The 116,648-nt window shown below is 38.3% G+C and overlaps 2 long non-coding RNA genes across 3 annotated transcripts in view; both read left to right on the forward strand.

Moving 5' to 3' along the window:
- Window positions 1–6,859, forward strand: part of LOC148116806 (uncharacterized) — a 7,600-nt gene extending 741 nt beyond the window's left edge. Inside the window, exons 2-3 of the long non-coding RNA XR_015731374.1 lie at window positions 2,294–2,342; window positions 5,678–6,859. This is a non-coding gene — a long non-coding RNA (uncharacterized LOC148116806). The remainder of the gene's footprint in view (window positions 1–2,293; window positions 2,343–5,677) is intronic.
- Window positions 6,860–56,336: 49,477 nt separating this feature from the next.
- On the forward strand, window positions 56,337–111,268 carry LOC148116807 (uncharacterized). Of its 2 annotated transcripts, XR_015731375.1 has the most exons (3): window positions 90,019–90,192; window positions 90,352–90,434; window positions 111,136–111,268. It is a non-coding gene; the product is annotated as an uncharacterized LOC148116807 (long non-coding RNA). The 2 variants fall into 2 exon arrangements; XR_015731376.1 differs by lacking the exons at window positions 90,019–90,192; window positions 90,352–90,434 and adding an exon at window positions 56,337–56,755.
- Window positions 111,269–116,648: the final 5,380 nt, after the last annotated feature.

Here is a 116,648-nt window from a genome sequence, read left to right on the forward strand (position 1 = left end):
CAGTGGCTTTCCCAAATGAGGCTTGATCTCCTTCATTGCAAGAAAGGAAGCTTAAATAGGAATCATGGGAAGGGTGCCCATTTTACACATTTGTGTTCTCCATGCTTTATTATGCCAGTGACCATGATCAGTGGGCAGCCACTCTTGATTTAAATAAACAGGCTAGCTGGCTAAATCCTAGGGTCCCTAGGGAGTTGGGCGGCATAGAAATATGATTAATTAAATAAATTAAATAAATTAAATAGTTTGCACTTGCATTTTATTTTTACACATACAAATATAAAAATAATCCAGGCGGGATATAAACAAACAAACAAACAAATATATAAATAAATATCCCTCACACTCACCTGTCCGCATATTCATTGTGGACCTCACTAATAAACGCTAGAGCACTGATACTTTAGTCATATCACCCTGCTGCATCTTGGTATCTAATGACTATAGGCCGTCACAATTTAAGGATTAATATTATATTATAGTTTAGGCCATGTTTTGTTTATGTGCAACAGATACATAGGATGCCAAATTACGAGTTTAACATAGATTTTATTATTTGATATTGTTTTATCATAGAACATTTATTTATTTATTTATTTATTTATTTATTTATTTATTTATCGTATTTCTATGCCTCCCACTCTCCGAGGACTCTGGGCAGCTTACACCAAAGACATTATACTAAATAGCATATTGCCCCCAACAATCTGGGTCCTCATTTTACCCACCTCAGAAGGATGGAAGGCTGAGTCAACCTTGAGCCGGTGAGATTTCATCCACTGATCTGCTGAACTAGCAGTCAGCTGAAGTAGCTGCAGTACTGCACTCTAACCACTGCGCCACCTCGGCTCCTTAACTAGATACTCTTTGAGCATTTTTAATTGTACTGGTCTTTGATTGTAATAAATATTTAATTTTATTTTATTTCATACCTCAGTCTCTGCCTGTCCAAATAGCACCGCCTGGTTTTTCTGCTGCCAATTTAGGAAGCTCCATAGTGATGTTGGAAGGTAAAAGCTTCCCTGAGAGCTCTGTTAGCCAGTCCACACATCAACCACAACCACCCCTGACCCACAGGTGAACTCAAAGAAATCACTTAAACTTTTCTGCCCAATTTCTGACAATTGACATAAGGAAATAAACCGATATCAGCAACACTAAAAAGTCGAATATGTTCTACCTTGACTTCAAGCAGGTGTCCTGTGCTCATTTACCTGGCTGTAGAACAGGCCAGAATTGTCTTCTAACAATGATGTTTTTATTTTATTTGTTCTGTCTTATTTAGGTGATAGACCAGCATAAAACTAATAAGATTGTGCTGTTGCAATTTCAACAGACAAAAAGGGACAGGGAGCCATGGTTTTTCTATATTCCATGTTGTAGAATGATATGGCTGATTAAAAACAAAATTATGTCCTCAGCCTTGCAAAGCCCCAAACCATCAACTATCAAGCTGTGGAATTCTAATACACAGAAGAGCAAATTAAATCATTTTTAAAATGTCTTGGATGTATTAGGAGTCCTGGTGGTGCAATGGTTAAAGTGCATTATTGCAGGCAAACAATCTGGAGTTAGAACTGATGGGGCTCAAGGTTGACTCATCCTTCCATCCTTCCGAGATTGGTAAAAGGAGAATCTAGATTGTTGGGGGCAGGGGTGAAATCCAGCAGGTTCTGACAGGTTCTGGAGAACTGGTAGTAGAAATATTGAGCAGTTTGGAGAATTGGCAACGGAAATTCAGAGAACCTGCACTTACCACCTCTGGCTGGCCCCAGAGTGGGGAGGGAATGGGGATTTTGCAGTATCCTTCCCCTGCCACTCCCACCAAGCCATGCCCACCAAGCTACACCACGCCCACCAAGCCATGCCCACAGAACCGATAGTAAAAAAAATTGGATTTCACCACTGGTTGGGGGCAATATGCAAGTAATGCTTTGACACTGTAAACCATCCAGAGAATGCTGTAAAGCACTGTGGGGGCAGTATATATACCTAAATGTTATTGCTCTTTCCCTCTGTATTTGCATGATACACCAAAGATTAAAGGGAGGCTAAAATGTGATTGGCTAGTTTATAACGGATGTGCAAATATTGTCCATCTAGATGTTTAATCTCAGTCAAATTTAAAATTGGTCTGGGGTTTTCTTGAATTGTCTTATGATTAACCCACCATTTATGCAAGTCTTGTACTCCTTGTTAAGGCACCCATTGAATTTTATACCTTTAATCAAATAAATAAATTGAATTCCTTGTCTAATGTATTGGTTTTGCTTGGTCTTCCTCATGTCTTCAGTGGCTAGCCAATCTTGGCTGATTTCAAAAAAGCTAAAAAGACTCAAAAGGTCTGTTAGGGTGTGTGTAAAAGCATTTGTTGCTTGCGCAACGAGCAGAGCAGAAAACACACAGGGAAGTAGATAAACGTACGGCTCTTGTGAGAAAAATACTTTATAGATAACAAGCAGTCTCGGTGTCAGTAAAACAGTCCAAGGTCATAAACAGTAATATCAGTCCAATAAGTATCTTCCCTTACCAAAGCAAACAGACTTTAGTAACTCTTGGTATACAGTACCATATAACAGACGCAGTAAGCAACAGTCAGGTATCAATCCGGTAGAACCAGAAAGACTCAGGAATACTCAGTAACACACAGGAAGACTCAGTAACACACAGGAAGAACGAACGCTTCTCTGTGCTGCTTATTTATGCACTGTAGCCTAATTACAGGGTTCAGCAAACCCTGATTACGTGGCTCAGTTGTTTCTTAAAGAAACAGATATATTGCCTGACCAACAAGTTAGGAGTAAGCTGCAAGCTGAACCTAACATTCTCCCCATTGGGCAGGACAATAAACACAATAGATATAGAAACAAAAACACACATCCAAATCATACATTGTACAGTGGTATCATTACATTTCAGATTCTTAATCCAAATCTTTCGCAACAATTGGTGTGTTTAATGGCACCTTGCGCCTTAGTAAAGTTATCGGCAATATTGTCCTCCGATGCGCAATATTCCAATATAATCATATTATCCTTAACACATTGCCGAACATTCAGATAACGTATATCAGTGTATTTAGTCCTTGTCTTTACTGCAAGATTCGTTGCCATTTTAATGGCTGCCTGGTTATCCTCATAAACCGTAATAGGATAGTCCATTTTGAATCCAATATCTTCCATCAACTGTTTATAATAAATCAGTTCAGTACATGTAAGTGATAGACAAGAAAATTCCGCTTCCATGGTAGACAAACTGATATGTTTCTGGCGAATTGATCTCCATCCAATCAGACAGTTATCCAACATGATTGCAATTCCAGACGTAGATTTTCTGGCAAAACTGGCATCAGCATATGCCTTTAACATCATATTGGCATTTGGTTCTAAATACATAGCAAAATGCAGTGTTCTCTTAAGATATCTAAGAACACGTTTAGCAGCCTGCCAATGCCTATCAGTAGGATCTGAACTATATTGTGCTAGTTGATTAACACTAAAAGCTATATCAGGCCGTGTCCAGTTGCTCAAATACGACAAACTGCCTATCAATGATTGATACAGTTCTTTACTAAACTGTGGACTCTGCACACTATCCTGTTGGAATTCTTGTGCCATAGGAGTCTTGGCAGGTTTACATAATTCCATCCCATATTTTTGTAACAATTTGCAGATCTTGTTGTATTGTGATAGTTTAAATCCTCTAGATGTTTTCAGGATATCCAGCCCTAGATAATGCCGTATATGTCCTAGATTTCTAAGTTTAAATTTTGTTTGCAACTGACCAATAATCTCTCTGGCCTCAGCGTCAGTTCTGGTAATTATGGCAATGTCGTCTGTAAAGAGTAACAAGAATGAAACACATCCATCCTGTTCTTTTTTAAACAGACATTTATCTGCTACGCCCTCATAGAACCCAATGTTATGTAATTCCTGCACTATACATTGGTTCCACTCGTAACCCGATTGCCTTAAACCGTATAGACTTTTTTGTAGCCTCCAACACTCAGTTCTATCCTGTGTATCATAACCAAGAGGTTTCTTCATATATATTGTATGCCTCAACGGAGCGTTCAAGTAAGCTGTTTCAACATCTAAATGAGTAATTGAGCATTTATGTCTAGCTGCCCAAACAAGCATCGTTCTCAAAGTGCTTGCTCGTAGACTTGGAGCAAAAACCTCATCATAGTCTCTATCTGTCTGTGAGAACCCTTGTGCAACAAGCCGAGCTTTATGGGTTACTACCCCATCAACACTTTTCTTTACCTTATAGACCCACCTACAGCCTATAAGTTTCTCATTTGGTGGTATCCTTACAACATCATAGACACCAAGCCTCTTCAATGAATCAATTTCTCTATCCATTGCCCCTTGCCAGGCTTTTTGCTCTTTTTCTGGATATAATGTTATATCATGATAACTGGATGGTTCGATATCTACTTGGCAAACCACTGGTGGATGCCAGTCCCTGGAAGATCGTCTAGGCATAACAGGACTAACATCAGGTATATTGGGTTCATCCTCCCCTAACCCTAATTCCTGTTCCTGTTCCTCAACTTTAATAGATGGTTTATCATCCATCTCAGATAAACTATCATCAGGAATATGGTCTACCTTAACATCAATATCTGTAAAACCATAGTCTGCTTTTTCTAACCTGTCCCAGCCTTCATGTTCTAGGAATTTAGCACTAGCGCTACACAAAACTTTTGTTGTTCCTTTTTCCCAGAACCTATAGGACCTATGGTTAGCCTCATAACCAACAAAAATCATTTTCTTTGCTCTCTGTTGGTCCTTCCTTCTCTGACTAACTGGTATATGCACCCAGGCTGGTGCACCAAAAGTATGAATATAACTTAAATCAGGCTTCCTGCCGTGCCATAAAGTAAAAGGTATTTCTCCTGTAGAGGAGTGCACCACATTATTCAAAATATGATTGGCACATAGTATTGCTTCTCCCCACAATTTATCAGGTAAACAAGCATCAACCAGCATAGTCCTGGTCATAGCCTGTAGGATCTGGCCTCTTCTTTCAATAAATGCATTATGTTCTGGCCGAAAAGGAGCAGAACGTTTATGCTGTATCCCAGCTTCCTTCAAAAACCTAGCCAACTGATGGTTAGTAAACTCAGTTCCATTATCAGTAACAATGCATTTCACCTTAAACTTCTGCTTCCGTTCAACAAAACGAAGCCAATTTGTGATACATTGGAACGTATCACTTTTGGACTTCATAAGGTAGCAAAAACCATATCTAGTAAAGTGATCAACTATACTCAAAATATAGCATGCTCCCCCTAAACTGGGTTTCTTTGGCCCTATTAAGTCTAAAAAGACTACCTCCAAAGGTTTAGTTGTTTTAAACCCATTGCAGCGGTTTGCAGGTGAAACTTTACTTTTATGCTGGTTACAAGTATTACAGTTTAGGTATTTGCTGCAAGCCCTTAACTTTATGCCTGTAGACTGCTTAACAGTCGAATGTAACAACCTGAAATTCAGATGACCAAGCCTTCTATGTAATAAATGTACGCATTCATCATGCGGCTTTACATTTCCAAATTTAGCTTTTGACTGAACTAACAGTAATGATTTATCCCTAATAACAAATAAGTCGTTTTCTAATTCTGCAGTAATTACAGTGCCATCACATTCCAGCAAACATTTGTTGTTTTTAAAAGGTCCATGGAAAATTACTGGAAAAAAATCCCAGAGATTATGGACTGAACTGGAAAACATCCTGAAAGTAAGCAGTGACAAAACACTTCCATATTATAATTAAGAAAATAATATCGATGTATTTGTGAGTTGAATTGGAATTGAAGGAGACTTTATTTTCACCTGTATAACCATTAAATACAATTTAACACAGTAGAGCCAATTTGGTCTAATAGACTATGGCTATAGAAAAGGAATTCCAGTTTTCTTGTCTTAGCAGAAGCACATATGATTTTTGTTGTTATTTCTTTACCTAGTAAATGTACTCTGAAACTAGGATTACTACTTGTTATATATACAATATATTTGGCTAAACGGAATCAAATAAATTTCCCGCTTTCTTTCCCTATCAAAGCAAGAATTCCAAAATTATATATTTTAAAAGATATAATTCAAAAGCTTAGATTTTCTACCAAAGGCCTGGGAGGTTGAGGGTTCAGCACAATATTTTAGCTGTTCCTAGCACAGCACTCTTCTGGATAAAGAGTTGTGATGTTGTTGCTGGGAATCTGTTGAAGCTACTCTCCCAGCTTAGGAGTCACAGCCCCGAGTTCTCTTACCATTAGCGGATCCACTTTGGCCTTTACTTTCCACTAGTTTTCTTCTTTCAGGCCTTGGTATTTCTCTAGTTTTTCATACTCCTTCCTGATGTTGCTGTCATTTGGCACCACTATATCTATCACCATCTCTGTTTTCTTATCCTTGTCTACTACCACAATATCTGGATTGGCCAATACCCATCTCTCTGTCTGTCTGCCTGGATCTGAAAGTCCTACAGAATCTTTGCCCTCTTATTCTCCACTATCTTCTGCTTGACCTTCTTCCTGTCACAGGCATTCTTTCAGCAGCTGATTTTTGGGTGCCATCTTACTGATGTACACTTGAATGCTTTAGGTGTCATCCAAGACAGGAGCTTTGACCCTCACCAACCCCATCATCCTCTTTCTGATTGGTGCACAGTCTCCAGATAGTGTGCTAAAGGGGTGGCAGTGATGTTCCAGCTTCAAGTGTTGGCTCTACATCCAGTTGTTCTTCCAGATCTTCTTGGGTCCAAGATGTAATGTAGGTCTATCTCAAATTGAAAGAGAGCAGCTTGCTCTTCACTGTGTTGAAGCATTGAGTAAACTACCTGTTTCTTAGTGTGGCTTCGGTCCAGTCAAAGTTTCCTTCATATGTTTCATATGTCATTAGTTCTTACTGTGGTAATAGCATTCCATCCATTCAAGGTTCTCATGTCTGTTCCAGTAGCCCAATTGTCAGTTTGTCCTGGTTCCCCAACATGCGATGCAGACTTCCCAAAGATACTTTTTCAAAAGGCAACTGGACTTCCTTTGTTTTTCCTTGAAGGCGTTTCGCTTTTCATCCAAGAAGCTTCTTCAGTTCTTGGATGAGAAGCGAAACGTCTTCAAGGAAAAACAAAGAAAGTCCAGTTGCCTTTTGAAAAAGCACTTTTGGGACAACTGTGACCTGGATGACTGAGATTTTTCATAGATATCTGGTGCAGACCTTATTTATTTATTTATTTATTTTATTTTATTTTGTCGTGTATGTATTAGATAATATATATAAGTATACGCATGAATTGAATACATAAAATGAATACAGTTAAAGGGAATATTAGGACAGGGACAGTAGGCACATTGGTGCTCTTATGCACGCCCCTTACAGATCTCTTAGGAATGGGGTGAGGTTGTTAGAGAAAATTTATTTCTCTATAGCTGTGCCTATTAATGGATTTTGGAATGGACAGATACATAAGCCAATCAGAGGGCAGCTAATATGTTTGAATCTCCAGGGTCCTACCCTAACTGTCATAGTTAGCAGTATAAAAGGAGATGCTTGTCAGAAACTCTTTGCTCTTCGATCTTCGCTCGTCTTAGCTATTTGTTCTTAGGTCTTATGTCTTAACTCTTCTAGTATCTTCCATTAAACAACTGTGAGCAGTTTGGAAGTCTGTTAGAAGAGCAGTTCTGGTGGTTTATAATAATATTTCTTCTGAGGAAGAATAGCCATAGATAACATAGCTTAGAGAGAATAGATATAGATATAGATATATAGCTGACAGGATAATTAATCATAGTAACTAAGTGCTGTTTATTAATTGTATAGATATTGTTATGTTTTTATTATGTAAATAAAAACATTTACTGTTAAATGATTTAAAGGCTCATTTGTTAAAGTAGAAATTCATAGAGACAAAGGTTCACGGTTCATTGATTTTATTAATCTCCACAACAGAGGTCAACAGTAGCCAGTCTAAGGTTAAAATTTTGGGGGTTTTGGGATGAAACCACAGAGTCAGGTAGTGCATTCCTGGCATTGACTACTCTGTTGCTGAAGTCATATTTTCTGCAATTGAGTTTGGAGCGATTCACTTTAAATTTGTATCTATTGTGTGCTTGTGTATTGTTGTGGTTGAAGCTGAAGCAGTCAGCTACTGAAGCAGTAGCCAGTCTAAGGTTAAAATTTTGGGGGGGGTTGGGATGTTAATCCAGGTGACATCTGAGCTGGCATGACTTGCTTTGTGTACCCCTCGTATTTGAGGTAGGCAGGCAAAGTGTGAGGTTCTTTGCACAAGGACCCCTACTAGTAAGGTAGGTAGTGACTAGGATTAGAACTCCAGTCTCCCACATCTTTAAGCACTATGCTTATATATAACAGGGTTTCTATTTTTTTCTCCATCGGCACATTGACATTGATGGAAGTTATGCATATGTGTTAAAGGAAGAAAAGAGCTTGAGATTCTTTTATCAACATTTACTTAAGATCAAAGAAAGGCTCTTAAAAGACAAGCCAGATGGCACTTTGTTTGTGTTTTATCCAATGGGACAATGAGAATAGGGACAGATATTTGGCAGCATTGAATTGGGCACCTAAGCAAGCAAATTATCTTTCAAGAAGAAAATGTAGCCTCTCTTCTCTGTCGTTAGAAGCGTACAGTAGTATGGCTCTTGGATGCATTGCTTACTTTGGTTTTGGAAGAAAAGCATTCCAGACTGTGAAATACAAGGACTGTTTAGTTTTATGCAAACGTTGTGTATGTCTGTGTAAGGGTGTGTGGGTGTAGAGAGACAGAGAGAAAAGAAGAAAGAGAGAATGCGAATGTATCAGCAAGTGCTACAGTTTTTCGATAGAACATGAAAATATGCAAAAAAAATTCCCCACAATCTCAAGTAGCATCTGATGGATTAACCTCTGCATAATAAAGCCAAAGAATCTTTGATCTTCCTGTAACTGGTTTGATATGTTATGATATAAAGAACCCAGATATGTTGGAGGTGCTTCCTGCTTTTGAACAATGACCATTTGTGAGCATTTGAGGCAGGAGTGCACAACTTGAAGGTTCAGGCTTGAGGGGCAGTTTTCAGAGTCACTTTTCCTTGTTTGTAATATTTAAAAGTAACAACCTGGGGGAGGGGTATTATTAAGTTTGCGGGGTATAATATGAACAGTACTTAGTTGAATTTTAATTAAATGTAGATAAATTCACATTTTATTTGTGTCTCAACCCTGACTCAGATTTGTCTTGATCTCACCATTGACTTCTTGGAGCGTTGCTTTTGTAAGTCACTCAACAAGACTAAGTGCAGCCTCAGCTTATAAAAAGTTGTGAACCCCAGTCGAAAGACTGTTGGTCACTTCATTGTTTGCTTCACCTTCCTTTAAAAGGCAGCCGAGCATCATTAATGGGCATGCATTGAATTCCATTGCAAAGCCTACCTGTATTTCTTTTCCTTTCCTCCCCGCTCCCTTCTATGCTCCCACAATAATTTCTACCTTCTGGATAAGTTAAAATCGGCAAACCAATTTTATTCAACAATTTCTTTCCTTTAAGGAAATACTCTGAACATGTGTAGAAGCAATCAATTTTTTGTCTGTATGTATGTGAAGTTATAATTAAAAGTTATATTTGTCAGTATAGTTATTTAGAAAGTAATAATAGCAGTAAACAACTTGTAGGTACATGTTTATATAAGTAGTTGTATTTGAAGGCGTATAGAAAATCTATCTATCTATCTATCTATCTATCTAAATACCTACCTACCTACCGTGTTTCCCCAAAAATAAGACCCTGTCTTATATTTTTTTGAACCCTGAAATAAGCACTTGGCCTTATTGCCATGCACTCAAAAGCCCAGTTGGGCTTATTATTAGGGGATGTCTTATTTTGGGGGAAACAGGATTATCTATCTATCTATCTATCTATCTATCTATCTATCTATCTATCTATCATCTATCTATTTTCTGTACACCTTCACATTTTAACAATAGAGGAAGCTATTCTGTGAAAATCAATTACCGTAGTTCATGTACTCAATTTTTTTTGGATGAATGAAATAAATGAAGAATCACATTCTTCCTATTCTCTATGAACACTTTCAAAAACTAATCCTGTCATACCTGAACTTGAATGAATGTTTGCTTTTTGTCCAAAAACCTTTAGATGAGCGCTAGCATAGCATAATGTGTTTCTAATGATATCCAGGAATCATGATATTTTATTTCTCACTTTCAACAAGTAACTAACTAATATAAACATCTGGATTAACTTCTTGAGGAGATGGGCTGCATTTGCCTTCTCCAAACGGATGCCCTCAGAATGCATTGACATTACATAGTTCCCAGTTACGGGCTTGTAATTTCAACATAACTGGAAGGCAACACAATGGTAAAGAAGAGTTTGTAGAGTTAATTAATTAGATGTGCACTTTTCAGTTAGTTTTCTACCCGGACTTCATATAACTGCAGCGTTTGGATATATAGGCAAATAATGCTTTGAAACTCACCAGTCTAAGTTTAGCATCTGGGCGTTTTCCTTCATGCCTTTGTATGCTAAAGCTGGTTTACAACTTTTCATTGAACCACTGCACAGTCTCTTAGTGGCTCTTTTTTTCAGCATTACAAACATCTGGAAAACTCAATACTCCCGAATGAAGAACAACCAGAACACAAGAATAAATGGCACAGAACAGCAAATTTCAGTTCCAAATCAAAACAATACCTAGCATCCATTGTCTTCCCAGGGGACCTCAGTAGGTCTGAAACTAATATGGAGACTAATACATCATCCTAGGATATTTGCCACTTTTAAAATAATCCTCTGCAAAGAACAGATCATTTAACTTGCAAATAAGTCACACCAAGAATAACTGGTTTGAATGAAGACCTATTCAAGTTGTTTACAGAAAGAAAATGTTTTTGTCCAACAAACACAATAGATGAAAGTTTCCTACATTGCAACTGGAGGCCTTCAAATTGATGTGTGTCTTCAGCTGGTGACCTCTGAGAAGAAAAGGGAGTAGGGGGGGAAAAGGGTTACTTTAAACAAGACTTTTTTTCCTTATTGCTTCAAGTAAGCCTGGGTTTTTCCTGTATTTTTTGTTTATAATAAATCTGTGATTATTAAATCTCTCTCACACATACACTCTCACTATCCCTAAGGGAAACTGAATTTCTCCTTGTGACTCAGAGAAGATTGAAATCCATACTTATGATGCGTGTATTGCTTATTTTACTGAGATGTTTGTGTCTCTATTTTTTAATAGCCTACATAGATCCGATATGTTTTATTCCTCTTTTTGTTGGCAAATAGAACTGTTATTCTTAGCACAGTGAAATTAGCTGTAGCCTGTCAAGTCAATTAAATAACTTGTAGGGAATTAGGCTAGTGATAAGGGAAACATATTTTTCATGCCAATATTTTGTTGGGTTTTGTTGGCTATGTATTTATTTTGAGCTGGTCAGTGTCTGTATGAAGAAATGATTGATAGTGTATAATATATGAAGCCTTTAGCAATTCTTAGCTCTTCACACTCTTCAGATTGTGTCTATGAAAAATCTTTTCCTGTTTACATATCTGTGTATATATATTTCCCTCTTTTGTTCAATTGGGTCTGATTCATGGAGACTGCCTGGAGAAGTCCCTGAAGTTTTCTTACATGGTTTTTCAGAAGTGGTTTGCCATTGCTTCCTTCCTAGGGCTGGAAGAAAGTGACTGCCCCAAGGCCACCCAGCTGGCTTAGTGCCTAAGGTGAGACTAGAACTCATGTTCTCCTGGTTTGTGTCCTTATGTGTTAATCACACACAATTCATCATCTGTCTTTTCTACATGCATACACACATAGGTATATATGTGTGTGTGTGCGTATATACTGTATAGAAGAGATAGATGATGAATTGTGTAGCATATTAAGCAAGGAAGATAGAAAATCCAACAAAACTTAGAGCAGTGTGATTCTCCACATTGTGGCAATTAGTTTTCAGAAAAGTTCCAATGTTTTCTGAGTGGGAAACTTTCATGAGCATTAAAATAATAATAATAATAATAATAATAATAATAATAATAATAATAATAATAACAACAACTACTACTACTACTACTACTACTACTACTACTACTACTACTACTTTATTGTCATATGACCATTCCAATATATGACCATTCCATTCACACCTCTGGGGCAATAAGACTTTGGGAAGAGGAAGCTGAGTTTGGCCTTAATGGGAGTTTCATTCCTAAAAATTGTTTGCATTTGGAAGAAACATAAGACAAACAGAACTTAGGAACTGAAAAGGGAAAGAATGAGAGAGAGAGAGAGAAAGAGGGAGGCAGAGAGAGAGAGAGGGAGGGAGGGAGGGAGGGAGGAATGATGGGGAGGAAGTGAAAGAAAGGGAAATCAGCAAAAAGAGAGAAATGGCTGGCTGTAGGATTTCATCATTGGAGTTCAATGATCAGGGTTCTCTGAATATGTATAAACATTTCTGAATGCACTGGCATGGGATATGATTTAGTGATTCACGATCTTGGGAAGGTAGGAATTTATTCCTCCACTCCACTCCTATTTTAAAAAGGGATCTTACACTCATGGGAGGAGGGCAAGGAAAGATTGCTGCATCTGGCCTTGGCTTGGGGACCTACCAAATTCCTGCCTAGAAACTGAATCTTATTTACGGTGCTTCCTTAGGTGGAAAAATCTAGCGAGCAACCTTGCAGAGACACGACAAAAATTTAGTTTTCAAGTCTTGGATGCATTGAGAACTTCAGTTAATTAGCAATGATGTCATGGTCATATTTATTGCCCATGGGCAATTTAGTGCTCGCTTTTAATATCAAGCACGAGAGAAATGCCACCGCTGTTGTCAGAAAGGATTCCAAATTCACATTTATGATGGCATCAAAATGCTTGGCTTTTGCTCTTTTGAACTCTAATCGTTATTTAAGTAGTATGATGATCATTCAGAATGATGGCATCAGGTGTTTTTATTACTTTCATGCAAACTGACCAACTCCTTCCTGGCTGACATAAAGGAGAACCAGGTTTGGCTGCAGGCCTGTGAGAGAGCTACATAATTTCTCTATATTTTTCTGTCTTTTTTTTCCCCAGCAGCCTAAGCTGTGTAGCCCAGTGAAGCCAAATGACTTGGATGGGGAATAACCTAGCTTTACCAAAAAGAAATGGGGAAAAAAATGCATATTACATCCAAGGGATAGGTTTTAGACAGGAATGTTCTGGCTACTCCCCAAAATAAAACAAGCAAAGAAACAAATGAGAATAAAACTCCAAATATATCTTCATCCATAGTGCTAAAGCAATGGTGGTCTGACTCTTCTATTTGTAGTTGGGATTACGAGAATTTCTGTACTCAGTTCTGCACTTATTTCAAATGCATCATTCGTGGTATATCTATTAATAGCAATAGCATTTAGACTTATATACCGCTTCATAGTGCTTTACAGCCTTCTCTAGGCCGTTTACAGAGTCAGCATATTGCCCCCCAACAATCTGGGTCGTCATTTTACCCGCCTCGGAAGGATGGAAGGCTGAGTCAACCTTGAGCCTCCTGAGATTCAAACTGCCAAATTGCAGGCAGCTGGAAGTCAGCAGAAGTAGCTTGCAGTACTGCATTCTAACCACTGCGCCACCACGGCTCTTGCAACACGACATTTTAGTTACATGATCTATTATTGCTATATATGTTTGGTACCGATGTATTGTGGTTGATTTGTTCTTTGACTTTTATCTTATTGTGCTTTGGTGGTAGTGGTGGTGGTGGTTGTACAGGTGACCTACAACAGTTCATTTAGTGACTGTTCAAAGTTACAACAGCACTGAAAAAAGTGACTTATGACCATTTTTCACACTTATTAACTGTTACAGCATCCCCATGGTCACATAATCAAAATTCAGATGCTTGGCAATGGACTCATATTTAGGAGAGTTGCAGCATCCTGGGATCATGTGATCACCTTCTGCGACCTTCTTACAAGCAACGTTAATGGGGAAGCCAGATTCACTTAATAACCGTGTTATTAACTTAATAACTGCAGTGATTTACTTAACAAGTGTGGCAAGAAAGGTCGTAAAATAGGGCAAAATTCACTATAAACAAATGTTTCACTTAGCAACAGATACTTCAGGCTCAATTGTGATCGTAAGTGGAGGACTACCTGTAGTTGTGATCAGTGGCTTACTCTTGAGGTAGGTCTAATTCTGACAGCTCTTACACTGTTGAAAGCCTTTGGAAGAAAAATGATTGCCTAATTTATTTATCCCAAGTGCCCTTAGAATGTTATAAGGTGTGGGATAATCTTAGAAAATCAACTGACAGCTGCTAACATTTGCAGAAGATATATATAGCTGCAGCAGCCAAAACTAAAAAAGAAAAGTGGCTCTCAAAATGGGTAAATTGCTCCTGAGGAGCAGAAAGCTTGCTACTGTTCTTCAAGCATCACCAGCTTGGAGAAAACAGACTTTAACATAACTCACAGAGAGCTGAGTTTGGGTATTGGTCTGATTCTGAGATTCTGCAGGATTCTGTTGCTCTGTCAGGGAGATGGGCAGTTTCTAAATTTGATTTAGCAATAAGCATAGTACACAAAATTGTCTGCTACAATGTCTTATCTGTCAACAGCTTCTTCGGCTTCAACCACAATAATACATGGACAAACAATCAATACAAACTCAAGGCAAACTGCTCCAAACTCGATTGCAGAAAATACGACTTCATTAACAGAGTGGTCAATGCCTAGAATGCTCTACCTGACTCCGTTGTTACAGCATCAAACCCTCATAGCTTCAACCTCAAACTGTCTACTGTGGACCTCATCCCATTCCTAAGAGGGGATGTGCATAAGCGCACCAGCATGCCTACCATCCCTGTCCTACTGTCCCCATTTATCTGTACTTACTTCCTTTGTTTATGTTTATACCTATACCTGCTATCTTGTACATGTTTGACAAACAAATTAAATAAATAAAAAATACATGTATTAAAAATATATCAACAATTCTTTAGAGCAGAGGTCTCCAACCGGTGGGGTTTGTAACTGGGCTGTGGAAACGGACGGCGTGCGTGGGGTTCCTCACTTGTGTAAGCAATAGATGTTCATTTTTTTTAAATAAGTAAATATTCCAGTTGATGTTCCATTTGACCAATAGGATGAGCAAGAAAGAAACAGGAAACTATTTTAAATAATGTGTCTATAATTTTAAAAAAAATGTGCAGTAATTTTTAAAAAGAAATGTTGCTAAACTGAAATATAGGGTATCCTTAATAAGTCTGATCTCTGGAACATAGTGTAAGTTATTTTTCTGCAACAATACATTAATTACTTACTAGAACTATTTAGTGGTGTAAAAATATATAGCAGGAAATAGAAGAAAGGTTTGAAATAAAGCTGTATATTTACTCTGGGAGAGATAGATTCCATTATCGTTCTTTTAACTTGGCTGTTCAAATCAGATCATTATTAGATACACCAAAGTAAGCTGCAGTTCATGAAAGCTTATGCTGTTTAATAATTTAAAAAAAATCCTCAGAAAAGATGCTGCCAGACTCCTAATTTTTTTGCCCCCGTGACTGACACAGCACTCCTTCTTCCAAGGGTATTCAGTGAATAGACTGCCATCTGCTGGAGCAAATGGTTAGCTCACTATGCAGGAGTAGATCAGAGTAGTAATTTAAAAGCACCATGATAGATAACGCTAGAGATTTTACCAAAGGCAGCGCTTATTCTAGCATTCATACTTTTCTATAAATAAACCATCAAGCCAAATGAAAACCACCATGGCATTCTTGAGGCTTGCTCTAACTTCCCTCTGTGGATGGGTATTACAGTGACGAGCAGCCAGTGAAATGAGAGGCTTACAGAGCATTCATAAAAGTATTTTCAACTTGGTTACTCATTCGGTAGTTTCAATAATTGCATACACAGTCTTTCTATTTTCATAATGAGAACTGACAGTACCTGCTGCAACCTGGATAGCATTGGATATCCATGGTGTCGAGTAAAAAAACCAAAAGCTTAGATTTTGTTATGAGTCAACCAGGAAAAGCATTTTGAGAGATTTGTGGGATTTAATATATAGCCTCCTAGAGATCAGATAATATCTGAGAAGACTTTTATGGTAACTGTGTGAATATAATTGCTCACATCCATTTCATCTTAGGAATCTTCCAGTCAGCTCTTGATATCACTCTCTTTCCTTCTGCTGAAGTTCAAAGGTCCTTCCTGAGGTTTTGTGGGATGAGGGTGAATGAGGAGGAGGGCAATTGAAAAATCATCTGGCTGATCAATGAAGGGGTGGGAAAATTGGTATCTCAACAAACCCCTTCCTCTTTTCTCTGTTGTCTTTCTTTTTAAAGTAAGAGGCAGGAAAACACTTGATGGTTCTGAAAAGAATGTTCAGGTTCCCAGTATCTGTGTCAAACATAATTTTGTCCAAGAATACATAATGCAGTAAGAAATCACACAGCATGGGGTTGGCATGCTACCTCTCTTCCTTTGTTGTGGATCTAAAATAATTCAATGTCTTTTCAACTGAATTTAGTCTAATCTAAAAGAATCCACTTCTCTTCCTTTTTCTTTTCTTCCATTTCAAACTGTGACAGTGCTGAAGTTCTGAGAACTCCATTGTTGGAGATTTTTTTTTAGGACAAAATAAATTGGAGAGCTATTTGCCTGGGATGGTATGAGGATTCCTGCTTTGGGTGAAAAGTTGTATTAATAACTTTTAAGTCCCATTCCAATTCTATGATTCTATTGTTCCAATATTCCATGGTTCTCTATGATGCTATGTGATCCTATGATTCTAGAGTCTATGATTCTATGATTCTAGAGTCTATGAGACTATGATTTTTGGGAATGTGGGACAAAAACACATACTAATTCTGATTATAGGCCTTTTCCCTTTTCCAGAATGAGGACTTCTCTTTACATGCACAGGGACGCCTGCACGTGGGTTTCTGCAGCATGAAGGGAGACATAGCTGGGTAACTCAGAGGCTTCCACCTACAAAGCTCCTGACATGTGTAAGAATGGGACACATGAACTACACATAAGATCTTTGTCTCCAGACTGCCAGTCCTAAAAAAAATTAAAAACCATAGGCATTATAATATATTTTCTGTACATTTAAATCTACCTGGAAAGACAAGAAACACATTATAAAAAGTTTATATTTGAAAGATAGGATAATAAGTATTGTATGAATTCTACCTGCAATGGTACTTTATTTCTGCCTATAATGAACCTATCCTCTGCCCCTATCCTGTTCCCTTCTATGAAAGACAAGCAAATAGTACCAAAAAAGAAAAAAAGAAAAGAAAAGAAAAGAAAAAAAGAAAAGAAAAGAAAGAAAGAAAGAAAGAAAGAAAGAAAGAAAGAAAGAAAGAAAGAAAGAAAGAAAAAGCCAAAGTGCCCTCTGGGTTGACTCCATTTACAATTTCTAACTGTACACATTGCAATGGACACAATTTTAGCCTTTCCATTTCCATGTAGAAAAGAACATCCATCCTTAAAAGCAGCCCTTATTTCCTTATTTGATTTACACCCTACCTTTCATTTCAAGAGCCCCAAGTTCCTTACAGAGTGCTGTCTTCTCCTATTCTCCTTCACAACAAATCTGTGAGGTTGGTTTGGTTTGGTTTGGTTGTGTTGGAAGAAATGTCCATCTGGGTTCAGTTCCAAGTGGGGAAAAAGACACTGGAAACATGGAGGCTGCTTGGAAGGATAGCTTAATGGTAAAGCATAACCACCAAGCACATGTGATTTTGGGTAGCTGACCACATGGAGTGGAGAGTGAGTGTTATTTATACCATCTCTTGGGTGTTGAACTTGAGCCTCCTGATCCTGTAGCAAGGACATGTATCCTATTGGTTGCTGAATCCCATGTGGAGTCATATTTGTCTGAATCGAGTTTGGTTGAACCTTGCTGGGTAATATAATGAAGGAGCTTGGTTGTGCCATGTAGTGAGCTTTGCTGATAGATAATCCTATTATGACCTGGAAGGTCATGTCTTAATCCCATCACCCTGGAGCCGAGGTCTTTTGTTTTGTAGATAGGCTGGCCCAGTCTTAATATGCACCAAATATCTGCTGGGGCAGGGAGCTGCTCTTTGTCTTTAAAAACTTGTTTTTCCTTTTCTCATCCAGGGAAATATAATATTCTGCCTTTTTAATATTTCCTAAAATATTTCATTCTTCTAGGAGGGGTGGGTGCTAACTTTCTTCAGTTGAAAGAAAGAGAGTCTACTGTGGCTTGTATGGCTGATTGTGGGCAGGAGCCCGAGGCCCTTCATCATTTTAACGTGTCTACCACACTGGTTCTCATACGGGGATAATTATTGCAAGTATTTTGCAGTGTTGTAAAATAATTATTTTGTTCAGCATTTTTGCCTGCAATATTTATATTCAACATAGCCATCCTCAACTGTTCTTAGAAAGACTAGGGATTGGTAAAGAGGAATTTGCTGTGTCTTCTAATGAAAAGCTTTACTATGCCATGATGTTACCAAGGATTTTATTTGACATGCAATGGAAGCCTTCACGCATATTAACTAGCTTCAGATTCTTGGCTACCATAAGGAAGTATAGAGAACAAGCTCCGAGCATAGCTGATTCTTGCTTTTCAATTGCCATACTTGTAAAATGCATGGAAGTCATGTGAATTTAATAGCCCAGTACACAGGCAATGGCCTGTAAAAAGGTCAGTGAATAAAGCAAGAAAACAAACAAAGCAATTTAAGGAATCCAATTCTGGACATATGAAGATCAGTGAATGTGAAACTGCTCTGGACCAGATACTGGACATTGATGAAAACTGCACATGAGGTAGTAACATGTATCCAGTACAACAATGAAAGCAACCAATGAGAGCATGGCTGAGACAAATAGTAAAAAGCAAAGCCAGGCAAGGACTTAGTTGGAAGATACAACATGCAAGCATCTGAATTGGAATCTGTCCTCTTCACTCCTGTAAGGTTTATTGATCCATTATTCTGATAGGATTTGTTGAGCAAGTAAGAATGACAGATATGTGTCCAATCCACCATAGCTATTTTATATAACAAAAGTGGCAAACCCGATGCACTGCTTATTATTTTTCCTTTTAGTATTACACTGATTATGGGTCACACAGTTTATGGATTGTAATTTTAGTATATTAGACCATGTATAATTGACAGACTGGATTTTATCATAGATTTTAGCTGTTATTTATTATTTTATACTAGAATTTTTAATTGTATATTTACGCTTTTTATTTGTTCTGGTCTCTGGTCTATGATTGTAATAAACTGAATTGAATTGAAAGCCTTGCCATTGCACGTTATAATCAATAAAGCTAAGAAAAATTGGGAGCTGTGTGTCATTTAAAGAGCCAGTCACTTGTCTAGGGTCCCAGAAGCATTGATATCTCACTGCAAGGTGTGTGCATTCCTCACCTAAACAGCTAACTATTGATCAAGGCTGTATTTCCAGCAAATTCTTCATTCATCGTTTCTGGCCATTCCTGAGCTGCATAACATTGCAAGGACAACTGATAAATTATGTCTCAATGAATGGTTCGAGGAATACTGACTGACTAGCAATGAGTTATATCAAATTTTGTGTTGTCGAAATGTAATCAGGAGTCCATAGTGACAATGCAAGAGGCAAGACTAGGACTCTTTGCATTTTCTAACAATTGAATGCAAAGGGGGGGAAAACCCACAAATTGTATTGCAAAAGACTTTACTTGAACTTAAGAAAGTAGGACATTTAACAATTTTAAACAAAACCTGTCTGAAAAGCTATCTTCCCTATACATCCCCTATGCCCTTATAAGCAAGGGGAGTTCAAGCAGCAAGCAGCCAAGCTGGAATAGGTACAGAATACCAAAATTGCTTTTCCTTATAGTTGCCCGTCATTTCTCATGCTAGCCAGACATGATTTAAGTGTTGGAAAAGTTCCAATCATATGCAGTGATTTTGACTGATTTTATAATGTAACTGACCATCAAAACGAAACATCTGCTGGTGAAAAAGCCAAAACTACCCTCATCCTACCAATTTTATAGTCATTTCTCCACCCACCCACCCCTTAATGCTACCATTAGCTCTATGAAGGGCAAATGCATTGCTTTAAAAGTTATATCTTTGCTGCATATGAAAGAAAATACATGGCTGAGGTAATTTGATTTGCTTTGTTAACATGTGCAAATTGTTTAATTTGGTGTCGAGCTGGATTAATTGATGGATGGTGCATCAGTTTTGCTTTAACACAGAGAGGTTAAAATAAGGTCTCACATAAACTGAGCTCTAAAAGCTTCCTTGGAATAGGTTCTATGTCATGACTAGTTTTACCCAATTTGTCCATTAAGGCTAGGAATGGATGACTCTATCAGATTCAGACTTTTCCATTTGTTTTCCTAATCTTAGGTTGCTTCTGTCTCATTTTGGTATCAGTTTATGACTTTTCTTTCATTTACAGGCATTTTGAGACATATTTCTTCTAATACTGGCTGCACAGGAAACTTTCTTTTGGACGGGAACAAATTTCTGCATTTGAGAAAGAAAGAAAAAAAATAGCATAAAGGATATATAGAGAAGCAACTTCTGATCATCTAAGCACTTACATAATTTATTCTCTAACTTCCCTCCTTAAAATTACATTATTATTCTCTTCTTCCCATAACCAATCCCTTTTAAACCACCAGTTCATTCCGTCTCCAACCCCCCCAATTTTCAGCAATTAAATCCATAAGAGATTTGCAGGACAATGCAAAATGATTTTACAGTATGTTCGTCTATGACTATAATAAAGATCTAGTTTTATTTCAAAATGATTTCGTGGCAAGTAATTTAGGCAAACAGTTTGCCAAGTCTTTTTTATATTTACATTGTGGTAAATAAAAGTAAGTGAGCCAGTTTTGTGTAGTGGTTAAGGCACCAAAGTAGAAACTGGGAAACTGATTTCTAGTCTTGCCTTAGGCACAAAGCCAACTGAGTGGCTTTGGGTCAGTCACTCTCTTTCGGCCCCAGGAAGAAGGCAAAGGCAAATCACTTCTGAAAACTTTTCCAAGAAGGGGCTTGTCCAAACGGTCACTAGGAGTTAAAACTTGAAGGTACAACAACAACAATAATAAACACCTTTGGTGCTATCTCAAAACACCTGGACACCACTTGAACACAGTCGGCATTGATAAAAATCACCATCAGTCAATTGCAAAAGGCAGCTTTATTTCAATCAGCTTACGGTACATCCTGCAACAATGCTTTTAACACCATCAAACCACAACACTGGCTTATCCCAGGCTCTCGATAAGTCAATAAAAATGCCCAATCCAGTCTAAACATCTGGCTGAGTGTGCGACCAACCATAATAAATAATAATCGTTCGATGCAGGCCATGGAAATCTTCACCTTCGTGAGTTGTGCTGAAACACTATACATAAGTCTTCATTAGCTGATTTCACGCTGGAAAAAGATGGCTGCACCCTCCCGGGCGTTTATGTGAAAATCACTTCATTCCTAGATATTTTTATGGCTTCTATTGATATTAGCACCACAGCTATTGACTGGGTATATCTTGTGGAATAGCGGAACTGCAGTTTTGTACATCTTGGCCCTCTTCCATAGCTGCTTCTACTGAGAAAGGGAAGTGGTGGGGTGTCTGAAATTTCTATAGATAATGTTAAACATATGTAGCCCAACTAGCATTATATTTTAAAAGCCAGAAAGCATTAACTATATTTTACTTTCACAACCTATATTCAGGATCTGCAATATTGTCTAAGGCAAGAAAAAGGAGAACTCTTATGCCATTTCATGGCTTGATGGCTCTTGACATTTTATCCCCTCTCCCTTTCCTCTTTCTGTCATTTGATCTGTTGCAAAACGTATTGCAAATTAAACTATTCTAAAATCACTGAGCATCAACAGATAGAGAATCAGGATCAGGGAAAAGTACAAGCAGGAGAGAATTCTAACTTTAGATTGTATTTACCCTTGCTTATTTATTTCTCATGCTTCCCTTTTAGTCTCTATTTACCGATTAGAAATAATTGTTACTTTATTTGATTTCTATAGCCACCCATCTTAACCAATCACTCTGGGAGGTGAACATTATAAAAAACTTGACAAACAATTAAAACAATATAGAATAAATATATATGGTCACTGAGTAAAACCATTGCCATAGACATTAATGTATTCAGGAAACAGGACCTTTAACACACTCAGGGCACCAGGCTTGGACACATAACTAGGTCTTCATGGCCTTGCAGAAGGCCATCAGGGTTGGGATCTGATCTCTGAAAGGACAATGTTTTGGAGGGCAGGGTTACTGCAGAAATGATGCCTCCTAGTCCCTATTTGCCAATATTCCTTGAATGACAGGACCCATAACATGCCCAAGCTGCTGGATCAAAAGGATGGATAGAGACAGCTGGGATAAGATAGTCCCTTAGGTAACCTGGCCCCTAGACACATAGATACAGATATGGCTTGGGATGTCTGTCTGTCTGTCTGTCTCTCTCCTATCTATCTATCTATCTATCTATCTATCTATCTATCTATCATCTATCTATCTATCTATCTATCTATCATGATCCACATCAAGAGCAAGTCTGGGTTTGGATAACGCATTGTAAGACTTAAAGAAACTGAGTATGCTTAGAGAAAGACAACAAACATAAGCCATAAAAACTAATGATGAGGGACTGAAGAAAATGGGTATATTTTACTTGAAAGACTGGAAAGGGTTATGACAATAGTTTTCATGGGCCTGATGAATGGAATGTCATGTGGAAGAAAATCAAGACTTGTTACAAAATCACTTCAGACTACAGGACAAAGAATCACACTCTTTTATTACAGGAAGGCAGATTCTGGTTGAAAACTTCCTAATTGGTAAAGATTGATTGATTATGTTCTATAAAGTCATTTTCAATTCCTGTCAACCACAAAGATAGATATTTTCTCCATGAAAATTTATCTCTAATCTGATATTGGTGAATGATGAATACTAACAATACTTCTACAATTTAGCAAGGGACAAGAAACCAGGATTTGTGCTGTGACAACTTTGAAGCCATCAGAGTTTGATGGAATTCTTCTATCTACAATAGCAGCCATGTTACAAGAATCCCAATATTAGCTACATCCTAGAATCTGTAGGGGTACCTTGCCTTAGCCTTCAGCCTGTAAAGAACTTCCTGGTTTATAGAGAAAATGGAGTTAATATAATTCAATGGGATTCTATCCCAGATGTAACCCCATGTATCCATCTTCCACAAACTTATTTACCATGCCCCATTGCGCCATTGCCAGAATGGGCAGGCATGTGTTGGAAAATTGCTAGAGACAAATGGTTGCAACACACACTCAGATGGGCATGTAGTCATTTCAGTGGAAATGGAGCTAACAAAGGAATGACAATTCAAGTACCTATATGTTGCTACCCTAGTTGCAAGTAAGTTCCAATGAAGCGAGAATTAAAGTAATAGGCAAAGACACCTGCAGAGGGATGGATCAGGAATTCAGTGACATATAAAAAGATTAAACTGGTCAATTGACTCTCTGCATCTTCTATCCAGAAAGAACTCTTCTCTATTAATGTTAAAGTTCTTTTTTTTTTTCTTTTTTGGTGAGCTAGTAATAGTACTTTCACAAAATGCCAGTTTTCAGTGATTTCTAGATGCTTGTAGGAGTTAAACTGATTCAGCCCAATCCACAAGTCATCTATAATAGTGTTATTTGATTAATGGAATAGCTTTGTCTAGTGGAATTAATTCTATCCTATCCTCCACCCCATGTTCTACCCTCCTCATAATCTGTTGTGGAGAAAATGCAGAAGTGGGATGGTGGAGAGAAAGTGATGAAAGGCTCTGAGCTCTTGATAAAAAATCTCTGCCTAACATTGGATGTAGCCCATTATCTGATCTTTTCTTTCTGTTTGAAAAAGTAACACTTTCATTCTCAGACTCGGATGCAAAATCATCACATTCTGTCTCCTTAAAGTATTAGGCAGACTCCCCCCCCCCCCCCGTTATTCTGCTCTGACAATAGTCTAGAACAGTGATGGCTAACCTTTTCTGAACCTTTTCTGGGGGTTTGTGCCCAAAACGAGCGTGTGCCCAAACCCCCAAAATGCAATGTGCACACGGGCCCCATGCATGTGCCCTGCCCCCATGCATGTTCACACAGCCCCCTGCAAGTGGCCTGCGCATGCGTGTATGGCTCCCGCATGTGCCCCACCCGCTGTGCATGTGCACGCCCCCCCCACACCCCACACCCTTGCATGCGTGGCAGAGACCAGAAGACCGGCAGGCTGCAGGAGGTGCGGGTGCATGCGTGGTGGAGCTGAACTGGGGCAACGGCTCACGTGCCCACAGAGAGGTCACTGTGTGCCACCTCTGGCACAAGTGCCATAGGTTCACCATCACAGGTCTAGAAAAAAAAATAACTTTTCTCTCTGAGCTAACACCAAGTTCTGTAGAATCAGGAATATCTTAACGGTGAGTTGGATTTTTGGGGTCAAGCTATGAATACTGTATTTTAAATTCAGGAGCCCATAGTATAATTCACTGACCTTAGTATAATCCCCATGATGTCTATGGAACTACATGGGCCATAAGTTAAAGCAATCTTTGGCCTGAGGCATTTGTGTCTGTTCAGTGTTTCCCAAAGAGACTTTCAACATTCTTGTTGATGAAGTTCACCAAAAAGCTTTCAGCTCTAATGGTATCCTGGAAACAATACTTGCTATTGGGACCAAGGCTTTTTAATTACACATGGAGCCAAACTTTGCTAAGAACTATGAATGTGGAAAACCTGAATCAAATCCAGTGGAAATTTGGAACCTGACATGAAGATTTCTCTGAGCATTATCTCATTTCATCTTCATTTGTCACATTTACACAATGATATAAATGGACAATAATATGAGTCAACAGGTTGGAAAATGCCTTATGGCCAAATGTGAACTGTTCTCAAGAATGTAGAAATCCAGGAAAGATTGTTGCCACCTATATTTCCATGAAAATGACTTTTTTTTTAAAAAAAAAGAAAAAAAAGAAAATGGATTTCAATTATTCCCAAACTCAAAAAAAGCATAACAGATAGTTTATTTTCATAATTTTTCCCAAAGTGGTGCCCTCCAGTATGTTGGATTGTAGCTTGAGCAAATTTTAAGTAGGTGTTTGGGGAGTTATAGCTCAATACATGTACAGGAAATTAGTTGAGAAAGGAGAAGTTTAAGTAATCATAGTACAATGTAGTTTATGACATAGATACAGATGTTATAATTTTGTCATCTAAAATGCATAGTACATGCATTTAAATGTTCTCATTTAGTGCCACTGAATATAAAGCTGGTTTGCCTTCTTTGACGGATTCAGGGGAAGGACCTGGAAAAAATAACAGTAGTTAAATAATTACCCTATTTCTGTTCTCTGAAATCTAAATGAACTTATATCCCTATCTTTTCGTAGATAATCAAAGAACTGGCTGTGAAAATCCACATTTGGAAATTAAGAACATAGCATGGATTATTTTTAACACCAATATGTCTTTTTATCATGTCTGGCTTTCATATTATTATTTAATATTATTACTATGGCCATTATTTATATTTCACGAGGTATTTTAAAACTTTTATTTGGATGTTAGTAGTCCAGAATCTCTGGAGCTGGCAAAATAGATATATTAGTCAAATACACCCACCAAAAAAAATAAAATAAATGCTCAATGCTGTTCTAAATATTTATGATCCATGCTAGATACTGGATTAGAACTCGCATAAATCACACCTAATATCCACATCTAGAAGGCATTAAACCACTGCTCTGGGCAGACAGATTATTGCTTTCATTTTATGCATCCTTACATACTAGGTCACTAGATACTTTGACATGCCCCTGTTTTAAGCTTTCTAATCTTTTGAAACCTATCTGCATCCTTTTTTTTGCTTCTGCCAAGTTCAGAATCCTGAGAAAAGGCATTAATCACAATTCAGTATTTCCTCTGGCTGACCTATAAAAGAGTAGAAAAATGTCATTTGGAGACATGCCCCGCCTTCTGAGCTGCAGCTCCTGGGGAGTGGGACTACCATTTGCCCCTCTCTCCTCAAATGGGATAGATGCTGTTGCCATCCCACTATGTTTTCAATAGTGTTTCTGTTTAAACATCACGGCAAGCTATGAACATGAAAAAGATGTGTCCATGTTATTGCAACTAGGTATTTCTTTTTGCAAATGCCCTGGCTATGATTGTATTGTAGCAATATTGTAGCTCCTACAATATTGTAGGAGAAAACTGACTGATATGGACAGTTTTGGGTATTTTCTTACCCTTGCAGTTTTGGAGGAATACAGTAGGCCAAAGAAAGAGAGCAGAGTGAAACTGACAGGCATTCCGACTGTTTCTCTCTTTAAATTTCTGGAAAACTGCTTGAGAAATATCTGGTCCCCCAATCCAGGCATTCCCATTGAGTCATCTCAAGAAACAAAGTGCAACGAAGCATCTTAAAACCTGAGGAGGTTATCAGGACATCATGCTAAAGAGGAAATTATGTTCTACAAGCAAATTTGGAAAGTGGTAGGTGACAAAGCTGGGAAAGGGAAGAATAGATTTTACTCAAATTGCCTGTATATTTATTATTTAGTTAAATAATAAGTTTATTGTTTATTTAAATAAAAATTTAATATTTTTATGCTACCCATCTCCTGTATAAGACGATTCACTAAAGAACATTCTATGTTCTTTACTGAATTAAAAGAAGAATCCTAGTAGGATAATGCTATAAAGCTTTCTTTAATGTGTTTATGCCCCTAGACTTGTGACATGTGCAGTAGTGTGAATAATTATATTCCTTTAGTGTTTCAGAGAAGTCCCAGCAATTGTAATACACACTAACTTCATATTAGCCACAAACCAGTGTGTTTCTAATTTACAAATCTGGCAATTTTTCAATAAGTTGTTGCACTTTGTCTGATCTGTTCTCAAAATACGGAAGTGCTTGAAGCATGGCCACCTGCAATAACAGATTACTGTTCCCTAAAATATTGTCCTATACCTACAATGCGGAGGCGCAAAGCTTCTCTCGGGGGAAAAAAAAGACTTTGTTATTTTTTTTTTGCTAAAAAAAAAAAAAAGAAGAGGAAACTATCCCAAAGAAAAGCTAGTTTTCAGCAGCTTCTTTGTTCCCCAAATCAACTGGCATCAAAGTCTAATGAAAACCTGTATGCGGACACTGGATCTAGTCCAAGGTATACTATTGGCCTTTGCTAAATTCCTCGGGGACATGACTCATATAAAAAACATGAGGCTGTCATCATATTGGAGCTGGTGGCTCCAATAAATCAAATTTACTTTGAAAATTGAAGCATAACAAAATTTTATTAGGTGAAACTTTGGCGTTTCTCTCAGTCAACTTGCACATATATATTTTTGATTCCTTGCAGCAGTTAAAAAGAATGCCTCAATCCTATTCAAAAGAACGGAGATCTCAATGGTATCTTTTAAAAAGGTTTTAATTGGTGGCAATGGGAACTGTAACTATATATAAAGTTTGTGTGCATAAAGACGGACTAAATAATAGCATGAAGAGACTCAATGTTTGTTTGATTTTGGGATTCTATTTTTAAAAATAAGTGCTTGCTTTCTTGCATGAAAAGGAGAAGCACTTATTTTTAAGAATAGAATCTCAAAGCCACAGAAACATGTCTCTTCACACTATTGTTTAGTGCATGATAAGGATGACCACAATAGTCTAATCAAGGAACAATATTACATAGTCGGGTAACGAACTATCTAAGCGCCATGGTGGTGTAGTAGTTAGAATGCAGTACTGCAGGCTACTTCAGCTGCCTGCCGGCTGCCTGCAATTTGGCAGTTTAAATTTCACCAGGCTCAAGATTGACTCAGCCTTCCATCTTTCCGAGGTCAGTAAAATGAGGACCCAGATTGACTCTGTAAGCCGCTTTTAGTTTAGAAAACATTCGCCTATAATCCTTTTTATCTCTCTACAGCAGGGGTGTCAAACTGGCGGCCAGCAGGCCGGATGCATCATGCACAGGCCACGCCCACCCCAGCTCCACGGATGGGAAAAACATCGCGAAATATCAAGTGACGGCAATGTGAGGCCGCTAGTTTGACACCCCTGCTCTACAGGCTAATCCTATGTCTAAACATTTTTCACAGATGTATCATTTTAAAAATATGGGTAGGAAACCTTGGTTATTTCTATATCACTTTAGAATTACTTCAACCACAAAATACTTTTGACCCACTTATGAATTGTGCCATTAAAAAAAAACCTTTGACAATGAGTTTTTGCACGTGTCTTTCTTTTATTCCAGACAGGACATCTTGGCTCAATTTGTTTCCTTAGAAATTATGACACATTTAGGGATTTTACATGTGATGATCAGCCACTCAAATTTTTATGTTGCTACTTTTTTATCTCAACATGTTGCTTGAATTCTGGACTATTTACTTTGGATATTCCTCTACTGTATATTGCATCTTGTGAAATTTTGCTTGCAAAATCAAAAACACTCAAAGCGGAATGCATGAACATGTCGGTGTGTATTCAGATCAGCTAACATTTACAGATGTAACACTTTAATCACTTTAAGACTTTGTATAAAATTTCCTAATATTAAGATAAGATTTATTATCATTGTGTTTGCTACACATATTTTTGTTATCTCCCCTCTCTAGATACCAATTAATTTCCAGCTTGTTACAAAATGCTTTTTTTACTACACAGTGACATGTACAGAAAACAACAACCAGAAAAAAAAATATTATGTCAAATTTTGTTGGCTAAGCAGTTCATATGTAGAAGCATGATAATGAATATCACGATAAACATGATAATGACAGTCGTGAAATCAAGGGATTATTTAAAAGATTGGTGTGCAGATATTGTGTCAAAATGAGTTATAATGAGTTCATCTTTCTTTATATGGTGAGTCTCAAGATGAAATATTCATTTGGTAGCTAGGAGTTTGTGAAGCACTTCAATTTATGATCTCCAAAAACACTGAATAATATTGCATATGATCAAATAATGACATTTCAAGGATGAGGGAAGAGTCAATTATATACAATATATATACTCTATAACCAGGCAATATATCTTTAGCATTACCAAGGATCAGATAACCTTCAAGAGGCAACTTCTGATATAAGACAACTTCTTATGTTTCTAATATAATTTAACCAGAATTTTTTAATAGTTCCTAATCCTACTTTCCAAAGCACTACAAGTTGAGGTAGTCCTCGACTTATGACCACAATTGAGCCCAGAATTTATGTTGCTAAGTGAAACATTTTTAAAGTGAGGTTTGCCCCATTGCTTGCCACATTTGTTAAATGAATCACTGCAATTGTTAAATTAGTAACATGGTTGTTAAATGAACCTGGCTTCCTGATTGAGTTTGCTTGCCAGAAAGTCACAAAAGATGATCACATGACCCCAGGATTCGACAACCGTCATAAATGTGAGTCAGTTGTCAAGCATCTGAATGTAAATCACATGATTGTGGGGATGTTGCAATGGTCATAAATGTGAAAAATGGTCATAAGTCACTTTTTTCAGCACCGTTGTAACTTTGAATGGTCACTAAATGAACCATTGTAAATCGAGGACTACCTGTAGTAATTTTTATGTTCAATGTTATTCAGATTGGTTTACTTTATAAGGATTATGTTTGTAGGGGTGAGAAGGTGGGATGTAGGGTGATAAATATACACTGTAAAGCAGGGGTGAAATTCAGCAGGTTCTAACAGGTTCTGGAGAACCGGTAGGGGAAATTTTGAGTAGTTCGGAGAACCGGCAAATACCACCTCTGGCTGGCCCCAGAGTGGGGTGGGAATGGAGATTTTGCAATATCCTTCCCCCAGGAATGGGGAGGGAATGGAGATTTTGCAGTATCCTTCTCCTGGAGTGGGGTGGGAATGGAGATTTTGCAGTATCCTTCCCCTGCCACGCCCACCAAGCCATGCCCACAGAACCGGTAGGGAAAAATTTTGAATTTCACCCCTGCTGTAAAGGTTACTGAAGTAAGGTTAATCGATACAGCATAGGAAAGAGGAACTGAAGTCTGCTGCTGGATTATTTGGGCCAATGACTATTTCTGAAGAATAAGTAAGCTTACATAGTATACTATTTCCTAGCATACTGTTGTACTCAGAATTAGTTATGAGGAGAAATCCTGAATAACCTTTCTTGAATTCCTAGAGGAAAAGTGAAATACAACTCTAATGAATAAACAGAACAAATATTTTGAATGACTCAATACTCTTGAGTATGTTTCTCTTAGTTGATGGAATAGTATACTCACTCATAAAGAGGTTTCTAGTTAGAGATCCTAGCTTGTATAGAGTACTTGAGGCAAATGCTTGAGGCAAATCTGAGCTTTGGTAGTGTTTGGTCTATACTGATTGATGCTTATGGTATAGGCATGACAGTATGGTAACCTTGTCTATACTTCCCTATCTTACTAAATAAAAATGTGCAAAAGCCTTTTTCAAAATTCTGTATGCCACCTAGAATTTTTGTATTTGCAGCCAACACATCTAAAAAAAGGAAGAAAAAGAAAAAATCAATCAAAGCTATGTTTAGCACCGCAGGTATCTGTAAATGTTGATGCTGATAACGATTGGACATAATAATGAATAATTTGGAATGATACTGAGGTAAATGCTTGAAGGAGTATTTTAGAAATGTGTATAGAAATAATAGTGAATCAAATGCTATAAATGTTAGCGTCCCAGAAAAGCAATTAGTGGAAACATTTATGATGGTGCTGAAAAAATAACTTCACAAACCCATCTTCACAGTTATAACCATTGCCGAATCCCTGAGGTTACTTACTTTACTGAGATTTGGACACTTCACAACTGGCAGGCATTTGTGAACATTGCAGAGTCCTGTGGACATGTCATTGCCATTTTGGTAGGCAGACATTCTTGTTCTCTACACTCATTGAACTAGTTTGGAGGCATCCAGATATTTCTGATTCGTGTAAACCTCAACTCATTTTTCTCAGTTCCTAACATTACAATAAGATTAGACACGATTCTCTAGACTTGAATGTATGAATAAAAACATCAGCAAAACCTCCCACAATGCTGGGGATCTGGCTTACTCAAAATGACTGCGTTATCTGGTTATCATTGATAAGCGAAATCTATGGCTTGCAAAATTGAGGCCAGTTTTTAGCTGGTATAAAAATGATTCAGTATACAGATATAAAGGCAATAGAGTTTGCAAATCAATGAATTTCCCACTAGTGTACTTCATAATTAGTTACCAAAAACCAGTTTTTCCCAATCAAGCTTAAAATGTGCTGTGATTGCAGGTGCTAGAAACATCACATTATACAGCTGTACCTGTTAGCCTGGATTATTTGCTTTTCTGCCCTTCAATGGTTTCACTGTATGCAAGTTCCTAAGATTTATTTTTACACTGCTTAATTACTCTCCTTGGACTCCATTCCCTTCTTAACATACGTAGATAATTTATGATAGTACTAACTAGACAGATGTAAGATGTTTTGCTTCTCATCCAAGCAGCTTCATCAGTTCCGAACTGATGAACTGATGAAGCTTCTTGGAGGAAAAGCAAAACATCTTCCTCAAGGAAAAAACCAAAGTCCAGCTGCCTTTTGAAAAAGCAACTTTGAGTCAACCATGACCTGGATGATTCAGAATCTCCATAGACAACTAAACAACTTACACCTCAACAGGGTTTCTGGTACTGGGAAAAGATGCCTAAAACTTTATCAATACTTAGGCTCTGCATGGCAGTTATACAAATAGCACCAACTCAGAATGATTTCTTCACCTAATTCATGTGGGCTGACAGCCTCCCGATATTGTTGAAGTAATTTACTTCTACAACATTCTGTTCCTGTGCTGAAGTGGGTGGATCTAATTTTGATATTTGTGCTGAGAAATACCCATCATTGGATGCCATTATTATTTTCTCAAATAGCTATTGTATTTCAAGAACGTTTTTTTTTTTTTTAGTGACTGAACTTCTATTGTGGTGTAGAAAGAAATTTCATTTGCAAGTAAGAATTGCCTAAATAAACATGAAAAATATTGGCATCATCTCAATGCATGATCAACAGAAGAAAAGAAGGTGACATTATCAGTAAGCTTGTTCTTAAACATAAATATAGCATTGATTACTTTGTATTCTAAAGTATGAGTGTTTTGTGGTTTTTGGATTTTTCATTTCATTATGTTGGAATAATGAATGTTGGATAATATATGTTAGAAAGTTTGGAATATAAATATACCAAATGAGTCTTCATCCCTTTGTTCATATGCATTGCCACAATATCATAGTTTTATATAAGGTTTGATGTATAACTTGATGTGTGGGGTACTTTTGATATGTAGCTTCGGGATGTTGTTGGAACATTAGGCTGAAGTTGATGACTGCTGATACGAAGCTGTGTATAAGAAGCATTAATTCAATAACAACATGAACACAGTTTGAATTCTGAACTATCTCCTATATTTTATTAGGAGTCCTTCACTCAACTGTTTAGAAGTTTTAGCATCCTGGGTGATCGGGTGATCCTATTTTCAACAGAGCACAATTGGCAGACTATTATTGGTTCCTTGTGAAGTTGTAGCTAGGCAGTTAAAAAGTGCTCTTCTAATTCCTGTTGTGATATTGGTCTCTTGTGTTATATTCTGGATTTGGTTGAAAAGAATCTTAGTTTGAGTACTTGGGGGAAATAATAATAATGTATTATTTTATACAGTTGTAAGGCTGCAACCCAGAAAAGAAAAAACACAAATGGATAACAATGAGCAAAACTAATTACTTAAATAATATTAAAAATGGAATAAGCACATATATCTACACAAAGATGTAATATATAATTTATTTATTTTTTTAAAAAAACTGTAAAAAGTAAGGTACAATTATACCAGAGTTTCCAGTAGATTACATTCATTGGATGAGACATTTCTGTGTTCTTTGTTGTCCAGAGAAGGCAAATGATGATTGGCTGGTTATTTTATTCATTTGCTTTCAAACAAATGAAAATCCCTGTTCCCGTGAAAGAACAATGGATACAATTATTTCTTTATTTGCTCTGTAGGAATAAAACTTTGAACTATATATAGGCATCTTATCGTTCTAATTTTAAAGCAATTTACAGCCGGCCACATGACCACGGAGATGTCTTCGGACAGCGCTGGCTCTTCGGCTTTGAAACGGAGATGAGCACTGCCCCCTAGAGTCGGGAACGACTAGCACATATGTGCGAGGGGAACTTATACCTTTTCTGATCAAACTGGCAATCATTATGAAATCTGAACTGATTTGTAAGACTTTCTTCCTCATCATGTGGACAAAACTTTAAATAATGCTGTGCTAATATATATGAACCAAAAAGGTCTTATGGGACCCAAAGCCTCTACATTTTCCATAGAAGAGAGATCACATTGACCTACTGAGCGTTTGGTTTTCCATTACTGAGACCAAGAAGCATTAAAAAAGAAATGACAAAAAGAAAGCACAATTGAAACAAACGGGGTTTCTGCTAGCATTTCCAACACCTGATATGTAGCAAAGGATTCCTTTGTAGAGTGTTTCAGTTTACACTGAATCACAAATATTCAGATGTACACTTTGCTGCTTGCCATGGCAAACAAAAGATGTTAACAGCCGTTGCTCAAATCAAGCCAACAGTATAAACAGGATGATGTCTAAAAAACTGGTATGGTCCACGGAGGCCTAAGTGTGTTTGAAGGTTAGCTTATTAATAAAACATCGCTGGCCTTGAATCAGCTTAGGAGAAATTTAAGACATTTATCAACATCTGCCCAAACCCATTTCCAGTCTCTTTGGACTCTGCTGCGGATAAGCTGATTAATAAAAGATGATGTCTCAGGAAGGAAGCTTAGATCTTGTTAAGCAATGACCAAAAAACCTGAAAGGCAGCACCCAATCTGCATATGAAAGGCTAAAAGTAAAAGTAAATGAGTTCACCCCTCCATGCTCCACTGCCAGTTTCTGATAACTATTCATTTGACCATTTCAGGGAATGAATTTTGGATAAATAAGAAAGAATTCCAAAAATTACGCGTGGAATTAATTTATAAGAAAAATCTTGGCCCTGTCTAAAAAAAAAAACAACCAGAGCAAAACCAAACCAAACCAAACCAAACCTGAGATCCTTCTCTCCTTGCCACCACCCTGAAATTGAATCCAGTTACTTTCTGGTTTCCTCTCCTCCACCCCGGTATTTAAAAAAAAAAAAAAAAACTCTGCAGTCTTGTTTGTTTGTTTTTTCATTTGTTTCCTTGATCCTTTAGTTTTTCTCTTCCCTGGGGTTAAAATAAAATGCTCCTATTAGAATAAATTCCACATTTTGTCTAGTGTAGCTTATTGCCCAATCAACAGTTGTGCTCAGAAGCCAATTAATAAAATATAGGCAATGTCACGATACTTCATTTCATTACAAAGACATGTTTTCACATCGACATCTGTAGATTGGGTGCTGCTTTTAAGAATATGAAAACCTCGCTTGCTGCCTCAAGACCAAAGTTTCTTTAACTTGGAAACATTTGGTTTCCAGCAATAATCAGATGGTCTGGATGTTCAGAAGGGAAACATGGGGCATGAAAACTGGACAAGATACAGATGTGAGACCAGTGGTAACTAGGACAAAGTTCCTGTGCTTGAGTCACCAATTTCAGTCGGATTGGTGACATCCCCAGCAGGGGTGGTATTCACTTACCTTCTCTACTGGTTCACAAATGTGAGTGAGCACGGACCTTCCGCATATGTGCAGAGTGTCAAAAACAGGATGTGAGAGCCTCCCACTGCCACCGCTACCTGTTCGCCCGAACCGGATAGAACCGGCTGAATACCAGTGGTGAGGTTGCTCCTGGTTCTGTCCGGTTCTTGCGAACCGGTAAGAAAAGTGACAGGAGGCTCCACCCACCCACCCGGACATCATAATGGATGATCTGTGCATGCGCAGAAGCGCACACGCATGTTCGCTCCTGTTGCGAACCGGTAGTAAAGGTAAGTAAAACCCACCCCTGGTCCCCAGGACGGAACTGAATGCAGATCAGAATTCTCTTGCTGTCTACCATTAGAACCTAGAGTCAAAATATAGCAAGCCTCTGAAAATTTGTTTAGTTACCATAAGATGTGGTGTTGCCACTACCTTGGCTGGCTTCAAAAAGGGGTTGTAGTAATTCATGAGGTCAATAGCTATTAGCCTGGGTAGCAATGTGACAGCCTCTGTAGGACATCTGTCTGGTGATTAGTGGGTTTCCTTGAGCAGTTGGCTTGCCACGGTGAGAACAGCCTGCTGGACTAGATAGGCTTGGGGTACAATAGCAATAGCATTTAGACTTATATATCGCTTTATAGTGCTTTATAGCCCTCTCTAAGCAGTTTACAGAGTTAGCATATTGCCCCCCCCCCCAAACAATTTGGGTCCTCATTTTACCCACCTCGGAAGGATGGAAGGCTGAGTCAACCTTGAGCCTGGTGAGAATTGAACTGCCAAATTGCAGGCAGCTGACAGGCAGGAGGCAGAAGTAGCTTGCAGTATTGCACGCTAACCACTGCGCCACCGCGGCTCATTGCGCCAATCCATCTTACTGTATGTTCTTACAGTTTTGTGGATACTAGCTGTTGCTAAGAGCTCTCATTCATTTGTGTGTGTGTGTGTGTGTGTGTGTGTGTGTGTGTGTGTTATTAGTAGCTACACCAGTTCTTGTGCTAGTGAATCTGAATTGGGAAATTTTGAGAGCCTCTTATGAGTATTCTCACAAAATGAGGTCCTGCTGATGTGGCCAATCACCAAACACCCATAGAACATCACAGTGAAATGCATTCCCCCCACTCCATTCTGCCCCAGAGATGGATGCCTCTGGAAATACAGATTATTCTAGAAACAAAACAATATATGTTTTTAATATGAAAGCAACAAAAACTATAATTAAAATAATTTCTTCATCGTTTTATTTATTTATCTAAATGTGTGTGTGTGCATGCGTCAGCACATATTATTTAGGCTTGTAAAAGGATTATGTATTATTTGAGAAAACTTTCTTTTACTTTAAGCATATATTACAAATAATTTCTGGACTTCCCATACATGAGGACCCGGATTGTGGGGGAAATAAACTGACTTTGTATAAAAAAGAACACGGCTTAAGGGGGCCCCCCCGAAAGCCTTACTAAGCAGGTATATACAAAAGTATGAAGGCTATTGCTTAATGCATTGTAAGCCGCCCTGAGTCTCCAGAGAAGGGCGGCATATAAATCAAACCAATAAATAAATAAATAAATTTATCCAGCTAGATAGACTAAGAGGACTACTTTTTGAGAACTAGCCCTCTTATGTTCAACTATAGTTTCTTTGGAATATGGCTGATAACTAATTTAAAATTAATGGTAATTAAATCACACTTAATGACAGCCCTGTGGAAGCATTGTGCACAGTGTGCCAAGTTGTAGAAATTAAGGGGAAGATAAATGCTAAATAATGATCTCAAAGAAATGAATAAAATCTGATGATCTTTTACAGAACAGAATAACAGAGTTGGAAGGGACCTTGGAGGTCTTCTAGTCCAACCCCCTGCTCAGGCAGGAAACCCTGTAACATTTCAGACAAATGGTTGTCCAATCTCTTCTTAAAAACTTCCATTGTTGGAGCACTCACAACTTCCCAAGGCAAGTTGTTCCACGGATTAATTGTTCTAACAATTAATTGATATAATGGATGGTAGCAGGTTTTATTTTTTTTATGTTCTTGACCTACACCAAAAATGATATACTGCTAATAATACACTAAAGAATAGGGTTGATGGTCAATAGGTACTGGAATCAGTGAATTCATGGAATGTCCAGTTATATAAGGCATAATGTAATGCACAGGAAACATATGTTTTGGACATATGGTACAAATGAGGATATTTTGCCAGAAACATGACTAGAATAAATTGTTCTTGTTTCCAATTAACTTGGAATATCACAATTAGCACCAGCTGAAGATGAGTTCAGCTATGCTCTAGAGCAAATGTCAGACTTAGCGTATTCCATAACATGGCTTACACACACGCCACACAAACACACACATGCACACATGCGCACACGCACACACACATATTAAGCAGTTAATCCCAAGTGGGCTGACAGGGCTACTAAATTTCACTTAGATAATACTGAAGAATAAGCAATAAACTTAAACCAGGAAACCTTTCAATGAAATATTTAAGATCACTGAAACCACAGAGTTGCTATCAGTGGCATGATATGCTCTGACTAAAAGAGGACACATAAATTTAGTTTAGCATTTTGGTGCAGTCAGATTTCAGCAGTTCTGGATTCTTTGATTTCAATATGAATGAACCAGCTGACATAATTTATGAAGATACAATAATGTTACGTTATGAATCAGCCCTTGTCACCAGAACACGCTTGTAAAGACAGTGCTACTAACCACCATCATTTGCATCACTTTCTATGTTTTGATTAATAGAAAAAGGGACATATTTTAATTAACTATTTATTTATTAAATGTATATTTTGATTGTGGCATTACCCAAGTAGGAAACCACCTGTCTTGAGTGATCTGCCTTTTTGATTCACATACAGATTTTACCATCAGGTGAAAATGTCTCTGTTTCAGCAAGTTGTTGATTTGCCTTCCTTTTGTCCTGGGTCATCTTGCTGCTAAGGAAAGATTGGGAAAAATCACAATTCCCATTAAACCAAAATAAGATGTTTTGAAAGATTTTGTCCTTCAATCATCTTCTGGATGCCTCAACTTTCTTGGAGTAGATAGTCTTCCTTATAGCCACATTCAGATCAGTGCAGTTACTGAACAGTTACCTAAACATTTAGTGGAGTGTAGAAGTTGAAGTACAGTAAAACACACAAATTTAGTGTTCCAAAGTGCCAATTTAGCAGTGGCAGCCTTCAATCCCCATGTGTTGATGTGGAAAGCACTGTATTTTGCTTCTGTCCCTGTATAAATCCGGAACTTATTTATATTGGTCAGGTATCCTTCCCCAGTCCAAAAGAATGTCAATTTTTTAAAAACATTATCCATTTCACAAATGATGGGAGGTTCAGATGGTTTAGATCTAAAAATACCCTGAATCATTTCTGCATGTGTGAAATGTTTCAATTATTTCTAAAATATTTTTAACAGATTCCAGACCGAACAGTCAAAGTGTTTACAGAGCAATTGGGGCATACAGTGCCTTTTAAATATTAGTATACCACATTACTACTGACACATGTTAGAATATACTTTTGAAGTAGTACCAAATACTGTGGCAAAGGTGGGAATCATAGGACCAACAGCACAGTAGCAGCTATGCATTTCACCAATCAAATGACAGGACAGACCAGCTCCTTGCTAAAATGCGAATGCACCTCTACGACATCCACAAACATATTGTGTTCCAGGATGTCTATCTGTGAATGATTAATAGGTAGCACTCAGATTCCTGTTATGCATAGCTACAATCTGCATCAAAGAGGTTGTCCATAACTACTAATCCTCATGAATTTCCTATTATAAACTAAATAGTTCTGTCCACTTCAAAGGAATTCTTGAATTTCATTTTTAAAGGGGGAAAGTTAGAACAATGCAAGTCACTGTTCAGTATGAATTCCCTTCCAAATGCTCACCCAATGTTATGGTCAGTGGGGGACACCATCTGGTCCTCCCATCCTTTGCCCACAGAGAGGCGTTTCATACACTAATTTAGATCTGTCCTCCAGTGTACATATAAGGTCCAAGAGGCAATTACACTTTGTGGAATTGTTTATATGATACACATATTTGCAGGTAGCAAAGGTAAACTAGAAATCTAAAGGGTATACTGGCAAATGAAATACTGTATTTTTTGGAGTATAAGATGCTCCGGACTATAAGATGCACCTACCTTTTTTGGGGAGGAAAACAAGAAAAAAATCTGCCTCTGCCTCCCAGCAAATAGCCTGCTTTAGTTTCATTTTCAGCACAGCCTGATTAGCACAAGAAAAAAAATATGCCTCCCAGCAATTTGCCTCCTTGTAGCAAACAGTGGAGGCCCATAGGCAATGGCAATCCCTGCAGCCTGAAACAGCTTAGGGTCGGGAGGCCGATCCAACCGACAATCAGCTGCTTGTGCTAACCAGGCTGTGCTGAAAATGAAACGGGCTGTTTGCTGCAAGGAGGTAAATTGCTGGGAGGCAGAGGCTAAAGGGTGGGGGCTGGCGGGTGGGTGGGGCTATATTCGGTGTATAAGATGCACCCAAATTTTCACCCTCTTTTAGGGGGGAAAAAGTGAGTCTTATACTCCGAAAAGTACAGTATCTAAAGGGTGCCATCTCTTCTGAATTTCATGGGTTCAGATGGGTTTTCTCATTTTGTTTGTCTTGACATTGTATTAGAATGAATGAACACCTTTAAACTAGGATCCAAGTCTCACGTTTGTTGAAAATGCAGACTTGTTTTGTCATATTTGACCAGTTTATTCTTTCCTCCACTTTCTGACACCAACGGAGAAACCCTTCTACAGGTATTAACATTCTTAGGAATGAGATGAAACTATTAAAACTATAGAAGAGAATGTTTGCTACTTGTTTTAGCTGACGTAATTGAAGGTTCCACAGTGAGAATGAAACTTAAAGGCAACCCTCATTCTAATTGAACCTATATCATGCAAAGGCATTGTGGCTACAGATTAATGGCATAAGTGTCTATGGAGATTCTCGGTCATCCAGCTCATGGTTGTCCCAAAGGTGTTTTTTCAAAAGGTAATTGGACTTTCTTGTTTTTTCCTTGAAGACATTTTGATTTTCATCCAAGAAGCTTCTTCAGTTCTGACTGAATGGTGGAGCTCTTTTTTCTTCCAGGAAAAAACAAGAAAGTCCATTTGCTTTTTGAAAAAGCACCTTTGGGACCTCTTGCATAAATGCATTTATTCCCATAAGATTGGGCTGACATGCAGAGAGGCAAAAGGCCCTGCCCTGCTTTATATACCCTATGTCAGCCGTCCCTCTCACCAATGTCTACATACTTGGTAAGGAAAGAAGGAAGGAACCCACCAAATTTATTTATCCATCAATATTTCTCAGGGAATGTACACTGACCAGGGGTGGGCTTCAAAAATTTTAGCAAGGGGTTCTCTGCCCAGTTGCTGGGTGGGTGTGGCCATGGTGGGCGTGGCCTTGTCAGCCTTCTGCACCATGACGGGAGGGGGGACATTTTTGCCCTCCCCAGGCTCTGGAGGCTTTTCTCGAGCCTCCGGGAGTGCGAAAACGGCCTCCCCAGTCTCCAGAGGCACTCTGGAAGCCAGAAATAGGTGCATTTCCGGCCTTCCCGAACTTCTGGTAAGCCCGTTTTTCGGCCTCCCCGAGCCTCCACACGCACCATGCACTTACCTGCATCCAAAATGGGCCGCGTGGGAACTTCTGGGAGGGGCGGGGTGGGGTGGGAGGGGCAGGGTGAGGTGGGTGGGGCCAGCCAGGAGTGGGATTTGGGAGTTCTATGAACTGCCCAGAATTTTAGCTAGAGGTTCTCCTGAACCCCTGTGAATCCCCAGCAGCCCACTGACCATATAGTCTGTAGCCTTCACCTTCTTTAGACCTTTTCCCAACATACTGGGGGACAGTAGTGGAAGTGTTGGGTTTTTCAGGGCCCAACAATGAAAGTCAGCTAAGCAGCCTGACCCCATCATCCCCAGCCATCCACGTGAAAATACCCTGAGAAAGAAACCTTTGATTATATCTTATGCACTTGGGGGTAAATAGATCTTATGTATTTCTTTGGGGGGGGGGGGGAAGTCATGTCATTGGAATATTTAAGGGACAGATGCCAGAGGGAAAAAGGGCAATAGGAATTTTTAAGATTTCCTGTAGTAATAACAATTATCCCACACCTCTAGGTATGATTAGCCCCCACCCTGTTGCTTTTCTGGAAGGCACTGAAAATGTGGTTTTGACAGTGGATCACGAATAGAGACGGAACCAATCAAGTGGCTGATTTGATTGTTATTGCTGCCATGTGGGGTAGGGTGGGTTTTTTTTTTAATGAGTTTTTATTATGTGATGGATTTTTTAAAATGTTGTAAGCTGCCTTGAGTCACCTATGCTTGAGTTGGGCGGCTATATAAATGTGTTTACTAAATAAATAAAATTATGTTAACCAAAAATGTATTGTGGCAGATCCAAAAATTAACCCCAACAGCTCTACATAGAGATCTCCATGGCTTGCTGCTTCCCCTGTCCCAGAAGTGGGTTTCAGCAGGTTCTGACCAGTTCTGGAGAACCGGTAGCGGAAATTTTGAGTAGTTCGGAGAACCGGTAGTAAAAATTCTGACTGGCCCTGTCCCCATCTATTCTCTGCCTCCCAAGTCCCAGCTGATTGGGAGGAAATGGGAATTTTGCAGTAACCTTCCCCTGTAGTGGGGTGGGAATGGGGATTTTGCAGTATCCTTCCCCTGGAGTGGGGAGGAAATGGGGATTTTGCAGTATCCTTTCCCTTCCACGCCAACCAAGCCATGCCCACCAAGCCATACCACGCCACATCCACAGAACCGGTAGTAAAAAAGTTTGAAACCCACCACTGCCCTGTCCAATACAGGTAGTCCTCATTTAGCGACCGTCTCATACAATGACCAATTGCAGTTACAAAGGTCACGAAAAAGTATCTTTAAGACCAATTTTTGGATTTTTTAAAAACTTTTGCAAGTCTGTAAAGCAAAGAAAAACTGAAGTAAGATCGTAAGTACAGTCACGGTTTCACTTAGCGACTGTTTCACTGAGTTGCCAGTCCTAACTATGGTTGTTAAATGAGGACTACCTATAATTTGAACAAAAGACTGAATCCCTGTACTAGACCCTATCCTTGGAGCCACAGGGTTAGCTGCAATCCTGTGGGGCTGACAACCCCTCCCCACTTCCCTCAGTGTTGAACATACAGCCTGTTCTCACACAAAGCTTTGCTACCCTGGGGCTCTGAAAGAGAGAGATCAGACCAGGCTGTCAGTTATCCTCTACAATGGCTTAAATTGTTGACAGCTGCCATGCAACATCTAGCGTGTTTGTTTCTGACTTGTAAAATCTAAAACATAAAAGCGAGCTAAAATAAAATAAAAATGTCAGTAACACATTTTTTTCTCTCTCCTTAGCAAAAGACAGGCCACATTTTATTGAGCTTTCAGACCTTTTTGGAAACATGAGGAAAACATATTTTTTCTCTTATCCCTTTTATCTGTCTGGGGAATATTAAATTCTACAATTCCCCAGATGATGGAAATGAACTCATTTTCAGTCTTAGCTCATATAACTTTATCCCATTTGGAGAAACAGAGTGAAAATTCAATGTGAAACAAAGGTTTTTTCTTAATTTTTTTTTATTTTTCACAACTCCAGTCTGCCCTATCTAAACATCTGTGGTTTTTTTCCTCTCACTGGAAGTCCATCCATATCAACTTTGCCTCCCATTAACACTTAATAGCTACATTAAGCTAACATTATCACATTGAGACAGCACTGTTCTTAAATGCTTTTTAAGATTCTTTTCTCCTTCTAAGATTAATTTAGAAGACACTGTTGTGTATGTAACTACATATATGGAAAGTGCAATGTTACTGGAAAGGTGTCCATCTCGTACTAAAAACTTACTTTCTTGTATCCTAGCAATTGATGATAATTACAATGATAATAGAAATAGCAATAGACTTATATACCGCTTCACAGTGCTTTACAGCCCTCTCTAAGTGGTTTACAGAGTCAGCATATTTCCCCCAACAATCTGGGCCCTCATTTTATCAACCTTGGAAGGATGGAAAGCTGAGTCAACCTTGAGCTGGTCAGAATCGAACTACTGGCAGTCGGCAGAATTAGCTTGCAATACTTCATTTTAATCACTGTGCCACCACGGCTCTAAATAATACCTATTTAGCCTTCTGGAAAGCCATAAAGACCCAGGTGTTCCCCCAAATCTTGGGCTAGGATGGGATATGACTCTGGAGACTAAAAGTCTGGTTCTTCTGGCATCTGATGAATATCTCAAGATAATCTGCTAGGGAATCTGGGTGTACTTAATAGAGAGGGTATAACAGGTAATGCTACAGATTTAATCTTTGTTGGTTGGACAAATAATGATATCTAAAAGGAAATGGGAGACATGCTGTGATCAGCTCTACTATTTCCACAGCAGATTCCTATTCATGCCTTTCTTGTCATACCCCACAAATGAGCATTTGCAAAATGATAAGATTTATCTACCACTCAAGATTAAAACTATGCTGAAAGGGAAGTACGGTATATCCAGTATTCGCAAATGCTTTGGGCAAAATATCTAATACATGCATGCGTACATACAGGGATCTGGTGGCGCAATGGTTAGAATGCAGTATTGCAGGCTAACTCTGCCCACAGTCTGCAGTTTGATCCTGAACAACTCGAGGTTGACTCAGCCTTCCATCCCTCTGAGGTTGGTAAAATGAGGGCCCAGATTGTTGGGGGAAATATGCTGACTCTGTAAACCACTTAGAGAGGGCTGTAAAGCACTGTGAAGCGGTATATAAGTCTATTGCTATTTCTATTATCATTATAATTATCATCAATTGCTAGGATACAAGAAAGTAAGTTTTTAGTACGAGATGGACACCTTTCCACCAACAAGATATTGCACCTTTCCATATATGTAGTTATATACACAGCAGTGTGTTCTAAATTAATCTTAGAAGGAGAAAAGAATCTTAAAAAGCATTGAAGAACAGTGCTGTCTCATCTCAATGAGATAATGTTTATAAACCACCCAGAGAATGCTATAAGGCACTATAGAGCGGTATATAAACCTAACTGCTACTGCTATTGCTACATACATACAGAATCAAGTGACTTTTATTCTGAAGAAAAGAATGATTAGTATTTTTAAAAAGCCTGAACTCAGGACACACAAGCCATTAAATTCTCATTCATACCAAAAACATTTTGATTAAGAAGTTTGTACAATGTGTTATTTATTTATTTCTCATGTGGCTGTAATAGCAAACAGCTACAAAAGTACAGGCAAAATCTAATTCCAATTTTTTTTATAGAGATGCTAAATGCTCGTAAGATGACACGTCTAGAGTTGCTGAAGGCTTTTCTGGCGACATCTAAAACCACAGAAAACAAAGAAACGTGACTCTGGTGGGGTGGGGTGGGGCGGGGCGTTCTGATAGTGATTATAAAATAGGCACAGCATTTGACTTTCAGTGCAATAGATTCTTTAAATAAGCAATGGCGGCTCCACTTAGAGCCGGGAGTTGGAAGGGCTGATGATATCAAGGGATATAAGGCTTTGAGGGGGAAACCCAGGGGTGAAATCCAGCAGGTTCTAAAATTTTTGCATTTAGGTCTCTTTCCCTATCTAAAAGATTAATGTTGCGTACCTCAAGGTAACAATCTTTCTATTACTTAGACCAGGGGTGTCAAACTCAAGGCCCATGGGCCAGATCCAACCTGCGGGGTGCTTAGATCTGGCCATCAGTGCTGCCTTAGAAATAGCGAAGGATCGGCCTGCAGGGCCTCTGCCAGCGAAAACGGGCTCCCAATCTCCATTTTTGGCTGGGACGGCGTCCTGCAACCCTCTGCCAGAGAAAATGGAGCTTTTTTTCCTCCTGACTCTGACCTGTGCGGTTCGGATTCTTGTTTTGTCTCTACACTGGAGGAGGCCATCAGCTTTAGGCAGACCTATGTAACTTAGATTTTCCTATCATTCTATTATTTCCTAAATAAGGCCCATCTGTAATTTATTTCGCACAAGCACAAGCCTCAAGAATACTTTGCTGTTAAAGTTATACCCTGGATGTTTTTCTTTCTCCATGCATTCTTTCCACTGTATAAAGCGATCCATGATCTAACATTTTGATCTATAGTGCAGTAACCAATAGTGCTTTTCTAGTGACATAATCACCATCATCTTTGTCATGTTCAAGAATAGACTGGTTAGTGATAGTGATGGTTAATCTTTTCGGCACCGAGTGCCGAAACTGGAGTGTGTGTGTGCGCGCGTGCCGGAGCACCAGAACCTGGAAGAGAGCAGCTGGCGTGTGGTGGCCAACTGCTCTTCTGGATTCTGTTGCGTGCATGCGCGCCAGCCAGCTGCTCTCTTCTGAGTTCCATCACGCGCCTGCGTGCTGGCCAGCTAGTCTTTGTGCCAGCTGGCCAGTGGGCATGTGCGTGCCGGAACCCGGAAAAGAGTAGCTGGCTGGTGCGCATGTGCACCACGGAACCCAGAAGAGCAGCTGGCAATGGCATGCGTACCCACAGAGAGGGCCATAGGTTTGCCATCATGGGACTATAGTATTATGCTGAATAGTGGGAATAAGTGCTTCCGATGAATAAATTAAAGGTATCCCCGAACCCTATTATTCTATTTTCTATTAATGTAGAAATTAAAAGTGGATTAAAAGAAGAATATGAACACATGAATTGAATTATTTGCATATGTCCAACAGCTTCACAACAGAATTTTTCTTGCTTCAAGCAAGCTGTTTCCTAAAGGAGAATGGTCATTTCCCAATCATTTAAGTTTCCTATCAGGTTGCCTTTATTTACTGCCAAGAAACTGTTTGGGTAACAGTTAATAATCATCTGTCTGAACTACCTCACTGTAAACATTTTGGTGTTTCATCACTTCTATTTTATTTAATCCTTCTTGTCATCAAAATTTTATGATCGGAGACTTGTCTTTTTAATTACAGTTTAAAAGCTGCTTTGCTTATATTTCATACTTCATCCCCTAGAGCCACATCTAGGAATTCCCTAACTGTCAGAAAAGCTAATTTGAAGGCAGGTCAGGATTTACTGGCAGATCTCTGGATGATATGCAGAAAGATCAGCAAGCTTTGAGACACACAGTTGTTAAACAAAACACAAGAATAGGTCTCTCCTCTTATCAATTGTATTGATGAAATGAAGAAAAAAAAATGTGGACAAATCCAAAGTGGATTTTTGTAGTTGAAGATTGTAAATTCTCTTCAAAATATTCAAAACAATTCCAAATTCTAACTTTAGATTATTTGTTCTATCGGTACTATGTGTGTCCCAAGTTCTGGTTTTGCAAATTAGACCCATTTCACACTTTCATGTAGAGCCATGCAATAATTATCCAATTGGTCACTTTAATGCCAGAAAATGAGCAACTTCAGGCAACAAAGCACAAGTACCATTGTACTGAGGTGTGGAAATATGTGTGTTCCATAAAATCCTGCTCTTTGGGGGCTTGTGAAGTTTATTAACAACCAAAATATGAGACAGCTTTAAATAGAAAGAGCCCATTTCTTTCCTGATAAAAAAATCTCAGTGATGAAGGGACAGAGCTTAAAATGTAAAAAGCAGAAGTAAGACAGAGTGATTCAACAGATGGGGATGTTTATACATAATTGCAAAAGAAAATATGTAATTCATTTGGAAATCTTACTCTTATATTTTCTCAGTCCGTATGATTGGAATCAAGGTTTATTCTCATTTTGCCAGATCTGAGGATCGTTGATGTCACTTTTGGGCCTCTTGGCTAAGATTAAGGATAGGGTGTGAGAGAACTGTTGATATATAAAAATAATACATGATTATGAGGATGGAACAAACTACTATATTTTACAGGAAGCCGGAGTTCTGGAGACTGTGCAGGGCTGCCCAATGAATAAAATAGAATTCAGATTCATTTTTCTGGGAAAGACTGAAATATGGAGCTCCCACAAGAGAAGGGTGTAAATCATTCGCCTTAACTTATCTAACGGAAGAGTGCTGAAGTTGGCAGACTAAAATACATTTATCTGCATTCAAGAATGCATGTCCAATTGCCTACAAATGTATCCAACACTAACAGCAGGGAGAAAAACTGTACAGTCTTATTGAGCTGGCAACTCGAGGGCTGGCTTTAAAACGGCATGTTTTGAATATCATTCTCTGCATTCCATCCTCTCCCTTCCCCCACTCTCCCAATATTTCTAGTTTCTAGAATATACTTGTCAGTATTTGCTTTTTAAAATTATCATGAGGACTAGTAACAGAGGTACTTGCAGTTAATGGCTACTTATGACATCTCCTGTTCTGCTACAGAATGCTTTAAGTTTCTCATTTAATCAGAGAAGATTTTCAAAAGAAGCTCCATCACATAATATACTGAGAAGTCCATATTTTGACTCTGCCTTTTAGAATTGGCATAATTTTTTAATAATTACTATTTATACCATTATACAAACCTTCATTTTGAATGATCTAAACTCTAAATTCTTAGAGATGTGAAGGATCAATGGAAAAATCTCAGTCCTCCCCCCAACCCCCCCCAACTCCCGCCAATTGTTCAAGGTTTCATTTTTCATTAACTTTACAGACCCTGGAAGAATGGCTGGTGAAACTGATAGAACTTGCTGAGATGGCCAAACTGACTTCTCTCATTAGAGAAATGTCATCAATGACTGGAAGCCCCTTATGGATTTTTTGTGTAAAAAAGAAAGTGATTTTGTGATTTATGGTTCTGATTATTAGAAAGAATAAGGTACAGAAGCAAAGTTATAGAGAGATTTGAGTAGAATTGTATGTAGAACTGGAAGATTGGAAGCCCACCCCCCTCACACATACAAACACACACCCAAATTTTTCTTTTATTTTTTTTCTATCTCCTCTTTTCTTTGTCCTTTCCTTCTTTCCTTTCTTTTTTGCTTTTTCATATTTACTCTATTTTTTTTCTTTGAATGTATTTCTTATTTTATATATAAAGTCTTTTAATATTTTTTTTAAAAAAAGTAAATAGAATAATCTGTTCTTAGTCCTATTCCCTGGATCTTTTATGCAGGAGAAGGAATTATTCTTAACAGCTCTTCTAAATTAGCAATTATTTAGTATCCCCTGAATTGAACGTTTCATCCCAGGCAGTCCTTTCCATTACTATGGAACGTTTCTTTAAACATTCCATAGGCTGCCTGAAAGGAAAGAGGAGATGGCGGAAGTAGGGACAATTAACTACCGTATATGAATAATACTAATTAAAGAATGAAACAATAACAATAATGCTTACTGCTATTTTGCCAGATTTTGATAATATTCTGAGTACTTATATAAACACAACAGAAGCTCATCAGCAAAATACAAGCCCCAAAGAGACAAACTTACCATTGAACAAGAAATCTGACACAGGTAGTTTTAGCCAGTTCTTAAATGCATCCTGACCTTAGTATCAACCGGGCACAAGATTCAAAATCTCAACAAAACAATCAAGCCAACATTAAGACTAAGCTCCACATCAACAAGCAGAAAAGCTAAATTTCAACCAACCAATTAAAACCACTGTACAAAGACGTCTCTTTGAGAAATTCTACTTTTGCTTTTTCAGCTTTATATGGGTACATATTGTGCATGTTTTGGGGTCTTTTGATGCATACCTTTCAAAAGTTTTTAGTTCAGAGCTATAATTGCACTCAACAATGAACTAAAGGGCCACCATCAGTGAGCTGTTGGACAGCATTACTTTATTTTATTTATTTATTTATTTTTCAATTTATATACCGCTCTTCTCCCTGAGGACTCAGGGCGGTACACAGCCAGAATTAAAAACATGAAATACAAATATTAAAAACAATTAAAATATATATAAATTTGGCCCAAAAATTTAAAAAACCACAAACCAATTAAACATTTAAAAAATTTAAAAAATTTAAAAATTTTCTTCCTAAGCCAGCCCGGCTTGCTGGAAAAAGTGGGTTTTAAGGGCACGGCGGAAGGCACTGAGGTCTTGGATTCTCCTTATCTCTGGGGGCAACTGATTCCAGAGGGTAGGTGCCCCCACAGAGAAGGCTCTCCCCCTGGGGGTCACCAGCCTACATTGTTTGGCTGATGGCACCGTGAGGAGGCCCTCTCTGTGGGAGCGCACGGGTCGCTGGGAGGTCGTTGGTAGCAGCAGGTACTTAGTCTGTTGTGTGGATATTTGGGTGGTTTAGGGGTGGGGAATTTGTTGTGGGTGGGAGTATGTTTGGGGATTGTTATGTGTGTTGGACCTGGTCTTTGGGTGTTAAGTGAATTTTGTTGTATGGGTATACTGTGTATACACATACAATGACAACAAAGTAGTAGTAGTAGTAGTAGTAGTAGTAGTAGTAGTAGTAGTAGTTGTTATTATTATTATTATTATTAAAATGCCTTTGAAATGTGGACTTGTGCAAGTTACCATGTCACTTGCTTTGAAAAACACCTTTCTCAGAATGCTGGTCAGTGCCTAAGAGACTCTGGCTTTGGCTGCCCAAAAGGAAGAATGTGTCTGTCATCTCACTTTCCTCTCAGAATGCAGAATGTAATTTCCAAGCTAAAGGGTCTCTTTTCTCTGGCAATGCCTTGGGCCTGTTGCTCCAAAAAGGACGTTTGCATGCTTGGGACACCATGGAGAATTCCATGTCAGAATAGGAGTCCTGGCTACCACTGCTCTCGGTAGGAAGCATCTACTGGATACATCATCCACTCCTTAATGCAGTTTAAATTTCCTTACCTCAACACAGGCCATTTCCACAACCAAGAACTGATGACCTTCCTTTTTGGGTTACACAGACTGACAGGCATGCATGTTGCCCCAAAGCTTTATCCAGGGCATAATGTTGGTCTGCCAAAGTTTTGTTCTCTTCAGAGTTCCATCTTCTCTTCAAATTCCAAGAAGATAAGATCAATTAGCTCAGTATGGCTGTGTCCATGCGTGAGAGGTTTATCATGAAACCATGAGACTCTGTTCCTGAGTCCGTTCCTGAGTCAAGAAGTCACACAGTTGTGTTTCTTCACATGTCTCCATGACTACCTGTTCTTCAAGCAGCTGCTTGAGCAGGAAGTTAGTGGAAGGGAAGGATGACATATAACCAGTGGTGGGATTCAAGTAATTTAACAACTGATTCTCTGCCCTAATGATTTCTTCCAACAACCAGTTTGCCAAACTGCTCAGAAAGTTAACAACCGGTTCTCCCAAAGTGGTGCGAACTGGCTGAATCCCACCACTGCATATAACAGACAAATGTGTTGAAAGCAAAAAGGACTCTTTAACTTATGTGTGTAAGGGACTAGTAGGAAACACAACAGCAGCATCAGTTGAGGTGATACTGATTTGAGGAGAAGGTTAGTTTCATTTTCACGCAATGAGGATTATCAACCTAAAAGTGAATGTACTGAGCGAATGACTGTAAGTTTTAAGTAATGAAAGCATGAGAGCACATAAATGAATTTGTATGCTTTGGGCGAATGTTAAAGATATAAAAATGAGAAATGTTAAAACATGCATAGTTTAAAATATTTTTTTATTGAAAGAAGTAAAAATGGCTGAGTACAGGTGGTCCTCAACTTACAACAGTTCATGTTTGAAATTACAAGGGCACTGAAAAAAGTGACTTATGACCATTTTCACACTTATGACTGTGGTAGCATCCCCATGGTCATGTGATCAAAATTCAGATGCTTGGCAACTGACTCATATTTATGATGGTTGCAGTGTCCCGAGGTCATGTGATCATTTTTTTGTGACCTTCTGACAAGCAAAGTCAATGGGGAATCCAGATTCACTTAACAACCGTGTTACTAATTTAACAACTGCAGTGATTCATTTAACAACTGTGGCAAGAAAAGTCATAAAATGGGGCAAAATTCACTTACCAAATATCTTACTTAGCAAAAGAAAGTTTGGACTCAGTTGTGGTCATGTCGAGGACTATCTATATAAGAATATTTGTCTGTTTGCCTGTTTTCTTATATGAAACCGAGATTTCATCATGGCAGGAAAAAGCAGAAAAATCAGTTTAATGCATTGAGAATGGATAACTTAAGAAGTATATGTAGCAAGATAAGAAAAGATTCATTCAAGACCAAATGGTTGAAGAATAAATGTGGATTGAATCCAAATGGGAGAGACCAAAATAAATAATTATGCAGGAGATTTGATACTATAGAGAAAACAAATGAAGATTAAATACAAAAAATAAATATACGAGAGATGAGTGAATGGGCTAAAAGAAAGGGGAAGACTGAGCTAAGGAAATCATAATTGCATGGGGCTGAAGAGAAGTTTGATAAACATAAGGAAATGACCAAAATAAATATATTCATCCAGCTTGCAAGAGAATAGGAAAGAAAGCTCAGGGCCTCCTCATCAGCCTTTTTGGCAATAGTTTCATTACTCACCTTGGCACCAACAGAGCAACATGTTTCCCAGTTGCTGGTACCAGACAGATTGATTCTGGTTGAAGGAGGCTTTATCTGATTTTAAATAAATTATATCTCATATACCACTCTTGTACAGTGGTGAAATCCAATTTTTTTTACTACCGGTTCTGTGGGCGTGGCTTGGTAGGCATGGTGTAGCTTGGTGGCTGTGGCTTGGTGGGCATGGCAGGGGAAGGATACTGCAAAATCCCCATTCCCTCCCCACTCCTGGGGGAAGGATATTGCAATATCTCCATTCCCAGCCAGCCAGAGGTGGTATTTGCCGGTTCTCTGAACTACTCAAAATTTCCACTCCCGGTTCTCTGAACTGCTCAAAATTTCCACTACAGGTTCTCCAGAACCTGTCATAACCTGCTGGATTTCACCCCTGCTCTTGTAGATAAAAGACCTAAGATACAAGACACGAAAAGATTATGAGGAAAGCCTTTATTGCAAATTTTAAAAATCAAGCAATTCTTTTTTTGGGGGGGTCTGGGAATATTACCGTACTTTTCAGAATATAAGTTGCACATTTTTCCCCCTAAAAGGGGGTGAAAATTTGGGTGCGTCTTATACACCGAATGTAGCCCTGCCCACCCACTGGCCCCCACCCTTTGGCCTCTGCCTCCCAGCAGTTTACCTCCTTGCAGCAAGCAGCAAGAAGAAACAGCCCATTTCAGCTTCAGCACAGCCTAATTAGCACAAGTTGATAGTCCCTTGGATCGGCCTCCCGACTCTCAGCTGTTTCAGGCTGCAGGGATTACCATTGCCTATTGCTGCCATTGCCTATTGCGGGTCTCTGCTGCTTGCTGCAAGGAGGTAAATTGCTGGGAGCAGATTTTTTTTTCTTGTGCTAATCAAGCTATGCTGAAAACGAAAATGAAAGTAAAGCAGGCTGTTTGCTGTTTGCTGCAACAAGGCAAAATTGCTGGGAGGCAGAGGCAGATTTCTTTTTCTTATTTTCCTCACCAAAAAAGGTAGGTGCATCTTATTGTCCAGAGCGTCTTATACTCCAAAAAATACAGTAATTCTATATGTTCTATAACTCATAACATATTAGTTAACTTTCATCAAAAAAATTATTTACTGCATCCAAATTCAAAAGAAGGGTACTTGATTCGAGTGACTTTTTAAGATATACAGTATACAGTATATATAGACTGTATTCGTTACTGTAAGGAATATTCTGTATTGTGAGGAAATACACCATTTGTGGTACATTTGATACCAAAACTGCTTCCTAGATCAAAATGCTGACAGGACTTTGACGCTAAATAAAATCCCCAGTATTATCTCTCTGCCTTGATGAATTCATTCACAAGTACAGTGAAGGCAATAAAATCCCCCAGCTGGAAGTAAGCTCAAGTTTCTTTCAAAAAATGCTTATGGTATCATTCACGGAAAACAATACATTATTTTCTGTGGAATGATACTGCTCCAAGTAAGGCCCTAGGAATATTAACCACAGCCTATCAATATATGCACATCAGGGAAAATAACGGCTTGCTTAAATACACATGAAAATTAATAGCTTTCCTGATCTGAACTCATTTTCTCATGCTCTTTGGGTTACAGAAGGGTTATTCTTCTGGGGTTTGCACTCCAGGGATTAACATCTGTGTAAATGTGATCATTTAAAAAAAAAAAAAAAGGTTCAAGGATGAATCCATGAATTGTTCTCATTGACATGAGCAGACACTTTCTCTTGGACAAGCCTCCTATGCAGGTGCACCAATGGCCACACACTCCTTGTAAGGGTTATTTTCTTAAGAGACTCTGCTGTTTGTTAGACTTTTACTGGGGGGCCTTGCTGTTCTAAGCAGCTGCTGGGAACAGTTGCTTTTTAGCATTCATTTTTTAAAAAATCCAACTTCTCCATGTAGGACATTATTGAACACAAGCCATCTTTTCCCAAGACAACCCAGAAATACAAAGCATACATATTCTTTATTTATTTGCTTGTTTGCTTGTTAGTTTTTTTATCTCAATATCTTAATTATTTTATAAATAACTGAAGGTGGTGAACATACCTAATACTCCTTCGTCTCCTATTTCCCCCACAACAACTACTCTGTGAGGTTAGTTGGGCTGAGAGAGAGTGTGACTGGTCCAAAGTCACCCAGCCGGCTTTCATGCCAAAGGTGTGACTAGAACTCACAATCTCCTGGTTTCTAGGCCTTCATCTTTACCGCTATACCAAATTGACACATTTGTAAATGAACAACACTTTGTAAAAAAGCAGAAAATGTAAAATCCCTTTCAAATATGTTTCTTTCAATATCTTTTTTTCCTTCATTTTACCATCATTCCTAGCGTGTATCTTTAAGGCAAAGCATGTCTATTCAATTTGTTTTGGGATTAAGGGGTCAAACTTAAATCCATTGCATCTGTGAGTTTTCTGTTGAGTATTGAGTGACCGGTTCAAACGAACCAATCAATAAAAGAGACTCGGGAGCGGGAAACTTAAGCAAGCGTCAGTGGCTGAAGCCTGGACAGCTCCGAGCTATAAAAGAGCCTTGGTAGTACAGTGGTCTAAAGCACCCTGTTATTAAGACCAGCTACCTGCAATTACTGCAGGTTCGAATCTCGCCAGGCTCAAGGTTGACTCAGCCTTCCATCCTTTCTAAGGTAGGTAAATTGAGGACCCAGTTGTGGGGGCAATAAGCTGACTTATATAAATATACAAAAGGATGAAGGCTATTGCTTAGCGCATTGAGCAGCCCTGAGTCTCCGGAGAAGGGCGGCATATAAATCAAATTTTTTTTTAAAAAAAGGGGGGGGGGGGCTGCCGCGGCTGAGATTGCCATTGCAGTTACGGAGCTTTAAATAAAGAGTTTGTTTGCATTTAGTGTCCAGTCCTTCTTTTGCGCCCAAACTTAACATTTTCTATTGGCATTGCATGACCTACAGAATCCTATTATATATTTCTGTTTATGCTGTCCAATAAGTTCCATTAAGTCTATTCCTTTAGTGACAGCCAGCCTTAAAATGTGGTTGACAAATTTGTCTGAAAAAAGTTTATTAACCACACACCCTAAATCATGCATAGCCGTCATCTTGCATTATCAAATGGTGGGCAATGTTGGACATTCCTTGAATTATTAGAATAATGCATGTGCCAATTCCAGAAGTATGTGTTTCTTTCTAAATTTGATACTTAGCACTGTGAGAAGGGGGCAGGGAAAAGCATTAGAATGTTGGTTTTTCCATATTTTGTAAAAAGGGCAATCAGTAAACGGTTTATTGATTTTGGTTTTTCCACAGTAAGAGAATTGCAGTTCTGTGCCTGAAAGTTTGATCTAGTTCAGTGTTTCTCAACCTCAGCAACTTTAAGAAGCGTGGACTTCAACTCCTAGAATTCCCCAGCCAGCATGCTGACTGGGGAATTCTGGGAGTTGAAGTCCATGTCTTTTAAAATTGCTGATATTGAGTCATACTGGTCTAGATTCTGGTCAAATTGATGTATCTACATCTTCTCTCCTCCTTCCTGAGCTGTTTCCTCAGCTTAGTGGAGTTTTCTTCCTTCGTGAGAAAATGAGAAAAGGTGAGTCTATTTCCCTTGTTCTTTATGCTATTGTTGAGACAGCGTTGGGGATTGCTTTAACCCCAGGTCACAACGAACAGACATCACAGTATGTCTGAAACTCCCCTGCCTTTATGTTCTTTTGTTCTGATGGCCAACTGACCTCTCACTGAGGGTTCATTTTTTTTTGGGCCACCAACTGCAATGTTTCCTTAGCAGCCTTTGTTTCTTCCCTCAGCCTCTGCTGTGAAGGTCAAGAATCTTTGCAATGAATGGTTGACAGAGGAGCCCAGCTTTTCCTTAATTATAATACAACTCAAGATTTTGTTTGGCACAAAACACAAACAGATCGCAATGTAGCCTAGGGCAGTTCCATATGGCCCAGCTGAAAACTGCCTGTTTTTCCTGATAGATTTGTAAATATTGTTCCACTTGCTGTATATTTAGCTTGCCTATAAAAGTTGCATTTGATTCCTGGTAATTTTGTGGACATATCCAAGGAGGTTTCTTGGCAACTGTCTGGAAGTGGTAATTGTTTTCGTCCAGAATATTTGTTTTTTTTCTTCAAATCCCCGTCTTTACCTTTAGTTTTGTCATTGCCTGGTACTCCCTTAACGAAATGCTAACTAGGCCTGAGTTAGGCTTCCTAGCCTAGACTTGGTGGGCCAAAGGTGGCTACTTTCTGAGCCAACTTGCCTAAATCCATCCATATATTCCTCCAAATCTTAGAACGTAACATATTACCAACATTGTCTGTTTTGTATGATTGCCATTCATGGATGCTGCCTCTGAATTCGAAAGAAAAGATCAGTAACGATAAAGGAGAATATTTTTTAGCTCAGGGTTGAAATGAGGAGTTCTTGGTGCTTTCTGAGCTTGGTTATTTTCTTGTAGATGTTTCATTAGCCAAACTAGGTAACATCATCAGTGCTAATACTATGAACACTGATAATTTTACCTAGTTTAGGTAATGAAATGCCTGCAAGAAAACAACCAAGCTCAGAAAGCACTAAGGACCCCTCAGAAAAGGTCAGTCTTTTAGCTGTTAACTGGACATGCCAGGTTTATATATTTACAAGGCATACATATAATTGCATTAATGAACAAGTGAAAGAAAGCAGGGAATGGCCTAGGCTATTCTTCCTCCCATTTTCTCATATAATGAAGTAGCCTGAATGGCCATTCTGGGTTGGCCACTTCCAACTGGTCCAGTTGCCTCTTGAAAAAAACACCTTTGGGACAACCATGACCTGGATGACTGAGAATCTCCATAGATATCCTCCATTCCAGGGGTGTAATCCAGCAGGTTCTGACAGGTTCTGGAGAACCGGTAATGGAAATTTTGAGTAGTTCGGAGAACCGGTAGTGGAAATTTTAAATAGTTTGGAGAACCGGCAAATACCACCTCTGACTGGTCTCAGAATGGGGTGATAATGGAGATTTTGCAATATCCTTCCCCCAGGAGTGGGGAGGGAATGGGGATTTTGCAATATCTTCCCCTGGAATGGGGTAGAAATGGAGATTTTGCAGCATCCTTCCCCTTCCACGCCCACCAAGCCACACCCACAGAACCGGTAGTAAAAAAAAATTGAATTTCACCACTGCTCCATTCCCTTAGATTTGCATCATTTGTGACCCACAAATGTTCCCTGTGTCACAAATACAACTGTACCACTTCATTTTCTTGGCTGTAATCACTACTTTTTATTTCTTCCTGCCTAGAGAAGTTGCATCTGTTCTTCTCTCTTGCTCTTTTTTCAAGGATTATGAACTTCTCTCAGGGATACTAACTCTGGAAGGAGAAAAAAAGCTTCTTGGAGCCATTCAGAAGACCACGAAATGATCAGCTAAGTGTCTGGATGGAACCAAATCAGTGATGGGTTTTTACCAGTTTGCCCCAGTCCGGGTGAACCAGTAGCGGCGGCAGTGGGAGGCTCCGTCCACCTGTCCAGATGTCATCACAGATACTCTGTGCATGCACAGAAGCGCTGCGCGTGAGCATATGCTCACAGTTCCGAACCAGTAGCGAAGGTAAGTGAAAACCACTACTGAACCAAATATTATGAGTTGGGAGGACTGTGTTTCCTACTTGGCTGAGTGGATTGTGGAATTTAGACTGCTTGGAGCAGAGATTTATAAAGCCTCATCTGATTTTGCCTCTGTCCCCAAATTTCACATGTGGAAAAATGATATTTCTGAAATGTGAAGTCTGAGATGGCCAGCCAACATGACAATGTTCAGGATTAGCTTTTTCTGGAAATTGGGCTGAATCTTTGCATGTCTAACCTTGCCAGTGAAGTGGATGAGAGAAAACAACTGGAAATAATGTTTGAGGGTCTGTTAGTAAGCAAATAACTTTTATTCAGAATGAAGTGATGCCTGCCCTAGATGAGGATCTATGTCCTCAAGTAAATGAAGATTTGTAGTTTGGGAGTGCTTGTTGCTTAACTGTCCCTGGATTTTGAAGTGGTGGCCATGATAAAAAACTGGACATTGCTTAGGATGGAGGCTTGTTTTGTATCTTTTATCAGCTTTTCTTAGGGAAATCATCAATTCAATATTGTCTTCCTGTCAGGTAAATACAATAAACACTGGAAGGGCAATAAAGAATATACTTAATTAATGGAAGCTGTTATACTTTAATGTAAAATAATTTTACATCTTACAGATCTATGACTGACACCAAACTCTAATCTGTTAAAGTATTACGTTTTGCATTTTTGTTGGCAACGTTTTAGAGCAGTATATAATAACTTAACCTGGCTTCATACTTCGTTTCCTTTTTAAGAAAGTCAAATGAAAAACAAAATTATATTTAGTCAATGTCATTAATTGCTTCATAATATTTCTATTAGCAATTTTTTTTCCAGCAGGTTTTAGTTGAACCATTCCTGAAATATAATATTAGCCTGGGACAAAAGTGAATGAGAAAACATAAGGCTTTAGAATTACAGAATGCATAGTTATAGAATTTTCTGAAAATGAAAAATGAATTACTCAAGGATGAAACATTTCCAGATCGAAGATACCCTAAAAGTCATAGCCATTTATTCCTACTAGAGTTGAGCTGGAATCTGTCCCTGCTATCTAGGTCTCTACAGTCTCTAGACCAGTGATGGCTAACCTTATCTGGACCGAGTGCCCAAAGCGTGTGCCTGTGCACCCGAACCCCCAAAATGCAATGCGTGCATGGCTCCCATGCATGCACACGCACACCCCACATGTGCCCTGTGCATGCACACACGTGTCCGTGCATACACACATGCGCATCCATATATGCACATGTGTGCCCTGTGCATGCACACGCGCCCCCATGCATGCGCCCTGCCCATGAACATGCCTCATGCATGCCCACCCCCCCACACACCCCGCCCCCTCGTGTATGGACGGCAGAGACCCAAAGACCAGCTGGCTGGTGGGAGGCACATACGCATGCGCAGCAGAGCTGAACTGGGGTGATGGCTTGTGTGCCCACAGAGAGGGCGCTGCGTGCCACCTCTAGTACGCGTGCCATATGTTCGCCATCATGACTCTAGACACTGGGAAAGAACTCTGATTGCATCATTTGAACAGTCAGAAGCAGAGATGTACAACTGAGAATCATTATGATATTTAATTGGGCGCCAACAAATAACTTCATCCAGCACTTCATGCGGATATTCAACACAAGTGGAGAGAGAATTAAGCCTTGAATTTTCTGCAGTGCAGAGGTCTACAGTTCAACCTCTCTTATTCCCCCAACTAACACCAACTGGAACTGGCTTGGAAGGTCAAACTGCTGAGGGGTGGCACTGCTACAACTGCCCCAGTACTGCCAAAAATAGAAAGAAAAAATAGAAAATAGGGGGAAAAAACACCTGTAGGTCACACATCCAAACAAGTTTCACTCATCTCTAAAGATGAATGAAAATGCAAGTTGGTTTTCCAAGGGGGAGTGGGAAAAATTGAGAATTTGCATCACCTCAGTCCTCGTTGGCATATGATATTGTGTAATTAATGAGCCAGTTTGATGTAGTGGTTAAGGCACTAGGTTAGAAACTGGGAGATGGTGGTGAATGTCTATGAAGATTCTCGGTGATCCAGGTCAAAGGTGCTTTTTCAAAAGGCAATTGGACTGTTTTTTCTGGAAAGCAGCGAGTTCTAATCGTATCTTAGCCATAAAAGCAGGCTGGGTGACTTTGGGTCAGTGCCTCTCTCTCAGCCCAATCCAACACATAGAGTTGTAGTTGTGGGGAAAATAGAAGGAGGAAGGAATATTAGTATATTCACTGCCTTGAGTGATTTATAAAATAATAAAGATAGGAGATGATTGATAGACAGACAGACAGACAGACAGACAGACAGACAGACAGACAGATAGATACAGGGATGGGTTCTACTTACCTTTACTACCGGTTCGCAACGGGGCTGCATGTGTGTGCTTGTTTCGCTTGTTTCGCAAGCGCAGAAGCTTATGCACAGAAGCATTTTCATGACGTCAGGGTCAGTGGGTGGAGCCTCCCACTGGTTTTACTACCAGTTCTATAGAATTGGTGTGAACCGGGGGCAACCCACCACTGGATGGATAGATAGATAGGTAGATAGGTAGATAGGTAGATAGGTAGATAGGTAGATAGATAGATAGATAGATAGATAGATAGATAGATAGATAGATAGAGATAAATAGATAGATACTATGTGTGTGTAGTTTAAAATGAGCAGGGAAAACTACCTCATGGAAGAGAGTCATTAAAGTTCCAAGTTTTTACCTGTTCACCTTCTACTGAACATAGTTGGTACACATACAGGTAGTCCTTGACTTACAACAGTTCCCTTATTGACTGTTCAAAGTTACATTGAACAGCATTGAAAAAAGTGACTTATGACCATTTTTCACAGTTTTCACAGTTACGACCTTTGAAGCATCCCCATGATCATGTGATCAAAATTCACATGCTTGACAATTGGTTCACACTTATGACCGTTGCTGTGTCCCAACGTCATGTGATCCCCTTTTGCGACCTTCTGACAAGCAAACTCAGTGGGGAAGCCAGATTCACTTAACAACCATGTTACTAAGTTAACAACAGCAGTGATTCACTTAACAACCGTGGCAAGAAAGGTCATAAGACAGGGCAAAACTCACTTAACAAATCTGATTTAAAATTATGGGCTCAATTGTAAGTCAAGGACTACCTGTACTATTGGTTACATAGAGTCATGATGATTTGAGATGGCCATAATGGCATTTGTGACCCTCCCACATCTCTATGTCCCAACTGTGAACTCTCTCATTGCAATTACGCATGAGTATTTAAATTTCCCACATCTAATTACTATTGAGGAAGTGTTAAAGGTTAAGTAAATTCTTCTACCCCTGGCTGCAATTCCTTCCATTTGAGGCACATTTGGCTATATATTCCTTTGAAGCCAGGAATGGCATTTGCTCAACCCAATTTCTAGGAAGAAGTAGTTTGGGTAAGAGGGGTTGTGTGTTACATGGGTGGTAGCTTCACAGTCTGCATGCATTCTGTACATTTGTGATTCCCTACCAAGGACAATGTGTAGAACTATGCTGTAGTTTGCATACAAAAGGATAAAACTTAGGCAGTTGTTTGATAAGACTTCTGTTGCAAATAGAAGCAGCACATGTGGCCAGACCTTTCTAAATTACTTTACTTCAGTAAGAGATTATTTTCTGAATAATGAGCTTCTCCAGATGATGGATGAACTACTTTATTTAGTGTGAGGTCTGTTTCACTGTAAATCAAGATCCTTCCTCACAGCTCAGTCTGTTCTTTCACCTGCTCGCTGTTTGGACTCTATACTCGACTGACAGCCTAATGTTGTTGGACATTTACTAATGTTATGGTAAAAAAATGTCTTATAGTGTGTTCTTTATTGCTGAAAGCCATGGGTAAATTATTCACAGGCAGCAAATGAAAGAATGAGATTGGTATTCTAGTCCATTCCATGTATTAAAAACGAACTTTTTTTAATCTAGCGTTCATAAATCTAAATGTAATAATATTGCTTATCTCCAAACACTCTTTTCAGCATGTTGTTTTTAACAGACACTTCAAATGGGGAAACACAGTGGGTAATATTTATGTGAAACTTCCAGCCACCATGCTATTTTGCTCGTGTGGAATATCATGGCATTTTGCCTGGATCAAGTAACCAGCAGATTAACACATTAACACTTTGAAAAACATATATGTGCAATCTACTCTGAATGCAGTTTTAGATTTCTGTTAAGAATATCTATTCCCTTCAATACCAAATTGAAGTACTACTTCATATAATTGTTCAAATGAACATGTTGCTAAAAATTTCAGCACATAAAACTGAAGGTACATATGTTATCCTTTAAAATAATTTGTCATTTTTTCAATTTTCTGAAAAGGACTTTCAAGGTAGCCACTGAGAGCATATGCACCAAGACAAATTCCTTGTGTGTCCAATCACACTTGGCCAATAAAATTCTATTCTATTCTATTCTATTCTATTCTATTCTATTCTATTCTATTCTATTCTATTCTATTCTATTCTATTCTATTCTTATTCCTCTTACTGCCAATTTACTAGCTCTTCCACACAAGTGTTTTCTAGATTTTTTTAATTGTTAAAAGTAAACCTTAAATAGGACCTTTAAAAAAAAGCCTTTCAGTATTTTAGATTACTGTATAATAGACAGATAGATAGTCTTAGGCTATCTCCAACCAACGAAACCCTTTCTAATGAAGTATTTCAGCTAATGAGCATATAATGTAAATATTATTGTCTTTTTTTTTTGGCCATCTAAATAGCATTTAAACCTGGCTTACTATTCTCTTATTCCCTCCCCCCGCCCCATAATGAAGCAATCTTCTCCCCTTTTAATTATCTGCAAATGCAGAGGAAGAAAAATTATCTCTCCTTAACTGATGACCTATCATTCACAGATTTTTTTTGAGGTTGTAATGTATCCAAGTCATAAAGTCAAAACTGTATTATCATCTGTTTTTGTACAGAAGAAAATTATACAAAGATTTTAAATGTATCTACAATCTCATATACAAAGCATCATCAGTATTTATGTATTTATACTACATAGATTTACATAAAGGCAAAGCTATTCTGAGCATTAATCTGATTTTCAGTTCCAAAGCTCTACAAATAATTGGCAATTTCCTAAAAATCTTTTGGTTTTACTCCTCACATATGCCTGCATTTTACAAGTTGTTGTTTTTTGTTTTTTTTGCACATGAGATTTTTGGAAGTCAGCTCTCTACAACTTCTTAGTTTTTATTTTTTCCCCCTATTTGTATTGAAAGAATGCTACTAAAACATACATCCTTGCAGAATCAGAATGATCTTCATGGACTTCAGATGCTCTTTTTATCAAAATAAAACATACATTGAAAGAATTTCCCTTTAAAAAAACAGATTTTCATGTGCTGTTATTTTTTTACTCGTTTTTAACATCATATGCTACCCAGAGTTGTTTTGAATTGGGCAGTGTTACAAATTTAATAAATTAAATCTTGAAGAATATTTAAAATAATGATTGCTTATCATCACAATAAGGTATACTAAACAATTTAAGTATATATTAAAATACAACTATATTTTTTGAAAAAAATGTACTACTAATTTGTCATTTGTAAAATCTAACTATTTAATACCCTCAAAAATACTAGTTCTTAATACTTTTTAAAGCATTATGCAGGGCTACCTCACGTTGGGCTCACATAATTTTTTAATACATCATTACTATCAGTTTTCACAAATCTGATTTGTTTTTTACCTCCAAAGAAAAAGATCTCAGGATATTGTTTGATATTTGAGTTGTGAATGCTCCAAGACTGGAAGTTTTTAACAAGATATTGGATAACCATCTGTCTGAAGCGGTGTAGGGTTTCCTGCCTAAGCAGGGGGTTGGACTAGAAGACCTCCAAAGTCCCTTCCAACTCTGTTATTCTGCTTTCTGCTACCAACTATCTATAATTATGTTAAACGACTTATTTAATGACTTGTTCATACAGCTGCTTCTCATATTCACCTATCTGTAAAAAAAATGGTGAGATGCTCTACTGTATATGATCTGTTCAGCTGTCAAAATGCCAGTCTTAAATTTAAAAAAATCTATTTGTTAAATGAAAGGTCAGTGAAAAGTTGCTCTCATTCTTGGCTTTTTCCCATGCTCCAAAATAAATTCCATCTGAAGTTTTGCCAAACTTGTCAGGTTTCAAGCAGTCACAGCTGTAAATCTTGGCTTTCTGGACATTTATCCATTTATTCAGGAACAGGTACTAGCCAAAAGTCTCCTCATTGAGACATGGTAAGCATGGGCTCTTCATTGCAGACCAGAATGAAGCCATATACACAGGTAATCTTTGACCATTGTATTATATTGAAGTCAAAGCCTTTATATAGACCTGTGCTTCTGAGTTTAAATTCTAGGCATTTTCAATGAATAGGAGTGCAAGTCAATGAATATTGGCTGTTCTCTTAATGATTTTGGGAGGCACCTGATCTACATTAACATAATACTTCTCTCTAGACAGAGTGGTCAATGCCTGGAATGCACTACCTGACTCTGTGGTTTCATCCCAAACCCCCCAAAATTTTAACCTAAGACTGTCTACTGTTGACGTTACCCCATTCCTAAGAGGTCTGTAAGGGCATAAGAGCACCAGCGTGCCTACCATCCCTGTCCTAATGTTCTCTTTATTTGTATTTATTTTATGTATTCAATTCATGCTTATACTTATATATATTAGCTAATACGTACTTGACAAATCAAATAAATTAATAAAAATAAATAAATAAATAAATAAATAAATAAATAAATAAATAAATAAATAAAAAACTGTTGGTTCCTTTCTTGCCAGTTTCATTCCTTACACCAATATCTTCCCTTTTTTTCCTCTCCTCCTCTTTCCCCTCTGAATCTGGATGTGCCAAGAATTTCTGCCCTTCTCTCCATCTGGTTACTGGGTGAGGGAGGTGGCGAAACGATTTTGGAGACAAATGTTTTCCTCTTTCTATTTCTTTTTCAGCTGAAACTGATGAGATCTTCCCCTTTTCAGATTTATCTATACTTACCTCTTCCAAAACTAGACAGCTGAAATAGGGGTATTACCACCTCTTTGATTTTCTTTCATTAAAAAGCCCATCTTTCATAACTCTTCAGAGGAGTATATTCTCTTTTTCTCACAAATGTGTTTCCAAACAAATCTTTTTTCCCTTAGTGGCCTGATTGTAGTCTGTAGATAATAAAGTAGTCTGGGATTGTGTTGATACTGCAAATGCAAATGGAGTATGAACATCAGCTGGCACGTTCCTAGAATGGTTAGGGTCTAGGTAGCCTATCCAAATATTCAAATATTTTATTCTGCCCAATCTGTGCTCTGAGCTCAAACTAAAATTCTACTTTGAATTCTCCTCCTCCTTTCATACCCCACCCCCCGCTCATAACACATTGTAGATGTTGATGTGGGACAAAGGCAGAGGTGTGTCCTTTACTACTGGTTCGCAACGGGGCTGTGTGCATGCTCTTCCGTGCATGCACAGAAGCATTCTGATGACGTCGGGGTCGGTGGGCGGAGCCTCCCGCCAGTTTTACTATCGGTTCTATAGAACCGGTGCGAACCGGAGGCAACCCACCACTGGACAAAGGTTAAATTAAAGATATTTCAGTACTAGGAAGAAATGGCCACACACCAACATACACACACACACACTTTTTGAATGTGGCTAGAAATTGCAGATAAAAGATTGCAGGGCTGATCTATAGATTTATAGGAAATGGACCAATAAATTTAACATTTAGCTTAAATGGTTGTATGGAGGGAGCGTATGCTAGAAAACTAGGTGTGACATCCTGTAAGGATGGAGAGGGATTTTATGACCACAACAGTCAAAAGAGTACTTGTAGGAAGATGTAGCATGATTCAGAATAGCAAAATAACAGAGTTGGAAGGGACTGTGGAGGTCTTCTACATTCTGCATTAAAGAAATTGCTCCAAAAACTTTGAAGAATCAGTTGTACTCTCTCACATGTATGTGACTCAGTTTGCAACATTTATATATTGCATCAGCCTTCCTCAACTGTCTTTACATCTGGAGAGCACCAGATTGGAGAAAGTTAGATTAATCTGAATAAAGGGGTTGTTTATATGTTATAGCCTCAGCATGAAAGTAGCTAAAAGTGTTCTGGTACTTAACATTTGACCTCCTCTAAAACATGAGCCAAGTGCTATGATGCAAGGACTTCACTCCTATATTACTCAGAAGATATGGAAACAGCCAAAAAGTATAGCACTTTAGTAAAGAGGTAGGATTCTGCTTAAAGTTAAATTGGAACTAAGGCTTTTTGATCCTCAGCTTCAGCTTTGCTGCTTTCAGAACGAAGGGAGAATATAGTTGCATGCACACAATTCATGAAGAAACCATGCTTCAGATTTCTTGATATGTTCAAATTATTAATTAATATCAAATTCAATTTGCTTTTCATCCTTAGAGAGTGGGAAAAAATTGACTAAGTCAGTATACTTCCTCAGTCCGTGGAGCTAAGGTTCCTTCTGGACACTATCCATCAAAGGTTCCTTTGATGCTAACTTCTTTCCTGACCCATAAATGCTGTCTCTCCTTTTTCCAGGTGTTCTAATACAAGATTTTTTCCTTTTGCCAAAACTATGACTGGCAGCCCTTAATTGAGAAAAAGAAAATATTCCTCATGTGTTAGCGATCCGGCTGATAATCCACCAAGATCATAGAAGAGCCCAGAAAGGAAGTTGAACAACTTCCAATTGAAAGTAAGATATCAAGCAATACAGTTTTGGCTGCTGAGATGCCTAAACATCCTTCTCTCAGTTCAGTATGATTTTCCAATAAGATTCCCATCTGGTGAAAGTAATATTAGTATCATTGTGGATAGGTTTTCACAAACAATTAAAATAAAGGTGATCACATGGGAAAGTGGTAGGCTATCATTCTTTCCAGATAAAAATTTCTGGAAAACACATGGCAAAAGGGAGGATTTGACTGTGTTTTCCTATGTTGTTATTTATTAATTCAGTGTATATAGCATGTGACCCAGAGCAATGTACACAATTAAAATGAAGTATTTATCCCTGGAGGTGATTCAAACAACCAGGACAATCCAACTGATCCTGGGGGAATGAATTCCATGGTGACAGAGAAGGAAGTAAAGATGGGTTGGAAAGTGGAGACCATGAGGAAAAAAGCACCTGCATAATTTCTCTTGACAACCAAGCAGCTTTTGTAGAAGTGTCATGAAACTACCCATCAAGCAGAATCAAGCAGCAGTCTCCAAGTCATGTAGGAAGTCAGCACTCCCCTCACCCCCTATAAAGAAGGCTTTCCTAGGATCAAATCATTCACTTCTCTCCACTACCAGGAAAACACTCCAGGCAGTCCCTCCAACAGTTAAGTTTTATGAACCTATTGAGAAAACAGGAGCATTCCATTCAGTATCCATTTACAGAAATCCAGGCCAGCCTATTCACAAACAAAACACCTTCAACTACAGCTCCCACAGAAGGCTGGAGTTGATGGGATTAAGAATTTACAACCTACCAAAGTTCTAAGGACAGGACAGGACCTTTAGGACATAATAGGATTTACCCGCCACCATTAGAATAGCAAAAGACACAAGGCTCATTACATTGCACAACCCTCTGGAGCATCTCAATCACCAAATCCCAGAATCCTATAAAAATCCATCCACTCAGTCAACCATTTTGTTAGCCACCTCAGAAACATGCTGGTGTCACTGAAGTTTCTGGAATCCAAATAAAGAGATCTTCTTTCCAACCAGCCAGCTTCCATTTTATTTCAAGCATCTTTCTCCCAGCTTGGAACCGGACCCAATTTTTCTTCTCAGAATTAGAAAGAAATGAAGAAGATATGCCTGAGAAAGGAATCAGGAAAGGAATGTGTTTTGGCATATCCTACCCATCCATTGACCCACCCAGCTAAACTTTGGAAAGAATTGGAAATGTGTGCTGGAATTTGAGGATACATATGTAACCCAATTGTGATGGTCATTTCATGCATGCACGCACACATACACACGTTCACGTAAATAAACAACAGTGGAATGTAAAATAGATATACTTACCAGCTCAAGGGGCCTACATGGATCAATTTATTCTCAACACATATATCGTCAGAATCAAATGGCATTAGAATCTGGCCCTACAGAGTATGTTCAAATATTAACTTGTTTTGACTTAGAAGATTTGTGGGTCAAATTAAACAGAAAGTCAGGGAATTTGAACAATTTTTGGATTTTTGGCTGAAGTGGGAGCGGCTCCAAAGATTGTTGGAATAGTAGCATGGGAATGGTGGGCTTAATTTCTTTTTGCAAAATGTTTGCAATATACCCAGAATAAATCTTGTATCTTTTCAAAGGACAGAAATACTTAAAAAATAATAATAATACAAATAAGGAGAACTTAAATGAGGGTGCTACATCTTCTCAGATATCTGTAATCCCTTCAAGTAGTTTGCCTCCTCAACTTGTTCTCTCCATAGCCATATTTCCAAACTAAGATTGGGGTGAGGGGGAGAGAGAGAGACTATAAACATGTTTGCTTACAAGGTCTTAAGTCATCTTGCTCTAATTCCTGAAATTAAAATATTCCTGAATGTGCACATTATTTTCTGCAAGGATTGTGTCACTATAATCTGAATTTCTGTATCCTACCCCTTCATTCACCAAGATATTCTACAAATATGACTTGAGAACCACTGTTGCCTGTTTCCTCTAAAGGCATCATATTTGTCCAGGAGGCCTGGAAATTATGAGAGTTCACAGTAGATGGCAGCATCTAGCTGATCTTGGCCATTTGAACGCTGATCAGGGTGACATCTGGTTAGTACTTGGATGGAGTCTTCCAGAAAATTCAAGAGCTGAATTTTTTAACTGGAAAGTTGAAAAAGCATCCTAGTGAAGAAGGCAATAGAAAACTACTTCTGAACTGTAACCAAGAAAGCAACATAGATGGGTTTGGGTTTTTTTTGACCTCAGAAGGCTGAGCTCAGTTTGAGGGAACATTTTGCATTAGGAAAGTTCAGGTTTGAGGAAGACTGATATAATGGATGCAGCATATTCAAACATATGTATGTCAGTCCGCCGTGCATATCATAAAAAAGGCATCTGAAAGGCGAAATTGTCACTCATGCTTCTCAAACATGAGAGCGAACATTTTTCTTTACCTGTAAATTGAATTCTTAGGTTTCAAACCAAGAAAACAGGCCTGAACAAAATCCCATCTCACTTCTTTTTGCTTCGCCTTCAATGTAAAAAGAGGAGTTTATCCTCTCTTAAGGATAAACTGTGCTCAGAAAATGATAGACCTGAAAGTATGTGTGCTCATGTTCCTTTATCCTTGTGATGTCAGGTGGCAATATTTCTTATCAGGGAATTGTGTGGGTATGGTGGCTGCTGCTTCACCCAAGTCTCTGAAATTGGAAGGTGGGTGATACAGGTAGTTGACTTACAACAGTTTGTTTAGTGACTGTTCAAAGTTACGACACTGAAAAAAGTGACTTATGACCGTTTTTCACAGTTATGATCTTTCTAGCATCCCCATGATCATGTGATCATGTGATCAAAATTCAGAAGCTTGGCAACCGGTATTCATGAACATTGCTGTGTCCCAAGGTCATATGATCACTTGGCTTTTGACAAGCAAAGTCAATGGGGAAGCCAGATTCACTTAACAACCAGGTTACTAACTTATCAACTGTAGTGATCCACTTAACAACTGTGTCAAGAAAGGTCACAAAATGGGGCCAAATTCACTTAAGAAAGGTCTCATTGAACAACAAAAAATTGGGCTCAATTGTGGTCGTAAGTCAACCTGTACAGTGATATCAACAAAATGGACTGGGCTGATATATTAAAGGTAAAGGTAAAGGTTTCCCTCACACATATGTGCTAGTCATTCCCGACTCTAGGGGGCGGTGCTTATCTCCGTTTCAAAGCTGAAGAGCCAGCAGTGTCTGAAGACGTCTCCGTGGTCATGTGGCCGGCATGACTAAATGCCAAAGGCACATGGACTGGTGTTACCTTCCCACCAAAGGTGGTCCCTATTTTTTGACTTGCATTTTTTACGAGCTTTCAAACTGCTAGGTTGGCAGAAGCTGGGACAAGTAACGGGAGCTCACCCCATTATGCGGCACTAGGGATTCGAACCGCTGAACTGCCGACCTTTTGATCGACAAGCTCAGCGTCTTAGCCACTGAGCCACCACGTCCCTATGCTGATATATTAGCCCTTTTCATTTTTAATATTTGGTTATTTATAACGAAATAAATGTGTATAGTTTTTGCAGAATTGAATGCTTCTGTTTTATAGATTTATTTTTAAAATACTGCTGAGATTGGCAATTTTGTTGCTCACTTTTGATGACATAATCCCTGAGAGTTCTGGACTCTGCAAAAATAGGGCTGGGGGTTGCACGGACCAAACATTTCTGCTTTAAGCAAAGTTGCCATCACTGCTCATCTCGGGTACTGTTGAGGACCCAACCATATGTCTATTGTTGAGCTAACATTCTCTTTCCTGTCTGGTTTAATAGGGGCAATATTTGCCTATCACCTTTAGACAGCAAAATGCCTTAGGCTGATCCTATGTAGGCAAGAGATTCAAGAAAATCTTCATGTAGTCAGGAGTAGCAAAGCCCAGAATGACATGCCAGGAATATAAACTATAAGAGTCAAAGCAGCTGTTCTGTTGCATGGACAATGTGGTGAAGCAAAACTGAGAAAAAGCGAGAAGGTAGAACAGCTGTATGCCTTCTTTGCATCTGTTTTCTCTCAGAAGAGGGAGAGAGCCTTTTATAATGTGATTTGTGAAAAGGGAGGAACGTACCGTAGCTCAGGACTAATAAAGGTATAATAAAATGGCCATCTTGTTGTTTGCTGCTTTAAGCAACCGCTCCAGGATCTTGAGAATAGTCTGCTCTTGGCAATTATCATGAAAAGAAAACACATTATTAAGTTTCTCCTGTGACTGAGACCTGGCCTTGTGACAGGCCAATACAATTCTTGCCTTGCCTCTACTTTATGCAAGGTGAAAGCTGCATTTTACTCCTAGTTAGTGGATTACACTTGGTGTATCCTTGTGTTCTTGTCCAAGTGGCACTATGCTTAAAATGTGACCTTGAGAAATTGGAACAGATAGACATAAGAGCTACCTGAATGCTAAAGAATCTGGAAATTAACCTTTATGAGGCCATTAAAGTATCTAAGCATCTTTAGCTTGCAAAAAGGAAGGCTACACCTCTGTTGGTGCAAGAGAAGGCAGACTTGTTCTTCCTAAACGTGAAAACAAAATAAGAAGCAATGGTTTGAAAACAAAAGGAAGAAGATTCAAATGTATTAGAAGAATGTTCTGATGCCAAGAAGTGTTCAACATTGAATAATCTGCCTACAATGAATTTGCTGGAAGTGTTCAAATGGGACTGGAGGATGAGTTGATTCCTGCACTGAGGCAATATCTGAACCAGACAATCTGTGAGGTTCCTTTCTAATCATATAGATTGTATGACTCTAGATTTCGAAGTAACAAATCTGTGTTTCATTACAACCTAATGGCCAGATCTCTACTTTGTTTTTCTTGCACACTGCTTTCCCCGAAAATAATTGCCTGAGGAGAATGAATTAGTTGCCCCCAGGCCCTGCATTGAAGGATGTCATTTTGTTTTAACTATAAGGCAGGTTTCAGTTTTTGTTTCTAAAGACATCATTACCTACCTGCTGTATGGTTCACCTCAGTCAGGGGTGGGTTCTAAATTTTTTTACTACTGGTTCCATGGGCGTGGCTTATTTTGTGTGTATGGCTTGATGGTCATGTGACAATTATTTAGGATTTAGCAGAGGTACTGGTCTACCAGGCTTTTAACTGCTTGCAGAGCTGTACCGATCTACCCATTTATTTTTGCAGGCACTGATCTATTCATGTATTTTTGCAGGCACTGATCTACTCATGTATTTTTGCAGGCACTGGTCTCACTGGCCCCTTTTATTGGGGCCAAATAAAAGATAAGAATAACGCGGGGTGGGTGGGTGGGTGGGGTGGGGGGGGTCAGAACCGGTTTGGTGACATCATATCATCACCGCTCCTGGCTCGGCGGAATCGGGAGGAACCGGGAGGAACCCACCACTGACCTCAGTCTGTCCTTTTCACAATTTTGGTGCCCAATTGATGCTAATTTTATTACCATGACAACGTGCCTTTAATAAAGGCAGTAGGCAAAGAAACTTGATGATAGTGGAACAACTTGCCTCCAGAAGTTGTGGGTGCTCCAAAACTGGAGGTTTTAAAGAAGAGATTGGACAATCGTTTGCCTGAAATGGTATAGGATTTCCTGCTCGGGTGAGGGGCTAGACAAGAAGGCCTCTAAGATCTATTATTCTGTTAAACATTTTTCTCCTCATTATATTCTCAGGAGCATGGCTTAAAGTAGCAAACTGCAACTTGTTCAATATAGTACAAGACCTCCTCCACTTACAATCACAACTGAGCCCAGAATTATGTTCATAAGTTACTCAATGACCACTGATAAACTCAAAAGCTTCAAAACCAGGTTCTTGGCAACCACATTATCCCCTTAACGTGTCCAACAAACTTTCACTATATGGGGAACCTGATTACCCAGCAATAAGGAGTAAAAGCTGAGGGACTCCCTCATGTGAGCAGATGCAAAAATAAGTGAACGAATGAATGAATAAACTAGTAGCTAATATAGGATAGTAGCTACTTGTTTCCAGGTCCTCTATTGTTTGGAGAGGAAAAGTGCTGTCTCTGCTCTCTTCTACCTTTAACAGTTATTTTAGGTCTGCATTAAAAGGCATTGTCCATTTGAGAAGAGCCTCGCTATAATACAATGGGAAGATTGGGTTGGCTGTGATATTCCACCTTGTTTTGGGCTTCAAGTCAATAAAAAAGGGTGGAGGACAAAGGCCAGAATTGCAGCATATCTTCCACTTGAAGGGGAAAAAATGTCAAGGGAAATCAGGTAAATCAAGAAATCCAGACAGTTCAAATTGTGGGATTTTTTTTCTATTAGGGGCTTTTTATTCTTTGCAAGCAAAACAAAAAAAGAGTTGTATGTACATAGTTAAAGAATTTCTTTAAAAAGCAAAACAAACAAATGGGAATTTTTAAAAAAAATAATAAAAAGAGTTTTATAGAAGCCACTCTTTCTCCATCCTCATTTTTCCCCCACAGTTACTAATTGTTATTTGCTTAATTATTATTTTAATCCTACTTTGGACATTATTAACTCATATCTTTTTGGATCATTTGAATTATTATTAGTGAATTTTTTGTATTTTTTTCTAAACAAACCCTATATTTGGTGCTTGCCTTGCTGTACAATAGGTTGTATATAAGCAGTGGTGGGATTCAGCCAGTTCGCACCACTTCGGGAGAACCGGTTGTTAACTTTCTGAGCAGTTTGGCAAACTGGTTGTTGGAAGAAATCATTAGGACAGAGAACCGTTGTTAAATTACTTGAATCCCATCACTGTATATAAGGCAACCCTTCCTCCCCAACTTTGGCTCAATCTCTGCTGGGAATAGAGATCCTAAATTTGTCCATCCCTGCACATCCTTCAGTTCTTAACTCCTCATCTTGGATTGAGGGCAAAGTTCCTCTTCTCAAAGGCTGTCCGTGAGAGTTGCTGGCAGTCGAGTCTGAACTGGGGAGAAGTAGCTGCTCTTCATGCCGAATCCTTAAACCTTAAAATCTTTGAAAAACTGCACTCAGACAATCCTGCAGTTGAGAGAGGGAGGCAGGGACTGCCAAGGTCAGAGACTGTAGCCCAAAGCGAGAGAAAGCTGCAGAAACAACTGCAGCTCCCGTTGTTACTTGAGTGTTGGCTGTCTATGAGGAGGCAGCGGGTGGATAAGATGACTGGCACAGATAGGAGGGCCTGACTCAGCTGGTTGCACAAGTTTGGGAGTGGAGGTGGAGGGTGGAGGGTGGAGAAAGGAATACCATAGTGTCCCAGGTGGTCACAGGATCAGCTGCTTAGCGTAGTTCAGACAAGAGAGAGCTGTAGATACAAATCATCATCACCAAGCAGAAAATTTCCATTTATTCATTTATTTTTAATCTCCTGTTTTTTTCCTTACAACCTCTTACCCTTTTCTGTACTTTTGTAAAATTGCTAACCTGAATGGAATTAGCCTGATATGTATCTATTTCATATTATTGCATTACTATGGCTAAATGCTTCTTCGGTATATGTTCCTACCAGTGGTGAAATGTAAAGTTTATTACTACCGGTTCTGTGGGTGTGGCTTGGTGGGGGGTAATGTGACTGGGTAGGCGTGGCCAACTTTTTTTTTTTTTTTTACTTTTAAAAGCATTTTTTCTACAACCTCTTTGGCCGAAGAGATTGTAGAAAAAATGCTTTTAAAAGGCTTTGATGATCCCTGCTGAGTTGCCTGATCATTAGAGGCTTTTTTTTCTTTTAAAAGCATTTTTTTCTACAATCTCTTCGGCCAAAGAGGTTGTAGAAAAAATGCTTTTAAAAGCTTCTGATGATCAGGCAACTCAGCTGGGCTCGTCAGAGGCTTTTAAAAGCATTTTTTTTTTCTACAGCCTCTTCAGCTGAAGAGGTTGTAAAAAAATGCTTTTAAAAGTCTCTGACAATTCCAGCTGAGCCGCACGATCATCAGAGGCTTTTTTTTTACGTTTAAAAGCATTTTTTCAGCCGAAGAGGTTGTAGAAAAAATACTTTAAATTTTTTTTAAAAAGGCCTCTGATGATTGCGCGGCTCAGCTGGGCATGGGGGGGGGAGGTGCAGGGATTTTTGCTACCGGTTCTCCAAACCACCGCCACCATCGCTATCGGATCATGTGATCCAGTCCAAACCGGGAGCATTTCACCCCTGGTTCCTACCCTAACATTGTATGCATTTTAATTTTAACTTTTACAGTGAATCATATGAAGAGGGCTCATAAATGTGAAGAATTTGATTTCTCAGCTTCAGCTTCATGGGTTTTCCAAGATGTAAATTGCTGCATCAACAGATGTTCCTCTTAAATTTAAGAGAAAAGAGAAAGGAATCATGGACTCTTGGCCTGAGAATTTGCTTCCTCTCTGAAGCATTTCCAATGACACAAAAGTGAAGACAGAGAAGGGGGGGAGGGAGAGAGAGAGGGAGGGAGGGAGGGAGGGAGAGACCAAGTGGCTACATCCTTAAACAGATATAACCCACACCCCCACCCCCATCTTCTAACCATAAGAAGCAGCAAAGCAGCTTTTATAGGCATGCACACCTAACAGTTATCACTGGCTCCTTGCTAAAGAAATTCAGAAGAGCTCTGAACAAAGCAAGGTTACAGGTTATATAAATTTGGTTTTTACATTATATAGGAATTATAATGAATATTGTACTTCATAACATGACCTGTGTATCGGAATGCCTTTGATAAAAGATTGATCTTTACTACAGTGCCCTTCGTTCCTCTCTACTACTGATATTGCAATTTTAATCTTCTAGTACCATCACTTAGGTTTATAAACATTAGAATTTATTGGTGTAGGCTTTCATGGAAGGGATTTGTTGGGCAGTATTGGGCTTCAGGGTTTAGTGCAGAGCATAGAAGTCCACTCTGGCTCTGAAAATGCCAGTCATATTGGCCTGGAAATATCAGGGGATGTATTCTTTATACCATGGTCATTAATTTATTTATTGTTCATTGTCTCCCTATATTTGCCTCCATTCACATTTCAAAGTAGGACAACAGACTGTTTTCCATTTCAGGGTTACAGCTCTAGCCATTTGCTTTTCTGTATGATTTTATTAGGCCACAGATTTTTAATAGGCTGAAGAAATAGGGCAAATATATTTCCAAATAAAATATGTTTGCCCATCCTTCCATCAATTTTATATCTTGAGACACCAGGTCTCCTTGTTTCCATTGCCGATTTAGTACATTTCCACACATTTTAAACACATTTCAACATTTTCGGTTTTCGGTTTGCCAGCAGACTTTTATTATTAGACCATTTTATTGGCATTTTTACACATTTTCTTTGTTAAAGCCTAGTTTAGAAGCTACTTTCAGAATCTTGTAAATACAAAGTACAGTAATTTGTTTGGCAAATATATCCTATGGACTCCTGGCAGTAGTGGGTTTCAATTTAGTTTGCTACTGGTTCGCTCATGTGTGCGTGCACACTCATGCATGCACATGACGCTTTTGTGCATGCGCAGAAGCGTCCAGGTGGGTAGGCGGAGCCTCCCACCGCCACCACTACCAGTTCGCCCGATCTGAGGTGAACTGGTAGCAACCCACCATTGGTTCCTGGTAAAAGATATCATGGATTAATTTGGTGGCTTCTCTATTGGAACAAGATTACCTCCTCCATTTTCTTAAGATGCTAAATTGGAAGGTCAACCATTCTGCTGTTAGACTTAGAGGATTCTGCTTCTGCTGGAGATGACTACAATAAGTTCAATATGTGCAGAAATGCATTTCCAAAAGATAATTTATACTGTTCAAAAATTCAAGTCATCCCAATTAAATGAATAAAATATTAAGGTTAAGAATGTAGGAAACCGAGTTCACTTAATTCTTCCAGAATACCAAGGAATAATGTGTTTAATCTCTTACTTCTATGCTAGCTAACTTCTTGAACCTGATACCTGCCGGGATGTCTGGCAGCTGTTTAAAAATTCTGGGAATAACCTTTCCAATACCTCTGGAGGTTGAGTCAGGTGTTTTACCATACGTAGATCCTACAAGCAAAGAAACTAAGATCTCTATTTGTTGATTTGAACAGTTACATGAACAACTTGTGAATGGAAGTATGATCAAAACAGGTGCCTGTATGGTTCCACATACCTACCTATATGAGAGTGGCTATATTTCTACACAGCTGTTGAACTTTCTGAATACACCAAAATGTGGCAAATTAATAAATACATAAAATTATTGCTAAGAAACAGAACTTCTGACCTTTGAGAAGGGAAAAAACTAATAAGATTGGAGACGGTCTAAATAATCTTTTGTACTTTGCATGCTGTATTCACTTTTACATTAGTAATTTTGACACTTGGCCCAACTGATGGAAGTGAAATTCTGTAGCAACGATTGGGCAAACATAGTCTGTCGTGTGTACTAACAATTTTGGTGACCAGAAAGTTGAGGATATCACAACAAATGATTAACAAGTATTCACATATCCCAAATTGCGGAAAAAATGTTCACATAGCTTGATTTTCCAGCACTTTTTATGTTATAAAATTATTATATTGAAAAATGACATTCTTCCTTGTATTGATGATCTATATCAACATTTTTCTAGATTTTTTTAAATTTTGGATAATTGGAATGTAAATTACATCTGTGGTCTAAATTGCGGCCTATATTTTTTAGTCATTTGCTACCGTTAAATGCAATGAAGCAGTCATCTGAGGCAATGAATTGTGTTGGGGGAGAATATAGACAGAGGAAGAAATGATTGGACAATAGGGTATTTGTGTCATGTACCTCCATCCTCAACTAGGTTTCCATCTTTATATAGTGGAAGGCAGTATGTACAGGGTTAGTGATTTAGTTTGGTTTTTTTGAGAGGAGCTTGTTTTTTGCCTTATTCATATTCCCTCACGCCCTTTGTATCAGCAAGAAAAATGTCTAGCCCAGTTTAAAATAACACTTCTCCTTATGAAGATTTGAAACAATGAGGCAATGCAGGTAGTCTTTGACTTACAACCATTTGTTTAACAACCATTTAAAGTTACAACGGCACTGAAAAAAGTGACTTACAGCCAGTCCTTGTATTTACAACTGTCACAGCATCTCTATGGTTACATGATCAAAATTCAGCCATATGTCAACTGGCATGTATTCATGACAGGCACATGAGCCCCAGGCTCATGTGATCGTTATTTGCCAGTTTATTGGTTGTTTGGTTTGCGGTCCATTTTTATTATTTTCACAAATAACTCAAGGAGGTGAACATATTCAACGTACCTTCCTCCTCCTATTTTCCTTACAACAAACAACCTTGTGAAGTGAGTTGAGCTGAGAGAGAGTGACTGGTCCAAAGTCATCCAACTGGCTTTCATGGCCAATATGGGACTAGAATTCACAGTCTCCCAGTTTCTAACCTGGTGCTTTAACCATTAAAGCAGACTGAATTTCATCTTCCCAGCCAGCATCCAATAAGCAATGGGGGAAGCCAGATTTTCTGAGTAACATGATTCACTTAACAACTGTGGCAAAAAAAGGTCACAAAATTGGGCATGACTCACTTAACCACCACCTTGCTTGGCAAGGTAATTTCTGAACCCAATTGTGATTCTAAGTTGAGGATTACCTGCATTATGAGCTAGTTTTGTTGAGAGATAAATGCTTTCATTTTTATAGCTCGTGAATTTGTTAAGCATTTTATGTTTGCTACCTGAAAATACTTTTATATAAAGAATTAATTAATTCTAAGCTTAGAAACACATTTACACTGTAAAGCACAGCAATGGTTTAAGGTGAAAAATACTCAGAAAAATACTTGTTATCAGAAGTTGTTTTTTGCAGAATTTTTTTAAAATTATGGCTTCCTTATCATTTAGAACATTCCTTTAACTTTAAAAACAATCTTAAAACCTATAGCTGAAAAGTTAGCTTCTATTTTAAGTAGCCAAGCTACTTCGCCTGATTTGTCACAACAACTTGACAATAATGTGCTAACTAGTGGATTTTATGGAAAGGAAATCGAGTGGAACAATATGTGTTTCCTCAAGCAACTAAAAAGCTCACAATCCTGTGGGATTCCTGAGAGTAAATTCTTTGTTATGAATTACAACCTGCTTACTGATGAGTTGTTAATAAAAACTGGACCTGCTGGGCTGTTATTTTTTTTCCACATGGTATACTAAGACTCTTTGAGTCTTATTATTGTTTTATTTCTAAAAGAGGTTTTCATTAATACACTGAATGTGAATAAATCTGTTTCCTATTTATAATTGTTTTCTTTTTCCAACTAAATGTAAATGTATTGTCAGATCTAGAGCTTGTGTATTTTCTTGAACCACAACAGATTGAAGAATTTACTTTGAAAAAAGAAATGGAGAGAGAGAGATCAAAATAGTGCTGAGTGAGAGATTAAAAGGTTGGAGAAATGACAAATGAGAGTCATCCGAGAGTCTTTTGTTTCCTCACAGATCATCTAAAGGCCCACAAGTCATGAGAAAGGTACATTATGTACAGGGGTGAAATCTACTTACCTTCCTTACCGGTTCGGAAGCGGACGTGCCGCACGCGTGTCATGTACATGCACAGACCTTCTACGCATGCGCAAAACCTTCTGTGAATGTGCAGAAGGTAAAAAACACATCACTTCCTGGTTAAAACCAGGAAGTAATCACACCCGGCCAGATGGGTGGAGCTTCGCTCCGCCATCGCTACCGGACCGCCGAACCACCGGCCAAGATTGCTACCAGACTGGGCGATCTGGCCCAATCCGGGAGCATTTCACCCCTGGTTGTGCAGCCCCAGCCATGTCTAAGGTACAGAAATACTACTGGGTTTTCTCCTAAATAAGACCAGGTCTTATATTAATTTTCACTCCAAAAGACCCATTATGGCTTATTTTCTTGTTAGGTCTTATTCTGGGGAAAATACAGTACTAAACGTCTCCGTCTGCTTGATGATCTTAACTGGAGCTTATTTTGGGGGTAGGGCTTATATTACGAGCATCCTGAAAAATCATGCTAGGGCTTATTTTCCAGTTGGGTCTTATTTTCAAGGAAACAGGGTAGTTGGTCTCAGACATGGTAGAAGAAACGATAGAAAGGAAAACCTCAAGAGAAAGTAGAAACCAATGGTAACCTGAGATGGTAGGATGGCTTTATTTAGTGTGGTGGCTTTTTCATTTATTTATTTATTTGCCTAGTTTATTCATTCATTCGTTCACTTATTTTTGCATCTGCTCACATGAGGGAGTCCCTCAGCTTTTACTCCTTATTGCTGGGTAATCAGGTTCCCCATATAGTGAAAGTTTGTTGGACACGTTAAGGGGATAATGTGGTTGCCAAGAACCTGGTTTTGAAGCTTTTGAGTTTATCAGTGGTAATATAGTGGTAATATAGTACTATACTATATTAGGCTTTGCATCCCCAAAGTTGAGGAAAAGCAGATCAATATCTTATACTCTGAAAACCAGAGAATTATGAGAGAAGACTTTTAGGAAGTAAAAAAACCAAACCAAAACCAAGAAGTCCCACTTACACGATTGTGTATATATATATATATATATATATATATCAATTTTCTTACTTCTTCGTAGGGCTTATGTGTGTTTTTCTTCTAGCCAGAAGAAAAACACACATAAGCCCTACGAAGAAGTAAGAAAATTGATATTGTACCTTTACAGGGAGGATACATAAGATATGGGTGTGGCCTACTGACGAAAGCTAACGAGCTAGAAATGGATCTATTTAGGTCTCCCACCTAGCAGTAAAATCTTGCTAGCTGTTAGAAAGGAAAAAAGCCCAGAAACTAGTGGATGTGATTCTGCTGAGCTGGAGCTACCAAAAAAACCTTGGATACGTAGGGAAAACCTGGCTAGAAGAATATATATATATATATATATATATATATATATATATATATATATATATATATATATATATATATATATATATATATATATAAAACTTCACCAATTGAATTTTTTAGATTACAGTCTTTTCAATAACAAATGATGTTTTGAAATGATCTTACATCATTTGTTATTGGAGATGCAGCGAAATTAACACTATTTTTTTTTACTTTTGGACAAAGAAAATGGACTTAAAACAAAAGACTTACTGTTCAGCACCAGAAAGACAAACATATGACTCAAAAATTTGATTATTATAGGTCAGCAGTGGATATCTGCAATGAATTAAGGCATCAATTTATTGTCAGTAAATACACATTTTGTAGGTTTCTTCTCTTTTACCTTTTTTCTCCCTTTTATAATTTTGTATATGTTTGTTTTTTGCATCCAGTTAATAATAATTTTGTCAAAAAAACAGTTCAAGCTATCGTTGGTCATCCAGACTTCCCTAATTTGGTGTGGGTTGAGCAGCATTTTTATTGTGAGGTCTCACCACAATGAATAGGTATCACATTCTGTCCCACAAACTAGCTAATAAACACAAGTCTAGATTGTTGCAAAAACCCACCCTCTGTAATTAAGATTCAACGTGTTGTTTGAATTAAATAACAACATCATTATGACCATTTATCATATAAATGGTTTCTGTTTAAATGCTCAATACACACATGTTCCGTAAATGTAATAGATTTTCTGTCATGCATTCTGATCATGAAAAAGGCTTTGCTGTGGACAGAAAAACAGTAAGAAAAGTACGCTGTATCACAATAATAATGATCATGCAATGTATATCAAACAGCTCAGGCAGAAAATAAAAAGCTGTTGCTGAATTAAGTTTGTCTTTAAGTTTTTTCCCCAAGAGTAAAAGGCAAGTACAGTATGATGGAGCAACAGCCATACTATAGTTTACTCTGCCAACCACAGAAATTTCTCTAATTCTGCTCACTCACCTCTGCACCATTGAATTAGTGGCACTAAATTTGTCCACTAATTATGAGATAGGTTTGTAAAAGAAAAACAAAGATTATGAGGCAATGCTTGATTTTCTGCCCTAGAAATGTTGCACAATCTTATTGGGCAGAAAACAGGTTGTCTTTATGCATCTATATTATTGATCATCTTGGACCTGGGGTCTGCAACCTTAAAAACTCAAAGAGCCATTTGGACCCATTTCCCACAGAAAAGAAAACACCGGGAGCCACAAAACCTGGGTGGACGTGGCCAACTCGATGTCACTCACTTCCACCAGTCACATGACTCCCCCTAGCCACGTCTACCCAGTCAGTCATTAGGACAGAGAACCAGTTGTTAAAAAACACCGGGAACCACAAAACCCTTTTGACATATATCTCTCTCCCCTCCCTCCCTCTCTTCCTCCCTTTCTCTCTCTCTCTCTCCCCCTCTCTCTCTGTATCTCTCTATGTCTCTCTCTCCCCCACTCTCTCTGTATCTCTCTGTCTCTGCCCTGGCCGCTTCTCCATCCCCCGTTGTCGTCCTTACCTTTTCAGGCCAGGTGAGGAGTGACTGGGAGAGGGGGCGAGGGGGGGCAGCAGTGGTGGGATCACCCAACAGGGAGCCACAGCAGAGGGCCCAAAGAGCAGCAGGTTGCTGACACCCGTCTTAGACCAAGCTAAATCCAAAAACACTAGAGAATTCCTGGAAGCCTGGTACTCTGAAAAATTGGCCATCAATTATACAGACACATAGACGTAAACATCTATATACTGTGCAAAAGAGACAAATCAAAAAGGGAACCAAAAGACCAAAAAAATTCCCCACCAGAATCAACACTTAGATGAGCATAGATTAACATCAAGATTAACATCAGACCAGCAATCAAGAAGTAAACAATACCCCAATCAAGGAAGTGCCAAACGTACTAACAATAAACTGCCCAAACAAAAAAACCTCTAAGACCACTCCCACCAATACTGACAGGGCAAGCCACTAGAATATAAATTGAGAGCAAACCCCACTCCTTACTAGCACTGATGATGTTACTTAGTTTGGGTAACAAACTCCATTCCCCTTCCTTTCTCATCCAAATCTTCAACAACCCTTCATAATAACTATGTTAATCATTCCCTTATCTATGAAAGTCCACCTTCTGAAAATTTAACAGTGTGCTCCTGTATATTTTGATTAGTCACATTGATCTGACAAGGGAAAAAGTGTGTAAGATTTTTTTATATCCTGTAAAAGAAAATGTGTTCTCAAACTGAGCTATGAAATTATAATCCAATCAGATTGTTGCTGCCATTTCAAAATCTCAAGACACTTTTGGTTTATGATGTCAATAGAGGCCTTGTTTGAATTAAATTAATTGAGCTGATTGAGGGTCACATATTAGTCACTTGAGATATTGCAACAAAGAATTATTAAATTGCCAAAACATAGAGTACTATACTAGTTATAATGACAACAGAATTCCTCACTTCCTTTTATTTATAACAAGACAGTGGTGTTTCATTTTATATCAGACGGAAATAAATCACAAACTTCACATGAAAGAGAGTCAGAATATTTAACTGGATATTAAACTTTTATTTCAAACACATTTCAAATTACTCCTTCAAGAAATGGAACGCTTCAAGAGAAATAAAATAAAAGCATGAGTGGCTAATATGCCCATGCAGAGAAGACATTAGAGCAAAATTCATAAGTTAAATAACTAAAGTATCATTTCTTGATGGACTAAATATGGTTTCTTCCTGGATGCCTTTAAATAGCTTACAAATGGAAAGTATTAAAATTATGTAAAATGTATCTACCCCTTCCTCATGATGTGTATTTATGAAAAGTATGCTTCCTGAACCCAATTTATACATTCCAAATTTGTGAATGCTTTGTTTTTTGAATGGATGAAATCAATGTTTTTCAACCTTGACGACTTTAAGACGTCCAGACTTCAACTCCCAGGATTCTCCAGTCAGCTTGGCTCATAGAAGTCTCCCTCTTCCATTTCCATTCCTCCCAAAAATTGATGATAGACCAAAAAACAAAACAAAAATAAAAAAAAAACCCAACCATGCTGATTTTGGTAGCATTTCTATGCCTTTTCAGAAACTTTAGAAGACCAGGAGGCTGATTTATGGCCCCTGAATCTTCAAAACATTGTCTACCCTTGACCTTAACACTCATGCGTAAACCAAGTTAACATGTAGTAATCTGAGGAAGGGACAATGGGTCTATTTCATGTGCTCATTTCTTACTTGATTGATATTCTGAAATTTCCTTCTGGGTGTGTCACTGCGTTATTTTATTTGCCAGCTGAACTCATCATTTCTGGACTATCAGACTTTCCGTACCTTGCCAAGAATTGTTATCAGAAGCTACTACGCATGTCCATCCACCCACATTCCTTCACACACTCTTTCCTTTGTTCTCCTGCCAGCGAGGTCCGGCTGGACCGGCAGGAGATCTCGCTTGCCAAAATGTAACAATTAACTTTTTCTTAGTTAGTGAGGTGTTTTATTTTCTTTATAACAAATAAATGAGTTTTATTAGAAACCTTTCCTTCGCGTTTTCTTTATCAGAATATTGCAACTTGGAATAAGCCACGACCCATCTTCTCTAAACCAGGGTGATTTTTCCCAGAGCCAAACATGGGATTAATAAATGCCCTGACATCTGATAGCACGAGGACGGTTTGATTTATGGCTTTTTCCTTGTTTTGTTATTTCTGATAGGAGTGCATAGGCAATTAGTTTTTAGCTACTGAGGTACGCTAATTATTTTGCTAAAATGCCGAAACAGAAGAAAAAGAGAAAAATGAAGCACAGAGCTTTATCCTCTTTGGAAGAAGAACAGGAGATAGTAACGCCCTCAAGATTCCAGCCTCTTGCTACGGCTACGCAATTGGAACAAGAAGGTGCCATGGGTGAAGAAGATCTGAAAATGCTTTCGGAAACACATCAAAGGACAGATATCACAACAGCTGCTTTTGAAGATAATGAACGGCGACTGAGGTCGGTAGCTTTTTCTTCTCAATTTGCATGCTATGAATCTATCCCACCAGAGCCCACAGATTACGATGTGCTTGGTGCTAGGCCAAGAAAGTTTCCACAAACGGCAAAGCTTTTTCACCCCCACGCAGAGAGAGAAGTAATTCATTATTCTTCTCAAAGCCCTGAGCTCACCCAGCGTGAGATGGCCATCAAATCCTATCGTGAGCATGTAAAATATTATGAAAATGAACTGTCTCGATTTAAAAGAGATTTGTTTATGCTGGAACAAGAAAAGGCAGAGTCCCGTGACTTAAGATTTTCAAAAGAGGCCATCTTGTCTTCTTCTTCAGAGCCAAAGACACTCCCCCTGGTGGATTTTGTGTCAGGCCAATTAAGACAGAGGGCACTGCATACGTCACATGAAAGTCTCCCTGATCAAGTTACATATAAACCTGCCACGTATGCAAAGCTGCCCGAAGCTAAAGGTGCAGCACCATCTGCTGGCAAAAGTAATTTACTACAAGTAGCTGAAATGCCACAAGTGTTTCCACAGGCCCAAACTCAAACACCCCCTGGTGGTGTTGGTGTCCTTTTAGATGGAACACAGGCACGCTTTATGCAGCAAAGGCAAATGACTGCATCTCCAGCAGGTCATGCCAATATTGCAGATCAAGCACAAATGGCAACTGGAATACAGCAGATTCCAGTGCATCAGCCACAGCAGCTACAAATGCCTGCATATGTGCCCCAGCCACAAGTGCAAAGAGGGCCACCTCCTGGCCCACCTCCAATGGCACAACCAAGACCATTTTTAGGTCCACAACAGGCACAGCAAATACCACAGGCATTTCTGCCAGCACAGCCAGCGTACCAAGTGCAGGCTCCTTACCAGGCATTTTCTGTCTCTCCACTAACTGGTGAGTCAAAACTAAAAATGTCAGGACATAATTACAAAGCCTGGGTCAGTGAGATTACACTATTGCTTCTTAGAGAAGGCTCTCACTGTATGGTCTTCAATCCTCCTGCTCAACCTTGGACTTATGCAATAAGAGATTTAGAGATAAGGGCTCGCACAACATTATTGATGTCCATGGATACTGAACTGCAGGTCACTTTTCCACCAAATACAACAGCCCGACAAATTTGGGCTGAATTGGAAAATTGCTACAGGCCTATCTCAATTGAATCTTCATGTTTACTCATGTCTGAACTCCACGGTTCGAGATTGAAACCTGGTGAACAAATTGGAGGACATTTGACCAAACTGAAAGGTCTGAGAACAGAATTGAGAGAAAGAGGCCATAACATTGAAGATATTCAAATGATCAGCATCATTATTAACTCTTTGAATTATGAATGGAAAGATGCTGTTACAAAGATTAACCAAGTCCCAATTGCTCAACGCACAGTGGACAATGTCTGTAGACTTTTAATTGAAGAAGAGGCATTCATGTTGGCCACGCCACACTTGAGAGGACCACCCGCATCAAGAGCTCCAGCTAGACGCCCCTTCCGAGGAAGGACCTATGCTCCAAGGATGCCAAGATGCTACACCTGCAATCGTGTGGGACATGCCACCCGGGATTGTCCCCAACGAGTTACAGCACCCGTCACGTACCAGCCCAGAGGAACAGATTCCAGAGGCAGAGGCGGAAGACAAGGTCATCGTGGTCCCCGGCGTGATCCACAAACTCCACTCGCCACATTGGCTTTAACCAATGATCCACAACCTCAACCAGAGTACGACAGACGACTCCTGTGGACTTTGGACAGTGGTGCAGCATTGCATGTTACCTACAGAAAGGAACTTTTTACAGAGATGCACGAGCCTGAACCAGAACTACGTGAACTTTATTCTTTTTCCAATCATCCTTGTCAGGTCAAAGGAAAAGGAACTGTTTATGTTGAAGAGCTCGATGCATTCATTCCTGATGTTTATTACATACCAACAGCAACCAGTAATTTGCTTAGTCAGTGTCACTTGTCTAGAATGTTAAAGTTCCAAGTTCACCACCTTGAAAAAGCAAGTTACATAGTTAAAGATGGAGATATTGTTGCTGAAACCATATTAATTGGTGGTGTTTATTACTTAAAGCCAAAGCCTAAACCGCAAACACAGGCAAGTATGCAAACTCCAAAAAGGGAACGCACAGGCCCAGAGAGAGATGCTCCAGAGAGAGATCCTGTTGCTACCCCTAAGGCTCCTAAAGCCAACAAAAATAGAATTGGTAAACAGGTTGCTCAGAGCAAGCCTGAGGTTCCGCATAAAAATGTTAATGTTGAGAATTCACTAACAGGTAAACCTTTGCATTCCAGGTGTATCCATAAATGGCATAGAAGATTGGGGCATGCCAGTTTCCGCGTTCTTAGGAAGATGCCAGAGTTCGCAAAAGGTTTGGATCTAAAGGGGTGTAAGGTGTTTTTGGATTGTGCTGTATGCAAAAAGGCCAAATCCAAAGCAGCAGCCATTCCCAAACGCGCTACACGCCTGTCAACACGCATTTTTGATTTGGTTCACATTGACATAGTTGGTCCTTTCCCGCCATCATTTGGTGGTAGAAAATATTTTCTAACAATTGTTGATAATTACTCTAGATATGGATATGTATATCCTATGAAAGAAAAATCAGAGACTTTTCAGATCTTTAAAGACTTTGCAACCCTTGTTTCTACCCAACACCAAGTTCGCATTGCCAGAATCCAGAGTGATCGAGGTGCCGAGTTCATGTCTCAGCGTTTCCAGGACTGGATGCGTAAGAATAGAATTATTCATCAGACTTCGGCCCCTGACACATCGGCTCACAACGGAGAGGTACTGCAAACCATGATGCATTGTCTCCTAGAAGATGCCAACCTTGATATGATATACTGGGGTGAAGCTATCAAGTATGCAAATTACATTGTAAACCGTACTTGGAGCAGTGTAACAAATCAGACTCCTTTCTTCATGTTGTATGGCTACAAGCCCGATCTCAAAAACATTCATATTTTTTGGTTCATATGCTATGGTGAACATTCCCTTAGCTCAAAGAAGAAAAGGAAGTCCAGCAGCAAAGAGACTGAGATTTATGGGTATTGATGATAACTCAAAATGGAGCAAATTTATTGACTCTAAACATGTAATTGTGATTTCCCAATCTGCTAATTTTGAAGAAGATATTGACTGGTCCAGGATTCATTCCAATGATCCTGGAGTCTATTTTCCCAGAGATGATACTGCTGATGCCACGCAGATTGATGATCAAGATTCCACTGATTCTTCTCAACCCGATGTTCCGTCTTCGCAAGCCGCGGATGCTGATGCTAGTGACGAAAGTGAGGACGAGGACGAAGCAGAAGAAGACTGGACAGTTGTTCCGAGACGTTCCAAGAGGGTCACAAAAGGAATCCCTCCACAACGATATTCTTGGCAACTGACAAAAGCACCCTTGCCTTTGATTTGCAATGTTACACTTCCACCTGATAATTTCACACAAATCAAGCAGCTCCCTGACTCAGAGCAAGACAAATGGTATGATGCAATGCAGGTTGAAATGGACAGTCTAAAGAAACTTAAAGTATTTACACCTGCAAAACCTCCAGCAAACAAAAAGGTCATTGGCACTCGATGGGTCTACAGAATCAAAAAGAAACCAAATGGTGAGTCACTGTACAAGGCCAGACTTGTAGCTCAGGGTTTCGCTCAACGTTATCCTGAGGACTACACAAATACTTACTCACCGACAGTCAGAATTGAGAGTGTAAAAATTGCTTTAGCAACTGCAACTATCCTTGGTTTAGAAGTTTTCCAGTTTGATGTTGACACGGCTTATCTACATGCAGACCTAGATGAAGAGATCTATGTGAGAAGTCCTCCAGGATTCCGACAGCAAGAAGGGGATACCTGGTTTCTAAACAAAAGTCTTTATGGTCTGAAACAATCTGGTTTAATGTGGTATTTATGTCTTACTGACAAACTAAATTCAATGGGCTTTATTAAGTCCGAAACTGATGAGTGCGTGTTCACAAAAAGATCTAACAATGCATATGAGATAGTTCTTGTTTATGTTGATGATATTGTTTATATTGGTCCAAATAAGCAAATGAGTGAAATTTTTGCCAAAGCTTTGCAGAGATACTTTACATTGAAATCATTAGGTCATATTAGCACTTATTTAGGTGTTCAGATTAAAAAAACACAGAAGGGGTTTAGTCTTTCACAAGAAGATAAAATTGAACAAGTTTTGCATCATTGCAACATGAAGGATGCTAACACAACAAAGACACCCATGCAAACAGATTTTCACAACTTGACACAAGAAGAAAGTCCTGAGTTCGAGGATCAAACACTTTATCGTTCAGTCATTGGGTCACTGTTATACATTAGTAGTTGGACCAGACCCGACATTGCACTTAGTGTTAATCTCTTGTCTCGACACGTAGGTAAGGCAAAACAGTTTCATTGGACATGCATTAAGAAATTACTGAGATACCTAAAATACACTAAACATTTGAAATTATTGTTAGAACCAACACATACTGATTATGCAGAATTATGTTGTTATGCAGATTCTGATTGGGCAAGTGATAAGAAATCACGTAAAAGTACTTCAGGTTATATGATATTCTTAAATGGATGTCCTGTTTATTGGCAAGTACGTAAACAGAATTTTGTTTCTTGTTCATCTACTGAAGCTGAATATGCTTGTGTTTCAGATGCATGTAATTCTCTAACTTGGTTTGATGCTTTAGTCACAGATATCTGGACACACCCGATCCGACCGATCACCGTGATGGAAGACAATGAATCGGTGGTTTATATTTCTGAATCTCATTTTACAGGTTCTAGGTCCAGACACATTGACATTCGTTACCAAAACATAAAGCATTTAGTGAAAAAAGGTTTTGTCAAAATGCAATATGTATCTACACATGATCAAATTGCTGATATGCTCAACAAACCACTTCCAGCAGCTCAACACGAGTATCTGCGTAAGAAGATGTGCCTTATTTGATGATGAACTGATATTCGCTCAACTGGCAAAGAAGGGGAATGTCACTGCGTTATTTTATTTGCCAGCTGAACTCATCATTTCTGGACTATCAGACTTTCCGTACCTTGCCAAGAATTGTTATCAGAAGCTACTACGCATGTCCATCCACCCACATTCCTTCACACACTCTTTCCTTTGTTCTCCTGCCAGCGAGGTCCGGCTGGACCGGCAGGAGATCTCGCTTGCCAAAATGTAACAATTAACTTTTTCTTAGTTAGTGAGGTGTTTTATTTTCTTTATAACAAATAAATGAGTTTTATTAGAAACCTTTCCTTCGCGTTTTCTTTATCAGAATATTGCAACTTGGAATAAGCCACGACCCATCTTCTCTAAACCAGGGTGATTTTTCCCAGAGCCAAACATGGGATTAATAAATGCCCTGACAGGGTGTGTATCCAGCATATGTATCACTTCCTTAAGTTCCTTGCACACTGCCTTTTTCTATCAAGAGATCAAACTCATCATGTGTAATTTTCCATATTCTGAGCCCAGACAATAAGGGATTTTTTATGGAAAAAATCATTTGGATTTTTCAGATTCAACAGGTCCTATTTCAGCAGTATTCCCATTCATTTCAGTAGCAAGTTTTATCTTTACTTTTAAATGCACCATTTACAGTATTCAGTTTAAAGTCCTTATGGCCAAAAGCATTTGTATTAATTCATGTGAAATGCAATCCAACTCAACCATGAAGTCTAACTAATAACAGGCTATGATCCCTGAAATCAAATCTCTCCCATCAAAACCATTTGCACGACCAGTCCAAGCAATACTTCCAGTATTCTTCTTTCCTTTTCTGGTCCCCTTCATGGACTGCAAGGATGATATTCGTAGAGTCCCAGGATTCTGAGCTTCCTTCCAAGATTTTCAAAGTCTGTAATGATATAGTTCTTTGCTGTATCATTTTCCCCCAAGTGTATTAACAGGATGGAATCATTTTCATTGGACTTAATAAGCCTTGGAAGTCTGCCTGATTTTTTTTTTATCTTCACAGCTAGCACAATTCATGAGCCAGTGGATCCTGTCAGCATATGTGTGTGTTCAATTCCTTGCAGATGAATTATACCATGACTCTTCTGTTTAACTTCTTACAGGATGTAGTCTCTGCCCTTTAGATAATCTGTTGTTTTTTCTCCCATTCTTCAATGCCCCATTCTGACTGTTCCAAGCCTTTTTCCAATGCAGGGGCTTGAAAACTATTATTGAATTCCAGCAGTACATACAATCTTCTATATCTATTTTTTACTGTTGTTACTGTCATTAATTGGGTTTGGTCCCCTTAGGAAAAGATGTTTCCTGTGCCAGTTATTGTTATATACTTTCCTTTCTTTGTTCATGCTTTCTTATCGGGTGAAGCATGTTGTTTTCTGTTCCAGGGCTTTGATTTCTTCTTCAAAGGCGGTTACAGACTTTAATTTCCCACAAATGTGTTCCAGGTTGGAAGACGAGCATGCCATAAGCATTGCAAGTCCCCATGAAGGGCTCCTGTCCAATCATCTTCACTCTTGCTCCTCAAGGCATATATTTCTTCCTTCTCACACGTTCACATTAGCCAAGTAGAAATTCTGCAATATCCGTTAAAAACATCGCTCAGTGCTAGCTATCAGATCTGAATCAGATAGAGCAGGCCTCACTGAAGAGCAGGCCTCAGGTGGCAGATGCTTTAGAATGCAGAATTCTGCTTCTAAACAGATCACAGCATTACCACAGCAGAACATAGTTAGAAATCAGCTTTTAAAACTGGTGTTTCCTCCTTCCCATTACTCAGGTCACCAGATAGTTAAGCACCGTATCTGGATTTATGCTACCAATTCTGGTGGCATATGAAGTCTGGGATGTAATCCTTGGCTCATGTCCATGCAATCTAAGTAAGTGACCAACCACATTACTTGGCAGAAGATTATTTCTTCTGAAAACCTAAAAAGCTTATATAAAAGGAAGACCTATGAATGACTTAGTATGTATTTCATAGTCCAATTTTTACACAGCCCATTCCCCTCACTTCCTTCACTTTCTCTTTTTCCTAGAAATGTGAGGAAATGTCACAACTATGTGAGGACTGAAATCTTCAAAATTGGTGTTGGTCTGAAGGGATGCTGGGGACCTAGAGGTTTGTACTTGAATATTTCCAGTAATGGTCTTCGAAGTAAATTGTTCTTGGCTTGTGCTACCTGCTGTTCCACCAGCAATTAACTTCTTACAAAGGTCTGGTTATATAAATGTGAAGCTCCATATTTTTGTCTGTAAGGCAGTGCATAGAGAGCTCACACATCTCGCTTCTATTGTTTCTGTTGCAATATTTTCAGGATCAGACTCAATAAATGAACTAAGAATTATATATTCAAGTAAAGCTCTGTTTATTTACAGAAGGCATTCTATATTCGCTGAATAATCACAGATAGAAGCACAGGGGGAAGGCATACAGCTCCTTATATATACAAGGGGTGGAGCTAGATATGGGAGTGGTTAAATATATATACATTAGGCAGTGAAAAATAAATTAACCCTTGGTATTCTGTACATATACTATTTACATAATGGAGAATAAGGCATTTACTTGTGACAAATCCCCCTCTAAATGCCGATTTGACATATAACAATAATTACATTCAGATTCAGAACAATATAAAACTTGTAATTTGGAAGTTAAGTATTTGTGTTGTTTAGAAGGTAAAGGTTTTGTTAAAATGTCAGCTATTTGCTCTGATGTTTCGCAATGAATAGCTTTAATGAATCCGTCCTGTGATAATTGTCTCACATGTTTGAATTTTATATCTATATGTCTGGATCTTTGACCAATAGCATCAGATCTAGATATTTCAATGGCAGCTTTGTTATCTTCGTGTATGATATATGGCAATGAAGGTTTTTTCCAAATATTTGACAGTAAGTCATTGAACCATACGAGATTATTTGAAGCTTTAGACAGACAAACATATTCTGCCTCAGTGGTTGATGTGGCTACCAAATCTTGCTTACCAGTGTACCAGTAAACTGGACAATCGCTAAGGAAAAATATATAGCCAGATGTGCTTTTTCTGCAGGTGACATCACCAGCCCAGTCCGCATCGGCATAACATGTGAGAATGGGTTCTTTTACATTATTAGGTTCTAATAATAAACAAAAATCTAAACTATTCTTTAAATATCTCAATATCCTCTTGACAGCTTCCCAATGATATAATAATGGTTTGCTGACATGCCTGGATAATAAGTTGAGAGGCAAGGCAATATCAGGTCTAGTCCAGTTGGAAATATAGAGGAGGGAACCGATAACAGATCTATAAAGTGTGTTATCTTTAAACTCTGGGGATGATCCATCAGTGTTTCTTAAAAAATCAGTTTGCATGGGAGTATCACATGGTTTGGCATTGTTTAAGTTGCATTTATTCAAAAGCTCTATAATTTTATCTCTGAGAAAGTTTGAATCCCTTTTTTGTTTTGCTAATTTGAACTCCAAGATACTTATTTACCTTTCCTAATGACTTTAAAGAAAAGTGTTCATTTAGTTTTGTTACAAAAGTTTCTCTTTTTCTTATATCTTTGCCTATATACAAAATATCATCCACATAAATTAACACAAATTCTAAAGAATCACCTTCCTTTTTTACAAAGAAACAATTGTCAGCAGAAGTGGCATTAAAATTCATAGTTTTGAGTACTTTGACTAAACATTCATACCATCGCTTGCCAGATTGTTTCAATCCGTATAGACTTTTGTTTAGCAACCATATTTCATTCTTGTTTGTATATTGACTATGAGGAGCTCTTACATATATATCTTTATCTAACTTTGCATGTAAATATGCAGTCTGTATATCATATTGGAATACCTCGAGATTAAGTGCTGATGCTATGACTAGAGCTGTTTTAACACTCTCAGTTCTTACTGTGGGAGAGTATGTGTCTGTATAATCCTCAGGATATTTTTGAGCATAACCTTGTGCGACTAGCCTAGCCTTATATAAAGTATTGCCTCCTTCTAAGTTTTTGACTTTATATATCCATCTGGTGCCAATAATGGTCTTATCCTTTGGTGCATGTGTGGGTGTGAATACATTCAATTCTCGTAAACTATTCATCTCCTTAGTCATTGCAGATTCCCACTTTTCTCTTTCTTCGGGGGGAAGTCTCAATACTTCCTCGTATGTGTTTGGTGTTACTATTTCCCCATCCATACACATCACATAATCTTTGTATTTGTTTGGTACCTGATTTCTGTTACTTCTGATCGTTCTTACAGGTATACTATCATTGTCATGTAAATATCTCGCTTCTTTTTTTGTTACTGAATCAGTTTTTATTTTATGTTGACTGTTTGTCCATGTTCTAATTTTGTTTTTGTGTGTGCTGTGATTGTTTTCTTCTCCAATATCCTTATCTTGATGTTTGGTGTCTGAATTGATGTTTGGGAATATTTCATTAAGATGTATTTTGGACCAATTGGCCTGTTCATGAAATACTGCTGTCCTTGAAATTATAAATTTGTTATTGTTATCGATAAACCTGTACCCTTTTGTACCTGTCTCGTATCCCATGAACTTAAGTCTTCTGGATACGTTTTCACCTTTACGTCTTAATTGCTTAGGTATATGTACGTCTGCAGTGACTCCAAATATGTGCATATGAGCTATCTTTGGTTTCCTACCATACATTACTTCATATGGTGTCTTGTTTACAATGCTGGACCAAGTCCTATTTTGGGTGTAATTGGAGTATTGTAAAGCTTCTGACCAGAATTGTTTACCTAAGCCAGCATCTTCTAATGTGGATCTAATCATGGTTTGTAGTGTCGAGTTCTTTCTCTCTGCCACTCCGTTCTGAAATGCAGAGAAAGGGCTAGATGTGTAATGCAACATCCCTTTGTCTTTTAGCCATCGGGAGAATTCCTTTGACATGAACTCACATCCTCTATCTGTCATAATTTGTTTTATTCTAATGTTGTGTTGTGTCTCTATGCGTTTGTAAAATTCTTTAAATTTCTGAAAGGTTTCATCCTTGTGTTTTAATGTGTAGACAAACCCATAACGACTATAGTCATCCACAATGGTTAGAAAATAGCATTTTCTATATGTGATTGATGGTGTCAATGGACCAACCAGATCCATGTGTACTAATTCAAAAATTTGTTTGGTTGATCTGGTTGATTTTCTTGGTCTGGGACTAGTTTTGAGTTTTGTGGATTTACACACTGAGCATTCTAAATAGTTTTTACAATTTTTTATTTTAACACCTTCAGCATGTTCAATCATTTTCTGTACTACAGGAAAACTGGCATGTCCTAATTTCCTATGTAAGACATGAGCACACTCATCATGAATTGGTTTACCTATTTTAGGTTTTTTATCATTGGATGTGTTTTTGTTACTATGAATTACCTCATGTTCCTCATTATCACTATTACTATTCTCTTCATTATCTATGTCATTGTTATCTTCCACGTTGGAATCAATGTTGTGTAAGCATCTTTCTTTTGTTATTAAGTAGGGCAAGCCTCCTTTGATAATCACAGTACCTACGTTTGTCTCATTTTTCTTTAATGTTGCATTTCCTTTTGAGAAGACAATGTTTATGCCAGAGTCTCTGCTTAGTTTTATTGCACTAAGTATGTTATGAGGTATTTCAGGTATTAACAATACCCCCTCTATTTTTCCTAGACCAGGTAAGGTTATATTTCCTCTACCTATGACTTGAACCTTTTCTTGATTAGCTACTTTAATTACAAATTTATCTTCTATAAATGAAGATAGTATATTTTTATTATGTGTAGTGTGATTTGTTGCTCCAGAATCGATGAGCCAATCGTTGTCCTCTGATCTATGCATGTTAGTGTTATTGTGTTTGTTCAGCCCATTCAGTGAACCAGACTTTCTATCCTTTGAATTATCTCTGCCCCCTCTATGTTCCCTATAGATGGGTGGACTCCTATATCTATGTCTATCAACGGATGACTGTCTGTTGTGATATCTATCTCTGTGATCTGTCCTTTGCTTCTCTCTGAGGAATTTAGGACAATCTCTCCTATTATGTTCCTTGTGGTTGTTATAACGACTTATCCTCGAATTATCTTCAGCTATCAATCTATTAGATAGGTTTTCTATGGATAAATATCCCAAATTGATTGTATCTAAATGAGATATGTAGTTATCCCAAGATGGGTCTAATGAATTAATGATAACACTCTTCATTGTTTGGTCTGAAATTATCTCTCCTCTTAATTGTAATTCTGCTCTGACTTTGTTTAAAGATATTAAATGTTCACTTATGGTAACCCCTGATTTTAACCTGGCTGAGAAGAAATCCTTAGACATCCTTGTTGTGGTGGCTACACTCTCACTGTGAAACAATTTAAACATGCATTGAACAATTTCTGATACAGTTAGATTTGACTTAATACTATGGTACATGGCAGGAGATATACTAGAGATTAGTAAGAAAAATGCTCTATGATGTAGGCAGTCCAATCTTAAAGTCCAAGGTCTTTTTGGGGGGTTAGTAATAAAAAATAATAAATTTTCCTTTAGAAAGACAACCTGGAGCTGTTGGCACCACTCTTGTAAATTAACACCATCTATTCTCAGTTTTGGGAAATCATTGGGTAAATTCCCAATATTGTTAGTTCCATTACTTACAACTGGAGGAAGTCCGTGATCTTCTAAATGCTGGTAACCGCAGAACGGCATGGGGATGCTAGTGACGACTTTGAATGGCACTCTCTGTCTCTCGTGGCTTCCGAAGCTGTCTGCGTAGTCTTGCACATGCGCATTGTCCATTTCGCCCCTGAAGTCGTAGTGAGAGGTTCTCGCCGCTGCAGCTCCCTCGCATCGCTCTTCCTCGGATGACTCGGTCTCTGGTTCGATCTTGGGAGTCCTGGTGGCAATGGGCGCTCTTTTTCTTTTATTGAGAACGCTGGTCTCTGGGGTCGTCTGCGGTGTGGGTTGGTATCTGCAGGGTTCTCTAGGTTCGGGCGCCGGTGCTTTTGCCGTTTTAATAGAAGCGGGTGAATTCTGAGAAGATTGTTTGCTTGTTGATTTTTTCTTTATTTTTTGACTGCAGTCCTTCGTGATTTTTAGTTTTGGTCCAAATGTTGTAAAGAGTGTTTTTATTGCTGATTTTACTTGTATTTCTATTGAGGTTTCTTCGATTTCTGTGTCTGATTCTTCTGAGGTATAAAGTCTTTCTTTTTCATTTTTCGCATCGAGTAAGGCCCTTCGCGCCAGATATTTTGAATCCTGCTTTCTGATTGGCTCTGCTTCGCTCATCTTGGAGGTCTGTTGAAACCAAGATGGCTGCCATTCAAAATTTTGCGCGGGACTGTTGTCTCTCTCTTTCGTTGCATTTTTATCTGCATGCAAATCACTTACGATTTTTGAATCTTTAGATTCATCTGCGAGGATATCTTTCTTTTTCGTCGTTCCTTTATTCTTTATGGCATTTTTGAATTTTGCGTTGAGTTTTAGTAGTTTCAGTACCTCTGATCCGAGAGGGCTGCTTTTCATCTCGTTTTCCTTATGTTCGTCAATTCTATCTATTATTTCTTCGTTGTTTGAAATGCAGTCTTCAGATTCTCTCTCAGACATTGTTGAATTTTTTTATTGAGTCAATTAACCATCCTCTGCTACCAGATTGTTGCAATATTTTCAGGATCAGACTCAATAAATGAACTAAGAATTATATATTCAAGTAAAGCTCTGTTTATTTACAGAAGGCATTCTATATTCACTGAATAATCACAGATAGAAGCACAGGGGGAAGGCATACAGCTCCTTATATATACAAGGGGTGGAGCTAGATATGGGAGTGGTTAAATATATATACATTAGGCAGTGAAAAATAAATTAACCCTTGGTATTCTGTACATATACTATTTACATAATGGAGAATAAGGCATTTACTTGTGACAGTTTCTATTTATTATAAGAGGAACCCTAAAGAAAGTGATGAGAAGCTTAAATTATAATTTGTATCTCTTGTTTAGAAGATTTGGGGGGTGGGGCGCGAAATAATGACTGATCTTCAGTTTTGGTCGCCACGATGTAAAAAAGATGTTGAGACTCTAGAAGGAGTGCAGAGAAGAGCAACAAAGATGATTAGGGCACTGGAGGCTAAAACATATGAAGAACGGTTGCAGCAACTGGGTATGTCTAGTTTAATGAAAAGAAGGACTAGGGGAGACATGATAGCAGTGTTCCGAAATTTCAGGGGCTGCCACAAAGAAGAGGAATCAAACTATTCTCCAAAGCATCTAAGGGCAGGACAAGAAGCAATGGATGGAAACTAACCAAGGAGAGAAGCAACTTAGAACTAAGGAGAAATTTCCTGACAGTTAGAACAATTAATCAGTGGAACAACTTGCCTCCAGAAGTTGTGAATGCTCCAACACTGGAAGTTTTTAAGATGTTGGATAACCATTTGTCTGAAGTGGTGTAAGGTTTCCTGCCTAATCAGGGGTTGGACTAGAAGGCCTCCAAGGTCCCTTCCAACTCTGTTATTCTATTCTATTCTATTCTATTCTATTCTATTCTATTCTATTCTATTCTATTCTATTCTATTCTATTCTATTCTATTCTATTCTATTCTATTCTATTCTATTCTGAAATAATGTTCATGGAGCTCATATTTTTGCAAAAGCAAAAACTCAGCTCCTGTCAAATCATACAAGTTGAACAGGAGTGCTAGTTTGTTCCACTGGACTTTTGTGGCTCTGCACAAGGAAACCACAGAATAGGTAAGATGAATTTTCAGCATGTTGAAATGTTTCTCCTAAACTAGTCAGACTTTCCCAATGTTATGACTGCATGTTGCAATGTAGCAAGCAATGTTCTGAAGTTTTCAGAGCAAGTCATCTGGCTGAATGTTTAGCAAAAGAGGGGAAGGGCAGGACTGAATCTGTTTTTCAAAGTAGCCAGTCAAGAGAAAAGAAGGGAATATAGCTACAGTGAATTAAATATCAGTGAAATTTTCAATTTTTGCTGGGTTAAAACAGACAGTACCAGCCTTTTGGAAGGGTTAGAAACTGCACTCAAAAGTTTTCATTGGCCACCTCTCTCAGATTATCCATTCCTTTATTAAGGCCATAAAATCTGTATTAGTCACACAATTATTTGGTTATTTGTGTTACTAAAAACTGTAAGCTTCCCTTACACTTTTAGCTTTTGGTAAGCTGGACTTTCTATAGAAGAATAATTGCCGACTATCACTGAGAGAGGTATTACTGCAATGCTTCTGACTAAAACAGAACTGGGACTCCCTTCACAATTCTATTATTCTAATTTTGATAGAAATAAAAATTGCTTTCAAAGTGGTAGAAAGGGCCAAACAAGAAACCACCAACCAAGGGAAGAGTGGAATTGAAATGTACACTACAGATGCTAATGTCCACTAAAAATATGAAAAAGTAATAGACGTTTGTAGAAAGAAGCCAAATTCCTGTTCATTGGTAGATGTCCTCCATATAAATTCCAACTATGGTTTGTGTTTCATAGATTTTTTTTTTTAAATTTGATTTATATGCTGCCCTTCTCTGGAGACTCAGGGTGGCTTACAATGCACTAAGCAATAGCCTTCATTCTTTTGTATATTTATACAAAGTCAGCTTATTGCCCCCACAACTGGGTCCTCAATTTACCTACCTTAGAAAGGATGGAAGGCTGAGTCAACCTTGAGCCTTGGCGAGATTCGAACCTGCAGTAATTGCAGGTATCTGGTCTTAATAACCAGTTTAATAACAGGGTGCCTTAGACCACTGTACTACCAAGGCTCTCTTGCTTTTAAAATAGGTTTGATATTTTCTCTTTTTTCCTGGGCTCTGGACATGTAGAAGATTGAAAGAATTTGACTCATTAGCATGACTCTTCAGCACAGACAGTAGAAATACTATAGTTACAAAAAGGGAAATGATTCTGAATTTATAGCAACTGCATTTTCAGCCAAAGGAAAAATAGATTTAAAAAGTATAAACATAGAAATAATTTCTGTGTCAATTTAGTTAAAACTAATCCTTGAGTTTGTGACTTTTGAGATTGTCAATACTATAGTTAGAAAAAGGAAGATGACCCTGAATATCAAATAATTGCATTTTCCACTAAAGGAAAAATAGATTTTATATTTCTAAGAATAAAATTATTTCTGTGCTAAATTAGCAAAAATCTTAATCCTTAAGATTGTCATGCACACCCCAATAAATATGTACATACCGGTATAAGATCTATGCATATACAATTATGTAGAAAATGCTAAAAGGCATTCTTTTAAAAGTTAGGACTACCTAATTGAATTGACTGGCAAATAAGAATAGAATAGAATAGAATAGAATAGAATAGAATAGAATAGAATAGAATAGAATAGAATAGAATAGAATAGAATAGAATAGAATAGAATAGAATAGAATAGAATAGAATAACAGAGTTGGAAGGGACCTTGGAGGTCTTCTAGTCCAATCCCCTGATCAGGCAGGAAACCCTACACCACTTCAGGCAAAGGGTTATCCAAACATCTTCTTAAAAACTTCCAGTGTTGGAGCATTCACAACTTCTGGAGGCAAGTTGTTCCACTGATTAATTGTTCTAACTCTCAGAAATTTCTCCTTAGTTCTAAGTTGCTTCTCTCCTTGATTAGTTTCCATCCATTGCTTCTTATCCTGCCCTCAGATGCTTTGGAAAATAGCTTGACTCCTCTTCTTTGTGGCAACCCCTGAGATATCGGAACACTGCTATCATATCTCCCCTAGTCCTTCTTTTCATTAAACTAAACATACCCAGTTCCTGCAACCGTTCTTCATATGTTTTAGCCTCCAGTGCCCTAATCATTTTTGTTGCTCTTCTCTACACTCTTTCTAGAGTCTCAACATCTTTTTTACATTGTGGCGACCAAAACTGAATGCAGTATTCCAAGTGTGGCCTTACCAAATCATTATAAAGTGGTATTAACACTTCATGTGATCTTGATTCTATCACTCTGTTTATGTGGCCCAGAACTGTGTTGGCTTTTTTGGCAGCTGCTGCACACTGCTGGCTCATATCTAAATGGTTGTCCACCAGGATTCCAAGATACCTCTCACAGTTATTACTATTGAGCAAGGTACCACATATACGGTACCTGTGCATTTTGTTTTTCTTGCCTAAATGTAGAACCTTAGTTTTTTCACTGTTGAATTTCATGTTGTTAGATAGCGCCCAATGTTCAACTCTGTCAAGATCCTCTGTATCTTGAACCTATCTTCTGGAGTGTTGGCCATTCCTGCCAGCTTGGTATCATTTGCAAATTTGATGAGTTCCCCATCTATCCCCTCGTCCAAGTCATTGATGAAGATGTTGAAGAGCACTGGGCCTAAAACAGAGCCTTAGGGTTCTCCACTGCATATTTCCCTCCATGTAGATGCAGTTCCATTGAGGACTACATGTTGAGTGCGGTTGATCAGCCAGTTACAAATCCATCTGGTGGTGATGCTGTCTAACCCACATTTTTCTACTTTATCTAGTAGTAGGTTATAGTCTACTTTATCAAATGCTTTACTGAAGTAAATTATATGGACGGCATTCCCTGTCTCACCGGGAGTTGGGAAATGGGCCGTTTCAGGCCTCCGGAGGGCCTCCGAGGGAATGGGAAAGGCTGTTTTCGCCCTTCCCAGATGCATAGAGAGGATGTGGAGCCAGGTGAGAAAGAAAAATGGGCCTTCCCCAGCCCCCCAGGCCCTCTGGAGGCAGGAAACAGCCTGTTTCCCTACTTCTGGTGGGCCCAGAAGGCCCGAAAATCAGCTGGGCGGCATGCGCATGCGCACCAAAGCTGAGCTGGCATGCTCACTGATATGGCTATGTGTGCCACCTGTGGTATGGGTATAGGGTTTCTTGCTGGAGCAGAGGGTTGAACCAGAAGACCTCCAATACCCTTTCCAACTCTGTTATTCTGCAATAATGCATGTACTATATCTCCCTTCTTCTGAAAGAAACAATGAAGCCAAACAGACCCTCCCAAATCTTCAGGCTAACCTTCAAAAGCATTACAGTGATTTGCCTCTCTATTCATTTATGCCACATATTCTATTCTTCTCAGCAGCAAATGTAGGATAATTAGGATATGTAGGATATACAGTATACTGATAATGGTTCTGAGGGGAGGCAATGGTGTTCTTAAGTGGTCAAAACATGCAAGATGGTGGTTGCAGCAGTGTGATTGAAGTTCCTTCTTTGGTAGATGCATTAGATTATGTAGCCATAACCATCATCTAGCCTATTTCAACATTGCCCCCACAGGTGCAATTGCTGGAGGGAAAAGCTCATATTCCCATCAAATAAAAACATTATATAATAGAAAATATATACATTAATGGCACACTTCTTTTCAAGGGAAGGAATCCATGTGGAGACAAAAAAATTGAGTTAAACTCAGGTTAATAACAAACGTCAATATGTACTAATATGTACTAATTCAGTACTAAGCCCCATTGAGTTAAATGAGGTTTAATTCCATTGGATTGCAGTTTCACAATAAACATGTCTTACAAATTCATCTTGCATTCTTTACTTTTTAAAGATGTACCAAAATGTAATATTTTGTTTCTCTTTCTTTCCCTCTTCCATGACTGAGATCTGCCTTCACTCCTACAATAGAACAAAAGAATGAAAGCTATTAATGTCGCCTATCAATTCCATAGAAAAAGAATCTGACTTAAGCTCCAAGTGTTTTGATTTATCTGAGCTGTGGTTAGGATTTTCCACTTTTTAGCCAGATGAGAAATATTATGCTAGGCAATTCTTCAATTAGTAAGAAAGATATTTCAGAACATGGCAGTGAATTAAGGAGGAAAGGGAGCAAATTAAAAAAAATCAGTTTAAGAAACAGCAGAGTTTGGAATTCTTGAATATCTTTTCATAATCTGTAAATAGTAAATTAAATTGAAGCTCTTAATCAGCTTTGTTGGTCCGAAGATAAATAAATCAGTTTCTCTAAGCATTAAGCAATATCTATGTGCTTCTTGAAGGTTCAAGTAACAGTACACTTCAAGTAGATTCTGGGGGGTACTTTGTAACGAGCACTCATAGTATTCCCCAGTTTCTGGCGTGTAAAATACTGATCTTATTTATCACAGTTTATGACACATCTGGTACATGGTTCAGGAAACAACTGCTTTACTTCACTTCTGTCATCACCTTCCAACAGATTTCTATCACATTCCAATTTGGACGAGAATCCTTGGACTTTGTTCCATAAGTTCTCCGTTAGCAGCTTTCCAGCACTGAGTGCTCTTGGTTCCTTCTCCTCCCAAGGCAATTAGTCACTTCAAGCTGACTGTTTCAGTTTAATGGCAGAGAACACATGAAGAGCTGCTCGCATTCATTAATGTCTCTTCAGAACATCCTTGGTTTGCTTATAGAATTGTCAAAGTAGCTGCAGACACCAGATCTGTCCGATTGTTGCACCCCAAGGCTTAACAGAAGAATGCGGCCCCTTCCTGCTGAAGCCTTGATCAACTGTTCTGAATGGAGTTGTTGACAGGAGGTCTTTTGTTGAGTAGCAAAATGGTTCATTTTGGGCATAAACAATGGCCAACATAACAGACTTCTTGAGGTTTGACTTGGCAAGTTCTGTGAATAGTGACACACAAATAAAGCCAAAGAAGCTTGAATTACACTGCAACCCGCAAAAAAAAGTTCAAATTAAAAGGCCATATTTACAGCCCCCCTGTGAATTGTGATTTTATTTAATTTAATCCCCTCTCATGACCAATTAGGTAGGCACCATTCCATATGCCCAGGCCAAGGGAGGAATAAAGAAGTATAAACCTAATTTTAAAAGAACACTATATCACTCCTCCAAAGACAGAAATCATTCTACCATCTGGTGCTGAAAATAAAATGGTTTTTGTAAAACTTCCTTTAAAAAGCCATTTCGTCCTGCTTGCACCTCAATTTTCTCCTTGTTTTTGCAACACAGTAAAGTTTTATAAATATGAACTATTTCACTGAGACATACTACAATAAACATTCCAATTTTGCTTCTGGAATTAAAATACTTTGCTTAAATCTAGTAACTCAAAAAATCAGGGGAGGTCCTGAAAATATTTTTTATGAATAATAAATATGAAATATATGGTGTCTACATATGTCAATGCTTTACGATATACAATGTTGGTCATCCTCTTTTAGTGCAAAAACCGGTCAATTTTCAGTCACTTCCACAGATTCACCTACTATAAAAGGAAATGAGTTTTAAACTCATAGAACCGTGCTCTCTCCCACTCTAGTAATATATTTGTTGTGAAAATGTTGGCAATGAAATCTGGGTTAGCTCTTTTTCTAATGGCAGATGTCTATTGGGAATATATGAAAAAAAGAACCCTTAATAAAACCCATATTGGATGTTAAAAAAGCTTCAATGATCAAAGTTCATCTCCATATATAAAGCAGGACAGCTGTTTTTGCTATTTGGCCATGCAGTTAGACTAGAGCAGGGGTCGGCAACCTTAAACACTCAAAGAGCCAGAAAGGTCCTAATTGGAAGCCCCCTGTTCAATTCTGGAGCCAACCGGAACTCCAGTTCCCCCACCATAGAGTCTCCTCCTACTGTGGTGTCCTTTTTCCTCTGCTGACCGGAAGTCAGGTTCCCCCACCATAGAGTCTCCTCCTAGCACGGCATCCTTTTTCCTCTACCTGTCCTAACCAAAAGCCCTATCAATTGTGGAGCCGACTGGCAACAGGGAGCCGCAGCAGAGAGATGAAAGAGCCACATGTGGCTCCAGAGCTGTGGGTTGCTGACCCCTGGACGAGAGCCTATTGTTTGAATCGTAGGTGCATTCGTCCACATCCTCCATTACATACTTTGTGCTAGCACTAAAGGCTCTGAAACCACTTGCTCCTGATAGCCCTCATTAAATAAGAAAACAAGAATCATCTATTTAAAAGTTAAGCCTGGGAATGAGGAATCTTGTTTCTGCTTCAACCAAATGACAAGCAAGGGAGATCTTTTCTTTAGGATGAGGAAGTGACAGCAAAGCTACCTGCTTGGGGTGGGAACTCTTCCACTCGTGGCAATAACTAAAAACAGAACACTGGACTGGGTAGTGGGAAAATAAAGATCCAGGCTAGGGGCTTTACAGTTCTATGTGACATACATACTTCTACTACACTGTCAGGCCCAAAACCAAGAATGACACATATGGATTCTTCCAAGTTGAGTTTTTTATTGGTTTCACACCTACAGACAAAATCTTACCAGACTGAGAAGTCTGATATTTACATCAATACACTCTGTAAACTATTAGGGAGAGGGCTGTCTTCATCCTCTTCTCTCACACATAACATCTGGATTGAGTTTTCTTTTACTTTTCTGGAATGCACCCCGTCCCTCCTGGGAATTCAGCTCCTCATTACATTCCATCACATACACCAGGGCTGTCAAACTCACGTTGTCACAGCGGCATCATGTGACGTATCGGCACTTCCCCCCCCTTCGCTAAACCGGGTGTGGGAGTGGCCAGCGCATGAAGCATTTGGCCCACGGACCGCGAGTTTGACAACCCTGACATCCACTATCTGTGCTGTTTAGTAGGGAAGAAAGAATACAGACTGATGATTACTCCTATCCCACATAAAAGCTTCTGATTTCAAATGTTTCACAACTGGATCACCCAGCTGCTATAAACACCTGCATGACACAGAATGTAGTATTTTATTAGAAGCAAAATGGCCAGTGTAAGTTCATCTGAATGACCTGTTCAGCAACATTAAAAGGAAAAGGAAATTGACAATGCTTTACAATAATCAACAATCTTAAAATGTTCAACAATCTTAAAACGAAAAGGAAATTGAGATTCTAAAGGTTTGAAGCTTAAAATAGGAACTTTTCAATTTGGTTTTGATTTATGCAGCACATTGGATTTTTTTTTTTTAAAGTGACACAATGATCAGATTCTTCACAAAAGTCAGATTAATATTTTGATCCTGATACCCATTTCAAAAAGGTTACTAGATTTGTTTAGAGGGATCCCTGTCTGAGACTCTAGGATAAAATCCAAATGAATTGTAAAACAATATCCTCAGTACAAACATACATATATATTCATGTCAGTTTTTGATAGACCAGACGGAGAAACATCAATGTTGGTGACAGGGCATTGATGAAAGTCCTCCACCCTGTTCAAGTTGGAGGCATAGTTTAAGGCGCTTCTGGGTTGAAAGGATTAGCCAATGACATCACCATTGCCCGGGGGACGCCCTTGGGGGCTCCTTTCATGTCCCTGTCAAGGAGCTGGAGCAAGTGACAGGAACTCATATCACCAAGCAGCAGCATTTGGGTCTTGAAAGTGGGCTTCCTAACCTCCAACCCAGCATTCTAACCATGCTATTGTGAGCTATTGTGCTCCTCACTGATGAAGGGACAAAGGATGTGTGCCTCAGTGTGCCCCTCTATGAAGGTTTGTGAATGCAAAGGTCTATGAAATGGAAGTGTTAGATATAAATGCCTCATCCCCTATTGTGTAAATAATGTATATAAGAGACATCAAGGGTTAACTGATTCTTTGACTTATAATATATTCATGACTCATCACTTGTACATATAGCTCCACCCATTGTGTATATAAAGAGCTGCTCACCACTGTCCCTTTGCTTCTATCTGCGAATATTCAGTGAATATAGAATGCCTTATGTAAATAAAAGAATTTATATTTAAACTATAAATTCTCAAATATTTTATTGAGTCTGATCCAGAAAATATTGCAACAATCTGGTAGCAGAGGATGGTTAGATTGACTCAATAAGGACTTGAACATGTCAAAAAGAAATAGACCCAACACCAGAGCATACAGCAAAGAGATGGAAGAAGATTCAGAAATAATAGATGAATCCACAAACGCAATTTCAAATGAACCTGAAGAATACACTACAGAAGATGAGGAAATAATAAATGAAGATGATGAACAAAACGAAGCAGAAAACAACGAACTCAGGTCAGAAATACTAAAGATCTTGAAGAGCCAAAAGAGTGATGAAAATCTCATCGCGAAACTCCAAGATGTAATAAGAAACAACGGAGCAGCGAAAGAGAAACACATCAACACCAAAAAAGCAAAAGATCCAAAAATAGTAAGTGATGAGCTTACAGACAAAAATACAGCGAAGAGGGAGAGCAGCGGTCCCGCACGAAATTTTGAATGGCGGCCATCTTTATTACAACTGACTCCCAAGATGAACGAAGCTGAGCCAATCAGGAAGCCAGATTCAAAATGTCTGGCGCGAAAAACCCTGCACGACATGAAAAATGAAAAAGAAAAATCGCACACCTCCGAAGAATCAGAGACAGAAAATGAAGAAGACTTAATAGATATACAAGTAAAATCTGCCATAAAAACGCTCTTTGCTACATTTGGACCAAAATTAAAAATATCTAGAGAGTCGCCGGAGAAGCAAGCAAGCGAACCAGCACATCGAAAACTGCCTGTCACCATCCCGAACTCGAGAACAGCAACGCCCGAGCCCAGAGAGCCTTGCCGATTCCACCCCACACCGAAAACAGAAGCAAGCGACATTATTCGGGAGAGAAGGAAGGAAACGGTCGCTGCCACCAGGACTCCAAAAACCGAGCCAGGGGCCGACTCATCTGAGGAAGAACCGAGCGATCAGGCGGCGACGGAGAGAACCTTCTACGACGAAGTCACAGACAGAATGAGAAGTGCGCATGCGCGAAGACACGAAGACAACCCGGGAAGATTTGAATTTCTGAGAGAACCACACAGACTCGTTGCTGACATCCCTACACCATTCTGCAACTTTATGCATTTGCAAGACCACGGACTGCCTCAGGTTGTGAGTAACGGTCAAAACAGTATAGGGAACTTGCCCAGTGACTTCCCAAAATTAAGGGTTGATGGTAATAACCTACAAGAATGGTATCAACAGCTTCAGGTTATTTTCATGAAAGAGAATTTGCTATTTTTTATTACTAATCCCCCAAGGAGACCTTGGGCTTTAAAAATAGATAATCTACACCATAGAGCCTTTTTTCTAATAATAGCCAGCATATCTCCTGCAATGTATTATAGCATCAAATCAAATCTAACTGTTTCAGAAATTATTCAATATATGTTTAATTTGTTTCACAGCAACAGTGTAGCCACCACAACAAGGATGTCTAAAGATTTCTTTTCATCTAGAGTAAAACCAGGGGTTTCTATAAGTGAGCATTTAATACATTTAAACAAAATAAGAGCTGAACTGCAATTAAGGGGGGAAGTAATCTCTGACCAAACAATGAAAAGTGTTATTATCAATTCACTTGATTCATCATGGGACAATTTTATGTCACATTTAGACACCATTAACCTAGGATATTTATCAATAGAAAATCTATCCAACAAATTGATAACTGAGGATAACTCAAGAAAAAGTCGCTCTAACAATCACACAGAGCATATACCTTTTAGGAAAGTAGCTTTCCAAGAAAAATATAATGAATCATATAGATGCCATAATTGTGGATCCAGAGAACACAATAGAAGAGATTGCCCCAGATTTTCAAGAGAAAGGCGCAGACCAGAATACACGAACAGACATAATTATAGACAACCTTCTATAGATAGACACAGATATAGAAGTCCACCAAACCACAAAGACAATAGAGGGGGCAGGGAAAATTCGAGAGATAGAAAATCTGGTTCACTGAATGGACTAAATAAACATGACAATACAAAACCACAGCAAGGTGAAAATAATAATTGGCTTATAGATTCTGGAGCCACAAATCATACCACTAATAATAAAAACATATTGTCTTCTTTCACAGAAGATAAGTTTGTAATAAAAGTAGCTAACCAAGAAAAGGTTCAAGTATTGGGCAAAGGAAATGTAACTTTGCCTGGTTTAGGAAAAATAGAGGGGGTATTGTTAATACCCGAAATACCTCATAACATATTAAGTGCTTTAAAGTTATGTAGGGACTCTAATATTAATATTATTTTCTCAAAGGGAGAAGCAATTCTAGAGAAAAATAAGTGCAACATAGGTACTGTAATGATTAAAGGAGGACTACCTTACCTTATAACAAAAGAAGAATGGTTACATAATATTGATTCAAATGTTGAAGAATGTATAGAAACAGATGATGAAAATATCAGCAATAGTGACAATGATGATTGTAAAATAACTCATGATCATACTGATACACATAATTTGAAAAAACCAAAGATAGGAAAACCTATTCATGATGAGTGTGCTCATGTCTTACACAGAAAGTTAGGACATGCCAGCTTCCCTGTAGTACAAAAAATGACTGAACACGCAGAAGGTGTCAAAATAAAAAATTGTGAAAACTATTTGGAATGCTCAGTATGTAAATCTACAAAGCTGAAAACTAGTTCCAAACCAAAAAAATCTGCTAGAACAACTAACAAAATTATTGACTTAGTACACATGGACCTAGTAGGGCCACTTACTCCATCAATCACATATAAAAAACGTTATTTCCTAACGATAGTGGATGATTATAGTCGTTATGGTTTTGTTTACACATTAAAACATAAAGATGAGACTTTTCAAAAATTTAAGGAATTTTATAAACGCGTAGAGACACAACATAATGTTAGAATAAAACAAATTATGACAGATAGAGGATGTGAATTCATGTCTAAAGAATTCTCTCAATGGTTAAAGGATAGAGGAATGCTACATTACACTTCCAGTCCATTTTCCGCATTCCAGAACGGAATTGCAGAAAGAAAGAATTCCACATTACAAACCATGATTAGATGTACATTAGAGGATGCTGGCTTAAGCAAACATTTTTGGTCAGAAGCCCTACACTATTCAAATTATACACAAAACAGGACATGGTCCAGCATCATAAATAAGACACCATACGAAGTGATGTATAATAGAAAACCAAAATTGGCACATATGCATATTTTTGGGGTCACTGCAGACGTACACATACCTAAACAATTGAGAAGGAAGGGAGAAAATGTGTCCAGAAGACTTAAATTTATGGGATATGAAACTGGCACAAAAGGATATAGGTTCATTGATAGTAATAATAAGTTTATAGTTTCCAGATCAGCCGTGTTCCATGAACAGGCCAACTGGTCTAAATTACATCTTAATGAAATATTCCCAAACAAAAACCTAGAAACAAAATACCATAACGAAAGAATTGTAAATAAACAAAATACCAACAAACATGAGAACAAAACAAAGACATGGACAAATAGCCAACACAAAATAAAGATTGATACATTAACTAAAAAGGAAGCAAGATATATGCATGACAACAATAGCAAACCAGAAAGAATCATTAGAAACAACAGGAATAAGATGCCAAATAAATATAAAGATTACATAATGAATATGAATAGTGAACCAACAACTCCTAATACATACGAAGAAGTACTAAAACTTCCTCGTGAAGAAAAAGAAAAATGGGAACTTGCCATGAAAAAAGAAATGGAAAGTTTGCAAGGATTAAATGTGTTTACACCCACAACTGCACCTAAGGATAAAACTATTATTGGCACCAGGTGGATATATAAAATTAAAAATCTGGAAGGAGGCAATTCACTATACAAAGCTAGATTAGTTGCTCAAGGTTACGCACAAAAATATCCAGAGGATTATACAGACACTTATTCCCCTACTGTAAGGACAGAGAGTGTCAAAACAGCTTTAGTAGTAGCCTCAGCACTCAACCTTGATGTATTCCAATACGATATACAGACTGCGTACTTACACGCAAAATTAGACAAGGAAATATATGTAAGAGCCCCTCACAGTCAATACACTAATAGAAATGAAACTTGGTTGTTAAACAAAAGTTTATATGGATTAAAACAATCCGGTAAAAGATGGTATGATTGTTTAGTGAAGGTACTCAAAACTATGGATTTTAATGCTACTTCTGCTGATAACTGTTTCTTTATCAAAAAGAGTAATGATTGTATTGAATTTGTATTAATTTACGTAGATGACATCTTATATATTGGTAAACACAAAGAAAAAAGAGAAATGTTTGTAAAGAAGTTAAATGAACACTTCTCACTAAAATCATTGGGTAAAGTAAACAAATATCTTGGTGTACAGATTAGCAAAACAAAAAAGGGATTCCAACTTACACAAAAGGATAAGATCTTAGAACTTTTGAACAAATGTAAGTTGATAGATGCTAAACCATGCGATACTCCCATGCAAACTGACTTTCTCAGAAACACTAATGAATCATCTCCTGAATTTAAGGATAATACGTTTTATAGATCAACCATAGGTTCACTTCTTTATATATCCAATTGGACTAGGCCAGATATTGCCCTACCACTCAATTTATTATCCAGATATGTCAGTAAACCAACAATATATCACTGGGATGCTATCAAAAGAATTTTAAGGTATCTAAAGGGCACAATAGATTTTTGTCTTGTATTAGAACCAAATAGTAACAAAGAACCAAGACTTATATGTTATGCAGATGCTGATTGGGCAGGAGATACATCTTGCAGAAAAAGTACATCAGGCTACATTTTCTTTTTAAATAACTGTCCAATTTATTGGTATACCGGCAAACAAGAACTAGTAGCCACTTCAACGACGGAAGCAGAATATATTTGTTTATCCAAAGCTGCAAATAATCTTGTATGGTTTAATGACTTAATTTCAGAAATTTGGGAGAAACCTGCTTTACCTTTCATCATGAATGAGGACAACAAAGCAGCTATTGAAATCTCTAGATCTGATGCTATTGGACAAAGGTCCAGACACATAGATATAAAGTTTAAACATGTGAGACAACTGTCTCACGATGGATTTATAAAAGCTGTACACTGTGATACTTCAGAACAAATAGCTGATATATTAACAAAGCCTCTACCTTCTAAACAACATAAATATTTAACTTCCAAACTGCATGTATTGTACAGCTCTGAACCTGAATGTAATTGGTGTTGTATAACTAATCGGCATTTAGAGGGGGATTTGTTAGATATAAATGCCTCATCCCCTATTGTGTAAATAATGTATATAAGAGACATCAAGGGTTAACTGATTCTTTGACTTATAATATATTCATGACTCATCACTTGTACATATAGCTCCACCCATTGTGTATATAAAGAGCTGCTCACCACTGTCCCTTTGCTTCTATCTGCGAATATTCAGTGAATATAGAATGCCTTATGTAAATAAAAGAATTTATATTTAAACTATAAATTCTCAAATATTTTATTGAGTCTGATCCAGAAAATATTGCAACAGGAAGCAAAGTAGTGCTGTCTACACTGGAGTAGACAGAGGAGTGTCTACTCGACTGTCCTTCTCAGCCTTGCAAAGCAAGGCTAGACATTCAACAAAATGTGATATGAAACTGAATTAATGTCCTGCCTACATGTGAAATTACTGTTTCTAGGAAATTGGAATACTGATTAAGGGAACATTGTATATTAGTAGAAAGATTGCTATTTATTGATACTGCTCATTTTAGGTGAGTTTTAAGACTAAGTAGGGAAAGGTCACTGATAGTAGAGAAAATGTTTTATAATTAAGTTATTTATACAAGATAACACATTTACCTGCTAAACAGGAAAGTAATGATAAATTCTGAATGTCCCTTAGTCACATCTTTAATTATATTATTTATAAAGCACTTTGCAGGCTCAGCTTGGAGATTTTTATTTCATATATATAAGTCCAAAACAGGTTTATTAAGTCTAATAAAATGCAAACATTTTTACGCAAGATAGTGTCCCTTTTAAAAACAAAGATGCAGTATTCAGAAAAATCAAAATTAAAGCAAAGATTAGACAAGCAATCTTTGATCTCAATTTATTTTTGTCTTTTCAGATCACTGAATCAACCCTTCAGATGTTCCAGAATCATGGATGGGAAGACATATGTTTAATTAGTATTTTAATGGAACTCAAAATAATGTGTACTATCTGAACCAACATACAAACAATTAAATATGTATGTGATATATACACATGTACACAATCATATTTGTGTGTGTGTGTGTGTGTGTTCCAAATGTTGTGTTATGGTTCCCAATTTAAAATATAAATATACTATTACACAAATTAATGTACAAGAACACATACACTTATAAATAAGCTTATAAATCCCTACATTAAGCAAAAATCCATGTTGAAATGTGTACCTTGGGAAAACTATGATAGGAGATGCTTTTTTAATTATAAAATAAAAGTTGGGAAATTTTTCCAGGGGCACCCAGAATCCAGCACAATTACCTTGATTTAGAAAATACTACTGATCTTTTTGGTCATAAGAAATTTTGTAGACTTGTATGCCAATTGATAAAACTTTCTAACCAATGTGATCAAATTAGAAATTTGGTTACTAATGAAATTTGCAGTCATCATTATCATCGTGATCATCATCATCACCTTCTATCACTACTTAAAGCTGTTATAATGTTTCAGTTGTTTTTTTGGAATCTATTTTTCTATCAATTGAAATAAAATATTTATCTGGTTATCATTTAGGAATTTATATCCCTCCCCACTTCTTTCTTTCCTTTCTCTGCAGTAGGTTAAGGAGAGATAAATGTTGCTTCATCTCTGAGGGGAAAAAAATCATTTCTGTTAAAATGTTTTGATCTAAACAATTACTAAGACAACACAGAGACAAGCAAAAGCTCATGTGTAAGACGAAACCAGAAATGAACTGCCTGATGCTAAACATTGAAGGATAAGATTACCAGCAGCTACGTCATCAGTTGTGATTTTTATATGCCAAAAGCAAGATAGAAAGCATGCTTGTGAAAACCAGTTTTGGAAAAATATGATTGAGAGGAAGTCAGTACACCCTGTTCTAATCTCAGGGGAGTGATAGAATCATAAGTGTAAGGAGATGTTGAGTCAGACTCTGCTCTGTGTAGAAATCAAATTGAAGCATCTCAACAGATGGCTGAGCAACCTTTCCTTGAACATATAGCCAGAAAAGGAGCTTACTACTAGTAACTGCTTATATTCTTGAATCACTCTCAACCTATAGGAATTTGTTTTGGAAGATTCAGTCCTGCCTTCCTATAATTTAAGACCATTATTTCATTTCCTGCATAATGGGGCCACAGAGACAGGATCATAGTCTTCTTTTCGTAAAACCATTCCAATTTCTTGAAAAATGCCATTATATCTCCCTTCCATTTTCTATTCTCGGTGATAAACATATCCAATTCCCTTAGTCTCTCATTTGTCATGCCCCTGACATGGGAAGAGAAAAAGAAAATAACAATCTACCAGACCTCTGATGCTGAGGGATTGGCCCTCATGCCAAGCTGAGGCAAAAACAGGCCCTGTTCTATATTTTTGTCCTTGGAGGCTCAGCCACTGAGCTGGAGTCTGAACTATACCACCCAAATGACTACCATAATTGTAATTGTAATTGTAATTGTATGGCTGGCTGTTCTGTATGGGAAGAGGTTGGTGCTAGAAGATCTCCTTGAGTACAGACTGGGAACTTCCAATATTTAAGATTCTGCCCCAAGCATTCAAATCCCGGAACAATTGCAGGAGATCCCAAAGCCATATACTTCTTGCCTTCTCTAACAGAAACCTTGATTGCTTCCTAATCCAAACAATAGGTCTCTGTCTTGTCTTCTGAATCTCAGTCACCTGTAATAAAATTGGCTTCTCTTGATCCTACAGAATGGTAACTCTGTGCCTCTAATATCAGCCTTGAATACAGTCTTGTTATACATTTGAGGGCCTGGATATCTGTGAGATGGGGTAGACAATATTTGAAAGATTGTGAGGTCCAACTGAATCTTTGATTCCCCTTTGGAGAAACTGCAGGATGTCCTAATAATAGGGTGGCTTTATCAGAAGGAATGAGGATGACAATTTTCACATTTTAAGGTAGAGAATATGAGCAGAAAGCTTATCTTGCTTTCCTACATCTATTCTGTATGGGCTTGCTCTTTATTCGCTTACCCTGTTCTGGCTTTCTTTGCTCCTTAAAAAACCTGAATAAGACAAACCTATTTTTCAGATTTTTAAAAGTCTTTAAAAAGAAAAAAATAAATTGGCCTTACTAACATGGTTAGCAAAAACAGATCAGATTCCTATTGACTAAAAAAAAAAACATAGAACATTTTGTAAAGCAGTTACTCCTGGCATTCTCAGACTTTACAAAACTATGACTTACTTAATGGTTAAATGAACTTGTACATCCATCTCCATGAATAAAACTAATGATTTCACCAAGGTTAGAATAGGGCAAGAATTAAACATACCACTGTTTAATAATTTAATTTATATATCATGATATGTTCTCAAATATTGTGGTACTAAAAGTGCCCCATTGCGGGGTTACTTAGACGAAAAGGCCAATAAAGTCCAGAACAAGTTTCCATGGTGCTTCATCTTGCTTAGGGAAGCCTAATCAGATTTTTTTGAAATAGGGGACCTCCCTCCCAGCTCCCCAATTGCCCAGCTGTTTATGGCTTTATTTATGGGTCTTGAATTAATTTTTAGCATCTTGCTTGCCAATTAGAAAAAGCATTAGTTTCTTTAGAATTGTAAATACTTGTAGGCTGCCTCAACCCATTGAGACTCTAGATCAGGGGTCTAACTCACATCGTCATGGTGGTGTCACGTGACGTATTGAGACTTCCCCCTCCCTTCGCTAAACTGGACGTGGGCGTGGCGTATGAAGCATCCAGCCTGCGGGCCAGGAGTTTGACAGTCCTGCTCTAGATGGACCGCACAGGAGAAAGAAAAGTAACAGGAAAATCAAGTAAAAGCAGACTTGCTATTGTTAGCAACCAATAAATTGTACATTATTATAGATGATCAGTGGATGAAATATGGCTAAGTATTCATGGAAATACTTAGGTGAATGTTTATCCAAGATATAAATATACCTTGCACATTTTTGTTGTTTTGTTATTTTCTTTCTTTTTCTTTTTTGTATTCAATACAAAAAAATGCATGTATGTGCATATACACACACAATGGCACGCGCACACAGAGAAATCATATCACAAAATAGGAATAAAATCAAAATGTTAATTTTACCTGTTTATTCAATAACTTACTCATTTTTCAGGTTTGGGGTACTTGATGATGTAATTTGCTTCATTTCCAGCAAAGCATTGGGTAAAATGCTTTGACATTTTAGTTATTTTTAAAATGTTTTAAGAATCAATTACCATCTGAAACTTGGAAAGCAACGGAAGTTTTTAAAACCCCATGCCTGTGCATGGGAATTTAAAAGCAGGTTGGAAAAAGGATTAGCTATTTTATTCCTCAAGTGTGGTAATCCTGATATGGATCGGTCCTCTATGAATTTAGAGTAAAGAAATACAGATAATGGTGCTGTGTGATACAGTTTCATTTGACTATTATTTATTATCTTTATTGAATTTAGGCTTCTTTCGTTAAGAGAGTCATTAAGAAGTGCTTGAGATAAGAAATATGGGTTTTGATGATTTTAAAAACATTTTGGTGTTGTTTTAAAAAAAATCCCAAACTGAAACTTAGATTTCAGTGTGTGTGAAAGAGAGAGGAAGAAAGAATAAGCGAAGAAAGAATATAGTATTATAGTACTATAATAAGTGATAGAATACCTTTCTCTCTAAATTTACCTTGGCTTCTGCCTAGAGTCATCTGTCTCACCTAGAGTGGCCATTAATTTTTTTCTAGGAAAAGAGAATGAGAGAAACAAAGAGGGGTAATGATGGGGAGTGTTTACAAAATTGTGTTTGTGTATGTGTATTTAACCGACAGAGGTGCCTCCACCTAAGTCTGTCTTGTGCCTGCTTCACATCACTTCCTCCAAATCTCACTTGTTCAGATGTTGGGAGAATAGTTCTAATATGAATGAAATGCAAAGGTCCAGACCCCAGCTAGATGGTAGCAAAATGTTAGAGAAACTATTAACTCCTTGCTACCATTAATTTTTCTGCCCAAATACAATAATACTAATAGAAACCAGACAGAAGCACAGCATGTGCAAGAAAGATGAACAAAGGTTCTGGAGGCTCCAGAATCCATGCATCGCTCCCAGATGGCCCTGGCCCCATTTCTGCCTCCAACGCAGAGCTTTCATCCGGGCCTTCCCCTGACTCCAGGACTGGCCCATTGTCCTTCCCAGCCTCCTCACTGTCAGACTCCGCTGCCAGCTCTGCAGGTTGCTGGCGGACCACAACAGTGCTTCACAATCTCAAGAAAAGAGACGGATTCTTTAAGGCAGAGAGCAGGGACCGGTTCTGTGGAAAGAGTTTTTTTCTGCAGACTGGAGGGGGCATGGTTTTGGGAGCTGCTGCATCTACATTAGTAAATAATGCAATTTATTGTACATTATTTATTTATTATTATTCATTATAATTATTTTTTAAAAAGAAAAAGAATCTGTCAAGAATCTGTGGCAGACTAAGACAAGAGAGTTAGCGAAATGAAGCAGGAAATGCTGTTTTGTTCGCACACATACACACACAAATCACAAATCACAGAAACCAGAGATCCAAAAAGAAGCAAACTTTTTTCTCTGTTGGCAAGAAAAAATAACATGCAAACAATGTGTGTCACAGTTCAGAGATGATAGATGCATTAAGCCAATCAGCACATAGGTGACTTTCCTGCCAAATTGGCAGATCCACTTTTTTTCCCTTTAATTCTGGGAATCACAGATTTTTACACAATATTTCCATGACTTTTATGCAGGAGAAATATATGTCTTTTGAGTGAATTCTTCCTCAACTTGCTTAACGCATTGTAAGCCGCCCTGAGTCTTTGGAGAAGGGCGGCATATAAATCAAATTAAAAAAAACAAAAAAACCTATTTCTAGGAATCCTATCATTTTTTTCCTACCAATAATTAGTTCCCATTACAAAACCATCATGTTCTCTGTGGTGGACAAAAAAATTATTTCTACTTTTGTTAGTCCTGCATCCCACCATTTTTTCCCCCCAGGAGATCAAAGAAAATAAACAAATGTGCTCTATAGCAACCTCAAGAGATTAATTGTTAACTAAGGACTGCCTGTATCAATAATAATGCTCTTTAAGAGGCTGGGTTGGCTAACTGTTGTTTTGAATGGAGATACAGTACTTAGTTTGCTACCATAGGGCCAGGGCCAGTATTGCTCATCATAGGAGGCCACAGTTCCTTTTTTGTGGGGTGCCTTGCAGAGTGCTTGTCCTCTCTTCTCCATGTGGCAAGCCCTTGAATTGGGTAGAGTTGGCAGTTCACCTTTGGAAACCAATGGCAACTTCTCCTGATGGTTGCTGGACAGCCCCAACCTTGGCTGACCTCAGGTCTTCAAGCAGTGGTTCATCAGAGCAGGCTGTTTGTCTCCTCATTCGAGCTCACCTTGACACAACTCAATGAACCAA

This window comes from Pantherophis guttatus, chromosome 1, assembly GCF_059756535.1.
Source record: "Pantherophis guttatus breed Tessera chromosome 1, ASM5975653v1, whole genome shotgun sequence".
NCBI classification, from domain to species: Eukaryota; Metazoa; Chordata; class Lepidosauria; order Squamata; family Colubridae; genus Pantherophis; species Pantherophis guttatus.